Source organism: Anolis carolinensis, chromosome 1 (genome assembly GCF_035594765.1).
Source record: "Anolis carolinensis isolate JA03-04 chromosome 1, rAnoCar3.1.pri, whole genome shotgun sequence".
In the NCBI taxonomy this organism is placed as follows: domain Eukaryota; kingdom Metazoa; phylum Chordata; class Lepidosauria; order Squamata; family Dactyloidae; genus Anolis; species Anolis carolinensis.
Window position 1 is genome coordinate 367,601,560 of NC_085841.1, and position 144,179 is coordinate 367,745,738.

Sequence of the window (144,179 nt, forward strand, 5' to 3'; positions counted from 1 at the left end):
TATTATTATTATTATTATTATTATTATTATTATTATTATTATTTCTCTGAAAGTTTCAGTGCATAGATTGAATAGCCATCTATTGGGCAGTGCTTTGCTTGTATTTTCCTGCACAGCAGAACGGGGTTAGACTGGATGGCCCCTGGGCTCCGCCAAGAATTCTGCAAAAGCATTCCTGCTGCAAGAAGGAAATCAAACATGACATGGACAATTACCAGGAGGGTTTTTTTTTTGGGGGGGGGGGAGGCGCCCTTAAAATGCAAACATAAAAATAAATTAACATTCAACCGTTGGCGCCCTCTCCTTGCTTGGTGCAATTTCACTCCCTTTTAGAGGAGGCCAAGGGGCGAAGCAACGGCATCGGGCCTGCGCTCCGTCTTGAAGGCGGATGCAACGTGGCACTCGGTCCCCCGGCTACGCTAGTCACTTCGTTTTAAGGCCGCAATTATAATTAGCTCCCATTTTAAATAAATATATAAACTGGGGTATAGATTGTCTGGAGGCGATGTTCTAACCCAGAGTTGCAAGCTGCTGTGGTTAAGCAGTTTCAATCTGTCGGAAGCCGCCAACTGTTCCAGGCGGTCATGGAGTCTGGCAGGCTGTTTGTCAAATCCAAGAGAAGGGTAATTATAATCATGTATAAGGAAAGGACAAGAGCAGGGCTCAAGCCACCCGTCCAGCAAGCTTCGGACCCGTCGGCAACGCCATCCCTCCACAAACATATCCTTTCCACCTCCCAGTCTTTCAAGCCTTGTTGCCGTTGATTGCTGTTGAGTTGGCTTCAACTTGTGACTGTTCAATCTATATATATAAAAGGGTAATGAAATTTCGGCCTAGGACAAAACAACAAAACTACACATCCCAGAAACACTAAACTTGGCAACACAACCCCTCATCCATGCCTCTACGTTCATACTACAAAAAGAAAAGAAAAATAAAGTCCTAATTAGAGGGAGAGAAATAATTGCTTTCATCCAATTGCTGCCAATTAGAAGGCTAAGCTCCGCCCACTTGGTCTCCTAGCAACTCACTCAGCCCAGGGGTCAGGCAGAGTTAGGCCTCACTTAGGCCTCTTCCACACTGAGAAGGAAGTGAAGCAGTGTGTATTACCAAAGTCATTATTACTATCATTACTAAATGGTTGCAGGTTTGAATTGGGGGAGCGGAGAGAGCCCCCACTGTTAGCCCCAGCTTTTGCCAACCCTAAAGTTCAAAAACATGCAAATGAGAGTAGATGAATAGGTACTGCTCTGGCGGAAAGGTAACGGTGCTCCATGCAGTCATGCCAATGGCCACATGACCTTGGAGGAGTCTAAGGACAACACCGGCTCTTCGGCTTAGAAATGGAGATGAGCACCAACCCCCAGAGGCAGACACAACTGGACTTAATGTCAGGGAAAACCTTTACCCTTTTCCTTAACTACTACCAAGTCCTCAATACTTTATTTCACATACCACCAGACTTCGCCACAGCAACGCGTGGCTGGGCACAGCTAGTAATATATATATATATATATATGGAAATATATTGAGTGCTCACACGTGGAAGCCAACATATAGCTTCCAGCCAGTTTTAATCATGAATTTTAAATTTGTGCCTTGTGATCACTACATCTTAAGCTTTGTTCCGTGATATGTGATATGTGTTTTGTAGAAATACGTTTTCATATGTGTATTATATATAATGTCTATGTGTTTTTAGCTATGTTGTAGCCTGCCTCGAGCCACGGGGAGAGGCAGGTAAGATATAAATAACAACAACAACAACACCCTTGGGAAGTGTTCGACGTGATTTTGTGATACGAAATCCAGCATAACTATCTTCTTCACTGTGTCATACTATGTCGTTGTGTCAATAATAATATTATTAATAATAATAATAATAGTTGACGTGATACGAGGATTTAAAGATCGAACTGCAAAGACATTGGCACAAGCCAGTCAAGGGAGTCCCAGTGGTGATCGGCACACTGGGTGCAGTGCCTAAAGACCTTGGCCTGAACTTGAAAACAGTTGGCGCTGATCAAATCACCACCTGTCAGCTGCAAAAGGCCACCCTACTCGGATCTGCATGCATTATTCCCTGATACGTCACATAGGGCTAGGAACTTGGGACGTGTGATCCAATACAACAGCCAGCATAGGGATCTTGTTTGCTGTGTACTCATCTTGTTGTAGATCAAATTATTATTATTATTATTATTATTATTATTATTATTATTATTATTATTATTATTTCTTACCCATCTCTTCTTGTGACTAAGGAACCCCTGTGATGTATTCATATTATGTTTGCCTTGAATAGCAAGCAATGAGAAGGCATATAAAAATAACAAATCAGCTAGACATTTCCATCTCGGCCTTTATCGCTTTCTCATAAAATTCAGAGAGTCTGGGGATCTTGTTTAGAGAGACACTGCATGGCCTTGGGTCACATAGGCATATTACCTCATATAGCAAATGTATCTCAAAAGTAACGGGTATGTGTTACTCATAGTGCAATGCATTGTTCAAGAAGCAGCCTCTTACACAATACTGGTGGTTATACGTGAACAGAAAATGTGACATACATCTTTTCAAAGGCGTTTCAATAGAGTCCATTAATGTAGCAGGGAATGGTTCTTCTTGCCGTGAATGAAGTGTTTTTTACCCCATTCTGGGGGGTTACAGCTCCATTGCTTCGGTCTAGTACATTACGAATCCCAAGGAGACAATGGATGGCTATGGCTGGATCTACACTGCCATACAATGAAGTTTCAGAATGCAGATTAACTGTATAGCATTGGATTATATGAGCCTACACTGGCATATATTCAGTTCAGTGCAATCAATATGCGTTCTAAAACTGTGTTATATGGCAGTATAGATCTGAAACATCAAAATCTATGAGGAGACCAGGCACGGTCATCCCATAAAGCAGTGGTTCTCAACCTGGGATCATCGGATGTTTTTGGCCTACAACTCCAAGAAATCCCAGCTAGTTTACCAGCTGTTAGGATTTCTGGGAGTTGAAGGACAAAAACATTGGGGGACCCCAGGTTGAGAACCACTGCCATAGACCTTTGTCTCTAGATTTGCTTGGACTGGTCAGTGAGGAGCCCAATCTTTTTGGCCATGTTCTGGTGCCTTCTCTCCCTTGCTGGAGCCCTTGGATGGAAAGAGGAGTTTCCAGCCATGAAACCCAAGTCAAGTCAATTTATTTTTATCCGTCCCATCTCCCTGTGGGGACTTGGGGTGGCTCACAACAGAAATGGAAGCCATTTGATGCCATACAATACACAATGAAAATACAAATACATAATAACTTAATGCAAATAACTTAAGATAAATTGTCCATTTAATTAACTAGAACACAAAACAATAAAACACAAATGACAACAGCAATCAAAAGGCTATTAAAACCCAATCTGTAGATTAAACCCATGTCCCAAGAGGAAGTCCATCCACGGGGAGACTCCACTGATATCCTGTGGTTTTGACCCTCTGCTTTCCCAATGGCTGTGTCTCCTGTTGAGAGGAGAGAGGAGACCTTTGTGTCCCTTCAGAAGTGACCTGATGGAGACTCGGGGCACTTCCACACATACCTAAAACCAGCACCAAAACAGGTTAAAGTAATCCGCTTCCATGCGAGTTCTAGTCCACACCCCAAAACTCTGTCTCCACATGTCCAGCACCTCATTAGACATGGATCTTTCATAAAAATCCAGATATAGTGAGATGTTTAATCAATGTGAAATAAACCAGGGAAAGCCCAGGGATACTCCAGATTAATTTGCTTTTACTGGAGGCGTCATTTGGATTGAGACAGGTTCCGCATTTTGGGCCAGTCTCGATGGGCCTTCTGACTCACGAAATCTGGGTTTCTGCCTCAACTGCCTCACAACCCTTCCTCCTTTTACTATCTTTCCAAGTGGACAGAACTGTCTCAATGCCATATTTTCTATGCCTTTTGCTTGGCTAGTTGCACATTAACGCACATTGTTTGATTCTTTACCCAACTGCTTATCTTATCACTTTTCAACTGCAGTACTTGGCACAGTCCACATCTCCACTTTGGGGACAGAAACTAGCAAAACGTAGGCACAAATATCCACGCTATCACTCCCATATTGCAAGTCCAGTAATCACTAGGGATGTGCACGGCTTCATATTTGTGTCCTGGATTCAAGTGATTTGGTGGAATCGGTTGCCGAATGCATGAAAATGAATCTGGCATGGGGCAGCTGAAGCCTTATCCAGAAGAGATCAGAGCATCCATACCTTTTTGGCCAATGGAGACCAATGTCTATTGTTCCCTTCCAGGGCATGATGGGGGTTGAGGCATATCTCTCTGCATGTTTCTCACTTTCTTTCTCAGCCAATCAGAGAGCTGGTGACTGTGTCTGTCCATTCTCCTCCCCACTTGTGGTGTGAGCTTGGGACTTAATTCCCAGAACCCTCTCTTGTGGGTTTTTTTTTAATGTTATGATAAAAACCTACAAAAAAATTCCAAAAGCTTAGTGAATTGATGAAACGTTCCAAAATTTGGCAGGCTTGCAGTAGAAGTTGTGGCCTACAAGTGAGGTGACTTTCATGCTGATAGGCCTAAAAATAAGTCTCTAAAGATTCCCCATTGGTGCCAATGGACCAAATCTTTCTGGTACGAAAACAGAGACCCCTCCCAAATTAGCAAAGTTTCCTAAAAATGGAACAGGGTGGCAGCCAAAAACCAGGCACCAAAATGGCATGGTTTTTTTTCCCTGAATTACACACCCCTAGTAATCACCCAACTGGTCTCCATGGTAGCATCGCAATATGAGATCCTTGATTGCACATTCCTCCCTTAGAACTGGAGACTGGGTCTCTCTTCACCATGATCTCCAGATCCCCTTGCAGGACACTCATGGGTCACCCTAATCCCACCATCATATATGCAATGATCTCATGAATATACATGAGTGGCAATGGTGATGGTGGTGACACAAATGTTTTCTGGACATTTCCACAGAGTTGTTTTAGCTATAAGGACTTTAGATAAACCCCTGCTAGATGTGGGGAAAACATGAATAACACACCATTACTACTTTAACCTGAGACGGCTCCTCCAGAAATCTCTAAGTCCTCCAGTAGGACTCCGTGATCAATTTCCCCCATAAGAGTTCTGCTGGAGGGTCTAGAGATTCCCAGAGAGATTATTCAGCACAACTCTGTGCTCACAAATTTCCTAGATTCTTAGAGATTCCTAAAAAGACCACACCAATCAAAGTTAAGCCTGTGATAATAGTTGCCTTCATTCATTAAGTTTACATGAGCAAAGGCTCAGGGAATCAAAAAAGGCTCTGAAAAGCAAGCATTAAGAAGCCAAACCTAAAAGTCCAGGAGAGAAGACTCCAAAGACACAGCCTTCTCAGCCTGGAATATCCACATGCAAAATCAGTTGAAAACAATGTAGAATGGGAAATAGGGAGAGTAGGTTAAAAGAACATTTAATGACAAGCAAGTTAAACCCTCCCACAGGTACAGATTTGAATGATACCAATTCACCGGATGTGAGTTTTTCAGCGAGGGATAATGCAGAACTTGTAGGGCCAAGGGAGGTTGTTCATGCTCCCTTTCATGGGTGAGAGGTCAATGTCCTTGGGATCCATGAGGGGCTTCAGCTTGAAGTTCTGGAGGATTGAAGTGAAGAACAAGAAGAGCTCCATGCGGGCCAGGCCTTCTCCTGCGCAGATCCGTTTGCCTGTAAGGAGACCCAGGAAGGAAGGAAGGAAGTGTTGGGAATCATCCTGGACTACTCAAGTCTAGATGTAGTTAGATAGATAATAGAGTTAGATTGAGGGAATCCTTTCCCTGTTTCCAAAGCATGCCTAGACAGGCTTTACTGTGTTTCACTCTATCCTGTGTACGTCATGTCCCTTACATTGAAGTTAGTAGAAATGTGAATCTTTAGGGACACTAACTTCTCATTGGTCAGAATGTCTTTTATGGCCCCAGTAAACTGGACCATGAGGTGGGAACCATTTTTGGTTCTCTCTTCTCCCTTTGTTCTTCTAGCTAACAAGAAGCATTTCGCCATCTCTCCTGGCAAGATGTAGCTATTTAGATGTTGGTTATTTTTCCTTTCTTATTTTTCTTTAGAAACCAGTCTAGAGTAGATTAGATAGCTCCCAAGCCTTTCTATCTACAATGGATTTCTTTTTACCTTAATAAATACTTTTTGATCTTTTATTGAGACTCTGCAGTACATTGCAATCCTAAATAGACAAAGGCTTCTCTTTGCTCGCCCCGTGTAAGTAACTGCTGCATTTGAAAGCTTTGCTTTTGCTACTCTGCTGATTTTGGTGGAATCTCCCCCAGAGAGGGTTAAATTGAGTCTAACCGCTCAGAGATTACCACAACAGGAAGGAAGGAAGGAAGGGAGGGAGGGAGGGAGGGAAGAAAGAGGGAAGAGGGTCACAAAGGCAGCTGGAGGATATGCTCATCAGAGTGCAGTCTACAGACCAAGGGAAGCAACAGCCCCGCTCTATTCTGCCTTGGTCAGGCCTCCTCATCTGGAAACCTCTGTCCAGGAACTCTTGATAAGCTGGTACATATCTAAGGAAGAGTAACCAAGATACTCAGAGGTCTTGAAACCAAGCCAAAGAAGGAGCCTCCATCACACTCGGAAGATCTTGAAACCAAGCCAAATAAGGAACTAAGTCCCACTGTTGAACTGCTTTTATGGTCGGGATGATGTCCCTTTTATTGTTACAGCCAAATGGGCATCTATATATACATTGGTTTCATGTCTCCCGTTGAGCTTTATGACATGATTTCAAAAGGGTCATGACACATGGACATAATGGATACCTCAACACTGGTAGGATGGGGATGAGGGACCTTTGAGATCCTTTTCATCTTTCAGGGGAAACAAAAAAACCCAAAAAGTGGTCTTTTTTTTGAGGGGGGGTATTAATTATGTTCTGATTAAAATCCTTTGGTTGGCACTCTGGTCTCCATGTGTGCATGGCATTAAGGTCAATAGCTCCAGGCTAGTGTTAAAAAGAGCCAATTGGGAGCACTCTTTGGTCCGCAGCAATTTCCTGCATGGCAGAAGTGGGTCTGGTTGACCCTTGTGGTTTCTTCCAACTGTATGACTCTATGGTTCAATATCTCACAACCACTGGAGGATTCATTTCCCAGAAATGGACAACTCAGAAGACCAAAAGGTGCCTCTCAGCCACATGAATCCCTGGACTGCTGCCCAATGGGGAAAGGAGGGTCTTACCTGCCGAGAAGGGCATGAAGTAGTTGCTCTTCCTGAAGGTCCCATCCGGGTTCAGGAAATGTCCTGGGTTAAACTCCGTGGGGTTGGGAAATTCCTTGCCGTCATGCAGCACCGAGGTCAGAACAGGGAAGATGGTGGTACCCTAAAAAGAGTACAGTATTTGGAGAACTAACAACACTATGTAACACAATTTGAAAAAAATATTCTGTTCCTGGTTTGAAAGTATTACTTCCTGTTTAACTGTGTAGTCATTACTTTGAAAGTAGTTGGTCTACTCCAGAAACTTCATTTTTGTAGCTGCCACAATCTCTGTTGAATTGGTTGAGACTCACTGAAACACCAGAGCAAAATGTGTTGCAGGATGTACCACAAAAAGAAAGTTTTTGCAGTTTAATAAACTTTGTCCATGTTTTTAATGACAAAACCAATTAGGAAATGACATTTATAACCCAGGAACAAAAATTGTGTTGCATTGTGTAATCGCTTGGAAATTTCAATACTTTGGGGTGTTGGGGTGCATGTGGGGTTGGGGATATAGATTTTTCAGACAGTGGCTTAATTGTCAAGATAGAAATAGTTCAGCTGGAATTTCACCAGGATTTCTAGTTTTATTAGATGTCAAGTAGAGGGCCCCTCCCAATGTCATGACTTTGTTGTGGGAACGTCTTCTTCTGGAAGTAGAAGCAGAGAACTCACTTTTGGGATGACGTATCCTCTGAACGGTGTGTCGTTGACCACGGAATGGGGGAGGGCCACTGGCGTAAGAGAGATGAATCTCTGGATCTCATGGATGACGGCATCTGTATAAGGCATCTGTCCACGGTCAGCCGTGCTGGGAATTCGGGAGCGACCAACCACCTGGTCAATCTCTTCTTGCACTTTCTCTGGCAGAAGATGCAAGAGGCTCCATGTCAAGAAAGAAGCATCCAGAAAACATCAGAGAAATCATGCAAACTCTGGCTCACGGCAAGAAACAAGAAACACTCTGGGAAGGATTGGATCCCAGATCAGTGTGAATCCCCCCCACCAACATAGTAAGCCACCAGCTTCCATGTTTTGTACTAAATGTCATCAAAAGAGACATGCCACCTAAAAGTGGAATCACACCATCCTCAAATGTGGGTGTCTACATCTTTATGTCTATCACAACTACCTGAGCTGACCTCTGAGGCTGCAACACTTGAGTCTCAAAGTGTGACATTCTTGGATCTTTTCCAAAGTTATGCTTTCTGTTAGCCAATTTGGTGGATAAGTTCTGGATTTCTTTATCTGTGGTCTTCTTTTGGTCATTTGCACTAAAGTTCCCAATTTAACTTGATTTAACTAGGAAATCCAAATGATAGTGGAAGTTAATAGTCCCTCAAGACACTACCAATCTCAGGATCCCATAGAAGTCAATTATTTCATAGATACTGGTTCTGTCATTGTTGAGGGGATGTCAAACTGAGCTAGCTCTGTTGTGAAGATATACCCAGTTCTGTGCGATATCACCAAAGCCACCTTCATCCCCAGAAAGAGCCGGGACTCCACACAAACAGCGGAATTAGTTGGTTCAAAAATTCCCTCAGTTGGTCACGAAGCAGCATTTGCCCAGAAACACCTTCTTCCTAATGCCTTAAACAACTTCAAAATAGTCAACAATCCAGAGATCGGAAGCCAGGAATTAGAAGTGCAACTACTTTCTGGGTCTCTTTTCAATTCAATGTTGGACCAGAATTAGCCTGGAGAAACCAAGAGTTGAGAATCTGGTGACAGCAGCTATCCTGGAGCATCCCCAACTCTTTTGCCTTCAACCAGAATAGAAATCCAGCAACTTCCAGGACCTATTTTCAGCCTAATGAAGACTACAGACTCTGATCACAGCTAATCTGCAAAAGCTAAGATGTTGGCCTGAAGTCTCCACATCTTTCTTACCTTCAATCTGTGGGAACTTCTGGAGGATCAAGAACCCGTATCGGAGCGTAGTGCTGGTCGTTTCAGTTCCTGCACCAAACAAATCCAGGCTGCTCATGACCAGGTTCTCCATAGTGAACTCAGAGGCCTCATTGTCCTTCTCCTGGTGATACAAGCAACACAATCAGTTGAATTAGTTCAACTGTGTGTAGTGAACTCTGGGAAATGCCAATGGAAGCCGTTCCCTGGCTGAGTCCTCAGGATAACAGGACCTCTCCCTTCCTTCCAGATCTGCTGCCCTGGTCTCGGGGGAGAGAAGGAGAGGCAGGCCCAGGTCCATTGTGACTAAGACCAGACTAAGCAGATGAAAGGTCCTCTTCTCCAACCCAACTGTCACTGCCCTGGTCTCAGAGGGAGAAAAGGAGAGGCAGACATAGCTCCACAATGTATGATCTTCCATTAGCCTTGATCCCATGGCTTTCACACACATACACATTTCATGACTAGTTTTTCTATAACTTTAAAGCATAGGTTCTTTTTATTGTAATTTCAGTGTGAGAGGGTATATCAGAACTTTATAGAACTTTTACCCAAAGGACAACAGTGGACGTATAGACATACAGATTCTATGTAACTCCTTTGTATTCACAAACCTACAGTTATATTGGATAACAATCAAACAAAGAGGGATTACCTTTTTATTCCGCATTCACACACATGTACATGCATTCATCCTCATGCATACATCACCATCTTTCCATTCTTCTGCCATGAAGAACACCTCTTAGGCCAGACTGCTTCCTTGCAAATCTGCCACTTTTCTAATACTTCCAAAACGCCCAAATGCATCCTCTTCCCCTAAGAACAATGTCAAGGTTCAGATCTCTAAACTGACTCTCTGCAACATAAAATGACTTCAAAATGCAGTCTTCCTCTTCCCTTGAGAAAAGGAGGCCCCAAAGTGACCAGACTCCTGCTTTTCCATAGCAGATTTGACATTCCCATGCACCATCTCTACAGAGCATGGCAGGTGAAGAGCTCCTCGGTCTGTTACACTTTCTGAATTGTTATAAGGTTCCTTATGTAGAAATATTTTGCTGATGTTGTCCACAAGTTGCAAATTACTGACAGACATCTTCCATCCTGACACCGTCTAAGTTTCCTAGACCAGTTGTTGACTCTTCTTGATTGGTGTTGGTAAATGCATTGTTTTCCCCAAAAAGTTCATCAAGTCAGCAAATGTTGACAGATGTAAACAGATGCAAACATTTCTCTTATTACTGTCACACTTCTTATCACAGTTTACAGGTCAACCATTTCAGTTCTCATTAGCAGGTTTTAATTGCAATTCAGCAAGTAGACAGTTAGTCATTGCAGGCCTTAATCTTAGAATTGTGTCTTCAAAATTATTAGCACCCCTTCCTTCCTTCCTTCCTTCCTTCCTTCCTTCCTTCCTTCCTTCCTTCCTTCCTTCCTTCCTTCCTTCCATACAGTTCCATTCATATCCACACATATCAAATCCACATTATCAAATCTGCACATCATATTTTCATGATACACATGCGCATTCTTAGAGATGAACATCCCCCAGGTGATGCCGTGAGGTGTGGATGTAGATGTGGGCTTCAAGTCACCTGCCAACTTCAGTGACCCCATACAGCCAGGTTTTCTTTTTCTTTTCTTTGCATGAACCAATACAATACCTCCAAATATCTATACAATATTCATATTTGATTATACTCTCCCCTCCTACCACCCTTCTCAATTTAGTAACTTTTTGTCCCTTGGATTGTAGACATTCATACATCCAGGATTTCTAAGCAGAAAATGCTCAGAAATGTCTGTGTGTCATTGCCTTTCTTTGAAATTTAGCTTCCAGCTTTGCTGTTCCTTGGTGGTCTTCCATCAAACTATTAGGCATGGCCCTGCTTTTAGAATCAAATGGGAGATGGTACTTTTGGAAAACCTTGGACTTGACATATCTCCTTTCAAGTTTAATAGATGGAACAGATGAAGGAAAGACTTTCCCAAAAGACCCCCCTCCATCATGGGGTGGTATGTCTCAGGACGAAGGGGCTGCAAATAGTCTCCCTATGGGGTTAGGCCCATTACTTTGGAGATGTCCTCGGAAATTCTCACCTGAAATCTGGAGCAGATATATGACAGTGCAGTGCTTAGAGGATGGCTCCAACGCAAGGATCTGCTTGCGGATTCCATGACTCTCCCTTACCTGATCCATTCTGATAAAGAAGCAGTCAATGAAATCTCGAGGCGAGCTGGGGTCCAGAGTAGCCCTGTGCTCCTTGGCTTCCTCCAGAATGAATTCTCTGCATGTGACACAGCTTTGCATCAGGTGCTGAAAGGGCCCTGGGATCCATTCCATCAGAGCAGGGAAGGTATTGTAGAGCTGGAATATAAGGTGAGAGATAGGCATGTGTCAAGAGGGGACATCACAGCCAGGTTGAAAGATGTGAAAGGATGTCACATGGAGGAGAAGTCAAGCTGGTGTTCTGTGACTCTAGAGACTAACAGTGAAACGGAAAAAGAAAAAGTATGGTATATAATATAGTTTAAAGTAATAATTTATGAGTTCTATATTAGTAAGTTTTATTTCTATAGTAATATAATCTTTTATATATCCAATCTGTAACACCAACTCGTATCCAACTTGTATAAGAAAGGGATTGTGATGACTACCTACTTAAGTCTGAACTGGATTTAAACGAAGTCAGTGATAAACCATAACCCTGTCCCTGTTGTATATCCAACTACAGTAGAGTCTCACTTATCCAAGCCTCACTTATCCAAGCCTCTGGATTATCCAAGCCATTTTTGTAGTCAATGTTTTCAATACATCATGATATTTTGGTGCTAAATTCATAAATACAGTAATTACAACATAACATTACTGCGTATTGAACTACTTTTTCTGTCATATTTGTTGTATAACATGATGTTTTGGTGCTTAATTTGTAAAATCATAACCTAATTTGATGTTTAATAAGCTTTTCCTTAATCCCTCCTTATTATTCGAGATATTCGCTTATCCAAGCTTCTGCCGGCCTGTTTAGCTTGGATAAGTGAGAGACTACTGTATTTGTGTTAATCTATTTGCAGAATTTGTTCCAAAAAAGCAATGTATATTCTAAATTAAGTATCCAATAATTATATTATTATGCAACTGAAATTGTATAACTCTTAACATAAATGTATAAATTGGCAACACTTCACATAAGTATACCTATAAACCTGTTGCAGTTTCAGGTTTTACTCTCAGTCTTGACACATAAGGTAAATGAAACCCAACAAAAAAATTTTTAAACGTCTTGATAATGTTCACAAATGCTGCTGGAGTTTTTATCCAACTGGGTTTGTACAGTTCATATGTATACTTTAGTAACACTTTACATAAGTATTCCTTTAAAACTTTTGCAGTCTCAAATTATAACTCCAGTCTTGACAAATAAAGAGTAGAAATCAAACAAAGTCTTACTGACGTCTTGATCACTTTCTCAAGCAATGCTGAAGTATAAAGTAGAGTCAATTGTGCAGCTGGAATAAAAGTATATGATGATACCAACGTAGAGTAGTTTCAAATCAAAGTAGTTCATCGATCTGTTTCAGGGTTTGAGAAATCGGTTGTTATCTTAAGTGATGAATTTGATCCGTTGGTGGGTACAAGGGATGGTCAGGTGATCTAAGGTGCCGGGGGTGATTACAACTGGTTTCCCGGGTATAATGTCAGTTTCGATGCTTCTTCAAGTAATCTTAATGTCCCCACTGTTTACTTGGGATGAGGCTCTGCCTTCTTATTAATGTCCTCAGAGGATCCTTACAGGTAGTATTCTTTCTCAGGTTGCGAGACTCTAGAGACTAAGCCGCAATGGATCAAGGGATCCAACACCAGGAAAAGAGAGCCCACCTCAGTCTTTACCTCAAGAACATGGCAAACTCAAACCCAAATCAAAACATTGGCCACTGCCTTCGGGGTCGCTGCATAAATAATCTTTTCTTTTTTAAAACAGATTTGTACAAAAATAGTTCTACTTAACGTAGGTTGTACGAAAAAGAAAGTTCACAATCGACACCGCATCAGGAAGAACCTCCTGAGGATTAGCAATGAAATGAGTGTGGGGAATGTCCTTGCTGGAGGTTTCTAACACAGACTTGATGCCCATCTATTTGGAGTGCTTCAACTGCATCTTCCTGCCTGGTAGAAGAGAGTTGGATGATCCTGTATGATCTAGGAACTTCTTCCAACTCTAGGAGTCTGGGATTGGAAACCAAGAATCACTGGGCAAAGTGGAAGATGTCCTCTGCTTTCTGGGTACAGATTCCCTCATGAGATGAGAGCTCAATGGCAATTTATTGCATCTCTTTTTCCTATTTTTAATGCAACAACCCCATTTAGGAAGTAAATGCCCAGGGTCATGGATCTGCCCTCCTCCATCCGTCTTATATCAACGACCGCTGTGGCCACAGTGATACAAAAGGTGCAAACAGAGGGCCAATCTACACTGGCCACCAACAATAGCAGCATTAATTATTATTATGTGTGCTGGAACTCAACTGACAGACTCGTATTTTTAGACCAGATTGCGCCCATCTGTTTATTTATCACTGTATTTTTATGAATGTTGTTGTAATTAATTTAGTTAATTAATTTTAATTGACTTGTATTGCATTTTATATTTTTATATAAATGTGTTTTATTGTAAGCCGCCCTGAGTCCCCTGTTGGGTGAGAAGAGCGGGATACAAATGTTGTAATACATAATACATAATACACCTAGATCAATTTGAAACTGTCATTGAAGAAACTGGCATTGCAGAAACATCATTCTGTGATTATTAGACTGTAAACTCTGGAACCAGTTTGAGATCCAGATGGAGATTACAGAGGCTGGCCTCTGAACCAGTTCCAGATTCTGCAGTTTTGGAGAATATATGTTTTCATCTTCCCTCCAGAATATGTATGGGCAGATCAGCAATTTGCATTCTGTAGAGTTAAAGTCACCACGTGATGGGGTTTATATCAGGGCCTGCTGATGAGCATTAAGGGACACATTTCAGACTTTCCCCTGACTTTCCTTGTGTTGAATTTGTTGGTTGTCATCCTGGACTGCGCAATTCTCAAGTAGTTAGGTAGAGGATAGGATTAGACTGAGGGAACCCTCTCTGTGTTCCCATGCATGCCTAGATAGGCCTTGGCTGTTTTCCCTCTCATGCTTTCCTGTTTACCTTCTCTTCCTCACCTTGTTGTTGTAGTAATGTGATCCTTTAGGGATGAGGCAACTTCCTCTATCTATTGGAATGTTGATTGCCCCAAGGCTTCGACCATTTGGTCAGTCCCATTTTGACTCTCTTCCTCCTTTGTCTTCAACCTGAGAAGGTCACATTTTGCCCTCTCTCCTGGCAAAATGTAGCTATTTAGATATTTTGTTATTTTTACCTTCTTACCTTCCTTAGTAGCTAGTCTAGTGAGCTAGTTAGCTCCAAGAACCTTTTCTATCTTTTTACCTCAATAAATGATTTTTGAACTTTCAAGGAGACTTTGCAATCCTTTGCCATCCTGAGGAACAAAGCCCTCTCCAAGCCACATGTAAGTTTCTGCTGTTTATGAAGTGTGCTTCTGCCACTCTGCTGTATTTTTGAGGAATCACCCCAAAAGAGGGTTATTTTGAGTCTAACCACGTTTTTCCATCTACGTCAGGATAGATGACTGGCTCCCTACCTATCTAGGAACGACCTGGCTATGGTGATCCAGGCGACGGTCATCTCGAGGCTCGACTACTGTAACGCCCTCTACATTGGCCTTCCTCTGTCGGTGATCCGGAAACTGAAGCTGGTGCAAAACGCAGTGGCTCGTCTTCTCGCCGGGGTGCCGGCAAGGTAGCGTATCACCCCAATTCTACAACAGCTGCACTGGCTGCCGATTGAGTATCAGATTACTTTCAAGATACTGGTACTAACTTTCAAGGCCTTACATGGTCTGGGGCCGGTGTACCTGAGGGCCCGCTTATCCCCCTACCAACCCCAGAGATTACTTCGGTCCGAAGACCAAAATTTGCTTGAAGTCCCTAACATATGGACTTATCATTTGTCTTCTACTAGGCAGAGAGCCTTCTCAATTGTAGCCCCTCAATTATGGAATGCCTTGCCAGTTGAAACTCGAACCACCCGAGACCTACTTGCCTTTCGGAAAGCCTGCAAAACCTTTCTCTTCTGACAAGCTTTCAATGGGTGAAAAACCCGGGGCTATGTCTGTTTTTATTGTTGCTTTTATTGTTGTTTTTATTGTTATTTTAAAGCCAAGTGTATTGTTTTAATCTATTTCTGTAAACCGCTCCAAGCCAAACTGGGAGTAGTGGTATACAAGTTTAATAAATAAAATAAATAAATAAAAAAGATTCCCAACAGAATTAAAAGATTCAAAGTGCACTGCATTAAATGTTCAGTGTAGATGGCTCCTAAATGAGAAATGCCAGAAAACATGATCACAGATGGAGATCACAGAGGCTTATCTCATGGCTTGACAGTCTTGGAGAATTTTTTTTCAACTTCTTTCCAGAATGTACATGTGCAGTTTGCATTCTGTGGAGTTTGTAATGTCACCATATGATGTGATTTATATTGGAGCTTGCTGATGAACATTAAGGGACACATTTCAGACTTTCCCTTGACTTTGCTTGTGTTGGATTAACAGGTTCATAGTGCAATGCAGTGGGCTTTTCCAGTGGTCATATTCTGGATTACTTGAACCTGCATTAAACAGTCAGTGTAGATGGCTCCTAAATGGAAAATGTCACCAGCTAGGAAGGAAAGGGGCCTACCTGTCCCCAACCAGAGTTAAAAAGCTCAGTGTTCTCATCTGTTATGGCTACCAAGGTTTGAAACCTCTTGTCGTTGTATTCGTAGCGCTTCCCAAAGACAATGGAACAGATGACATTGGAGGTAGCACAGCCGAAGAGCTTTCGTGGGTCAAAGGGTTTCCCTGGAAGGACAAAAAAGGATCATCCTGTTTCAGTCCATCTCTTAGATCCCAACTCTTTAAACTGTGAGCCCCAACCCCAAATGGGGCCCATTTAGCTTAATATTGGGGTCCTGAAAAATTTGGCCACAGGAAGGGTTTTCCTAATGTTAGTGGATGTTTTTGATATTTACTGAGATCTGCTGTGTAGCCTTTCCAGAAGACTCTGCAGAACATGCTTCAGGGGTACTTCGTAATAATAAAAATCTTATGTTTGGCAAGCCTTGCAAATTCTGATTAATTATCTTTAATTGTTTGATTTTTATATTTATTTTATATACATATATCCCTGGGATCATGTTTTAGATCCAGTCTGTCCCAGTCTGGAAGCTGTTTCAGGCCCTGTGGATTGGGTTGGCCCTGGTTGGACAGAAACCTTCCACCCATTGCTAGCAGCGGGCAAAACAGTCTCATGTTCTGGGAGGCTTCAGACTGGGAGGCTTCAGACCTTCCATAGGGATTCCTTCATTCACCTGTGGTTGAATGCAGGAGTCCAAAAGTCATGTCTGGGACCATTCCCAATTCTATACAACTTCAATTCTACATAGACTGTGGTATGTGTGACATTGCTGATTCTTTTTGGCCATGGTTGACCTCTGCTGACCACAAATTCTGGGTTCATTGTATTTGGAGAACCTCTCTTGTTCCTTCTGAGTCTTGGAAGCTGCATGGTCCCCTTTTTGTCCTCTCCCATCCCTTTGAAGTCCACATTCTGACATGTGAAATCAAGGAGTCAGAAATGGTGGAAACCACCTTTACTGAAAATGATTGTTGAGCTGATGGTTATCCATTTTGAAAACTGGCCTTAAAAAGTCATACTTGCCCAAGTTCCCTCCAACTTTTTAAGAATGTAGAACATCTGAGCATCTGGGTTTAGAATATTTGAAGCTCAAAGCCTTCCAGAAAAGACCAAACCACAGAATGTTCAACCTCCAGATGAGAAATTCCAGGACTTTGGGTGAGCAGGAGGGGAAGTCCCTAACCCTGTACCTAGAAGACCTATAAAACTAAGATGCATGTGAGAGTTTGAATTTAGAGCCTTTCACCAAGACATTGCAAGAGGAATCTCCTGGAAAGTTCAAAGAATATGTCAATGGGGATGAGGCTGGCCAATAGATCCCACTTACCCTTTGTGTCATGGAATTGTTCCAGGAGATACTGGGTTTCTTCCTGGATTCTCTCCTCGATGCTCTTCTTCCCCATCCCAAAGTTGCGGAGGGTGGTCAAGGTAAAACGCCGGATCTGTTTCCAGCGTTCCCCATTGCTGAATATGATCCCTGCAACAGGTGAAAGAAGAGGCCATGATGGGAGAGTAGGAATGGTCAAGGTGAAGGGGAATGGCAAAACACACATGGATCTTCACTTCACTTTAGACTGGGGATGGGAGACATTTGCTGTGTCTCAACTAGTTTCTATGTATTTGGAGGTGTCTTTCATCACTTTCTGGTCACCTGGAATCCCAACTCAGGAACCATGGTCCAAATCTGCACTAACCCTAAGAATCTGAAGTTAATTATATAGAAAGATGGCTTTCTGGCCATGCTTCTTTAAACGGTTCTGGCCCAGCTTATCTGTCTGAACGTGTCCCCCGCTATGACCCACCTCGAAGTGTATGATCGTCGGATGAGGCCCTGCTCATGGTCCCGTCAGCCACACAGGTGCGGCTGGTGGGGACGAGAGACGGGGCCTTTTCAGTGGTGGCTCCCCGCCTATGGAACACCCTCTCCAGTGAAGTCACGCAGGCTCCCTCCCTCCTATCCTTCTGTAGGAAGGTTAAAACTTGGTTGTGGGGCCAGGCTTTCGAATAACAATTAGCAGCACTAATTATTATTATGTTTGCTGGAACTCAATTGACAGACCCAGTCTTTTAAACCCGAACATGCCCATCTGTATTTTATAAGTGTTTTTATGAATGTCTGATGTAAATTAATAACTTTTCAATTGATTCACAATTTATTGTACAATTTTATATATGTCTTTTATTGTATGCCGCCCTGAGTCCCCTATTGGGTGAGAAGGGCGGGATATAAATATTCTAATAAATAAATAATAATAAATAAACAGCAGTAGGTATAAGAAGGAACATGGGCTTTTGGTGACAAGGCCCATTTCACCCATTACAAGAAGGCTTTTCATTGGGCTTCATATGTTCACAAGGACTGCACCTTTACATCTTGTGCAGCTTTACCTTAGGACGCATCTCTATATTTGCACACAATAGGACATTACCATAATGGACGTAAGATCTGTAGAGGGATTCACATCCATTGAAGGAAAATAATATTTGTGAATTATGGACATTTCAAAGTAAGTATAGCAAGACCCACTATCATCTATCTATCTATCTATCTATCTATCTATCTATCTATCTATCTATCTAATCTGTCATCATCTATCATCCATCTATCATCTATCTATCTTCTATCATCTATCTATATCAATCAGTGATTCATGATGGGGATCCATTATATTAAAATGAGTATTTATTTATTTAGGTAAGCCATATGACTTTCCCAGAATAACACAGTGGGTTTCCACAACTAAGAGGGAATCTGAACCTTGACACCACCTGCAAACATTAAATCAGTGCTGCCTACCTTTCCCTTCACTCGTTTTTTCTACCAATGGTATTATTGCCCTGGAAGCAAAATCATTGCCATGGTCAATCAATGCTTCTTTAATGGCTTCATAGCCATGCAGCACCACAGCGGGATTCATCCCCAAGTAAAGTGTAAACACAGGGCCGTACTCCTCACCGATCTGTGGGAAAACAAAGTAAGAGGCATACTTCAGGTGGTCACATGAGCAATAGGGTAACACATTTGGAAAAGATGCATCATGCCGCAAGAAGACAACGGAGGAGGTGGACCTGCATATGTTGCTCTGCCTGTATGTGAACGCAAACCTAGAAGAGACTGCTATCATTTGAACAATTGCGACATAGCTGCAAGCCTGTGTGTGCTTTTTTTACATGCAGAAGTTCTTCTCCAGAAAAAGTGGGACATTTCTGATAAAATGAAAACAAGATAGTATAAACAGTTTAAGACTATTTAAAATGATAAAGGATGTAGGGATTTGAATTGAATCAAACAGGCCTCATTTAGCAAAGAGCTTTGTTTTTAGTTGAAGCCAAAATGACAGTGATATCAGCACTACTACCCTGTTTCCCCTAAAATAAGACATCCCCAGAAAATAAGACCTAGTAGAGGTTTTGCTGAATTCCTAAATATAAGGCCTCCCCCGAAAGTAAGACCTAGCAAAGTTTTTGTTTGGAAACATGCCCGCCGAACAGAACACCAGAGCACGCAGGATCGATAAATGTACATACCATAGATTGTTATACATAGAAATAATGGCAGTAACAAGAAATCTTTGATAGGATTCACAGTTTGTCTGGTTATGCTGGTTTGTGATGACAACTACTGTACAGTACATAATAAATGTTCAATTTTTTTGTTCAACAATAAATGTGAATTCTTCTTCATGGAAAAATAAGACATCCCCTGAAAATAAGACCTAGCGCATCTTTGGGAGCAAATATTAATATAAGACACTGTCTTATTTTCGGGGAAACACGGTAATACTCAGGGAGCAATTCTTGGAGAAACATAATGAAAACCAGCTGGCATTAGATGCTGAGAAAGCCTTTGATAACGTTGACTGGGTTTTTGGATACATTTTTATAAAATGCACCTCTTTCAAGCCAATCAGCTGCTGACACATGTCTTTCCAGTCAACCTATTACATCATGGTGCCTTTTACAAATCTCCACACAGTAGACGAATCTCAAAGTTACTGTGGTGAGGTTCCCTCTGTCTAGGGAAGGCAGCAACTGGGAAACCGGTAAAAGGGATTCCTGGGCAACTGACCATCCAGGTGTCCAATGAGAAAGATGATCTGAGGAGGACACCCAAGCCATTGTACATAATTCCTCAGGGTGAGGGGTGTGTGTCTATTTATCCAATCCTGTTTACCAAATTTTGAAAATTCATTACTTGCACCTGAAAACACCATTCCATTTTTTCCCTGTCCTATCAAGTTCTAGGCTCAGGATATTTTGGTGGCCCCATGAAGTTCATTGCAGCCTCCAGAACTGGGCCAACACCTTCATGTCCCCAGCTGGCTCTGACAGGATTGAGAAGGAGAGTGGAGTGACACCAGAATATTGACAGTACAGCACCCCAAAGCTCTAATGATCTCACCCTGAGTTCCATGTAAGGTAAAATGGACTCTTGGGTACCCCCCACAGTCCAAAAGACTTGGGGGTGAACATGATTACCTATGTTCCTCCTTAGAAGAACAACTGAAGTTGCCCAGTTCCCATGAACTTTGCCCAGTAAGATATTTGCAGCCAGGCAAAACTGCTCATACACTTCTGGGTCCAGGCAAGTTATCCTCAGGAGAGTTTGCCACACCCTCCTTTAATGAAGAGTTTCTCAGCATCTAAACCAAATCAATGAGATATTCTTTGCTAGATCTCCATTGCCAATATGGGCAAAGGTTGCATTTATTTCTTACATAACTTCCCAACATAAATAAGTTTATGACCTGGTGATCTGTATACAATACAGGACATAAACCTCATCTGCTCCATGGGCAAAGATCTCAAGGTAACTCTACATTAAAACAGAATTAAATACCATTGGTATGTTATGGTTAAAATCCATAAAAACATATTCAAAATTAAAAACCACAGCAGCCCCTGACATGACCTTAAAAACCTTCTTCTTTAAAGCCTTCTTCATCAAGAAACTATAACATCACTTATCAACATGGATCTCCACAAAACTATAACATCACTTATCAACATGGATCTCCACAAAACGACCAGTATAGAAATGTATGATCCAGGAAAAAATGGTTCTAAACTCTGTTAAAAAGTAGGGGGCACTGGCGCTTCTTTTCTAAAGTCAATTTCAAATTTTGAAGCAAAAAAATATTAAAACTTTCCAAAACTTCAGAATATTTGTAATTAATTTGTTAATGGCGGGTGTGCAATAGCAAAAAACAGCACGGGGGGGGGGGACTTTAGGGGACTCACCCACCCTTATTTTTGAGCTATCCCGATAAAACTTGCTACAGTGGTAGAACACATTTACCACTGTTAGCTCATCAAATTTCATAACGTTTCTCTTATCCTCTGAGTTTTAGCAAATTTTCATAGTTTATATATATATAAAAAAATTAAAAAATTGCAGAAATCTGTTCCTGGTTTGAAAGTTTTATTTCCTGTTTCATTGGATTGTCTTTACTTTGAAAGTTGTTGTTCTACCTCAGAAACTTTGTTTTTGTGGCTGAAACTCTGTCAATTGGTGGACACCCAGCAAACGGTATTGTGCTATCATAGCAACATGTCCCTTGTGCAGAGACAAAGTTTTGGCAGTGTAATAAAGTTTTCCCATGTTTTTGTGACAGAACCAATTAGGAAGTGACAGATATCAATCAGAAACAGAAATCATAGCACACCATCAAACTACACCTGACAGATGTCCATCGGCCTCTGAATAAGGAAATCTGTTCCTGGTTGGAAAGTGTTGTTTCCTGTTTCACAGGGTTTTTTGGGGCTGAGAGTTTGTGACTTGAACCCAGAGGGTTTGAACCCAAAGAAGGATTCGGCTATGTGTAACGTGGCTGGGGTCCCCAGACTTAGAGAATCTATTCCAGCAGAGAGGGTTTCTGTGAATGATGGGACACACAGTGCCTTGAGGAGGCCAAGGAAACAAACACACAAACGAAGAGAGGGCCTTGCTTGAATCCAAAGGATTCAGCTATGTGTAACTTTGCTGGGGTCCCCAGATTTGGGGACTCCAGCTGATTTTGTTTCAGTGAGTGATGGGACATGCAGTGCCTAGAGAAGGCCAAACAAACAAACAAACAAACATAAAATAAGCCCTTTCCCCTATACCACCAACACCCACTTAAAAAAAAAAAAAACATCGCTTCTTCTACCTGCTTGATTTTAAAATAAAATGCATCAGATATTTAAAAGAAGCACTTTCACCCTACCAACACTCTTTTTTTCTCAAAAAATAAATGTTTTTCTTTTACTTCTTTATTTAAGAATTTTAAAAGAAAAAACAACTACCCCCTTTCCCACCGCACCCCCAAAAATGCCATTTCTTCTTTCTTAAAAATAGAGTTTTTCTTTCAATGGCTGCCGAGTGCCCAGTGCCTCTTCCAACAACAGAGGCCAGGCCAGGCAGGCAGGCAGTGAGTCACACAGCAAAAGACCAGCCAGCAGGAAGCCTGCAGCCACCCTCTCCCACTCCAACTCCCCAGCAAGAATGAGCCAAGTGGCTGGCAGCAGGCGCTTTTGTGGGAGGATGTCCAAACCCCTCCCCTTGCATGAATGTGTACAAGGATTGGTCAGGGAGGCAAGCCCAGGCTAGGCTGCTCCTCCCTGAAAACCAAGATGGGTTGCATCCAAAATGCTTCCTCATATATCCGATCATATTTACAAGCCCATTGAATGAATTGGCTCCAATGCTTCAAAATAGCGGGTTAAATCCATTGCGCTAACACGCGTCGGAACCCCATTCGTAAATTGGATTAAATACGATTTTAATCCGATTTACGACGATTCCGATTAATTCGCACATGCCTAATAACTAGTATTTTGAGTCAAAACATGCCGTGCCGAAATCAAATGTGTATTTTTTTAAATGCCGAGAACTACTTGGAGCGACCAAAATGTATTTCACAGCCTAACACGATGCCTTACAATTGCATTGCTATCATTCCACTTCAATGGTTGTGGGCCTTTGCTAAGCAGTCCTGGGCATGATAGTTCAGGGAGGGAAATTTCGAACTCTCAGTCAGAAAGGTCTTGTTTCTTCCCGAACTATGAAACGTGAGAGTCCACAGGAAGCAGCTGTCGCACTGAACTGGAATTGTGCAGTGTGGAAAAAAAAACATGCACATATGCTTTGGATCCCTATCCTACCAACAGACTTGGGGGGGGGGGGTGGAGGCTCCTTTTAAGCAGAGGCTGGATGACCACCTGTCGGGGGAGCTTTGAATGAAATTTTCCTGCTTCTTGACAGAATGGGGCTGGACTGGATGGCCCACTAGTTCTCATCCAACTCTAGGAGTCTATCATTCTATGACTTCAGCTTGCAGTATAGACATTCTTCCTCATCTTCCCTTTCCGTTTCTGTGTGTTTAGTAGCCTGACAAATCCCAGAATTCCTGCAGCAAAATCCCAAGCACCCCCCCCCCCCTGAAATGAAGCAGGGCACCCATTGTCCTCAGACAGAGAGGAGAAGGTGGCCCTCCTCCTTCCACTGACCTTGCAGAGCGCCTGGTCCAAGGACTTGCCCTTCAGCTGCAGGGCGTTCCCAATGAGGGGCAGCGGAGTGGGGCCGGGGGGCATTTTGCCCTTCCCCTGGGCCCCCCTTTTCCAGACGGCAGAAAGAAGAAGGCAGGAAATGCAGACGACCAGGAGGATGGTGGACATCCCCAAGGGCTCCATCCCGGCGGCAAAAAGTACAAGTGGACCGGAATTCAGGAGCAGAGAAGTTTTAGTTCACTCTGTTGGAAAGCACAGGGGAAGTTAATATTAACCAAAGCAAGTTTAGATTATTTTTTCCTAATTAATGTTGGCTAGTCTTTTTATCATTTGGCAATGCACACTTCTGCACTTTGGTCCTTGTTCTCTCTCTCTTCCTTTTATGAGTGTCCTTGACTTTTCGGGCAACTACGCAGCCCTTCTGGTGCCCGTTTCTGAAGGGAAGGGCCTGAGCAGAAGGGTTGATCTCTCACAGAAAGAAGCAGCCAAGTTCCCTCCCACACCTTAAAGGCACACAGATTAAGGAACACTGCGAGCAAATACAAAGGCAATCATAGACTGTGCAAACATTCACTAGGTGAATGGAGAGTGATCTGCAAAGTGTGTGAGAACGAATGTGCCCAGGCTTGCAGGAATGCCCACGGTGCTTATGGCTGTGGGGGTAGAAGGTGTGTTAATGCCACAACTGGCCTGCCAAACCCAAAAGTGCACCCTACAAATCTGTGAAGCCCCAAAAGAAAGAGACCCCCTCCAGAGCTGGTAAGGCTTACCACAACCATGGAAAAGCAGCATCTTTCTCCGTTCTTCACATTCCCTTTCTCTTGTGAAATCCTGTATGTCTTTATCCCTCTCCCCCTGGCTCTTCCCCAAGTTTTGATTCTCTCTGCATGCAATACATTTCCCTGCCCTGGACCCTCCTTCTCCAGCTTCCTCTCTTTCTCTCTCTCTCTCTCTCTCTCTCTCTCTCTCTCTCTCTCTCTCTCTCTCTCTCGCTCTCTTCCTTTTATGGTCTTCCTTCTTTCCGCCTCCACCTCCTTTCCCTTGGCAGTGGCCACTGGCCAAGCCCTTTGCTCTACCGAGGCTGCAAGTTGGGGAGAGCCAGGCTGACAAAAAGTGAAATAGAAAACAGGGATGGAAGGAAGGAAGGGAAATCAATTTGAGGGAACACTCAGGTTGGAGAAATGACTCCTCTTTAGAAGATGGAAAAGGTCAGCAGAGGACAAGAATAAAGTTGTGGTTATGTGTAGTTGTCAAGGAAAGGAAGAGGAGCCCCTGGGGCCATAGTGGATTACAGCCTTGTGACTTGAAGGTTGGGTTGCTGACCTGAAGGCTGCCAGGTTCAAATCCCACCCGGGGAGAGCGTGGATGAGCTCCCTCTATCAGCTCCAGCTCCATGCAAGGACATGAGAGAAGCCTCCCACAAGGATGGTAAAACATCAAAACCTCTGGGCGTCCCCTGGGCAACGTCCTTGCAGACGGTCAATTCTCTCACACCAGAAGTGACTTAGGTTGCTCCTGACATGAGAAAAAAAAGGAAAGGAGGGAAAGGAGGGAAAAAGAACAAAAAGGAGAAGGAAAGGAAAACAATATTTAAAGAAAAAGAAATACATAATGCTATTTTGACAAGCTGGAATGTTACAAACTTAGAAATAAGTGATTCCTGAAAAGGTTAAATATGTTGGAATAATGTTAATGAAACATTTGATGATGATTTTATACATCTTTCAATTTATGCAAATTGGGTTTTTATAGCTATCCATACTTCTGTATGTAAAACAGTTAGGAAGCTCAAATCACAAGGCAATATTTTATTGCCTGTTCCCAATCTTAGGGGGTTATTTTTATTAATGTGATATCATAATGTGTATAGACATATTCTGAAATTCTCTTGATCATGGAGATATATTCCCTGCCTTGTAAGGAGTTTCTTTCTTTTCTTTTTTTTAAATATTTTACGATTTTTGCATATGATATATGGGGGGGGGAGAGAGAGAAATAGCTGGTGGCACTATTGTTATTATCCAGATGGAAACAGTTTTTCCTAAAACATAGTAACCAATAACTCTAGTTAGGAATAGTTTGCATGGATTTTGCTTTGAAAATGTCTTGAAATCGAGTTATTGGTAAAGTATGTTACACTTATTTTGCACAGGTTGCCATTTGAATACAGCTCTAGACACATTTCATATTTTGAATGTATATTGACTGATTATATATATGATTGTTCGGGTCCAATAATAAATAAAATAATTTCCCCAAAAAAAGAAAAGAAAGTAGAGGTGTGCAAATTGCCCCAAAGACATGCCATTTCGGGGTCCATTGTCAGCTAGCCCCTCATTACATCTTTTCAAAGGCGTTTCAATAGTCCATTAATGTAGGAAATGTTTTCACCCCACTCTGGGGGTGGGCTACAGCTCCGTGGCTTCGGTCTAGTACATTACGAATCCCAAGGGGACAATGGATGGCTATGACTGGATCTACACTGCCATACAATGAAGTTTCAGAATTCAGATTAACTGGATTATATGAGCCTACACTGGCATATATTCAGTTCAGTGCAATCAATGTGCATTCTAAAACTGTGTTGTATGGCAGTATAGATCTGAAACATCAAAGTCTATGAGGAGAGCAGGCTCCATCATCCCACAGAGCAATGGTTCTCAACCTGGGGTCCCCAGATGTTTTTGAACCTACAACTACAAGAAATTCCAGCTAGTTTACCAGCTGTTAGGATTTCTGGGAGTTGAAGGACAAAAACATCTGGGGACCCCAGGTTGAGAACCATTGCCATAGAGCTTTGTCTCTAGATTTGCTTGGACTGGTCAGTGAGGAGCCCAGTCCTTTTGGCCTTGTTCTGGTGGCTTCTATCCCTTGCTGGAGCCCTTGGATGGAAAGAGGAGTTTCGAGCCATGAAACTTCTTTATACCCCGTCCCATCTCCCTGTGGGGACTTCGGGTGGCTTACAACAGAAATGGCAGCCATTTGATGCCATACAATGCACAATGATAATACAAATACATAATAAATTAATGCAAATAATTAAAAGGACAATTTATGTTAAGTAAACTAGGAAACAAAACAATAAAAGACTCATGACAACGGCAATCAAAAGGAGATTAAAAACCCATGTCCCAAGAGGAAGTCCATCCACGGACAGACTCCACTGATATTCTGTGACATTGACCCTCTGCTTTCCCACTGGCCGTGTCTCCTGTTGAGAGGAGAGAGGAGACCTTTGTGTCCCTTCAGAGGTGACTTGATGAGACTCGGGGCACTTCCACATATACCTAAACCCAGCGCCAAAACAGGTTAAAGTAATCTGCTTCCATGCAGGTTCTAGTCCACACCGCGCAAGTCAGCCTCCACATGGGTTCTTCATAAATTTGTTTTTACTGGAGGTGTTATTTGGATTGAGACAAGTCCGAAATTTTGGGCTGGTCTCGATGGGTTCTCTAACTCATGAAATCTGGGTTTCCAACTCAGCTGCCTCATTTGGCAAGCCTTCCTCGTTTTACTATCTTTCCAAGTGGACAGATCTGTCTCAGTGCCAGACCATCTTTTCTTTGCCTTTTGCTTGGCCAGTTGCACCCCAATGCACATTTTGGATTCTCCACTGTTTCTTCACCAAAATGCTTATCTTATCGCTTTTCAACTGCAGTACTTGCTGCAGTATTGGCACAGTCCACATCTCCACTTTGGGGCCAGAAACTAGCAAACCGAAGGCACAAAGTATAGTGTCCACCCTATATTTGAATGATTCGGTGGATTTGTCAGTCGTTCAACCGATCGGGGCATAGGGTGGCTACCTGTGCCTGACAGGGTCACACTCCCTCTGAAGGCGCAGGTCCGCAGTTTGGGGGTCCTCCTGGATTCATCGCTGTCGCTTGATGCCCAGGTGTCGGCGGTGGCCGGGAGGGCCTTTGCACAATTAAAACTTGTGCACCAACTGCGACCATACCTCGAGAAGTCTGGCTTGACCATGGTGGTCCACGCTCTAGTTACCTCAAGGATGGACTACTGTAACGCACTCTACGTGGGGCTGCCCTTGAAGACGGTCCAGAAATTGCAGTTGGTACAATGGTCGGCAGCCAGGTTACTAACTGGAGCTGCTTACAAGGAGCGGTCAACCCCGCTGTTCAAGCAGCTCCACTGGCTGCTGATAATATTGTGAGCCCAATTCAAGGTGCAGGTTATTACCTATAAAGCTCTAAACGGTTCGGGACTTGCCTATCTTCGTGACTGCGTTGTCCCCTATGACCCTACTCGATCTCTATGATCCTCGGGGGGGGGGGGGGGGCTCCTCTCGTTTCCATCTTCCTCACAGTTACGACTGGTGGGGACGAGAGAGAGAGAGGGCCTTCCCAAGTGTCTAGGACTGTGTGATGTATTTTCGGATGATGCGCGCAGATCCCATTAGGGTGGCTTTTTACAGTTGGCAGATCGTAATTTTGTCAATGCCTATTGTTTCCAAATGCCGGCTGAGATCTTTTGCCACGACACCCAGTGTGCCGATCACCACCGGGACCACCTGCACTGGTTTCTGCCAGAGTCTTTGAAGTTCAATCTTGAGGTCCTGATAGCGGCTGAGTTTTTCCTGTTGTTTTTCGTCAATGTGACTGTCACCTGGGATAGCGGCATCAATGATCCAAACCTTTTTCTTTTCCACAACTGTGATGTCTGGTGTTTTGTGTTCCAGAACTTTGTCAGTCTGGATTCCGAAGTCCCACAGTATCTTTGCGTGCTCATTTTCCAATACTTTTGCAGGTTTGTGATCCCACCAGTTCTTTGCTGTTGGCAGGTGGTACTTGAGGCATAAGTTCCAGTGAATCATTTGGGTCACATAGTTGTGCCTCTGTTTGTAGTCTGTCTGTGTGATTTTCTTACAGCAGCTGAGGATATGATCAATGGTTTCGTCGGTTTCCTTGCAGAGTCTGCATTTTGGGTCATCAGCTGATTTTTCGATCTTGGCCTTAATAGGCTTTGTCCTGATGGCTTGCTCCTGGGCTGCAAGGATCAGGCCTTCTGTCTCCTTCTTCAGGGTCCCATTCATGAGCCAGAGCCAGGTCTTCTCCTTATCAGCTTTTCCGTCAATTTTCTCAAGGAACTTTCCATGCAATGTTTTGTTGTGCCAGCTGTCAGCTCTAGTTTATAGTGTGGCTTTCTTGTACTGGTTTTTTGTCTGCTGTGCTTTGAGCAGTTTCTGATTTTTGACTTCAATCAAAGCAGGTTCTTCACTTTACTTTACATATTCTGCCAGGGCAAGTTCTTCTTCTTTGACTACTTGTTTTACTTGTAAGAGTCCTCTGCCCCCTGATCTTCTAGGTAGATATAGCCGGTCAACATCACTGTGAGGGTGCAGTGAATGATGAATGGTCATGAGTTTTCTTGTTTTTCTGTCCAAATTGTCCAGTTCTGCCTGTGTCCAGTTTATGATGCCAGCAGTATATCTTATGACAGGTATGGCCCAGGTGTTTATGGCCTTGATGGTGTTGCCTCCATTGAGCTTACTTTTGAGAATTTTTCTGACCCATTGTGTGTATTCTTTGCTGACCACAGGTTTCACATGTTCATGCTTGATGTTGTTCAGCTGTAATATGCCCAGATATTTATAGACCTCTGGCTGGTGACACTTTATTGTTTGGCCATTAGGCATATTTATGCCCTCACTTTCAATGATTTTTCCCTTCTTCAATGCCACTGTTGAACATTTGTCCAAACCAAACTCCATGCTGGTATCAGTGCTAAAAATTCAGACAGTGTTGATCAGAGACTGGATTTCAGTTTCCGTTTTCCCATACAGCTTTAGGTCATCCATGTACATCAGATGTGAAATTTTGTGAGATTTCTTAGATGTTTGATAGCCGAGGTTTGTTTTTTGTAAGATTGTTGACAGAGGGATCATGGCAATAATGAAAAGCAGAGGGGACAATGAATCTCCATGGAAAATTCCTCTTCTGAGGTTGACAAGTCTATAGCTTTCATTTCCAACAAACAGTTCAGTTTTCCAGTGCTCCATCATGTTTTCAATGAAGGCGTCAACGTTTTTACAAATCCCAATAGCGTCCAGGCACTTGATGATCCAGCTGTGTGGGAGTGAGTCAAAGGCCTTTTTGTAGTCAATCCACGTCATGTGAAGATCAGCATTTCGACTCTTACAGTTCTCCAGGATCATTTTGTCAATCAATAACTGGTCTTTTGTGCCGCTGCTTTTCTGTTTGTTGCCTTTCTGTTCATCTGGCAAGATGTTTTTTTCTTCAAGGTAGTCTTGAATTCTGTCAGCTATGATGCCAGTCAGTAGTTTAAACATAGTGGGCAGACATGTAATTGGCCTGTAGTTTCCTGGTGCTGCTCCTTTTGCTGGATCCTTTTGTATCAGGTAAGATGATGATGATGATGATGATGATGATGACGATGATGATTATTATTTGTTTGCTGAATGCATGAAAATGAATCTGTCACGGGGCAGCTGAAGCCTTAGTCAGAAGAGATCAGAGCGTCCATTCTTAGGTTCTTAGAGATTTCTAGACGGACCACACCAATCAAATCTGCAAAAGTTAAGCCTGTGATAATAGTTGCCTTCGTTCATTGGATTTTGATGAGGAAAGGCTCAGGGAATCAAAAAAGGCTCTGAAAAGCAAGCATTAAGAAGTTAAACCAAAAAGTCCATGTGAAAAGACTTCCAAGACAAAGACTTCTCAGCCTGGAATATCCACATGCAAATTCAGTTGAAAACAATGTGAAATGGAAACAAAGAGTCTAGGTTGAAAAATTATTTAATAACAAGCAAGTTGAACTCTCCCACAGGTACAGTTTTGGAGGATACTAATTCGACCCAGAGGCATTTTCTAGGATAGTCTAGGATAAATCTTTAAAACATAAGGCAAAGCTGAGTTTGTCTGGTCACCCTTGACCTTGCCAGGGTGTTTGTTCTCCAGATTTGAGTTTTTCAGCGAGGGATAACGCAAAACTTGTAGGGATGAGGGACGTTGTTCATGTTCCCTTTCATGGGTGAGAGGTCAATGTCCTTGGGATCCGTGAGGGGCTTCAGCTTGAAGTTCTGGAGGATAGAAGTGAAGAACAAGAAGAGCTCCATGCGGGCCAGGCCTTCTCCTGCGCACATCCGTTTGCCTGTAAGGAGACCCAGGAAAGAAGGAAGGAAGGGGAGAAACAGGGAAGAGGGTCACAAAGGCAGCTGGAGGATATGCTCATCAGAGTGCAGTCTACAGAGCAAGGGAAGCAGCAGCCCCGCTCTATTTTGCCTTAGTCAGGCCTCCTCATCTGGGAACCTCTGTCCAGGAACTCTGATAAGCTGGTACATATCTAAGGAAGAGTAACCAAGATGCTCAGAGGTCTTGAAACCAAGCCAATAAAGGAGCCTCCATCACACTCGTAGGATCTTGAAACTAAGCCAAATAAGGCACTAAGTTCCACTGTTGAACTGCTCTTATGGTCGGGATGATGTCTCTTTTATTGTTACAGCCAAATGGGCATGTATATATACATCAGTTTTATGTCTCCCATTGAGCTTTATGACGTGACGTCAAAAGGGTCACGACATATGGACATAATGGATACCTCAACAACACTGGTAGGATGGGGATGAGGGACCTTTGGAATCCTTTTCATCTTTCAGTGGAAACAAAAAACATTCAACAAGTGGTCTTTTTTTGAGGGGGGGATTAATTATTTTCTGGTTAAAATCCTTTGGTTGGCACTCTGGTCTCCATGTGTGCATGGCATTAAGGTCAATAGCTCCAGGCTAGTGTTGAAAAGAGCCAATTGGGGGCTCTCTTTGGTCAGCAGCAATTTCCTCATGGCAGAAGTGGGACCGGTTGACCCTTGTGGTTTCTTCCAACTGCATGACTCTATGGTTCAATATCTCACAACCACTGGAGGATTCATTTCCCAGAAATGGACAACTCAGAAGACCCAAAGGAGCCTCTCAGCCACATGAATCCCTGGACTGCTGCCCAATGGGGGAAGGAGGGTCTTACCTGCCGAGAAGGGCATGAAGTAGTTGCTCTTCCTGAAGGTCCCATCCGGGTTCAGGAAATGTCCTGGGTCAAACTTTGTTGGGTTGGGAAATTCCTTGCCGTCATGCAGCACCGAGGTCAGAACAGGCAAGATGGTGGTACCCTAAAAAGAGTACAGGATTTGGAGAACTAACAACACTATGTAACACAATTTGAAAAATGTTCAGTTCCTGGTTTGAAAGTATTGTTTCCTGTTTAATTGTGTAGTCATTACTTTGAAAGTACAGTAGAGTCTCACTTATCCAAGCTAAACGGGCCGCCAGAAGCTTAGATAAGCGAATATCTTGGATTATAAGGAAGAATTAAGGAAAAGCCTATTAAACATCAAATTAGGTTATGATTTTACAAATTAAGCACCAAAACTTCATGTTATACAACAAATTTGACAGAAAAAGTAGTTCAATACACAGTAATGTTATGTTGTAATAACTGTATTTACGAATTTAGCACAAAAATATAACGATATATTGAAAACGTTGACTACAAAAATGGCTTGGATTATCCAGAGGCTTGGATAAGCGAGGCTTGGATAAGTGAGACTCTACTGTAGTTGGTCTACTCTAGAAACTTCATTTTTGAGGCTGCCACAAACTCTGTGGCAAAATGTGAGAGCAAAATGTGTTGCAGGATGTAACAAAGTTTTTGTAGTCCAATAAACTTCATCCATATTTTTATGATATAACCAATTAAGAAGTGACATTTATAACCCATGAACAAAAAATTTGCTGCATTGGAAATTTCAATACTTTGGGGTATTGGGGTGCAGGTAGGGTTGGATATATGGATTTTTCAGTTCAGACAGTGGCTTAATTGTCAAGATAGAAATAGCTCAGCTGGAATTTCACCAGGATGTCTAGTCTTATTGGATGTCAAGTAGAAGACCCTTTCCAATGTTATGGTTCTGTTGTGGGAATGTATTCTTCTGGAAGTAGAAGCAGAGAACTCACTTTTGGGATGACGTATCCTCTTAATGGCGTGTCACTGACCACGGAACGGGGGACGGATATTGGAGAAAGAGAGATGAATCTCTGGATCTCGTGGATGACGGCATCCGTATAAGGCATCTGTCCACGGTCAGCCATGCTGGGCATTCGAGAGCGGCCAACCACCCGGTCAATCTCTTCTTGCACTTTCTCTGCCAGGTGATGCAACAAGCTCCATGTCAAGAAAGAAGCATCCAGAAAGCATCAGAGAAACCATGCAAACTCTGGCTCATGGCAAGAAACAAGAAATGCCCTGGAAAGGATTGGATCCCAGATCATTGTGAATCCCCCCCCCCAATAGTAAACCACCAGCTTCCATGTTTTGTACTAAATGTCATCAAAAGAGACATGCCATCTAAAGGTGGAATCACACCATGCCCAAATGTGGGTGTCTACATCTTTATGACTATCACAACTACCTGAGCTGACCTCTGAGGCTGCAACATTTGAGTCTTGAAGTGTGACATTCTTGGATCTTTTCCAAAGTTATGCTTTCTGTTAGCCAGTTTGGTGGATGAGTTCTGAATGTCTTTATCTTTGTTCTTCTTGTGGTCATCTGCACTAAAGTTTCCCATTTAACTTGATTTAACTAGGAGATCCAAAGATGGTGGAAGGTAATAGTCCCTCAAGACACTACAATCTCAGGATTCCATAGAAGTCAATTATTTCATAGATACTGGTTGGTTCTATCACTGTTGAGGGGATGTCAATCTGAGCTAGCTCTGTCGTGAAGATACACCCAGTTTTGTGAGATGTCAACAAAGCCACCTGCCTTCCCATAAAGAGCCTGGACTCCCCCCAAAACAATGAATTAGTTGGTTCAAAAATCCCCTCAGTTGGTCACGAAGCAGCATTCACCCACAAACACCTTCTTCCTAATGCCTTACACAACATCAAAATCAGCTGAACAATCCAGAGATCAGAAACCAGGAATTAGTAGTACAACCACTTTCTGGACCTCTTTTCAGTCCAAATGTGTTGGACCAGAATTATGGAATCATACAATCGTAGAGTTGGAAGAGAACATGTGGGCCATCTTGTCCAATCCTCTGCCATGTAGGCAAAGCACAATCAAGGTACCCCTAACAGATGACCATCCAGCCTCTGTTTAAAAGTTTCCAAGTCGCCTAATGGCGACTCCAGACTCTGAGTACAGTCAATCTGCAGAAGCTAAGATTTTGGTGGAACCTGTTGGCTTGAAATCAGGGCCGGTCCAACATGGAGGCCAAAGTAAGCGCCCGCTTGTGGCGCATTGTCCCCGGGGGCGCCGTTGAGGTGCCCCTGCTGCGGCGTGGACCATCGACTCACTCACCGCAGAACGAGGAAGGTCTTGCTCTTCTCGTGACATCTTGTGAAGTCTCGCGAGAAGAGTGAGGCCTTCCTGGAGGCCTTCCTCTTTCAGTGGTGAGCGAACTCTCCAGCGGCTGGAGAGCAAGCACGCCACCCGGAAGTAGGTTTGCCTACTAGGCGAAATAACCTAGATCCGTCTCTGCCTGAAATCTCCACATTTTTCTTACCTTCTATCTCTTGGTACTTCTGGAGGATCAAGAACCCGTATCGGAGCGTAGTGCTGGTTGTTTCGGTTCCTGCACCAAACAATTCCAGGCAGCAGTTGACCATGCTCTCCATGGTGAACTCAGAGGCCTCATTGTGCTTCTCCTGGTGATACATGCAATGCAATCGGTTTACTTATCCCAACTGTGCTTAGTGAAGTCTAGGAAATACCAATGGAAGCCTTTCTGTGGCTGAGTCCTCAGAATAACAGGAGCTCTCTCTTCCTTCCAGGTCTACTACCCTGGTCTCAGAGGGAACAGCTTTCCCAAAGGACCCTCCTCCCAAAAGACCCCTTTCCATCTCGGGATGGGATGTCCCAGGGTGAAAGGGTTTCAAGTAGTCTCCCTATGGGGTTAGGCTCGAGGTTACCTTCGAGATGTCCTTGGAAATTCTCAACCAAATCTGAAGCAAATATGTGACACTACAGTGCTTGGAGGATGGCTCAGAACCAAGGATTCCATGACTCTCCCTTACCTGATCCATTCTGATAAAGAAGCAATCAATGAAATCTCGAGGTGAGTTGGGGTCCAAAGTAGCCCTGTGTTCCTTGGCTTCCTCTAAAACAATTTTGTTGCATTTGTCAGAGCGTTGTATCATGCGCTGATAGGGTCCTGGGATCCATTCCATCAGAACAGGGAAGGTATTGTAGAGCTGGAAGACCAGGTGCACAATAGGGATGTGTCAAGAGGCGACATCACAGCCAGGTTGAAAGAAGTGAAAGGATGTCACATGGAGAAGATGTCAATGGGTTTTCTGTGACTCTAGAGCAAGCATAGGTAAACTAAGGCCTGGGGGCCAGATGCAGCCCCATGGGTGCTTACCTCAGGCCCTCCTCATTTTCTCTGTCCTCTTGGCAGAAGGCCATGGAAGCCCACCACATCCTTATGCCAAAAAGATGGGGGAGAAATGCATATAGCAGCTGAAAGCCCTCTGGACCTCTCCTAGCCACCATGTGTCTTGACCTCCTTCTGGCAAAAGGATGCTGCAAGCAGCTGAGAACCAAAGAAGCTTGAGGATCAATGCAGTGGCCGTGTGTCCCACCTTTCTCCTGGCATAAAGATAGGATGAGCAGCCCCGTCCTTATGCTGGGAGGAAAACCTGAGGATGACCCAGGCCCTGCCCTGCCCTCCCCCTCCCAGGCCAGCCTACCCAGCATGTGCCCAGCCCCCCTCCCTCCTGGATCGGCCCTCCCAGCTGGGCCCGCAATTTGGCCCCAAGACAGAAAGGTTTGCTCATGCCTGCTGTAGAGACTAAGCCACAATGGATCCAGGGATTAAAACAGCAGGAAAAGAGATCCCACCTAAATATTAGGAAGAACATCCTCAGGGTCAGCAATGAAATGGGTGTGGGGAATATCCTTCTTGGAGGTTTCTAAACACAGACTTGATGTTCATCTATATGGAGTGCTTTGACTGGGTCTTCCTGCATGGAAGAAGGGGGTTGGATTGTATGATCCCAGCATTTCCTCCAACTCTAGGAGTCTGGGATTGGAAACCAAGAATCAATGGGCAAAGTAGAAGATGTCCTCTCTTTTCTGGGTGCAGAATCCCTTGTGGGATGAGACCCTGATGGCAAATCATTGTATCCACATTAAGGCCTGGTTCCCTGGGGATTCACTGCATCTCTCTTTCCTATTTTTAATCCATTGATGTTATTTAGGGAAAAATGCCCAGAGTCATGGACCTGCCCTCCTCCATCCCTCTTATATCAATGACGTCTGTGGCCACAGTGACACAAAAGGTGCAAACAGAAGGCCCATCTACACTGGCCACCTAGATCAAGTTGAAACTGACATTGCAGAAACTGAATGTCACTCTGTGATGATTGGACCATAAACCCTGGAACTAGTTTAAGATCCAGATGGAGATCACAGAGGCTGGTCTCTGAACCAGTTTCAGGTTCTGCAGTAGTCATGGCTTGACAGTCTTGGAGAATGTATTTTTTCTATTTCCTTCCAGAATGTACATGTGCAGATTGCATTCTGTGGAGTTCGTAATGTCACCATGTGATGTGGTTAAGGGACACATTTCAGACTTTCCCCTGACTTTGCTTATGTTGGAGTAACAGGTTCAAAGAGCAGTGCAGTGGACGTTTCCAGTGGGCATATTCTGGATTACTAGAAGCTGCATTAAACAGTCAATGTAGATAGCTCCTAAATGGAAAATGTCACCAACCTGGAAGGAAGGGGGCCTACCTGTCCCCAACCAGAGTTAAAAAGCTCATTGTTTTCAACTGTTACAGTTATCAGGGTTTGAAACCTCTTGTCATTGTATTCGTAGCGCTTCCCAAAGACAACAGAGCAGATGACATTGGCGGTAGCACAGCCGAAGAGGTTTTGTGGGTCAAAGGGTTGCCCTGGAAGGACAAAAAAGGATCGTCTTGTCTCAGTCCATCTCTTAGATCACAGCTCTTTAAACTGTGAGCCCCAACCCCAAATGGGGCCCATTTAGCTTAATATTGGGGTCCTGAAACCTGTGGTTGAATGCAGGAGTCCAAAAGTCATATTTGGGGTCATTCCCAATTCTAAATGTCTTTGATTCTACATAGACTGTGGTATGTGTGACATTGCTGATTCTCTTTGGCCATGGTTGACCTCTGCTGACCACAAATTCTGGGTTCATTGTACTTGAAGGTGAACTTCTGAGTCTTGGAAGCTGCATGGCTTTTTTTCCCTCTCCCATACCTTTGAAATCCACATTCTGACATGTGAAATCAAGGAGTCAGAAATGGTGGAAACCACCTTAATTGAAAATGATTGTTGAGCTGATGATTATTCATTTTGAAAACTGGCATAAGAAAGTCATACTTGCCCAAGTTCCCTCCAACTTTTTAAGGATGTAGAACATCTGAGCTTGGAATATTTGAAGCTCAAGGCCTTCCAGAAAAGACCAAGCCACATAATGTCCAACCTTTGGGCGAGCAGGAGGGGAAATCCCTAACCCTGTACCTAGAAGATCTATAAAACTAGGATGCATGTGAGAGTTTGAATTTAGAGCCTTTCACTAAGAAATTGCAAGAGGAATCTCCTGGAAAGTTCAAGGAATAAGTCAATGGCCAATAGATTCCACTTACCCTTTGTGTCATGGAATTGTTCCAGGATGATACTGGCATAAGAAAGCTGTGCTTGCCCAGGTTTTCTACAACTTTTTAAAGATGTAGAACATCTGAGCATCTGGGTTTAGAATATTTGAAGCTCAAAGCCTTCCAGAAAAGGCCAAGCCACAGAATGTTCAACCTCCAGATGTGAAATTCCAGGACTTTGGATGAGCAGGAGGGAAAGTCCCTAACTCTATGCATGGGAAACCCTGTACCTAGATGATCTATAAAACTAAAATGCATGCAAGAGTTTGAATTTAGAGCCTTTCACCAAGACATAACAAGAGGAATTTCATGGAAAGTCCTAAGAATAAGCCAATGGGGATGAGGCTGGCTAATAGAGTCCACTTACCTTTTTTCTCATGGAATTGTTCCAGGAGATACTGGGTTTCTTCCTGGATTCTCTCCTCAATGCTCTTCTTCCCCATCCCAAAGTTGCGGAGGGTGGTCAAGGTAAAACGCCGGATCTGCTTCCAGGTCTCCCCGTTGCTGAATACGATTCCTGGAACTGGTGAAACAAGACCATGATGGAAAAGCAGGAAGGATCGAAGTGAAGGAGAATAGCAAAACACACATGGTTCTTCACTGTTATCTCTTTAGACTGAGGGGATGGGGGTCATTTTCTGTCTTGTTATTTGTATTTGGAGGTGCCTTTAATCACTAGTCTCCTGGACTCCCAACTCAGAAACCGTGGTCTAAATCTGCATTCAAATCTGCACTGGTGCACTCTTAAGTCTAAGAATCTGAGGTTATTTATACAGGGGAAAACAAAACGGTTTTCTGGCTGTCTTTATGGCCATGCTCCTTTAAACAGCAGTAGATATATGGAGGAACATAGATTTTTGGTGGCAAGGCCCATTACAGCTATTGCGATAAGGCTTTGTGTAGGGTTTCACATATTCCTAAGGACAGAAACTTTACATCTTGTGCAGTTTTCCTTAGGAGGCATCTCTATATTTACACAGAGTAGAACATTACCATAATGAACATAAGATCTGTAGAGAGACTCAACATCTTTCAAAGGAAATAATAATTTCCAACTGGCATTTCAAAGTAAGTATAACAAGAGCCTCTATCTTCTATCTATCTATCTATCTATCTATCTATCTATCTATCTATCTATCTATCTATCTCAATCAGTGATTTCATGATGGGCATCCATTATATTAAAATGAGTATATATTTATTTAGGTAAGACATGTGACCTGCCCAAGATAACACAGTGGGTTTCTAACTAAGAAGAAATCCGAACCTTGACCCCACCTGCAACCATTAAGTCAGTCCTGCGTACAGTACCTTTCCCGTCACCCATTTTTTCTATCAATGGTGCTTTTGCCCTGTCAGCAAAATCGTTGCCATGGTCAATCAATGCTTCTTTAATGGCCTCATAGCCATATAGCACCACGGCAGGATTCATCCCCAAATAAAGTGTAAACACAGGGCCATACTCCTCACTTATCTGTGGGAAAACAAAGAAAGAGGCATATTTTGGGTGGTCACATGAGCAATAGGATAACACATTTGGAAAAGATGCATCACGCCACAAGAAGACAACAGAGGAGGTGGACCTGCATATGTTGCTCTGCCTGTATGTGAATGCAAACCTGAAAGAGACTGCTATCATTTGAACAATTGCAACATAGCTGCAAGCCTATGTGTGCTTTTTTACATGTAGAAGTTCTCCTCCAGAGAAATTGGGGCCTTTTTGGTAAATGAAAACAAGATAGGATAAACAGTTCAAGACTATTTAAAACAATAAAGCATGTAGAGATTTGAATCGAATCAAACAAGCCTCATCTAGCAAAGAGACTTGTTTTTAGTTGAAGCCAAAATGACAGTGATATCAGCACTACTCAGATTCAAGGAGCAATTCTTAGAGAAATATAATGAAAACCAGCTGGCATTAAATGCTGAGAAAGCCTTTGATAATGTTGACTGGGTTCTTGGGTACTTTTTTATAAAATGCACCTTTTTCAAGTACCTTTAATTTAGTCTAAAATGTTGATGTAATAACTTTGCAATCAGTGATATGGGTTTTCTGTGAGCTGTTCGCATTCACAATCTATCTATGATATTTTGCTCTACTTGAAGCTTCCAGGTCATATTAAAAGCCAGCTGCATGAAGAGCATGATGCAGTAGACTAATCTCAAAGTGACTGTGGTGAGGTTCCCTCCGTCTAGGGAGGGCCGCAACTGGGAAACCAGTAAAAGGTGCCTACAGGCAATCTGGGCAACATTGACCATCTAGGTGTCCAATGAGAAAGATGGGCCCAGGAGGACACCCAAGCCATTGCACACAATTCCTCAGGGTGAGGTGTGTGTGTCTACTGTCTATTTATCCAATTCTGTTTACCAAATTTTGTAAACCCAGTTCTTGCACCTGAGAAACACTACTCCACAGATTCCATGTCCTATCAAGTTCCAGGCTAAGGATATTTTGATGGTCTCATGAAGTTCAGAACTGGGTGAGCACCTTCATGTCCTCTGCTGGCTCTGACAAGATTTAGAAGGAGAGTGGAGTGACACCAGAATATTGATATTACAGCACCCCAAAGCTCTAATGATCTCACCCTGTGATTTCATGTAAGGTAAAATGGACTCTTGGGTACCCCACAGTCCAAAAGACTTGGGGGGTGAACATGAACACCTAGGTTCCGCCTTAGAAGAACCACTGAAGTTGCCCGATTCCCATACACTTTTCCCAGTAAGATATTTGCAGCCAGGCAAAACTACTCAAACCCTTCTGGGTCCAGGCAGGTTAACCTCAGGAGACAGTTTGCCACATCCTCCTTTAATGAAGAGTTTCTCACCCTCTTACCCAAATCAATGAGATATTCCCTGCTAGATCTACATTGCCAAGATGGGCAGAGCTCCATTTACTTCTTGTATAACTTCCCACCATAAAGACGTTTATGACCTGGTGATCTGCATACAATACAGGTCATAAACCTCATTTGCTCCATGGGCAAAGATCTCAAGGTAACTCTACATTAAAATATAACTAAATATCATTGGTATTTTATGGTTAAAATCCATAAAAACATATTCAGAATTTAAAAACGCAGTAGCCCCTCACCTGACATTAAAAACCATCTTCTTTAAAGCCTTAAGGCGCACACAGATCTCCAAAAAACGACCTCTATAATTAGCATTTTCAGTCAAAACATGCAGGGCCAAAATCACACGTGTTTTTTTTTAAATGCCGAGAACTACTTGGATTTTTTTTTTTCGTGTCAGGAGCAACCGGAGTTGCTTCTGGAGTGAGAGAATTGGCCGTCTGCAAGGACGTTGCCCAGGGGACGCCCGGATGTTTGATGTTTTACCATCCTTGTGGGAGGCTTCTCTCATGTCCCCGCATGGAGCTGGAGCTGATAGAGGGAGCTCATCCACGCTCTCCCCGGGTGGGATTCGAACCTGGCAGCTTTCAGGTCAGCAACCCAACCTTCAAGTCACTTAGTCCACTACGCCATCTGGGGGGCTCCTACTACTACTTGCTCCTCCTCCTACTTGCTCCTACTACCCTACTACTTGGAGTGACCAAAATGTATTTCACATCCTATCGTGATGCCTTATGAATGCATTCTTATCACTCCACTTCAATGTCTGTGGGCCTCTGCTAAGCAGCCCTGGGGTTGGCAGTTCAGGGAGGGACACTTCAAACTTTCAATCGGAGAGAGCTTGCTTCTTCCCAAACTACGAAACCCAAGATTCCACAGGAAGCAGCCGTAGCACTGAACTGGAATTGTGCAGTGTGGAAAAACCCCCACATATGCTTTGGATTCTAGGGGAAACTCTCCTGTTCCAATGTCCCTATCCTACCAGCAGATTTGGGGGGTGGTGGGGGCTCCTTCTTTGAAGCAGAGGCTGGATGGCCATCTTTCGGGGGAGCTTTGAATGCAATTTTCCTGCTTTTTGGCAGAATGGAGTTGGGCCAGATGGCCAACTAGGTCTCTTCCAATGCTAGGATTCTAGGATTGTATGACTTCAGCTTGCAGCATAGACATTCTTCCCCATCTTCCCTTTCCCTTTCCGTGTGTTTAGTAGCCTGCCACATCCCAGAAGTGCTGTAGCGAAATCCCAAGCACCCATTGGCCTCCTTCCACTGACCTTGCAGAGCGCCTGGTCCAAGGACTTGCCCTTCAGCTGCAGGACGTTCCCAATGAGGGGCAGCGGAGTGGGGCCGGGGGGCATCTTGCCCTTCCTCTGGGCCCCCCTTTTCCAGACGGCAGAAAGAAGAAGGCAGGAGATGCAGACGACCAGGAGGACGGTGGACATCCCCAAGGGCTCCATCCCGGCGGCAAAAAGTACAAGTAGACCGGAAACCAAGAACAGGGAAGTTTTAGTTCACTCCACTGCAAAGCACAGGGAAAGTTAATATTAACCAAAAGGCATGTTTAGATTCTTTTTTTCCCCTAAATAATGTTGGCTAATCTTTCTTATCATCTGGCAATGTACACTTCTGCCCTTTGCTTCTTATTCTCTCTCTCTTTCTTTTAAGAGTGTTGTTGACTCTCCAGGCAACTACGCAGCCCTTCTGGTGCCCGTTTCTGAAGGGAAGGGCCTGAGCAGAAGGGTTGATCTCTCACAGAAAGAAGCAGCCAAGATCCCTCCCACACCTTAAAGGCACACAGATTTAGGAACACTGCGAGCAAATACAAAGGCAAACAGGGACGTGTGCAAACATTCACTAGGTGAACGGAGAGTGACCTGCAAATTGTGACCTGCAAAATGTGCCCAGGCATACAGGAATGCTCACAGTGCTTATGGCTGAGGGGATAGAAGGTGTATTAATGCCACAACTGGCCTGCCAAACACAAAAGTGCACCCTATAATTTGTACCCCCCAAAAAGAAAGAGCTGATAAGGCTTACATAACCATGGAAAAGCAGCATCTTTCTCCCTCCTTCACATTCCCTTTCTCTTGTGAAATCCTGTATGTCTTTATCCCTCTCCTCCTGGCTCTTCCCCAAGTTTTGATTCTCTCTGCATGCAATACATTTCCCTGTCATGGGCCCTTTTTCTCCAGCTTCCTCTCTCTCTCTCTCTCTCTCTCTCTCTCTCTTCCTTTTATAGTCTTCCTCCTTTCCGCCTCCGCCTCCTTTCCCTTGGCAGTGGCCACTGGCCAAGCCCTTTGCTCAGCCAAGGCTGCAAATTGGGGAGAGCCAGGCTGAGAAAATGTGAAATAGAAAAAGGAAGGAAGGAAGGAAGGAAGGAAGGAAGGAAGGAAGGAAGGAAGGAAGGAAGGAAGGAAGGAAGGAAGGAAGAGAAATCAATTTGAGGGAACACTCAGGTTGGGGAAATGACTCCTCTTTAGAAGATGAAAAAGGTCAGCAGAGGGCAAGAACAAAGTTGTGGTTATGTATGGTTGTCAAGGAAAGAAGGGAAAGTAAGGAAAAAGAACAAAAAGGAGAAGGAAAGGAAAACAATATTTAAAGAAAAAGAAATACGTAATGCTATTTTGACAAGCTGGAATGTTACAAAATTAGAAATAAGTGATTCCTGAAAAAGGTTAAATATGTTGGAATAATGTTAATGAAACATTTGATGATGATTTTATACATCTTTCAATTTATGCAAATCGGATTTTTATAGTTATCCATACTTGTGTTTATAAAACAGTCAGGAAGCTCAAACCACAAGGAAATATTTTATTGCCCATTCCCATTCTTATGGGGTTATTTTTTTTTTATTAATGTGATATCATGATGTGTTTAGACATATTCTGAAATTCTCTTGATCATGGAGATATATTCCCTACCTTGTAAGAAGTTTCTTTTTAAAAAAATAATAATGTTACTATTTTTGCATACGATATATTGGGGGGAGGGGGAGAGAGAAAAAGCTGGTGGAACTATGGCTGTTATCTAGATGGATATCTAGATGGATATCTAGATTTTGCTTTGAAAATGTCTTGAAGTCAAGTGAATGCTAAAGTATGTTATACTTATTTTGCCCAATTTGCCATTTGAATACAGATCTAGACACATTTCATTATTTTTGAATTTATATTTTCTGATTATATATGTGATTGTTTGGGTCCAATAATATAATAATTTCCATAAAAGAAAAAGAAAAAAAGAAAGAAAGTAGAGGTGTGAAATTTGGCCGAAAGACATGCCATTTTGGGGTCCATTGTCAGCTAGTCTCTCATTACATCTTTTCAAAGGCGTTTCAAGAGAGTCCATTAATGTAGCAGGGAATGGTTCTTCTTGCCATGAATGAACTGTTTTCACCCCATTCTGGGCATGGGCTACAGCTCTGTGACTTTCGTCTAGTACATTAAGAATCCAAAGGGGACAATGGATGGCTATGGCTGGATCTACACTGCCATACAATGCAGTTTCAAAATGTAGATTAACCGCATAGCATTGGATTGTATGAGCCTACACTGGCATATATTCAGTTCAGTGCAATCAATATGCATTCTAAAACTGTTTTGTATGGCAGTATAAATCTGAAACATCAAAGTCTATCAGGAGACCAGGATCCATCATCCCATAGAGCAGTGGTTCTCAACCTGGAGTCCCCAGATGTTTTTGGCCTACAACTCCCAGAAATCACAGCCAATCTACCAAATATTGGGATTTCTGGGAGTTGAAGGACAAAAACATCTGGGGACCCAAGGATGAGAGCCTCTGCCATAGAGCTTTGTCTCTAGATTTGCTTGGACTGGCCAGTGAGGAGTCCAAATTTTTTGGCCATGTTCTAGTGGCTTTTCTCCCTTGCTGGAACTTTTATATGGAAAGAGCAGTTTCCAGCCATGAAACCCAAGTCAAGTCAACTTAATTATACCCCGTTCCATCTCCCCGTGGAGACCAGGGGTGGCTCACATCAGAAATGGCAGCCATTTGATACCATACAATGCACAATGAAAATACAAATACATAATAAATTAATGCAAATAATTAAAAGGACAATTTATCTTAAGTTAACTAGAAAACAAAACAATAAAACAAAAATGAAAACAGCAATCAAAAGGAGATTAAAAATCCAATCTGTAGATTAAACCCATGTACCAAGAGGAAGTCCACCCATGGTTTTGTCCCTCTGCTTTCCCACTGGCCGTGTCTCCTGTTGAGAGGAGAGAGGAGACCTTTGTGTCCCTTCAGAGGTGACCTGATGGAGACTCAGGGCACTTCCACACATACCTAAAACCAGCACCAAAACAGGTTAAAGTAATCTGCTTCCATGCAGGTTCTAGTCCACACCCCGCAAGTCAGTCTCCACAGGTCCAGCACCTCATTAGACAATTCCCAAATTTTAGGCTGGTCTCGATGGGTTCTCTAACTCATGAAATCTGGGTTTCTGCCTCAGCTGCCTCATTTGGCAACCCTTCCTCCTTTTACTATCTTTCCAAGTGGACAGAACTGTCTCAATGCCAGGCCATCTTTTCTTTGCCTTTTGCTTGATCAGTTGCACCTCAACACACATTTTTGGATTCTGCACTGTTTCTTCACCTAAGTGCTTATCTTACTACTTTTCAACTACAGTACTTGGCGGAGTATTGGCACAATCCACATCTCCACTTTGGGGCTAGAAACTAGCAAAACGTATGCACAAAGTATAGAGTCCACCCTATGATTCCCATATTGCAAGTCCAGTAATCACTAGGGATGTACACTTTTTCATATTTGTGTGCCGGATTTGAATGATTTGGTGGATTTGTCAGTCGTTCGACCAATCGGGGCATAGGGTGGCTACCTGTGCTTAACGGGGTCACACTCCCCCTGAGGGCTCAGGTCCACAGTTTGGGGGTCCTCTTGGATTCATCGCTGTTGCTTGAGCCCAGGTGTCGGCAGTGGCCTTTGCACAATTAAAACTTGTGCACCAACTGCGACCGTACCTTGAGAAGTCTGACTTGACCATGGTGGTCCATGCTCTAGTTACCTCAAGGATGGACTATTGTAACGCACTCTACGTGGGGCTGCCCTTGAAGACGGTCCAGAAATTGCAGTTGGTACAACAGTCGGCTTACTAACTGGAGCTGCTTACAGGGAGCGGTCAACCCTGCTGTTCAAGCAGCTCCACTGGCTGTCGATTATATTCTGGGCCCAATTTAAGGTGCAGGTTATTACCTATAAAGCTCTAAACAGTTTGGGACCTGCCTATCTTCGTGACCGCGTTGTCCCCTATGAACCCACCCGGTCACTGAGATCTTCCGAGGAGGCCCTCCTCTCGCTTCCGCCCTCCTCACAACTGCGTTTGGTGGGGACGAGAGAGAGGGCCTTCTCGGCCGTGGCCCCCCGACTCTGAAACTCCCTCCCCAGGGAGATTAGGTTGGCTCCCTCTCTACCTTCCTTCAGGAAACAACTGAAGACTTGGATGTTTCGGCAAGCCTTTGGAGATACAGTCATTAATTAATCAGCCCCAGAGGGTTTTTAATAATCTATCCCATTTTTATTACAATTTTACCATTTATGTGTTTTAAATCAAAGTCCCAATTGAAATCTAGGCAGTTGTCATAGCGATAAAAGTGTTTGAAAAGCCCTCCCCCACCCCAGCATTCCCACCTGGCTTGTGTCCTGAACCAGGCTGGCTTCCCTTCCCTCAGCTGCGCATGTGCTGCGCTCAGCTTTCCCCATGATCTTCCTGGATTGCTCTTTCGTTTTGCAAATGCTTGCAAGGAAGGCGCTCTTCTAAGGTTTTGCAAGAAGCACACCTTTCCTGTCCCAAAAAACCTTCCTTGCAAGCATTTGCAAAACAGAAGAGCAATCAACTGAATATGGTAAATGTTGAGACTTCCGGTAGTGGCAAGATGGCGGTTGCAGCAGAACGCTGAAGCTCTCTCCCTTGAGCCAGCGTTTTGACCTTCTCATTCACTCGGTAGAGCAGTGGCTCCCCCCCAAACTGCCAGACGGAGGTAGAGGGGTGCGAAACCGAAGACCCTGTGCCTGTTATCAGGAAATGGTGACAGCCGGGGTAGGTGGGCAGAGTGAGAAGAAGGTACCCTTTCATCTGATAGGGGCAGAACGCCGCCACTATTTTAAATACAAGAAATAAGGGAAGAAAATCGCAAAGAAAAAGTGAGGCTGCTCTGCGTCCAATGGGATACCTGACTGGGAAAGAACGGGAAGGAACCAAAACCCCCAGAGTGGTCTAGACTCTATAAGTTACAAGCTCCGGAGGAGTAACAGGGGACACAGGTTGTTTGGCGATTGGAGAACCAGTGGAAACGAGAGAGGACGGCGGAGGCAGTAGCAGCAGCTCCGGGGGAGACTTGGTGGCCGCGGGGCTGAATAGGGAGAACAGTGGAGGAGATCTGGAGTGAGAGCTGCATGATCTGAATGAGATGCGGAGGGAACCCAACCACGCGTCAAGGAGATAAGAGGCAGAAGGGCTCACCTGAAGGCAGCAAAGAACTGGGAAAGCAAGCTTCGCCACATCGGGGAGAAGGAGGAGGAGAGAGAAGCGAACAAGCAGGGAGCGGAAGACGAAGCGCCGCCGCCGCCCCGTGTGAGCGTGCGTGCGTGCGTCAGGAGTGCGTCAGGCGTGCGGCAGTGCGTGCGGCGGTGCGTGCGGCAGTGCGTGCGTCAGGACGGCGGCGTGCGTGGGGGCGCGCACGCGAGCGGTGGAGAACGGTGGCGGAGGCAAGAACGAAGCGAGCGGCGCGGGTGGGGTAGGACTAGAATAACAATACAATAATGCATCATCTTAACATCTGAAGAACAATTAAATAACTCTAAATAACTGAAAAAAGGACGCAGAAAAAGGACGCGGAGTATTCCGGATTGGAAAAGGGATAAAGGGGAAGAGGAGTGGGGGAAAAAAAAAAAAAAAAAAAGAAGAGGAGATTTACGAGGGAAAAGTGAAGGACAAGAGGCTGTATATTGTGAAGAAGTGAGGAAGCAAGGAAGGCATGAGGGACGGGTAATCTAGTGTCCAACTGTATTGTAGGTCTACATGTAGTGTCTTGTATAGTGCTGTATGTACTAGATACCTCATTCATAAGGATTGTTCAACTGTTCCAAAGGTGAAATCTGTAAGTCAAGGTTCAGAGGGCCGGATGAAGACGTCATACTGGGAAGAGGAAAGGGTGTAGAAGAGTAGAAGATTCCCTCTCGTTTAGTTCTGTTCATTAAGATTTATACATTTTGATTTTGACTTGAAAGGAGGGGAAAGGAGGTATCTGCAGTGCAAGGATGAGTGCAGCAAAGAATAAAATGGATAAAGATAAGGAGAAAGAAAAAAGAGGGGTCGGGAGGAAAGACTCACTCACTGACGACTACAGTATTAAAGTTGTTATGTTTGAGATCTTAAAATTACAAACAGAGGTAATTAAAATTCAGGAAAAACAGGATATACAATTTAATAGAGTCAAGGAAGAAATGATGAATATGAGGAAAGAAATAAAGGAAGAGATACAAATTTTAGTAAAAGAGGAAATCAATAAATTGAGGGAGGAATTAGAAACAACAAAACAAGAGGGATTGGTGAGAGCGAAGGAAAATATAGTGATCCATAATAATTACACAGAAATGAAGAATGAAATGAAAACAATCGAGAAAGAGATAAAGGCAGTTAAAAACCAACAGGAAAGTATTGAAATAAAAGAAAAAGAATCGCAATTAAGATTGCGAAATGTGCAGGAATCTGAAAGTGAAAACATCAGAGAAATATGTATTGAAATAATAGCAGAGATGATTAAAAAAACAAAGGAAGAAACAGACGATGAAATAGAGAGGGCGTATAGGGTGTATTCCAACTATTCTAAAAAATTCAACACACCTAGGGATATTGTGGTTCACTTTAACAAGAAGAGGGTTAGAGATGAAATCCTGTCATATAATTCAAAGAGACCCACATTGTATAAAGGGGAAAAAATAGCAATTTTAAAGGAATTTCCAATTTCGGTACTGGAGAGAAGACGAAAATATTATTTTTTAACCGATGAATTGAGAAAAAGGAGTATCAAGTTTAGATGGGACAGAATAGAGGGTCTGATGTTAACGTGGGAAGGGCATAGAAAATGGATAACAAGTGAAAAAAATGCAAAGATTTTTTATGAGAAATATTTGAATAAAGACGGAAAAGAGGACAGGAAAGAGGAATACCAAGGCAAAGGAAAGAGTGAGGAGGAGCAGAGAAGCGACTGGTCCCAGAGTGATAGGGAGGAAACTGGGAGACAAAAAAAAAGAATTAGAGAAAAATCACCGGAAGACTTGATTGACTTAATAACTCTAAATAGGGAAGTAAAGGATAAAGGAGAGGAAATTATTAAAGATGATGATGGCACAAAGAATTAAAATTTATTCAAACAACGTGAATGGTTTTAACTCACCGAATAAAAGAAAGAAAATTTGGCACCATATCAAAAAAGGAAAATACGATATCATTTGTCTTCAAGAAACTCACATATCACACAAACATGTGGCACATTTAACACAAAACAGCCTGGGGAGAACATATTACGCTTCGGGTCCCGAAAAAAAAGAGGAGTGGTGACATACGTAAACAATAAGATACTATCAAAAATTGCCTTCAAAGATCAAGAAGGCAGAATATTAGGCATCATGATAGAAATTGGGGGCAGAAGAACATTAATATGCAATATATATGCTCCAAACGGCTGCAAAACAAACTTCGCAAACAATCTACAACAAAAGATTCTAGAGCACGAATATGAGGACTTAATTCTGTTAGGAGACTTTAACGGTGTCTTAGATACTAAATTAGATAAGTCAAGTACAAAAGGGATCACCAAGAAGAAAGATAGCGGAAAGCTGCCATCGAGATTTATACAATTAAAGATGGAGCTAGGATTACAGGACATTTGGAGACAGAGAAATTGTAGTGAGAGGGACTACACGTTCCTTTCACATAGACACTCCACCTGGTCTCGGATCGATATGATCTGGGGGACAAAAGTGATAACCTCTCTAGTAAACTCTATAAAGATTTTACCAAGGCTGCACTCTGACCATGCGCCTATGGAAATGATAATAGAAGATAAAAGGAACATTAAGAAAGAGTACAGATGGAGATTAAACGAGTTGTTATTAAAAGACATATCAGAGCAAAATAGATATAGGGGGTTGCTGGCTGAATATTTTCAATTAAATAGGGAGGAGGATACCAACATAGCTACCATCTGGGACGCAAGTAAAGCGTTTATCAGAGGACAGTTCATTCAGCATAATATCAGAAAGAATAGAGACAAAAGACTAAAACAGAAAGAACTGGAGGAGGCAGCTGCTAGGCTAGAAGATAAGCTAAAGAGTAATCCGAAAGATAAAGAAACAGCCTTTAAACTAGAAACTCTGAAGAAACAGCTAGATAACCAACAATTGGAAGAGATAGGGAAAAAAATGATCTATGTAAGACAACAAAACTTTGAAAACGCGAATAAAGTAGGAAAGTGGCTGGCATGGAAAATGAATAAAAAAAAACAATCACATTGTATCAATAAGATTCAAGAGGATAACAACATATATTTCGAACGGAAAGAAATAGAAAAACAATTTATCAAATATTACAGGAACCTATACACAGAGGACAAAATCCCGAAAGAGAAGGTTACACAATACCTAGGAACGCAAAATATTAAGAAAATTACAGAAAATCAACGAGAACGATTAAATAAGAAAATAGACATAGAAGAAATAGTGAGAGCAATTCAAAGATTACCCAATAATAAAGCCCCCGGGCCGGATGGTCTATCAACTATTTACTATAAAGTATTTCAGGACATTCTAAGCAAACCGCTACAAAAGGTAATGAACAATATTTTGGAAGGGGAAAAGATTCCACAATCCTGGGAAAACGCCAACATAGTTCTAATACCAAAAAAAAATACAGACAATGTTAGAGTTGCGAACTTCAGACCGATCTCCCTGTTAAATGCAGATTATAAAATATTTACGAGTATAATGGCGGAAAGATTAAAAAATGTCTTAGCAGAAAGAATTCATGAAGATCAATGTGGTTTCCTGCCCGGAAGACACCAAAGAGACAACATTAGAATAATAATGAATGCAATCGAGTATTACGAAAAAAACAGACAAAGAGAAATGGCATTTTTATTTTTAGACGCCGAGAAGGCATTCGACAGCGTTAATTGGTTTTGCATATTAGAGATTCTCTCTGAGATGGATATAGGATTTTACTTTAAAAACGCAATAAAAAAGATTTACTCAAAACAGAGTGCCAGGATTATAATAAACGGGGAACTATCAGACACGCTAGAAATAAAGAAAGGAACAAGACAGGGGTGCCCTCTCTCCCCGTTACTATTCATCTTAACATCAGAAATTCTACTGGATGCAATCAGGAAAAACAAAGATCTGAAAGGGTTGAGAACCAAAAACATCATTTTCAAAACACGTGCCTATGCAGATGATATTGTATGTTTGATTGAAGAACCAACAAATCAGATTAAGCTATGGCTGGAGACAATTGAAAAATTTGGGGAAATAGCCGGGATAAAGATAAACAGAGAGAAGACCAAAATATTGACTAAGAATATATCACAAGCACAGAGGGAAGAATTACAAAAGAAAACGGGGATAGAGGTAGTTAAAAAGGTTAAATATCTAGGGATTGAATTAACAGCTAGCAATACCCAACTGCAGAAAAATAACTACGATAAAAAATGGAGAGAAGTGAAAAAGAAAATGGAAAGATGGGATGCATTAAATCTCTCACTATTAGGAAAAATAGCCGCCATAAAAATGAAGGTTTTAGCCGAAGCGCTATTCCTATTTCAAAATTTACCCATTCTGAGAAATAAAAAAACGCTTAGTGACTGGCAGAAAGAGATCAACAAATTTATATGGGGCAGAAAACGTGCAAGGATAAAATTTCAGTACATGAAGGATGACATCAGGAGAGGGGGAATGGGAGTTCCTGACCTCCAGATATACTATGATGCAGCGGTACTAGAATGGGTTAAGGAATGGGCTGTCCTGCGGAAGACCAGGATTTTAGCATTAGAAGGCCAGGACCTGAATAAGGGATGGCACGCTTATCTATGGAAAAGAAAAGGTTTCAAAGAAAAAAACTTCAACAACCACTATATTAGAAAAGCATTATTAACAACTTGGGAGAGATACAAGCATAAATTTTACAGGAAGACTCCATTATGGCTTTCCCCGTTAGAATCAGAACATATGAGGGAGATCCCTAGGGAAAGATGGCTAACATACAAACACTTAGTACGAGAAGACAATCATGGAATAAGTATAAAACCATATGAGGAGGTTAAACAATTAGAGCCATCTATAACCTGGCTAAATTACTGGCAGATCAATGAATGCTTTAAAATTGATAACCAAATAGGATTTGAGAAAAATGACACAACCTGGGATAAAGTTTTAAAGCTTGAAAAGAAAGTGATTAAAGTGTTATATCAACAGCTTTTGATCTGGGAAACAGAAGAGGTTTATGTTAAGGACAATATGATCGCATGGGCGAGGGAATTCGGACACACTATAAATTTTGAAGACTGGGAAAAATGTTGGCAAAAGAAACTAAAATACACATACTCAACAGCTATAAAGGAAAGTTGGTATAAAATTTTTTTTAGGTGGTATATTACGCCAGTAAAACTTGCAAAATTTAACAAGGGAAAGAGGGGGGAAGAGTGCTGGAAATGCAGGAAAGAAAAGGGAGATCTATTCCACATGTGGTGGGGATGTAAGAAGATCAAAAGGTTCTGGAGGAAAATTAAGAAAGAGATGGAGATTATACTACAAATAAAATTCACATTAAAACCGGAATATCTGCTACTAGGGTTAACCGACTTTCACATGGACTCAAACAATGAAAAATTGTTCATATATATGATAAGTGCAGCCAGAATTGTGATAGCGAAAAGTTGGAAAACGACGGAAATTCCATCGCTAGAGCTATGGACATTGAAACTAATGGACATACAAAATATGGACAATTTAACGCAGATAATCTCGCAAAAATATCACACAAGGACAAAAACGAACTGGAATAATTTAAGTAGATATTTAAAAGAAAAATGGAACTTGGAAATATAGGGAAAAAGGTGTTTATGTGAAGACATCCTGGGGAGCTAAGAAAATTTGGGTCGGGAAAGTGAGGAAAAAAAAAAAAGTCATAATACACAGGGCAGTGGATCTGGAAGGTCATTCAGGAAGGAAGGAAGGTGGGGGGGATTCGGGTTGGGTTTGTTGGGCTCTTTATTCGTCTGGTTTTTCTTTTCTTTTTTTTTTTTTTGTTCTTTTTCTCTCTGTTTTTTCTATACAAACGTTTCCTTCCACTTTTATTGTATCACGAAAATTATAAATAAAATGCTTAAAAAAAAAAAAACTGAATATGGTAAATGTTTTCTTCTATACTTTGTTTATTTTTAATTCCAAAACGTCATGAACTTTCTGGATAACCCTCGTATATATATAATATTAATAGTCTCATTCTGAGAAGAGAAAAGGTTGCATTTTAAATCTTTTTTTTCCTTTTAAAATTTGCTCCTTTTAAAATTTGCAGAAACCAGTTGGGGATCTGGAGGGAGCATGCCGGAGACCGTTGCCCTGCGGTTATCCATTCTGGAGACCAATTTGTCCAGGCTGTCGGAAACCGTGGGGAGATTGGCGCCACTATTGGAGGAGAATCTCCTGAAGGAGCCCACCCGAGATGGCGCCGACAGAGAGCCGAACAAGGATGAGGCTTGGAGCCAGAGGGGCCAGCGCGCCTCGACGCAGAGCCCCGTAGCGGCAGGCGGCGAGGGGGACGAGGAATATTGGCAGGAGCTGGAGTTCCGGGACAGAATGGCGCGCGAGGTGGAGCGCCAGCAAGCACTGGGAACTCTGAGGCCGCCAACTCCAACAGGACTCCCAACCCCCCGAATGGGCGTCGGGGTTGAAAGACCATTGGGACCAGGGATCGGGTCCAGTGGGTTGGCGGAGGAAGGTGAAGAGGAGCCGGAGATCCATGAAGGGGAGGAGGATGTGCCGTATGACGAAGGAAGGCGAGGTGCGGGAGCTACAGCAAGGCCCGCATTCGGATGGGTGGAAGGGCCGACAGCAGCGGCAGAATTTCGGGAGCCGCGGGGAACGACCGCCGGGATGGGGCGCGGCGTGTTCAAAGGGGCAGCCCAAGGGAACCCAATGCAACCCTTCCACAGACCTCCCATACAGCAGCAACGGGCCGTAGAATGGATGCCTAGGAGAGAAGAGCTCAAACTGGAATACGGAGGGGAATCATCCGAACTGAACTTTTTCCTCATTGGCATCAGAGGATACATGGAGGACAATGCACACACATTCCCCTCCGAAGGAAGCATGGTTCGGGCCATCGGCAACACGCTAAAGAGGGGAGCAGCCAGCTGGTATGTGCAATTACATGCCAGACGCGACCCGTGCTTGAGGTCAGTGCCCCGATTCCTCGCCGCACTGGAAAACCGGTTTAGAGACCAGCTAGAGCAATTGAGGGCTCGAGACCAGCTTAAAGGAATAAAGCAGAGGGACAAAACGGTGCCCGAGTATGCAGAGGAATTCCTCCATCTCGCAGAAAGGGTGCCAGAGTGGTCTGAAGTGACCAAAGTGGAGATATTCAAAGAGGGACTACGCCCCGAGGTTTTTAGTTGGGCGGCGCACAGAGATGACCCAGAAACTCTAAAGGGTTGGATCCAACTGGTAGGGCGCGTCGAATCCACCTTGGCCCAAGTAAAGCGCTTCCGGAGCGGCGGCGGCGGCGGCCAGCAGAGACCGGTAGCGAGGGGTCGAGGAGAAACGAGGAAGCAGGAAAGACCCGGAGGGAGGCCGGGGATCCCCTTCAAAGGAGATGACAACAGACCTAAGCCGCGATGCTTTGTATGTGGGAAGACGGGCCATCGAGCAGCAGAATGTTGGGCCCGGAAGGGGGAGCCGCCAAAAGCCTCAAAGCCCAAGCCAGCAGCAGGGAGACGAGCGGAGGAGGAGGTGCGAGCCCCAGAATCTCCAGAGAGGCTGATGAGTCAAGACAAACGCATGCTGGTAGTGCCGATCTGCCTGTCGGGGTTAGAGAATCGGGCCACCTGCAGGGCATTCGTGGATTGCGGTTGTTCTAGGAACATTATAACTCCGGAATTAGCAGGGGCACTAAAATGCCAGCAGACGCTGCTTGACTCCCCAATTGCATTTTCGCAGCTAGATGGATCAGTTGCTGCTGGGGAAGTATCTACGAAGGAAATACAGGGGGTCCCATGTAAAATAGGCAAATGGGAAGGAAGAATATCCTTTGTGATAGCCCCTGTTGCCACATACAATGTCATACTAGGGATCCCATGGCTCGAACAGGCTAATCCCGAAGTAGATTGGAGAGGGAAGAGCCTAGCATTTAAAGAGCAACAAACACATTTGGAGATAAGCAAAATAGCAGAAGAAGAGAACGAGGGAGATGAAGCAGGGGAAATAGACCAACAGCTATTGCCCCCTGAATACAGGGACTTTGTGGATGTTTTCAATCAGAAAGAGGCAAGTAAATTACCTCCCAAAAGGAATATAGAAGTAGAAATTGAAATAACCCCAGGAGCAAACTTACCAAAACCAAAAGTGTATCCTATGTCTGTTCAGGAGAAAGAAGAATTGAGGAAATATATTGATAAGAACCTGGCGCGAGGCTTCATTAAGCCATCCAACTCCCCTCTGGGAGCCCCAGTGTTATTTAGAAGAAAGAAAGACAACTCTTTAAGACTGTGCATTGACTATCGAAATTTAAATGCAATTACTAAGGACAATAAATACCCTATGCCCTTAGTAAAGGATTTGATTACAGTACTGAAGAAAGGGAGCATATTTACTAAACTGGATTTAATTGAAGCGTATCATAAATTAAGAATCAAACCCGAGGATACTTGGAAAACTGCATTTTCCTGCGCATTCGGCCATTTTGAATATTTAATTTTACCTTTTGGATTAAAAAATGGCGGCGCTTGCTTTATGCAGCTCATAAATGAAATACTGCACCCACTGTTGTACCGGGGAGTATTCATATTTCTGGATGACATCCTGATCGTGAGCGAAGATAAAGAAAAGCACGTGGAATTGGTCCGGGAAGTTTTGCAAAGACTAAGGGAAGCAAAGCTGTATGCAAAACTGTCCAAATGTGAATTCAATAAAACTCAAATTGACTTTCTGGGGTATCGGATATCTCCGGACGGATTAGCCATGGACCTGTCTAAAGTATCAGACGTAAAAGAATGGGGAGTACCTCAAACAAGGAGGCAGTTGCAATCATTTCTAGGATTTGCAAATTTTTATAGATCGTTCATAAAAGGATTTGCACAAATAACCGCACCCCTTACCGAACTTTTAAAAACAAAAGGGAAAGGGGAGACAGCAAAAGTGAAAGCCCCTGGCGCCAAACTGAGTTGGACGCCAGAATGCCAAAAGGCTTTTGAAACCCTAAAAGGACGCTTTACAGAAGAACCTGTCCTAAAACACCCCGACATCCGGAGCCCTTTCATAATTCATTGCGATGCTTCAGACTGTGCGTACGGGGCAGTACTATTGCAAAAAGATCAAAATGGGAACTTAAAACCTTGTGGATATTTGTCTCGGAAGTTCAGTGAAACTGAAAAATGTTGGCCCATATGGGAAAAAGAAGCATTAGCAATATTAAAAGCCTTAGAATGCTGGCGACACTTCCTCGAAGGGAGTGGAATCCCATTTGAAATTTGGTCTGATCATAAGAACCTCCAGTATTTAAAATCTCCTCGAAAATTGTCCCCCAAGCAAATCAGATGGGCACAATACTTTAGCAGGTTCGATTTCCAATTAAAGTTTTTCCAAGGGAAACAGAATGTATTGGCAGATGCTCTTTCACGCATGCCTCAACACGAGGGCATAACTACAACAAAAGAGGGAACATTATTTTCCGATAGACAATGGGGTTTGGCTATCAGTACAAGAGCGCAGGCCCAAAAAGAGAGCGCGGCTACTATCAAATTTGACGAAGAAGATAGTTGGGGAAAAGAACTGAGACAGTCATATGAAGGAGATCAGTGGATCGCATCCAACGCAGAAAAAGGGGAGCAGAAGGGGGGATTTTGGTTCGTGAAAAAGAAACTGTATATCCCAACGATATTGAGGATTAAGATTTTGCATCGTTTCCATAATAACCAGAGCGCTGGTCATACAGGGATTACAAAAACAATAAAGGCGATAGCAAAACACTGTTGGTGGCCAGGGATGAGAAAGGACATAAAAAATCATGTTATTCAATGTGATGACTGTGCCAGAAATAAATCGAGAGGAGGGAAGCCAATGGGACTATTACAAACAGTAGCAGAACCTACAAGGCCTTGGGAATGTGTAGCTATGGACTTTGTGGGAGAGCTGCCGGTTAGCAAAGGATATCGCTATATTTGGACAGTATTAGACCTGTTTTCTAAACAGGCCCACTTTATAGCACTGACGAAACTACCATCAGCAGAGAAACTGGCTGAATTATACATAAACCACATTTACAAACTTCATGGATGTCCCAGTAGGGTGGTCAGTGATAGGGGTGTTCAGTTCACAGCAAAATTTTGGGACAAATTCTTGGAAATGCTAGGAGCAGAAAGGAGCCTAAGTTCCGCTTTTCACCCCATGACAAATGGGGCAGTAGAACGTACTCAACAGACACTTGGGCAGTTCCTTCGCATGTACTCTAATTTGAGACAAAATGACTGGTCTAAGTGGCTAGCCTTCGCTGAACTAGCTTTTAATTCGACTATACACTCCGCAACGAATAAAACCCCCTTTGAAGTAGTTTACGGGTATGAAATACAGCCTCTGCCCCAATTGCCAAGATGGGCAGAGAATGAAGAAACAGGGGCAGGGAAATGGAAAACCCAAATGCTTGAATGTTGGAGTCAAGTGACTGCATCCTTAAAGGAAGCACACAAAAAGTATAAGACATTTGCAGACAGAAAAAGGATAGAAGGCGATAAATTGGAGAAAGGGGATTTAGTGTGGTTAAGTACACAAAACATCAAATTGGGGCTACCTTCAAGAAAACTGGGGCCCAAATATATTGGACCATTCAGGATACAGGGTGTGATAAACGAAGTGACTTTCCAATTGGCATTGCCAAAAAGTTTTGGGAAAATACATCCAGTATTCCATCGCAGTTTATTGAAAAAGTATATGGGTACTTTGGACAAAATGGACACCTAGAATTATTGTTTGATTTATTTCAGAATTGTGATGAAAGAAGCACAGAAGAAGAGGACGAAGAAAAAGGGGGCACCATGTCATGGAACCAAGTCCCAGGGCTGAATTTCCAAACCCTGGACTTGGAGTCATAACATAAATAATCCTGAATGTCTCATGAAAGCACCTGGCAGAAGAAGATAGAAGAGCATGGGAACTCGGGGTTGAAAGTATAAACAATTATAATTGGTAGACTGTGTGGGAATAGTAGTAATGTGATACAGGGGGTGGGGTTTTGATGATGATATTTACGTGTGGTGTGACGTTGCAACAAAGGTGATAAAAATGATTGTATGTAAACATTAGGTCATTCTCGACTTTTTCCAAGTCATGTATTCTTCAATAAAGATTGGTTCTGAGAGCAGCTATCTTTGATCTGCGTTCATGCTGGTTCTTTGAAGTAAGCAGGACATTTTTGTGTATGTGACATAAGCCCCTGTCCTGAGCGAGTTCCCTCCCCTCCTGGTTAGAAGCAGGCTAAGCCCCATAGGAATAGGGTTGTTGTATGTCTTTCGGGCTGTGTGGCCATGTTCCAGAAGCATTCTCTCCTGACGTTTCGCCCACATCTATGGCAGGCATCCTCAGAGGTTGTGAGGTATGTGAGGTTACCTCACAACCTCTGAGGATGCCTGCCATAGATGTGGGCGAAACGTCAGGAGAGAATGCTTCTGGAACATGGCCACACAGCCCGAAAGACGTACAACAACCCTGTGATCCCGGCCATGAAAGCCTTCGACAACCCATAGGAATAAATCCACTCCTAGATTATTTTATCCCAGATTTTCTGGCAGTGTGGACATATAATCTAGTTCAAAGCAGATAATCTGGGATCAGATCTTGGTATAGAGTGTTGAAGATCTACACTGCCTTATATCCCAGGATCTGATTCCAGATTATCTGATTTAAACTGGATTATATGAGCACCCACTGCATATTATTATTATTAGTTTGCTGAATGCATGAAAATGAATCTGGCATGGGGCAGCTGAAGCCTTAGTCAGAAGAGATCAGAGCGTCCATTCTTAGGTTCTTAGAGATTTCTAGATGGACCACTCCAATCAAATCTGCAAAAGTTAAGCTTGTGATAATAGTTGCTTTCGTTCATTGGGTTTTGATGAGGAAAGGCTCAGGGAATCAAAAAAGGCTCTGAAAAGCAAGCATTAAGAAGTTAAACCAAAAAGTCCAGGGGAAAAGACTTCAAAGACAAAGACTTCTCAGCCTGGAATATCCACATGCAGATTCAGTTGAAAACAACATGGAATGGAAACAAAGAGACTAGGTTGAAAGATCATTTAATAACAAGCAAATTGAACTCTCCACAGGTACAGATTTGGAGGATACTAGTTTAAGCCCAGTGGCGTTTTCACTTGAGGGTGGCATTGAGACATTTGGGAACGGTTGCTCCAACACAGAAAGTCTAGGAGAAACCTAGTCTACGCAAAGCTGAGTTTGTCTGGTCACCCTTGACTTTGCCAGGGCGTTTGTTCTCCGGATGTGAATTTTTCAGCGAGGGATAACACAAAACTTGTAGGGCTGAGGGATGTTGTCCATGTTCCCTTTCATGGGTGAAAGGTCAATATCCTTGGGATCCATGAGGGGCTTCAGCTTGAAGTTCTGGAGGATAGAAGTGAAGAACAAGAAGAGCTCCATGAGGGCCAGGCCTTCTCCTGCGCAGATCCGTTTGCCTGTAAGGAGACCCAGGAAGGAAGGAAGGAAGTGTTGGGAATCATCCTGGACTACTCAAGTCTAAATGTAGTCAGATAGATGATAGAGTTAGATTGAGGGAATCCTTTCCCCGTTTCCAAAGCATGCCTAGACAGGCTCTACTGTGTTTCACTCTATCCTGTGTATGTCATGTCCCTTACATTGAAGTTAGTAGAAATGTGAATCTTTAGGGACACTAACTTCTCATTGGTCAGAATGTCTTTTATGGCCCCAATAAATTGGACCATGAGGTTGGAACCATTTTTGGTTCTCTCTTCTCCCTTTGTTCTTCTAGCTAACAAGAAGGATCCTGCCATCTCTCCTGGCAAGATGTAGCTATTTAGATGTTGGTTATTTTTCCTTTCTTATTTTTCTTTAGAAACCAGTCTAGAGTAGACTAGACAGCTCCCAAGCCTGTCTATCTACAATTGAGTTCTTTTTACCTTAATAAATACTTTTTGATCTTTTATTGAGACTCTGCAGTCCATTGCAATCCTAAATAGACAAAGGCTTCTCTTTGCTCACCCCGTGTAAGTAACTGCTGCATTTGAAAGCTTTGGTTTTGCTACTCTGCTGATTTTGGTGGAATCTCCCCCAGAGAGGGTTGAATTGAGTCTAATCTCTCAGAGATTACCACAGCAGGAAGGAAGGAAGGAAGGAAGGAAGGAAGGAAGGAAGGAAGGAAGGAAGGAAGGAAGGAAGGAAGGAAGGAAGGAAGGAAGGAAGGAAGGAAGGGGAGAAAGAGGGAAGGGGGTCACAAAGGCAGCTGGAGGATATGCTCATCAGAGTGCAGTCTACAGAGCAAGGGAAGCAGCAGCCCCGCTCTATTCTGCCTTGGTCTGGCCTCCTCATCTGGAAACCTCTGTCCAGGAACCCTTGATAAGCTGGTACATATCTAAGGAAGAGTAACCAAGATGCTCAGGGGTCTTGAAACCAAGCCAAAGAAGGAGCCTCCATCACACTCGGAAGATCTTGAAACCAAGCCAAATAAGGCACTAAGTTCCACTGTTGAACTGCTCTTATGGTCAGGATGATGTCCCTTTTATTGTTACAGCCAAATGGGCATGTACATATACATCAGTTTTATGTCTCCCGTTGAGCTTTATGACGTGACGTCAAAAGGGTCACGACACATGGACATAATGGATACCTCAACACTGGTAGGATGGAGATGAGGGACCTTTGGGATCCTTTTCATCTTTCAGTAGAAACAAAAAAAATCCAACAAGTGGTCTTTTTTTGAGGGGGAGGGGTATTAATTATGTTCTGATTAAAATCCTTTGGTTGGCACTCTGGTCTCCATGTGTGCATGGCATTATGTTCAATAGCTCCAGGCTAGTGTTGAAAATAGCCAATTGGGGGCTCTCTTTGGTCCACAGCAATTTCCTGCATGGCAGAAGTGGGACTGGTTGGCCCTGGTGGTTTCTTCCAACTGTATGACTCTATGGTTCAATATCTCACAACCACTGGAGGATTCATTTCCCAGAAATGGACAACTCAGAAGACCCAAAGGAGCCTCTCAGCCACATGAATCCCTGGACTGCTGCCCAATGGGGGAAGGAGGGACTTACCTGCCGAGAAGGGCATGAAGTAGTTGCTCTTCCTGAAGGTCCCATCCGGGTTCAGGAAATGTCCTGGGTCAAACTTTGTTGGGTTGGGAAATTCCTTGCCGTCATGCAGCACCGAGGTCAGAACAGGCAAGATGGTGGTACCCTAAAAAGAGTACAGTATTTGGAGAACTAACAACACTATGTAACACAATTTGAAAAAAATATTCTGTTCCTGGTTTGAAAGTATTATTTCTTGTTTAACTGTGTGGTAATTACTTTGAAAGAAGTTGCTATATTCCAGAAAATTCATTTTTGTGGCTGCCACAAAACCTGTTGAATTGGTTAAGACTCATTGAAGCACCAGAGCAAAATGTGTTGCAGGATGTACCACAAAAACAAAGTTTTTGCAGTTTAATAAACTTTCTCCATAATTTTACGATAGAACCAATTAGGAAATGATATTTAGAAAAACCGGAACAAAATTTGTGTTGCATTGTGTAATTGTTTGGAAATTTCAATACTTTGGTGTTGGGGTGCAGGTGGGGTTGGGGATATGGGTTTTTCAGGTCAGTGGCTTAATTGTCAAGATAGAAATAGCTCAGCTGCAATTTCACCAGGATGTCTAGTCTTATTGGATGTTGTAATGAAGTATGAATTTTGGTTTACAGATGTTATGTTTAATTGTGTGTTTATGTTTTAAAAGGGTAAGTATTACAATTATCGCATCTTAGCATTCTGGGGCAGGCTGCCATAGAAACGTAGGCGGATCCAACTGTCATTTGGCAGAAGAGAGTTTGAAAAGAAACTCAGTCAGTCAGTCTGTGGTCAGAGAACTACAGGGAAGGTTGGTTTTAGTTTGGGCTCTGGTGAAGCTCAGGAAAGGCTGATCCTAAGTTAGGGGATCAGGGATAAAATAAGTTTGGTGACTTATTTTAAGGTAGTCTGTTAGTGGAGAAAGAACTGACATTTTAAGAAGTTTGGAACACCTCAATATAGTTTTGCAACTGTTGAAGAAAGTGTAACTCTGAGAAGCAACATTGTAAACACTAAGCTCTGTGCCTGAATAAACTTGTTAGTGTTCTCCAACATCCAAGCCTCTGTCACATATATTCTAAACTAAGTTACGCTACCATCTAAAGTGAAGAAGAAGAAGAAAAAAAAACAAAAAGTAAAAGGTCTCCTCCCTGAGTCTTTGGTGGTTGCCACGTTACAGATGTCAAGTAGAGGGCTCCTTCCAATGTCATGGTTCTGTTGTGGGAATGTCTTCTTCTGGGAGTAGAAGCAGAGAACTCACTCTTGGGATGAGGTATCCTCTGAATGGTGTGTCGTTGACCACGGAATGGGGGAGGGCCACTGGAGAAGGAGAGGTGAATCTCTGGATCTCGTGGATGACGGCGTCTGTATAAGGCATCTGTCCACGGTCAGCCATGGTGGGCATTCGAGAGCGACCAACCACCCGGTCAATCTCTTCCTGCACTTTCTCTGCCAGGAGATGCAAGAGGCTACATGTCAAGAAAGAAGCATCCAGAGAACATCAGAGAAATCATACAAATTCTGGCTCATGGCAAGAAACAAGAAATGCCCTGGAAAGGATTGGATCCCAGATCATTGTGAATCCCCCCCCCAATAGTAAACCACCAGCTTCCATGTTTTGTACTAAATGTCATCAAAAGAGATATGCCACCTAAAAGTGGAATCGCACCATCCCCAAATGTGGATGTCTACATCTTTATGACTATCAAAACTACCCGAGCTGACCTCTGAGGCTGCAACATTTGAGTCTTGAAGTGTGACATTCTTGGATCTTTTCCAAAGTTATGCTTTGTGTTAACCATTTTGGTGGATGAGTTCTGGATTTCCTTATCTTTGGTCTTCTTGTGGTCATTTGCACTAAAGTTCCCCATTTAACTTGATTTATCTAAGAAATCCAAATGATGGTGGAAGGTAATAGTCCCACAAGACACTACCAATCTTAGGATGCCATATAAATCAATTATTTCATGGATACTGGTTCTATCACTGTTGAGGGGACGTCAATTTGAGCTAGATCTGTTGTGAAGATTTACCTAGTTTTGTGCAATGTCACCAAATCCAACTACCTTCCCATAAAGAGCTTGGACTCCCCCCAAAAAGATGAATTAGTTGGTTCAAAAATTCCCTCAGTTGATCACGAAGCAGCATTCGCCCACAAACACCTTCTTCCTAATGCCTTACACAACTTCAAAATCAGCTGAACAATCCAGAGATCAGAAATCAGGAATTAGTAGTACAACCACTTTCTGGACCTCTTTTCAGTCCAAATGTGTTGGACCAGAATAATGGAATCAGAATCATAGAGTTGGAAGAGAACATGTGGGCCATCTAGTCCAATCCCCTGCCATGCAGGCAAAGCAGAATCAAGGTATCCCTGACAGATGGCCATCCAGCCTCTGTTTAAAAGTTTGCAAATCAAGAGTTCAAAAGCTGATGAAAGCAGAAGGCCCGGATCATCCCCATCTATTTTGCCTTCAACCAGAACTAGAAATTAAACAACTTTAGGACCTATTTTCAGCCTAATGGCAACTCCAGAGTCTGATCACAGTTAATCTGCAGAAGCTACAATTTTGATGGAACCTGTTGGCCTGAGGTCTCCACATCTTTCTTACCTTCTATCTCTTGGTACTTCTGGAGGATCAAGAGCCCATATCGGAGTGTAGCATTGATTGTTTCAGTTCCTGCGGCAAACAACTCCAGGCTGCAGATGACCATGTTCTCCATGGTGAACTCGAAGGCCTCATTGTGCTTCTCCTGGTGATACATGCAACACAATCAGTTTGCTCAGCCCAACTGTGCTTAGTGAAGTCTAGGAAATATCAATGGAAATCTTTCTCTGGCTGAGTCCTCAGAATAACAGGAGCTCTCTCTTCCTTCCAGGTCCACTACACTGGCCTCAGAGGGAGAAAAGGAGAGGCAGGCAGACCTCCACAATGTCTGGTCTTCCATTCACCTTGATTACATGACCTTGACACACACACACACACACACACATTCTCAGAGCCCAGCATCCTCAGGTGATGCCAGGAGGTGTGGGTGTGGATGTGGCCTCATAAATCCAGGTTTTCTGAGCAGAAAAAGCTCAGAAATGTCTGTGTGCCATTTTTTGGAAATTTAGTTTCCAACTTTGGTGCTTATTGGTGACCTTCCATCCAACTATTAAACAGGCATGGCCCTGCTTGGTTTTTAGAATAAAATGGGAGCTGGTTCTTTTGGGAAGTCTTGGACCTGGCTTATCTCTTTTAAAGTTTTAATAGATGGAACAGAAGAAGGAAAGGCTTTCCCAAAGAACCTTCTCCCAAAAGACCCCTCTCCATCAGGGGGTAGGATGTCCCAGGGTGAAAGGGTTTCAAGTAATCTCCCTATGGGGTTAGGCTCATTACCTTGCAATGTCCTTGGAAATTCTCAACCAAAATCTAGAGCACATATGTGATACTACAGTGCTTGGAGGATGGCTCAAAACCAAGGATTCCATGACTCTCTCTTACCTGATCCATTCTGATAAAGAAGCAGTCAATGAAACCTCGAGGTGAGTTGGGGTCCAAAGTAGCCCTGTGTTCCTTGGCTTCCTCCAGAATGAATTATCTGCATTTGATGTCACATTGTATCATGCGTTGATAGGGTCCTGGGATCCATTCCATCAGAACAGGGAAGGTATTGTAGAGCTGGAAGACAAGGTGCACAATAGGGATGTGTCAAGAGGGGACATGACAGCCAGGTTGAAAGAAGTGAAAGGATGTCACATGGAGAAGAGGACAATGGCAAACTAGGGCCCAGGGGGCGGATGCAGCCTTGTGGGTGCTTACCTCAGGACCTCTTCATTTTCTCTACCTTCTTGGCAGAAGGTCATAGAAGCCCACCACATCTTTATGGCAAAAAGATGGAGGAGAAAGGCATGTAGTAGCTGAAAACCCGCTGAAGCACTCTCAGCTACCGTGTGTCTCGACCTCCTCCTGCCATAAGGATGGTGCGAGCAGCTGAGAACTGAAGAAGCACTCTCAACTGCTGACTGTCTTGCCCTCCTCCTGGTATCATGCCAAGAGGACAGCCTGGGGATCAGGGGAGGAGGAAAAGAGATCCCACCTAAACATTAGGAAGAACTTCCTGAGTATCAACAATGAAATGGGTGTGGGGAATGTCCTTCTTGGAGGTTTCTAAACACAGACTTGATGTTCATCTACTTGGAATGCTTCAAATGGGACTTCCTGCATGGAAGAAGGGGGTTGGACTGTATGATCCTAGCATTTCCTCCAACTCCTGGAGTCATGGATTGGAAACCAAGAATCAATGGGCAAATTGGAAGGTGTCCTCTCTTTTCTGGGTGCAGAATCCCTTGTGGGATGAGACCCTGATGGCAAATCATTGTATCCACATTAAGGCCTGGTTCCCTGGGGATTCACTGCATCTCTCTTTCCTATTTTTAATCTATCAGTGTTATTTAGGGGGCAAATGCCCAGAGTCATGTCTCTGCCCTCCTCCATCCCTCTTATATCAATGACGTCTGTGGCCACAGTGACACAAAAGGTGCAAACAGAAGGCCCATCTACACTGGCCACCTAGATCAAGTTGAAACTGACATTGCAGAAACTGAATGTCACTCTGTGATTATTGGATCATAAACCCTGGAACCAGTTTGAGGTCCAGATGGAGATCACAGAGGCTGGTCTCTGAACCAGTTCCAGGGTCTGCAGTAGTCATGGCTTGACAGTCTTGGGGAATAAAAATTTTTCAAATTCCTTCAGAATGCGCACTTGCAGATAGCATTCTGTGGAGTTCTTAATGTCACCACATGGTGAGGAGCATTAAGAGACACTTTTCTAGACTTTCCCCTGACTTTGCTCGTGTTGGATTAACAGGTTCAAAGTACACTTCAGTGGGCATTTCCAGTAGGCATATTACGGATTACTTGAAGCAGTATTAAACCGTCAGTGTAGATGGCTCCTCAATGGGAAATGTCACCAGCTAGGAAGGAAAGGGGCCTACCTGTCCCCAAGCAGAGTTAAAAAGCTCAGTGTTCTCTTTTGTTATGGCTATCAAGGTTTGAAACCTCTTGTCATTGTATTTGTAGCGCTTCCCAAAGACAATGGAGCAGATGACATTGGCGGTAGCATAGCTGAAGAGGTTGTGTGGGTCAAAGGGTTGCCCTGGAAGGACAAAAAAGGATTGTCTTGTTTCAGTCCATCTCGTTGATCACAGCTCCTTAAACTGTGAGCCCCAACCCAAATGGGACCCATTGTCGCACCCATTGAGCAAAAGCAAATATATATCAAAGCAGGCAGAAATAAAGTTCCCAAAGTAGTTGTAAAAAGAGTCAATGAATCCAATAGTCTATAGGCAAAAAACAAGAGTTCATTTCCCAAAGATACAATGGCCCATAGGTTTCAAAGATCCAGGAACAGGAGAATTTCCAAGGCAGGAAGACATAGACATCCACTCTGATAAAGAGAGAATTTGCTTTGACAAAGATCTATCTCTCAACACAGTTTTAAAAGCAACCCAAAAATGCATTTCTCTTTCCTTCAGAGGCTTCCCACTTTCCAGCTAATCTCGAGCTGCGCCAAGGCAGAGGCATTCCTTTCCATTGCAAACTGTCTGCTCTAGATAGTAATGGCACTCCTTCAAGGCCAACCAAATCATTATCTTGCACCTGAACCTGAGACAACTCCAGCTCATTATTTCTCATGGGAATATCTCCCTGGTTGTTATCTATGACAGGCTGGTTCAAGAGTTCGTCCACAAGCTGCGTTTCTTGCTCTTCAGAACCAGCCTGTATAATTCCCATCCCCATGACATCATCCTGAAATTCATCCTGCATCCCATCATCTGGCTCCTGCATCTGTAACCCAGAATCCCCTTCCTCATCATCACTGCTGGCTCTGCTGCTGCTGAGTCACAACACCCATTCAGCTCAATAATGGGGTCCTGAAACATTTGGCAACAGGAAGACTTTTCCTAATGTTAGTGGATGTTTTAGATAATTACCCAGATCTGCGGTGTAGCCTTTCCAGTAGACTCGGTAGAACATGCTTCAGGTGTACTTCATAAAAATGAAAATCATCTGTTTGGCAAGCCTTGCAAATGCTGATGAATTATCTTTCAATGCTTGATTTTTATATCTTTTTAAAATACCTATATACTTGTGATCATACTTTATAATACAATTCTCGGGCAAAAAAGGGTCCAAATAGAAACATTTAAGAAGTCCTTTTTTTAGATCCAATCTGTCCCAGTCAGGAAACTGTTGCTGGCCCTGAGCATTGGGTTGGCCCTGGCTGGACAGAAATGAAGGCTTCCTTCCACCCATTGCTAGCAGCGAGCAAAAGAGTCTCATGTTCTGGAAGGCCTCAGACCTTCCATAGGGATTCCTTTGTTCACCTGTGGTTGAATGCAAGAGTCCAAAAGTCATGTTTGGGGCCATTCCTAATTCTATACAACTTTGATTCTACATAGACTGTGGTATCTGTGACATTGCTGATTCTCTCCAGCATTGGCCGACGTCTGCTGACCACAAAATTTGGGTTCATTGTACTTGAAGGAGAACCTCTCTGCTCCATTGGAAGCTGCATGGCCTTTTTTGTCTTCTCCCTTTCATCCAAAATGTGAAGGACATCTACTCTAGGTCTGTGAAATCCACATTCTGACATGTGAGATCCAGGATATATCAATGGTGGAAACCACTTTAACTGAGAATGATTGTTGAAAATGATGGTTATCCGTTTTGGAAACTGGCATAAGAAAGCCATGCTTGCCCAGGTTTTCTCCAATGTTTTAAAGATCTAGAATATCTGAGCATCTCGGCTCAGAATATTTAAAGCCCCAAGCCTTCCAGAAAGACCAGGCCACAAAATGTTCAACCTCCAGATGGGAAATTCCAGGATTATGGATGAGCAGGAGGGGAAGTCCCTAACCCTATGCATGGGAAACCTAGAAGGTCTATAAAACTAAGATGCATGCGAGAGTTTGAATTTAGAGCCTTTCACCAAGACATTGCAAGAGGAATCTCCTGAAAATTTTGAAGAAGTCAGTGGGGATGAGGCTGGCCAATAGATTCCACTTACCCTTTGTGTCATGGAATTGTTCCAGGAGATACTGGGTTTCTTCCTGGATTCTCTCCTCGATGCTCTTCTTCCCCATCCCAAAGTTGCGGAGGGTGGTCAAGGTAAAACGCCGGATCTGCTTCCAGCTCTCCCCATTGCTGAATACGATTCCTGCAACAGGTGAAACAACACCATGATGGAAGAGTAGGAAGGGTCGAGGTGAAGGAGAATGGCAAAACACGCATGATTCGTCACAATAATAATAATAATAATAATAATAATAATAATAATAATAATAAAACTTTATTTATACCCCGCCACCATCTCCCCAACGGGGACTCAGGGCGGCTAACATGGGGCCACGCCCAGAGCAATACAATATAATAACATACAAAAACAACATATCATAACACAATTAAAAGCAATACAATAGATGATAATAGACTTTACATCAAGAAATAAAAAAAAAACCAGTTAAACAAGGGCAGGCCGCATGGACACAAGGATAAAACTCGGAGTGAGAGGGACAGAGGGGGTACTCCATTGTGGGCTGGGACACAAGAAAGTAGGGCAGTCTAGAAAATAAATGCTAAGGGGGGAGTAACACAGACATATATAGCAAAATTACTCACCGAAAGCACAGCGGAAGAGCCATGTTTTCAAATCTTTCCTAAAAGCTAACAGAGCGGGAGCTTGCCTGATCTCAGGGGGCAGTGCATTCCATAGTCGGGGGGCCACAGCGGAAAAGGCCCTCTCCCTTGTACTCACAAGGCGGGCCTGGGATATAGACAGTGGTGATAAAAGGGCCTCCCCGGATGATCGTAAAGATCGGGCAGGTTTATGGTAGGAGATACGGTCACGGAGGTAGGTGGGTCCCAAACCATTCAGGGCTTTATAGATGATGGTCTGCACCTTGAATTGGGACCGGAAAATGAACGGCAGCCAGTGGAGCTCCTTAAACAGGGGAGTGGATCTCTCCCTGTAACTCGCCCCCGTTATTAATCTGGCCGCCGAGCATTGGACCAATTGTAGTTTCCGGGCCGTCTTCAAGGGAAGCCCCACGTAGAGCGCATTATAGTAGTCCAGTCTAGAGGTAACTAAGGCATGCACCACCGTGGTCAAGTCAGACTTCACGAGGTATGGTCGCAGTTGGCGCACAAGCTTGAGTTGTGCAAAGGCCCTCCCGGCCACCGCCGACACCTGTGCTTCAAGCGTCAACGCTGAATCGAGGAGGACCCCCAAACTGCGGACCTGTGATTTCAAGGGGAGTGCGACCCTGTCCAGCACAGGCTGCCACCCAATACCCCGATCCGACGGGCCACTGACCAGGAGGGCCTCTGTCTTGTCAGGATTGATCCTCAGCTTGTTCCTCCTCATCCAGTCCGCCACAGCGGCCAGGCACTGGTTCAGCATCCAAGGGGCTTCCTTGGAATCAGATGGAAACGAGTAGTGGATTTGCGTGTCATTTGCGTAGAGATGGCAACACCCTCCAAAACTCCGGATGACCTCTCCCAGCCGTTTCATGTAGATGTTAAATAGCATGGGGAATAAGATAGACCCTTGCGGGACCCCACAGGTCAAAGGCCAGGGGTCCGAGCAGGTGTCCCCCAGCTTCACCATCTGGGAACGGCCCTCCAGGAAGGACTGGAGCCACTGCAGAACCGTGCCACCGAGCCCCATCCCAGAGAGCCTCCCCAGAAGGATACCATGGTCGATGGTATCGAAAGCCGCTGAGATGTCCAAGAGAACCAGCAGGGTCACACTCCCCCTGTCCAGTTCCCTGCGGAGGTCATCCACCAAGGCGACCAAAGCCGTCTCGGTGCTGTGCCCAGGCCTGAAGCCCGACTGCGAGCAGTCCAGATAATCAGTGTCATCGAGGAACTCCTGGAGCTGCGTGGCAACCACCCGCTCCAGAACCTTGCCCAGAAATGGGAGGTTGGAGATTGGTCTGTAATTGTCACAAACCGATGGGTCTAACGAGGTCTTTTTTAGTAGCGGTTTAACCACCGCTTGCTTAAAACAGGATGGAAATGACCCCTGACCCAAGGAGGCATTTATTATAGCCACAAACCATTCCAACAACCCATCTTTGGCCAGCTTAACCAGCCAAGAGGGACAAGGATCCAGAGCGCAAGTGGTCGCCCTCACAGACCCAAGAATCCCCTCCACGTCATCAGGAAGAACAAGCCGGAAAGAATCCCACAAGATCGGACAGACAGGTACCTCGGTTACCTCCGCTGAGACCACGGTTAAGCTGGAGTCCAACTCACGACGTATCTGAGCAACTTTGCCTGCGAAATGGTGCGCGAACTCGCTGCACCGAGTTGCCAAGCCATCGGGAAGCCCCTGGGTCTCAGGGGGCCGCAGGAGCTCCCCAACAACTCGGAACAACTCCGATGGCCTGTTGGCTGCAGACGCTATGCTATGTGCCCTTGACAGCTCACTATTGTAGTGATCAGCCAGGACATCGACAGGATCGCCAGTCTCCAGAACAGGAAGATCCCCAAGAGACCTCAAGAATCCATCCGGATCCATCAGTCTCCTGGGGCGGACCATCTTAATGGGTCCACCACCCCTGCGGAGGTTAGAAGACACGGCGAAACTTAAACAGATCAGATGATGGTCAGACCATGACAATGGAAGAATATTTTGCTCTTCCACTCTGACTGTCCCACCGTCCACAATGAAGACAAGGTCCAACGTGTGTCCCGCCTGATGTGTGGGCCTAGATATAACTTGAGTCAGCCCCATGGTCGTCATGGCAACCATGAAGTCCTGAGCTGCACCTGTTAATGTGGTCTCGGCATGGATGTTAAAGTCTCCCAAAACTATAAGTTGTTGGGAGACCAGGGCCGAATTGGAGACCACTTCTGCTAGCTCAGACAGGGAGACTGTTGGGTCGCGGGGTGGACGGTACACCAACAGAATCCCCAAGCTGTCTCTTTATATCTTTAGACTGAGGGTATGGGGGTCATTTTCTGTCTTTCAGCTAGTTTCAATGTATTTGGAAGTGCCTTTAATCACTTTCTGATCCCCCAACTCAGGAACCATGGTCTAAATCTGCATCCAAATCTGCACTGGTGCACTCTTAAGTCTAAGAATCTGAGGATACTTATATAGGAGAAAACAAAACGGTTTCTGTTCGTCTTTATGGCCATGCTTCTTTAAACAGCAGTAGATATATTGAGGAACATAGATTTTTGGTGGCAAGGCCCATTACAGCTATTGCGATAAGGCTTTGTGTAGGGTTTCACATATTCCTAAGGACAGAAACTTTACATCTTGTGCAGCTTTTCCTTAGGAGGCATCTCTGTATTTACACACAGTAGGACATTACCATAATGAACATAAGATTTATCATGCATGTTTGTTTTATATGATCTTATTTGTTTTATGACTTGCTTTATTGTTGATTGATTTGTTTTATTGTTGTGTTTTATATTGTCTGTTTTGCCTGGGCTTGGCCCCATGTAAGCTGCCCCGAGTCCCCTTGGGGAGATGGGGAGGGGTATAAAAATAAAATTATTATTATTATTAAAAATTATTATTATTAAGATCTGTAGAGGGACTCAACATCCTTCGAAGGAATATAATAATTTCCAATGGGAATTTCAAAGTAAGTATAACAAGAGCCTCTATCTTCTATCAATCATCTATCAGGCATGTCCGATCGATGAAAAAATGTTTCAATTCTCGCTTCTAAAGTAGGGGGTGCCTGCGCTTCGTTATAGAAACTATTTCTGATTTTTTTTCCTCAAAAAGTTCGGATATTTATGAAAATTCTTATGTTTCTAAATGTTTCTAAAATGGCAGACGCGTATGCGCAATTGCAAAAAAACTGAACCTAGGGGGGACTTTTACAGGGCTCTCCCGGCTTCATTTCTTGACCTATCCTGTTGAAGAAACCTGTTCCTGGTTTGAAAGTCTTATTTCCTGTTCAATTGTGTTTTTTTCACTGTGAAAGCCTTCTTCTACTTGTATAACTTTGTTTCTGTGGCTGGAAATCTGTGAAAATGGTGGACATTGGCCTGTCACCACGCTGTCGCCTTTCTCCCACCAATGTGCCATCAGAGAGAGGTAGGAATGGCCTCCTCCAATGCTGGTCCAAATGTCAGAAGTGTAATGGATGTGGCCTTCAAGGGCGCTCCGCAACATCTCCTCAATGCATACCTTGCAGGCTTCATACAGCCCGGGTATCACGGTTCTGGAAAAGGTTTGTCGTGAGGGGATTTTGTATTGGGGACACAGCAGTTCCATCGGGCGCACAAAGCCTTCTTGCTCCACCATTTTGAAGGGATGGTGGTCGAGAGACAGCATCTCTTCAACTCGCTGAGTGATCTGCTCAACAGTGGTGCCGTTCCCCCCGTTCTCTTCCTGCCAGCGGAATGGCCCCAATCAGCTAAGGTTGCTTGAGTCTGTCTCCCACCCGACCCTAACGGAGATGTTGGAGAGCTCAGGGTACTGCTTGCAGGGCTAAGGGATTCTACCCCCAAGGGAATTGATGGATGATGCCTCTTCATGTGGATCCTTAAGTCAGTGGTGGACAAATACCCTAACCCTCTTTACCTCTGCTAATGTTTGTCCCTCAGTCCTTGCACACAGCTGAAGATGCACGTTAGGAATGGACCATGAAGTGGTCCCAGAGGAAAGACTTCGGCCTTCCCAATGGTGGTGCCCCCGTGGCCTTTGTGGGGTGCTCACAGGACAGGAGGAGGAAGGAGTGGGTTGCAACATGACATCCTCAGGGCGAACGGCACTACTGGCATTGTCATCTTCCTCCCCATCATCTGATGATGAATGAGTTAGAGGTAGCCTATCAATTTCTTTCTTAACCACTATGTTTGGCGCAAGGACAATGACACGACCAAGTTCAGAGACATCAATGGCAGCCTCTGCCACGGTTGACCAGGTTCGATTTTGGAGGGGACACATTTCTGCTGGCGAGCCACCTGGACTCCAACCTTCCACAATTTCACTTTGCACAGCACAGCCTTTGGGAGCCCCACTTTGTTTCCTGCCAGTGCCACCCCTCATTCTTCTGCCCGAGGCAATGGCTTGCCCTAAACTCTTATGTGACAACCGACTTCCCCATGAATGCTTCATTGCTATGGGCTCGCAGTTCTGCTATCTGAAATCCCTTGGTTTATGCAAAGTAACTTTGGAATCTAGATTTTCCTTTTGTAATAGTTTTGTAAAAAAGGCACTGGAACTCAATGGTATGTCTTGCTATGCACTCCCAGAAGGCAAAAACAACACAATGCCTTGTTTTGAAAATGGACGAGTGACCAAGGCAGGCAATGCTCAAGCACTGTGTGCAAAGTAACTTTGGAAACTAGAGATTCCTTTTGTAATATTTTGGGGAAAAAGGACACTGGAACTCAATGGTATGTCTTGCTATGCACTCCCAGAAGGCAAAAACACAATGCCTTGTTTTGGAAATGGACGAGTGTTTCAGCAGGGCTTTGCTCAAGCAAGCCAGGCACTATACAAAGTAACTTTGGAAACTAGATTTTCCTTTTGTAATAGTTTGGTAAAAACGAAACTGGAATTCGATGGCTTTTCTTGCTATGCCCTCCCAGAAGGCAAAAACACAATGCCTTGTTTTGGAAATGGACAAGTGTTTCAGCAAGGCTTTGCTCAAGCAAGCACTATGCAAAGTAAAATGGAAAGCTAGATATTCCTTTAATATTTTGGTTAAAATAACCCTGGAATTCAATGGTATTTCTTGCTGAGCGCTCCCCATAATACCCACACTCACTCCAAATGGTGAGCAACTAGACCCTTGAGCCTGCTCCCTCTTCCCCAGCACCCAAGCCCTGTCACCCTCTTCCTCTGCTCTTGACTCCTGGCTGGCTTGGCTTGCCCTTGCTCTCCCTTCTCCACCACCCTCTCACGCGCTTCTCCAACCCACGAGTGGCTCGGCCCGACTACAAACCGGCCTTTTATGCCATACTGCTGTGTGGACGCTGGGAACGTTACCCCCACCTTTGTGTCCATCGTGGACTCTTCTGATTGGACGGGGAGGAGCAGCCATGTTAGGCTGTGCTGCACTCCCATTCAAGGTAGGTTGCATTAACAAAAATATTTTAAAACATATTTTTAAAAATATATTAAAAATTTTTTTGGAAAAAAACCCATACATATTAAGAGACATTTCGAGAATGGGCCAAGGTTGCCTCATATTACAGTGCAGGTTGCGCCGTGATACCACGTCTCGGATAGCATTTCAAAAAGGGAGAACAAAACGAGATAAATCCGATTTAAGAGACAAATCGAAAAATTGGACATGCTTACTATCTATCTATCTATGTATCTCAATCAGTGATTTCATGATGGGCATCCATTATAATAAAATGGATATATATTTAAGTAAGACATGTGACCTGCCCAAGATAACACAGTGGGTTTCCACGACTGAGAAGCAATCTGAACCTTGACACCACCTGCAAACATTAAATCAATGCTGCATACCTTTCCCTTCACTCATTTTTTCTACCAATGGTATTTTTGCCCTGGAAGCAAAATCATTCCCACGGTCAATCAATGCTTCTTTAATGGCCTCATAGCCATGCAGCACCACAGCGGGATTCATCCCCAAATAAAGTGTAAACACAGGGCCATACTCTTCACTTATCTGTGGGAAAACAAAGAAAGAGGCATATTTTGGGTGGACACATGAGCAATTAGGGTAACACATTTGGAAAAGATGCATCATACCTTAAGAAGACAACAGAGGTAATGGACCTGTATATGTTGCTCTGCCTGTATGTGAAGGCAAACCTAGAAGAGTCTGCTATCATTTGAACAATTGCAACATAGCTGCAAGCCTGTGTTTGATTTATACATGCAGAAGTTCTCCTTCAGAAAAAGTGGGACATTTTTGATAAATTAAAACAAGATAGGATAAACAACTCAAGACTATTTAAAACTATAAAGCATGTAGAGATTTGAATGGAATCAAACAGGCCACATCTAGCAAAGAGACATGTTTTTAGTTGAAGCCAAAATGACAGTGATATCAGCACTACTGAGACTCAGGGAGCAATTCTTGGAGAAAAATAATGAAAACCAGCTGGCATTAGATGCTGAGAAAGCCTTTGATAATGTTAATGGGGTTTTTTATACATTTTAATTTAATTTTTGGATACACCTTTAATTTAGTCTAAAATATTGATGTCATTTGATGTACAGAGTTCCCTCACTACTTCAAGGTTCACTTTTTGCAGTCCTCTACTGGCTCTGTCAAGATTGAGAAGGAGAATGGAGTGACATCAGAACACTGATAGTACAGCACCCCAAAGCTCTAATGATCTCAACCTGTGGTTTCATGTAAGGTAAGGGTAAAATGGACTTTTGGGTACCCCACAGTCCAAAAGACTTGGGGGTGAACATGAACACCTATGTTCCTCCTTAGAAGAACAGCTGAAGTTGCTCAGTTCCCATGCACTTTGCAGCCAGGCAGAACTTGGGGTCCATACACTTCTGGGGCTCCTCAGGAGAGAGGTTGCCACATCCTCCTTTAAATGAATAAAGAGTTTCTCACCCTTTAAACCAAATCAATGAGATATTCTCTGCTAAATCTACTAGACGAGCAAAGGTCGCATTTACTTCTTACATAACTTCCCACCATAAAGAAGTTTATGACCTGGTGATCTGTATACAAAACAGGTCATAAACCTCATCACTCCATGGGCAAAGATCTCAAGGTAACTCTACATTAAAATAGAACTAAATATCATTGGTATTTTATGGTTAAAACCCTTTAAAACCACAGCAGCTCCTGATTTGATCTTAAAAACCTTCATCTTTAAAGCCTTCTTCATCAAGAAACTATAACTTCACTGATCAACAAGACACACACAGATCTCCACAAAACGACTGTTATAACTGTCATATGTGTTTTTTTAATGCCAAGAAATACTTGGAGTGACCAAAATGTATTTCACAGCCTATTGCGATGCCTTACAATGCATTGCTATCATTCCACTTCAATAGCTTTGGGCCTCTGCTAAGCAGTCCTGGAGTTGGCAGTTCAGGAAGGGACATTTTGAACTCTCAGCCAGTGAGGTCTTGCTTCTTCCCAAAATACGAAACCTGAGATTCCATAGGAAGCAGTCGTAGCACTGAACTAGAATTATGCAGTGTGGAAAAAAAACCACACACACATATGCTTTGGATTATTGGGGAAATTCTCCTGGTCCAATGTCCCTATCCTACCAACAGCCTTGGGGTGGGGTGAAGGCTCCTTCTTTGGAGGCTTTTAAGCAGAGGCTGGATGGCCATCTGTCAGAGAGCTTTGAATGCGATTTTCCTGCTTCTTGGCAGAATGGAGTTGGGCTAGATGGCCAACTAGGTCTCTTCCAACGCTAGGATTCTAGGATTGTATGACTTCAGCTTGCAGCATAGACATTCTTCCCCATCTTCCCTTTCCCTTTCTGTGTGTTTAGTAGCCTGCCAAATCCCAGAAGTCCTGCAGCGAAATCCCAACCACACCCCCACCCCTTGAAATGAATCAGGGCACCCATTCTCCTCCTTCCACTGACCTTGCAGAGCTCCTGGTCCAAGTACTTGCCCTTCAGCTGCAGGACGTTCCCAATGAGGGGCAGCGGAGTGGGGCCGGGGGGCATCTTGCCCTTCCCCTGGGCCACTTCGCATTCTGCCGCATCTTCTACGCCACTTGCTCCACTGGTCTTTCACCTTCAAGAACTTGAATTCAACTCCACCCTGCCCAAGTCTGCAGTTCTCAATGAGGAACAGTTAGCTAGCTTTAGAATAGGCTGAAAGATTCCCTTCCATCCTGGCTCATGAATGTCAGTTGAAACGTATCTATTTGCTCCCATCTGACTGGTGGTATAGAAGTCGGATACCCTTCAGGTTGCATGCCTTCGCTTAAGACTTCTGCTTTTTCCATCCTTGCATTCTGACCTCTCTCTACTCTGTGTGTTTGAAGAGATGTATTGTGTGGAGGTTTTGAACTCTGCATCTTTGCCTCCTAAGCCCAACATTATTTTGCAGCCACAACACTTAACTTTTCTGCTTGCTGTGTCCTGACTGCTCAATTCAGGATCCTGTTTGTATTTATTGGATGCTCTGCTATTTTGGGAGATTTCCCCAACAAAGGCAACTGAGCCAGAGGAACTAGAGCACCAGAATTATCTCTGGCTAGCAGAACTGAGTAAACAGGGTTTCAGTCAGGTCCACCCTCATTGGACCAATCCGGTTTGCTCCTGTTTGGTCGGGCGGACCTATGCATGCAAAGCTCAGAGTCTCATGGGGCAAAGGAGCCTGGGCAAGACGGCAGATGGAAAGAGTGCCTGCCGCTGCAACTATCCTGTACGTTGGGCAGGGGATTTATTTCCAAAGGTTCTTTATTGCTAATACACAGAAGTGATGCTAATTTGGGGGGGGGGGGGGGGGGGCGGTATTTTACGACACTGTAAAGAACAAGACCAGAAATGTGATGACTAAAAGGAAGGTGGAAAGAGGAAGTCCTGACGGCTCTTTGTCATAGAGAATGAAGCAACAGCAACCCCCTGTGACTGAATCCAAACTCAACGTCCAAGTCATCGAAACTGGACTTTGAGACAACATACCTCCTTTCTGTCTGTTCTGTTCTGTCCTGTCTGTCCAAACGGCATTGAATGTTTGCTGTGTATGTGTACTGTTATCCGCCCTGAGTCCCCTTGGGGAGACAGGGCGGAATATAAGTAAAGTGATGATGATGCCGTTACTAATCTGCTTGTCAAAACTGGAAGGGTTCCCTGTATTTACATAAATAAACGCTTACATGTTAATTGTATCCAGGATCATAAATCACACTACTTTTGTGTATCTCAGTGAGAGAAAAGGCTTACTTCCCTTTTCCACAACTCTAGGCCAATTTATTTATTTACAACATTTATTGTTTCCTGATGATATATTCCTGCCATAAAGCTCCTTCACATTCACTACACACACATATGACCATAGAAACACAGAAAAGTCATGACAGGGCTCAAAAATGGTTTTGAAAAGCAAGCATTAAAAACAATAAAACTCTAGATTGAGACATTCAAAGATATAGCTGTTAGTCTGGAACATCAGCATGCAAAGTCAGAGACTAAGTTAAAGAGACTAAAAGAATATTTAAAAATTAAGCAAGTTAAACCCATCTACAGATATTGATTTGAAAGAACCCACTTAGACCCCTGTGGCTATAATACAAAATCATGTTTTCACTGGAGGCTGGAATGGCTTTCAGACATCTCTAAAGAAGGTCTAGGATAGTTGTTTCACAAAGAAGCGAAAGCTGAGTTTGTGCAGTGGTCCCTGGCTTTCCCAGGGCATCTGTTCCCCAGACAGGAGCTTTTCAGCGAGGGATAACACAGAACTCATAGCGCCGGGGGAATCTGTTCACAGGCTTCTCCAGAGGTGTGACATCAATGTCCTTGGGGTCTGTGATGGGTTTCAGCTTGAAGTTCTGGAGGATGGAGGTGAAGAACAAGAAGAGCTCCATGTGGGCCATGCTTTCTCCAACACACACCCGTTTGCCTGCAAGGAGACCCAGGAAGGAAGGGAAAAAACAGGGAAAAAGGTCATGAAGGGAGCTGTAAGTTGCACTCAACAGAGTATAGTCCAGACCAGGGGTCCCCAAACTAAGGCCCGGGGGCCGGATGCGGCCCTCCAAGGTCATTTACCTGGCCCCTGCCCTCAGTTTTATAATATAATATTTTTATATCAGTTTTAATAATATAATATTGTATAATATTGATAGAAATATTATAATGTAATACAATGTAATAATAATAATAATACCATATAATAATATTAATTATATATTATATATTACATGTAATATTACTAATATTACAATATAGTGGTATAATTCAATATAATAATATATAATGCTAATATTGTTCTATGCTAATAATATAATATATTTTATCTATATATATAAAAGAGTGATGGCATCACGGCAGCGGACAAAACAACAAAAGTAAACACCCCACAACCTCGAAAATTGGCATCACAACCCCTCATCTATGCCTCTAGGTTGATACAACAAAAAGAAAAGAAAAATAAAGTCCTAATTAGGGGAAGAGGAATAATTGTTTTTATCCAATTGCTGCCAGTTAGAAGGCTAAGCTCCGCTCACTTGGTCTCCTAGCAACCCACTCAGCCCAGGGGACCCTTTACCTTAACTACCACCAATTCTTCAATACTTTATTTCCCATACCACCATACTTCGCCACAGCAACGCGTGGCCGGGCACAGCTAATATAGATATAAATTGTAAGCCGCTCTGAGTCCCCTTCGGGGTGAGAAGGACAGGATATAAATGTAGTAAATAAATAAATAATAAATAAATTTTTGACTTAGGCTCTCCCAAAATCTGAAATGACTTGAAGGCACACAATAACAATAATCCTAATTAACTTGACTATCTTGTTGGCCAGAAGCAGGTCCACACTTCCCATTGAAATCCTGATCAGTTTGAGTTGGTTAAAATTGTTTTTATTTTTTATTTTTAAATATTGTATTTTTCTTTCGTTGTTTTGTTGTTGTTGTTGTATTTGTACTACAAATAAGACATATGCAGTGTGCATAGGAATTTGTTCATTTTTTTTTCTTCAAATGATCATTCGGCCCCTCAACAGTCTGAAGGATTGTGGACCGGCCCTCTGCTTTAAAAGTTTGAGGACCCCTGGTCCAGACAGCAACAGGATTAGTAGTCCCACTCTGTTCTGCTGTGGTCAGGCCTCCTTATCTGGAAACCTCTGTCCAGGACACCAAATTTCAAGATTATTTACAAGCAGGTACATATCTAAAGAAAGGGACATCAGGCTGGATAATAAGGGTTAAGTCTTGGTCAATTGCAAAGGCACTAACAACAACAACAAGGCCCCTTTCCATGTTAGATAGTGTGTGTACATTTAATCAAGGCTTTATGTCCTATATCTATATCTATCTATATATCTATATCTATATATATAATAAAAGTGAATGTTTGTATGTTTGTGGCAGTGTTTTGATTGGTCGGGCGGTGTATGTGCCAGCTTTCTGATTGGCTGCCCGGAATATGGGCCAGATTTCTGATTGGCTAGCCGGAATATGGGCCAGCTTTCTGATTGGCCGCCACTTTCACAGGCCACTGGGACCCCTGAAGCAAAAACTACCACAAACAGGCTCCGGCCTACTCTCTCTCCTCAGAACGACGCTAGCTTTGGTACACTTAACAGCCTTTTGTAACCAAAAATACCACTGGGACCACCAGCCTCATAGAATCATAGAATCATAGAATAGTAGAGTTGGAAGAGACCTCATGGGCCATCCAGTCCAACCCCCCGCTAAGAAGCAGGAAATCGCATTCAAAGCACCCCCTTCCAGGTCTGGAAGGCCAGACCTGGACCAAACTTGACATACATAACCCCTAGGACCCATGAACCCACTGACAATGGATCTGGACCAAATAGACCCAACATGGCCAACTGTGCATACTGATAATAAAAAACTTTGGGTGCTAGGAATTATAGTTCACTCACACATTAACAGCATTCTGAATCCAACTAATGATGGAAAATAATTGTTTTAATGCTTCCTTTTAAACAATGGTTGTGGGTATGTTTATGAAAACTTCTACTCCCTCACCTCACCCCCTTCAGCGCTTCTACTGACATGTCTCAGCCTTTGCAGGCTGCTAGGCCCTGCTAGGCCCAAAAACAGGACACCATCTTCCCACCTCAATATTGTTCCAAAGAAGGCAGCTTTTCCCTGGGTCATTGGGACACAGTACTATTCACAGCACACTAAAGAGAAAATAATCTTTTTAATCTTTCCTTTTAAGGATGGTTTATCCCCCCCCCCCCCTCAGTTTTTACTGAGGCAAAAAAACTACTACCAGCAGGCTTCAGCCTACTAACTCTAACAGGCTTGACACATACAGTCCCCATGACCTACAATACATCCGGGCACTGTTTGGAGTGGGATGGACCATGGATGATGGACTTGCATATGGGAGGTATAGTTCACCTGCCCGCTAGGCTTGTCCAATCAATGGGAAAAATGTTTCAATTCTCGTTTCTAAAGTAGGGGGTGCCGGCGCTTCGATATAGAAAGTGTTTCCGAATTTTTCACCCAAAAATTTCGGATATTTTCAAAAAATCGTAATGATTCTTAATGTTTCTAAAATGGCAGATGCGCATGCGCAATTGCCAAAAAAAAAGGAAACCGGGGGGGGGGGACTTTTACAGGGCTCTCCCACCCTCATTTCTTGAGCTATCCTCATCAAATTTGGTACAGTGGGAGATCACATTCAACACTCTTTGCTCAACAAATTGCAGAATGTTTCCTGTCTCCTATGATTTTTGGTGAATTTTCATAACTTTTTATAATACAATATTTTTCAATATTTGAAGAAACCTGTTCCTGGTTTGAAAGTCTTATTTCCTGTTCAGTTGGGTTCTTATCACTGTAAAAATCCCTCTTCTACTTGTGTAGACTTTGGATTAGAAACGCAGCACACGCCAAGCAATGCCTTGGCAGGAGTGTCACTGTCCTTTGGAAACTATAAATTGCTGTGGACCCTCTATTGAATCAAATCAATGTCTGACTTTGTGACTGCAAAAATAAAACTCTGCCCAAGGCTTGGGATTAGAAACGGAGCCTGAGGGAAGCAATGCCTTGGCAGGAGTGCCACGTCCTTTGGAAACTATAAATTGCTGTGAACCCTCTATTGAATCAAATCAATGTCTGACCTTGTGATTGCAGAAATAAAACTCAGCCCAAGGCTTGGGATTAGAAACGGAGCTTGAGGAAGGAAATGCCTTGGCAGGAGTGCCCACGTCCTTTGAAAACTATAAATTGCCTACTGCCTCTTTTCAAGCAAGGACTCTTTGCCAGATCCCAAAAGCCCCAAGCCAATGCAATATTTATTACCCCAAAAATATACACAATCTCGAACCAGCAACAAAAGCCCAAACCCTTACCAGACCCAAACCCCTATGTCTCTCTACAGCCAGAACTTCACCCTCTCTCCCTCAATGCAGGAGGCTTGTTTGCTTGCGCAGTGCACCACCCTCTCCGCTCAGAAACCCAGCCCCAGAATGGCTTGCCAGGGCTATGGAGGGGGCTTTTATGGAGATCTTCCACGTGGACGCAGAGGACGCTAGCCCCCACTTTTCCATCCATCGTGGAAGCATCTGATTGGTCTGGGAACGGCAGCCATTTTAGGCTGCGCTAGGCTCCCATTCAAGTTAGGTTGCAGAAACAAAAAAAATTTAAAAAATATTTTTTAAATATATTTAAAAAATGGGGGGGGGGGGGGGGAATTTAACGAAACATTAAGACACAATTAGAGAATGGGCCAACGATGGTTCAAATTACATTGCCAGTTGCGCCCAGGGACAATGTCTCAGAAATCGATTCAAAAAGCGAGAACAATCTGAAATAATTCCAATATAAGAATCATAACGATTTTTTGGACAACCCTACTGCCCGCACTGAACCCCACTATGTCTTATTTATACTACTATTGCTTGACGTTACTTTTATGTTTTATTTATATGGTGGATGTTAGCTTAATGACCTTGCAAGCCACTTTGGGTCCATTGCAGAAAGGCGGGGGAGAAATATCATAAATAAATAAATAAATAAATGTCTCAATTGTATGTATGGTTGGAATGACCATCTGTCGGGAGGACTTGGATAGTGTCTTCCTTTGTGGCAGACGGGGCTGTATTAGATGACCTTCAGAGAACCCTTTCAAATCTAGGAGTCTATCTGTCTCCCAATCATATTTATGACTGGATGGCCATCTGTCAGGAGGGCTTGGATGATGTCTTCCTCTATGGCAGAAGGGGGTTCGACTAGATGGCCTTTGGGCACCCCTTCTAACTCCCCTTGTATGAAAGCCTTTAAACCAGGCACGGGCCAACTTGGGCACTCCAGGTGTTTTGGACTCCGACTCCCACAATTCCAGACAGCCTACCCCATGATGCGCTTTATGTCCTGGTGCCGTTTGCGGGATGATGGACCATGGGTGATGCGATATGTAGTACTTTCAATCACTACGATTCCCACAGGCCACTGCGATGTCCACCAGTGACGGAACTGGACCAAACTTTGCACACACAACCCTCATGAACCCCTTTAAGTCCTGGGGCAGTTTGGGGGAGGATAGACCAAGGATGATGGGACATACACTACCTTCACTCACTTCTTGAGGCCACAGCAACTGCTACAAATGACAGAACTGAACCAAATGTGGTATATATATCCCAAATGACACACTTTATAGGCTGCAGCAGTTTGGGGGACAATGGACCAAGGACGATCGGATTTGCAGTACCTTCATTCAATTCACCTCCCACAGGTCATTGTGATTCCCATGAATGACGAATCTGTACCAAACTTGATACACAGGTGCAATGTGGCCCCCTTTACGCCCTGGTCCGGTTTGGTGCAGGGTGGGCCATGGATGATGGGATTTGCAGTACCGTCACCCGATTCACCTCCCACAGACCATTGTGATACCCATGAAAGATGAAACTGTACCGTACTTGACACACAGGTGCAATGTGACACAATTTATCTCCTGGTGTGGTTTGCAGGAGAATGCACCAAAGATAATGGGATTTCCAGTACCTTTATCCAATTCACCTCCCACAGACCACTGTGATGCTCATGAATGATGAAACTGTACCAAACTTAACACACAAGTGCAATGTGGCCAACTTTAAGTCCTCTTGTTGTTTGAGGGAACAACTGACTAGGGAAGATGGGATTTACAGTACCTTCACTCACTTCCTCAGACCACTGCAACCCACACCAATGACTGATCAAGATCAAACTTGGCAAACATACCCCCATCACCCACTTTAGAATCATAGAATCATAGAATCATAGAATAGTAGAGTTGGAAGAGACCTCATGGGCTATCTAGTCCAACCCCCTGCTAAGAAGCAGGAAATCGCATTCAAAGCACCCCCGACCGATGGCCATCCAGCCTCTGCTTAAAAGCCTCCAAAGAAGGAGCCTCCACCACGGCCCGGGGCAGAGAGTTCCACTGCCGAACAGCCCTTCTCACAGTGAGGAAGTTCTTCCTGATGTTCAGGTGGAATCTCCTTTCTTTCCTGTAGTTTGAAGCCCTTGTCCCATTGCGTCCTAGTCTGCAGGGCAGCAGAAAACAAGCTTGCTCCCTTCTCCCTATGACTTCCCTTCATGTATTTGTACATGGCTATCATGTCTCCTCTCAGCCTTCTCTTCTGCAGGCTAAACATGCCCAGCTCTTTAAGCCGCTCCTCATAGGGCTTGTTCTCCAGACCCTTAATCATTTTAGTCACCCTCCTCTGGACGCTTTCCAGCTTGTCAACATCTCCCTTCAACTGCGGTGCCCAGAATTGGACACAGTGTGATTCCAGGTGTGGTCTGACCAAGGCAGAATAGAATAAGGGGGAGCAGGACTTCCCTGGATCTAGACGCTATTCCCCTCTTGATGCAGGCCAGAATCCCATTGGCTTTTTTAGCAGCCGCATCACATTGTTGGCTCATGTTTAACTTGTTGTCCACGAGGACTCCAAGGTCTTTTTCGCACACACTGCTGTCAAGCCAGGCGTCCTCCATTCTGTATCTTTGATTTCCATTTTTTCTGCCGAAGTGAAGTATCTTGCATTTGTCCCTGTTGAACTTCATTTTGTTAGTTTCGGCCCATCTCTCTAGTCTGTCAAGATCGTTTTGAATTCTGCTCCTGTCTTCTGGAGTGTTAGCTATCCCTCCGAGTTTGGTGTCATCTGCAAACTTGATGATCGTGCCTTCTAACCCTTCGTCTAAATCGTTAATAAAGATGTTGAACAGAACTGGGCCCAGGACGAAGCCCTGCGGCACTCCACTTGTCACTTCTTTCCAAGATGAAGAAGACGCATTGGTGAGCACCCTTTGGGTTCGTTCGTTTAGCCAATTACAGATCTCTTTGGACTGATGCAATCCACATCTCACCACCATGTGATGGTCCAGTGGAAGCCACAACTGGGAGGATCACACAGCCGTTTCCCCAACAATGGACAACCCAGAAACCTAAAGAGCTGCTTGACCACCTGATGTCCAAGGTTTCTGCCCAATGGGGAAAAGGGAGGGTCTTACCTGCTGAAAAGGGCATGAAGTAGTCGCTCTTCCTGAAGGTCCCATCTTCATTCAAGAAGTGTCCTGGGTCAAACTCTGTGGGGTTAGGAAATTCCTTGCCATCATGCAGCACCGAGGTCAGAATAGGAAAGACTGTGGTGCCCTGCAGAGTATTGCATTTGGAGAGATAATAATGAACACATGAAGACTTTGGAATTGCAAGATTTGGGAAAGTTGATTATTGGGGTCAGGTAGTGGCTAAATTGGCCACAGCAAGATCCTTACTTAGGTGGAATGTGCAGCTTTAGTTGTGTTCCTAATTGATGTCAAACAAAGCAAGCTGTGTCCCTTGTAGGCCCATAATGTCTGTTTGGTTCATGTCTCATGAGAATGGAGGCCATGCCTCCGAGTGCAGGGAATCTAAGAAGGGATCAGGAGGCATGCATGGCTGTTTAAAGTGGTGTCAAATCATGTAAATCAAAGTGTGCATTTACACTTTTTTAAGGAATGCATATTTATACCAATTTAACTGCCATGGTTCAATACTATGGGATCATGGGAGCTATAGTTTCAGCATTCTTGGCTGAAAAGATTCTAACTACAAGTCCCAGTTTTGCATACCAGATGGGTATAATTGTAACAACAACAACAACAACAACAAAAACTTCTGAATTTAAACAAACAGGGTTTTGGAGCACAATACTTCTGACCTCATGATCGTGTTAAAAAACAAAATATGGATTGTCGATGTTGCAATCCCAGGTGAAAGCAGGATTGAAGAGAAAAAACTGGAAAATCTGACACGATATGAACATTTAAAGATCGAATTGCAAAGACTCTGGCACAAGCCAGTCAAGGGGGTCCCAGTGGTGATCAGCACACTAGGTGCAGTGCCTAAAGACCTTGGCCAGCTCTTGAAAACAATTGGCGCTGACCAAATTACCATCTGCCAGCTGCAGAAGGCCACCTTACTGGAATCTGCACGCATTATTCGCCAAAACATCACACAATCCTAGACACTTGGGAAGTGCCCGACATGTGATCCAATACAACAGCCAGCAGAGTGTCTGCTATGGACTCATCTTGTTGTGTTTCAAATAATAATAATATTTCTTGTCAGGAGTGACTTGAGAATAATAATAATAATAATAATAATAATAATAATAATAGTTCTAATGTTTTCATCAATTCATAATGAACAGAGTTGATTCACACTTGCATTAGGTTTCAGGCATGGGCAATCAATTAAAAATGTTTTTAAAAGCATTACAAAATTACGGGTGCTGGCGTTTCATTTTGGAAGTGTTTCTAAATTATAGTTAGTGAAAATGTTGTTACTAAATCGAGAGTAACAAAATTTCAGTACTATTCTTGTTATTGTAATTCCATCGTGGGGAACATTCAGGGGCTCTTCCCTCCCTCATTTTTACAGCTATTGGGGTGAAAATTGCTACAATGGTAGAACACGTTTTCCACTGTTAGTCCATCAAGTTTTAGTACATTTCACTTATCCATACGTTTTTGGGGAATATTCAAACTTATTATAAACAACATTTTAAAAAATATATTTACACAAGAAAACAGGAGATCATTCCCTGCAATTTTCAGAAATATCCCAATATTTTTAGGTTTGTTTTTTTTTAAGTTTGAATAAAAACTTTTTTTAAACAGCCACACCAGCTATCTCAATGAATACATCTCTCATGTTAACCAATAGAACTTCAATAAAGCAATTTCCTCGCAGCACAACACAGATTTAGTTATTAGAAGTCTCAGCCAGTCCTCCTCTTTGCGGATTCAACCATTCAATGTAATTCTAGCTGCTGGTGTGATGGAGAAACACATCATTTCCTCTCCCGATTGGGGCTTCCTGATGCTGAGCAGAATTCTGGGAAATGTAGTTCAGGGCAGAGCCTTCTGCATCCTCTGCCATAGGGCTCCCCACCTTCCCAAACTGCATCTCAGAAAATCCTGTGCTTTCTTTCTCAGCGAATTCTGCTTTCTCCCTGCTGTTCCCCTCTCCTCATCGCAAGAGACCATTCATTTAAAGCGGAAAGGCAGCCTTTTTGCCTTTGCTTTGCTTCCTTGTGCTGAAAATCAAACTGACTTTGGGAAGCTTCCGAGATTTACAAAATGCAAATGAAAACGTATTGGGTAAGCTTCAATTCTTATTTGTTTGGCGTAGGCCATGCCCACATGTCGGATATTGCCTCGTAAGTACAAACTTAACAAATTTGATCTGACTTCTGAAGAATGGCAGAAAAATTGCACACTTCAAGTAACCATTGCACATCGAGTGTCACTTTATTGAATGGTGTGGAACTATTTGTCACTGTCTCTAATATACTACACAGCTTTTCTGGGACCATGGAGCAGTCTGCTCCTGGCAGAAGAAGCGGAGAACTCACTTTTGGGATGACGTATCCTCTGAATGGTGTGTCTTTGACCATGGCATGGGGAACGGACAGTGAAACAAGAGAAATGAACCTCTGGATCTCATGGATGACGGCATCTGTGTAGGGCATCTGTCTGCGGTCAGCCATGCTGGGCATCCGGGAGCGGCCAAGCACCTGATCAATCTCTTTCTGCGCTTTCTCTGCCAGGAGATGGATGATAAATAATAATAATAACAGTAGTAGTAGTAATAATAATAATAATAATAATAATAATAATAATAATAATAATACTTTATTTTTGTGTCCAGCCACCATCTCCCCGAAGGGACTCGGGACAGCTAACATGGGGCCAAGCCCAAAAGAAAACAAAGTGTAAAAAAGTTAAAATATAAAACAAGACAATAAAATAACAATAACAATATAACAGTAAAATAAAACAGATTCAAGCGCAATTATACAAATTTTATACAAATAAAATCATAAAAGCAGGATAAAAGGTTATAAAACAATTTCACCACCAAAGGGAAAAATGGGGGGGGGGGTCAGAACAAAGTGCATAATAACTAGATTATTTGTGTCAAGGACAGAACGCCACAAGATTCAAAGTAACAGAGTTTATTAGATTACAGAACTCAAAAATGCCCGTAAAACACAAGGGCCAGGCAGTTTTTGCCTTTAGGAGCAAAAAGGGGCAAAAGTAAATGTTCAAAAGATAAACCGGATTAAACCGGAGTTTAATCCGGGTAAAAACAAACTGCTTGCGTCAGCCTGGGTATAAACGAAACGAAAGCCAAGGAACAAAAGATACAAAGAATGCAACTAATTGGCAGCAGATTCCTCTCTGCTGCCAACACTGTGCTTAGAGTAACTTGCGTCGCTCCCCCACACACACAGCGGACAGGATCTCCAACACGAGTAAAACAGCCAAGGATTGTAGCAGTTGAGTAGACCAGTTCCGTTCCGTAGATCAAAGCCAGAAGCAGACGTTTGTAGTTTTTCCAAGTCCAAGAAGGGGGGAAGACAAGCCGTGGTCAGTTCAGTCCGAGTTCTCAAAGCAGGAGATGGCGTCCGTCAAGAAGACGACGGAGGGTCAAGCTAATAAGAGTAAGCACAGGTTTGCACAAACAAATGCCCACACAATCCCTCCCGCCGTCTGACCCTGGATTCCAATCAACTTACGTCACAGCACAGGAAAGCACACAAGTCTTCAGGGAAGCGTCCCACACACACACGGATCCCAAGCGTTTGCCCAGATTACCTTGCCCAACGCAATTTGCAATTGCTCCCAAGCCCCATTTTATGCCAGTTACAAATCTTCATCACTGTCAGCTGTCCTCCTTAACCCGGGCGTTTCCTCATCACTTTCCTCGTCAGAGCTGGAACACCTCTGACTACGCCCAACAGCATCTCCAGCTGTGGATCCCGTCCCATCCCTCCAGCTAAACCATGGGTCTAATCCTGAAGGTCCCCATTCATCTTCTGTCCCATCATGGCCAGTGGCACCCACTTCCTCCCTTACCCGAGTCCAATCCATCTCATCCTCCTCTGAGCTAACCAGCCCCTCCTCCATTCTTTCCGTAAACCCTTCGAAAGACTCCTCGTCAGATGGTGCTGCAAATATGTCTCGCAGTCTTTTTCTCTCTCGCTCCTCGAGAGTATCTGACTCTCGAGGAGTCTTACGCCCACGTCTGTCAGTAACAGAGCCATGAGGCTCAATCATAACAATTTGGTAGAGTGCCTGGACAAGTGTCCCAAGGTTGAGGTGAAGCATCAAGAAACAAACATCCAGGGAATGTCAAAGAAGTCACACAAGAAGGATCTGCCCTCAAATCCATGTGAATCTTTTCATCCTAGTAAGCCACAATTTGTATTCATGCCTATCAAAAGAGCGATGCTACCTAAAAGTGGAACCAATCCATCCCAAGAGTTGGGTGGTAACCTCCTTATGGAGCTAGAGGTTATTATATTTCAGTTTGGATCCAAGCCTGAATATGAGACAAAGACAGCTTTAGTTGACATGGTGGATGACCTACACAGAGAACGAGAGCATGTCCTTGATGGTTCTGTTGAACTTTTCAGTGACTTTTGATACCATCAACCAAACGAAGAGGGTGGAGGAAGGTTGCTACCATCTGCTGCTTGCCAGCACAGAAGAGGTGAGTCCTGCTGGCCCACCGCTGGCCCTGCTACTCTGGGGTAAGGAGGAAAGGAAGAGGGTGGAGGAAGGCCTTAAAAACACCTGCTTCTGGACACTTCTTGCTGCTACCCTCTGCTGCTTGCCAGCACAGAAGAGGTGAGTCCTGCTGGCCCACCGCTGGCCCTGCTACTCTGGGGTAAGGAGGAAAGGAAGAGGGTGGAGGAAGGCCTTAAAAACACCTGCTTCTGGACACTTCTTGCTGCTACCATCTGCTGCTTGCCAGCACAGAAGAGGTGAGTCCTGCTGGCCCACCGCTGGCCCTGCTACTCTGGGGTAAGGAGGAAAGGAAGAGGGTGGAGGAAGGCCTTAAAAACACCTGCTTCTGGACACTTCTTGCTGCTACCATCTGCTGCTTGCCAGCACAGAAGAGGTGAGTCCTGCTGGCCCACCGCTGGCCCTGCTACTCTGGGGTAAGGAGGAAAGGAAGAGGGTGGAGGAAGGCCTTAAAAACACCTGCTTCTGGACACTTCTTGCTGCTACCATCTGCTGCTTGCCAGCACAGAAGAGGTGAGTCCTGCTGGCCCACCGCTGGCCCTGCTACTCTGGGGTAAGGAGGAAAGGAAGAGGGTGGAGGAAGGCCTTAAAAACACCTGCTTCTGGACACTTCTTGCTGCTACCATCTGCTGCTTGCCAGCACAGAAGAGGTGAGTCCTGCTGGCCCACCGCTGGCCCTGCTACTCTGGGGTAAGGAGGAAAGGAAGAGGGTGGAGGAAGGCCTTAAAAACACCTGCTTCTGGACACTTCTTGCTGCTACCATCTGCTGCTTGCCAGCACAGAAGAGGTGAGTCCTGCTGGCCCACCGCTGGCCCTGCTACTCTGGGGTAAGGAGGAAAGGAAGAGGGTGGAGGAAGGCCTTAAAAACACCTGCTTCTGGACACTTCTTGCTGCTACCATCTGCTGCTTGCCAGCACAGAAGAGGTGAGTCCTGCTGGCCCACCGCTGGCCCTGCTACTCTGGGGTAAGGAGGAAAGGAAGAGGGTGGAGGAAGGCCTTAAAAACACCTGCTTCTGGACACTTCTTGCTGCTACCATCTGCTGCTTGCCAGCACAGAAGAGGTGAGTCCTGCTGGCCCACCGCTGGCCCTGCTACTCTTGGGATTGACTTTTGGATCTAGCACTTTATTTATACGTTTACTGACCATAATTTATTTATTTTTATTTACAACATTTATACCCTGCCCTTCTCACCCAAGGGGACTTGTTTCATCACCTACTGTTGTTAATTATTAGTTTATGAGGTCTCTATCAAGTTTTACTATAATATTAATTTCTGACTGATGATATATGGTCTATATCGGTTGATGAAATTACTGGTTTATGAAATTTCCATCAAGTTGCTATAACCTGTGGTTAATCCTGAAATTGTGCAGTTGGGGAGGGTTGGGGGGCGGGCTTTGTTACTGACCCAGTCTATCCATTTATAACCGACCTGAATCCGTCAAGCACTTAGTCACTTTACCATCTAAAAACTGTGAACGCTCTTATAGGCACTGGAACTTTAATCTGGAACTTTCTATTGCTTCGTAGATCCTTATGTGTTGAGACGCTCTCTGCTTGCACTGTGCACTTTTATAGTCAGTCGAAGGATGGTGGGAGCTGTAAAGCTCCGTGTGCACTTTATTTATCAACTCTGCAAAGGAGGGGTGAAAGGAGTGGCTCTAAATATCTGGCGAAGCTAACTTTGTTAGAAAATCAAGTGCCATGGTTACGTCTACAGCCAATGTCAGCCGGATGCTGGAAAGAAGGGATAGCGACCATATGGGGGGGGGGGGAGTTGTCCATTTGCCGGGGGGCCACCATTGAGGTAATTCAAGGGAGGGGGAGATATGGGAAAGGGAGACCAAAACTAATTCAGCCTAGGGAACGGTTTCTTGTAGATTTAAAACAATCTCCTGATACAGTAAAGTTGGATATCCGATCTGGCAGTCCCTCCGGACTAAAGGTTGTGCTGTTGAACGCCAGATCCATAAATGGAAAATCGGCATTAATCCAGGATCTTATTCTGGCCGAAAAAGCGGACCTGGCGTACATAACGGAGACTTGGTTGGACAAGGCGGGGGGGGGGGGGTCAACCTCACCCAACTCTGTCCTCCCGGGTACTCCGTGCAGCACCAACCTAGATCCGGAGGACGGGGAGGCAGAGTCGCAGTGGTCTACAAGGAATCCATCCCCCTGACCAGGTGCCCCATCCCACAGTCAACCCTGTTTGAATGTCTCCATCTGAGAGTGGGGGACTGGGACAGATTAAAGATTCTACTAGTGTACCGTCCACCCCGCTGCACTACAGTCTCCCTACCTGAGTTAGCCTGGCGTTGGAGTCCTAGCGACTTTTAGTGCTGGGGGACTTCAACATCCATGCGGAGACCATCCTTTCGGGGGCGGCTCAGGACTTCATGGCCACCATGGCAACCATGGGGCTGTCCCAAGTGATATCTGGCCCCACTCACAGAGCGGGACACACACTGGACTTGGTTTTCTGTCAGGGATGGAAGATGGCGGGGTGGAGGAGCTCACCATAGCTCCGTTGCCATGGACCGACCACCACCTGATTAGGTTTAGACTGTCTGTGCCTCCTAACCTCCGCAGGGGTGTAGGACCTATTTAAAAGGTCCGCCCCAGGAGGCTTATGGATCCTGATGGATTCCTGACGGCTCTTGGGGAGTTTCCCGCCACTTCGGTTGGTGATCCTGTTGATGCTCTGGTATCTCTCTGGAATAGGGAGATGACCAGGGCAATAGACACGATTGCTCCAGAACGCCCCCTCTCAAGTAGCCGAGCTAAACCTTCTCCTTGGTTCACCGAGGAGTTGGCAGTGATGAAGCGAAAGAAGAGGGGACTAGAGCACGTGTGGCGCTCAAAGTGGAACGAATCAGACTGAACACGGCTGCACCTTTATTTAATTCTTTCTTTGCAGCTAATATTGCGTCCGCAAAGAACTGTCCGGCGGAGCTGTTCCAAGTTGTCAGAGGTTTGTTAAATCCCATCTCTCAAGATGGGATCCCTAACAGCTCGGCAGCCCGCTGTGGACAAAGTCGCTCTGATCCGCTCTGGCTTTGACACCATGTTAACGGCAGTCTCCGAGGATGTAACACGGGCACCTGCTTGTCCTATTTAATAATAATAATAATAATAATAATAATAATAATAATAATAATAATAATAACCATTGTATCCTTCTTGGTTGCCACACTGAGATGTGACTTTGAGGTCCCGTCATATAATGGGTCTGTTTCTATCTGAAAGGTTGAACCCAGAAGGTAGTGCTGGGAGACTCCTCTTTGAACCCTTGGCCATTGACCTGTGGGGTGCCTTTGGGCTTCGTTTTGTCATCACGTTATTCCACAACAACATGAAAACTCTGGGAGAGGTCATTCAGAGATTTGGAGTGCAATGCCATATAGTCATAAAATACAATTACAGGTGCAGAATCCCCCCAGGTGATGAAGAAGCACCACTGATCCATAAACAACTATTTTTTAACATCACACATGACCTGAACATCAATCCAGCAATTCATTGCTTGTAAGCCAGAATTAATAATCTAGCCACTTCCAGAACCTATTTTCAACCCAAACATATTTCTAGGATCTGGTCACATATTGCCTTGAACCTGTTCCTCTGAAGCCTTCATGTCTGTCTTACCTTCAATCTCTGGGTACTTCTGGAGGATCAAGAGCCCATACTTGAGTGTGGTGCTGGTTGTTTCTGTTCCTGCGCCAAACAAGTCCGTACAGCAGGTAACCATGTTCTCCGTGGTGAACTCAGAGGCCTCATCATGTTTCTCCTAGCGATACATGTCAGAATTTGTAAATTATCTCGAATTTCTTAAGTGATAACAAAGTTAATATCTCAGGCCTAACCACATGTGAAAGTGCTATATCACTGTCATTAGGGTGTGGAGGCTGATAAACTGTATATATTCTATAAACTGTACATATTGCTGTGACTAAAGAAGAGAAAAGCCTTCCTGCATATTTTTGGAAAGAACAACTGTGTCTCTGTGTTCTTGTGACTGCAGAAATTGACTACACCTATTTGTGGGAATCTGGAGTTATTAGTCCCATTGAAAATGCCAGTTGTTTGCTTATTGTAAACACCTCTAACAACACAGACAGCACCATCAGTAGAGTCAGGCCTATTACTATATATGCATGTAGTTAACTAAGTTTCTGTGGGATCACTACTTGTGTATGTGTGTGTTAAGGGGAAAACACCTGGTCAATTACAACTCATGGTTGAGTAATTAGAACAATCAAGGCTAACAAGCTTGAACCACTCCCTGAATGGGGTATAACTTTGGGAAATGTTTGTAATGTCTTTTGGGGACTTACTGAATACTTGCTGAGAGCCTACTATGAAGATGCGTGAGTTTAATGCAAGGAACTTTATGTGAGTTTTGTTTCTGGAAGTTTTATTGTCTTTTATTACTCTGCTACTTAAGAGTAAATTTTTGATTTTTCTTCCATTTTCCTGGCTTGTTTTCTTTTGCTCATTGTGGATACAACAATGGACTGGATAAGTCTGGACAGGACTGAACGCAGTTTGTTTTTCAACAAACCCGTAACAAGGCCAAGTATGCCTATAGCTACACTGTAGAATTAATGTAGTTTGAAACCATTCAGAGAGCTAGGTCTGAATGCTCTCTTGGAGTTATAACTTACACGGTCTTTCATTAAATTGCCCAATAGTACTGGAAGAAGAAACAGGCACAGCTCTGGCATGCCTAGGCCCAGATACAGATGCAGGGGCCTCTATCAATGCCAACTGCCACTGCTCTTGCCTCAGAGGGAGAGAAGAAGAGACAGGCACAGCCCCCATGATGTCCCAGACCTAGATGAAGGGGCCTCTATCCATGCCAACTGCCACTGCCCTTGCCTCAGAGGAACAGAAGAAGAGACAGGCAAAGCCCCCCAAGACGTCCCAGACCTAGATGAAGGGGCCTCTATCCATGCCAACTGCCACTGCCCTTGCCTCAGAGGGAGAGAAGAAGAGACAGGCACAGACCCATGACATCCCAGACCCAGATGAAGGGGCCTCTATCCATGCCAACTGCCACTGCCCTTGCCTCAGAGGGAGAGAAGAAGGGACAGGCACAGCCCCATGACATCCCAGACCTAGATGAAGGGGCCTCTATCCATGCCAACTGCCACTGCCCTTGCCTCAAAGGGAGAGAAGAAGAGACAGGCACAGCCCCCATGATGTCCTAGACCTAGATGAAGGGGCCTCTATCCATGCCAACTGCCACTGCCCTTGCCTCAGAGGGAGAGAAGAAGAGACAGGCATAGCCCCCATGACATTCGAGACCCAGATGAAGGGGCCTCTATCAATGACTGCCGCTGCCCTTGCCTCAGAGGGAGAGAAGAAGGGACAGGCACAGCCCCATGACATCCCAGACCTAGATGAAGGGGCCTCTATCCATGCCAACTGCCACTGCCCTTGCCTCAGAGGGAGAGAAGAAGAGACAGCACAGCCCCCATGACATCCGAGACCCAGATGAAGGGGCCTCTATCAATGACTGCCATTGCCCTTGCCTCAGAGGGAGAGAAGAAGGGACAGGCAAACCCCCCAAGATGTCCCAGACCTAGATGAGTGTCAGGACCCAGGCTGCAGAGCACCAATAACCATACACAGAGGCCAGAATCTATCTAATATCTTTATTGAGGAAATATATAAAGTTAATAAAAGCAAGTGTAGGAAATAGTTCAGAAGTAGACCTTTCAGGAAAGGTCAAAATTAGTCCAAGAAAACAATGTCCAATATGAAATATTAAGGTCCAAAGTTGTAATCCAATAACCGAAACACTCACTTTGCCAAGCAAAGTGAGGGGAGATGACAAGGTCCTTTAGTCCATGGAGCTTAATGCAAGGCTAGGAAGCAAACTAGATTCTTGGCAAACAAGGCTTGATTCAAGGCAACAAGAAGCGAGGAGCAAGAACAGGGTCCGTGGCAAAATCTGTGGCGAGGTCCGGGGAACAAGGCAGGGCTGGAACGAGAGCAAGATCCTGGAAACTGGAGTAGCGTAGTCCACACACAATCTACTCCCGAAGCTGACGAATTGACTCCGCAAGGAATCCTTGTGGCCAAGCATCTATATAGGATCTTGTTTTCCCGCCAAAGCAGACTTTCTCTGGGGAACAAGAACCGAAACCTAAACTGTCCAGATGCAGGACTCCTTAAACTTTCCCAAGGGAATCAGACTTAATCATCTAATTGTCTGGCAGCTATCCGGGCGCTTCGGCGAGTCGCCTCCCGCGCGTGTCTATCTTGATTATAATAAAGGCGGCGAGAAAATGGGGGAGATTTCTCCTCAAGGCTTGTTTGTGTGACTTCTTGTGGGCAAACATCCTGCAGCTGCAAGGGCTCCAAATCTGGCAAAAACGGTGGGAAACCCAAGTTTTCTTCTTCATCTGTCACAACAGTACTAGGAACGGGACTACATGGCCCATAAGTCATCACAATGAGGGGGCCTCTAGCCATGCCAACAGCCACTGCCCTTACCTCAGAGGAAGAGAAGAAAGGACAGGCAAACCCCCCAAGACGTCCCAGACCTAGATGAAGGGGCCTCTAGCCATGCCAACAGCCACTGCCCTTACCTCAGAGGGAGAGAAGAAGAGACAGGCACAGACCCATGACGTCCTAGACCTAAATGAAGGGGCCTCTATCCATGCCAACTGCCACTGCCCTTGCCTCAGAGGGAGAGAAGACACAGGCACAGCCCCCCATGACAAGTCCCAGACCTAGATGAAGGGGCCTCTATCCATGCCAACTGCCACTGCCCTTGCCTCAGAGGGAGAGAAGAAGACACAGGCACAGCCCCCCATGACAAGTCCCAGACCTAGATGAAGGGGCCTCTATCCATGCCAACTGCCACTGACCTTGCCTCAGAGGGAGTGAAGAAAAGACAGGCACAGCTTCATCAGCCCATGTCCAGAAGTCAGTGAACTATCACTGTCCCCCATTCTGTATCTTTGCATTCCATTTTTTCTGCTGAAGTGAAGTATCTTGCATTTGTCCCTGTTGAACTTCATTTAGATTCGGCCCATCTCTCTAGTCTTGTTTTAAACTTTGTATATTGTATTTTATGACTATTTTATGATTGTTTTAACTGTTTTAATCATTTTAGTTTATTGTATATCCGTGTAACGGCATCAATTGCCACTTGTAAGCCGCCCTGAGTCCCCTCGGGTGAGAAGGGCGGGGTATAAATAATTGAAATAAAAAAATAAAATAAATAGTCTGTTAAGATAGTTTTGAATTCTGCTCCTTTCTTCTGGAGTGTTGGCTATTCCTCCCAATTTGGTGTCATCTGCAAACTTGATGATCGTGCCTTCTAACCCTTCGTCTAAGTCGTTAACAAAGATGTTAAACAGAACCGGGCCCATGTCGGAACCCTGCGGCACTCCACTCGTGACTTCTTCCAACGCAATTGCCATTGCCCTTGGTTCAGAGGGAAAGAGGAAGAGTCAAGCACCACCTTTCATGACTGTCCCAAACCTAGATGAAAGCGCATCCTCCATCCCAACTGCCACTGCCCTTGCTTCAGAGGGAAGGAAGAAGATTGATGAGCAGCCCCATCATTCCTAGAGCCATTGCAGAGAACACTTAAGCTAACAACAACAACAACAACAACAATCAACTTTCTCCTTGAAGGGACTCAGGGCAGATTTCAACAAACAACGGCATTCATTCAAAGTCTTCATACAGCAGATAGATATTGGCATAAAATCCCAAAAAGACCCCACAGATGATGATGATGATGATGATGATGATGATGATGATGATGATACAAAACATTGCATGGAAAGTTCCTTGACAAAATTGAAGGAAAAGCTGATAAGGAGAAGACCTGGCTCTGGCTCACAAATGGGACCCTGAAGAAGGAGACAGAAGGCCTGATCCTTGCAGCCCAGGAGCAAGCCATCAGAACAAAGGCAATTAAGGCCAAGATCGAAAAATCAGCTGATGACCCAAAATGCAGACTGTGCAAAGAAACCAACGAAACCATTGATCATATCCTCAGCTGCTGTAAGAAAATTGTACAGACAGATGACAAACAGAGGCACAACTATGTGGCCCAAATGATTCATAGGAACCTATGCCTCAAGTACCACTTGCCAGCGGTAAAGAACTGGTGGGATCACAAAGCTGCAAAAGTATTGGAGAATGAGCACGCAAAGATACTGTGGGACTTCCGAATCCAGACTGACAAAGTTCTGGAACACAACACACCAGACATCACAGTTGTGGAAAAGAAAAAGGTTTGGATCATTGATGTCGCCATCCCAAGTGACAGTCGCATTGATGTAAAACAATGTCAATGTCAACAGGAAAAACTCAGCCGCTATCAGGACCTCAAGACTGAACTTCAAAGACTCTGGCAGAAACCAGTGCAGGTGGTTCCGGTAGTGATGGGCACACTGGGTGCCGTGCCAAAAGATCTCAGCCAGCATTTGGAAACAATAGACATTGTTCTGGTAGATCTAAAACGGCCTCCTGACATAGTAAATTTGGGTGTTCAGGGTGGCGGCCCCTCCCATCTGAAGGTGGTGCTGCTGAACGCCAGGTCTGTCAACAGTAAAGCAGCGATCATCCAGGACCTCATCCTGGATGAGCGGGCAGACCTGGTATGCATAACAGAGACCTGATTGGATGACGCTGGGGGAGTTACTCTCACCCAGCTTTATCCACCAGGATATACCGTGCAGCACCAACCAAGATCTGGAGGGAGGGGAGGAGAGGTGCAGTGGTCTATAAGGAGTCCACCCCCTTGACCAGGTGCCCCATCCCGCAGTCTACCTTGTTCGAGTGTGCTCATTGAGGGTAGGGGGCCAGGACAGTTTAGGGATTCTGTTAGTGTACCATCCACCCTGTTGCATTACAGTCTCCCTGCCTGAGCTAGTGGGGATGGTCTCAGGCCTGGCAGTGGAGTCTCAGTGGCTTATTGTGCTGGTGGACTTCAATGTCCATGCCAAGGTCACTCCCTCTGGTGTGGCTCAGGACTTCATGGCTGCCATGGCAACCATTTAGCTGTCCCAACTAGTATCTGGCCCTACCCACAGAGCAGGGCACACACTTGACTTGGTTTTCTGTCAGCGATGGGAGGAAGGTGGAGGTGTGGAGGAGCTCACCATCGCTCCGTTGCCATGGACCAACCATCACCTGGTCAGGTTTAGACTCACTGTGCCCCCCAACCTCCGCAGGGGTGGAGGACCAATTAAAATAGTCCGCCCCCGGAGTATTATGGATCCGGATGGATTCCTGACTGCTCTTGGGGAGTTTCCCACCACCTCGGCTGGTGACCTTGTCGATGCTCTGGTCGCCTTCTGGAACAAGGAGGCGGCCAGGGCAATAGACACGATCACTCCAGAATGTCCCCTCTCAAGTAATCGAGCTAAACCATCTCCTTGGTTTAATGAGGAGCTGGCAGCGATGAAGCAAAAGAAGAGGGGACTAAAGGGCGTGTGGCGTTCAAATCTGAACAAGTCAAATCAAACACGGCTGTGTTTCTATCTTAGGGCATATGCCGCGGCAATAGATGCTGCAAAGAATGTTTTCTTTGCAGCTAATATTGCGTCTGCAAAGAAGCGTCCAGCAGAGCTGTTCTGAGTTGTCAGAGGTTTGTTATATCCCGTCCCTCAAGACGGGATCCCTGACAACTCGGCAGCCCGCTGTGAAGCATTTGCTTGGTTCTTTGCGGCCAAAGTTGCTTTGATCCTCTCTGGCTTTGACACCATATTAACAGCAGTCTCCGAGGATGTAGCACGATTACCTGCTTGTCCCATTTTGATGGATTTGTTTTAATTGGTTTAGCTCAAGGATGTGTACAAGGTGCTTGGAGAGGTGAGGGCGGCCACATGCATCCTAGACCCCTGCCCATCCTGGCTGGTGAGAGAAGCCAGAGGGGGATTGGCCGAGTGGGTGAAAGTGCCTTCGGGAAGGCATTTTTCCAGTGATCCTCAGATTGGCTGTAATCAAACCGCTGTTGAAGAAGCCATCACTGGACCCCACTCAATTGGAGAACTATCGGCCTATTTCCAATCTCCTCTTTCTGGGCAAGGTCGTGGAACGTGTGGTCACTGCACAACTCCAGGCATTCTTGGAGGATACTGATTTTCTAGATCCGGCACAGTCTGGCTTCAGGCCGGGGCATGGTACCGAGACAGCCTTGGTCGCCTTAGTCGATGATCTATGCTGGGAAATGGACAGGGGGAGGGTGTCCCTGCTTGTTCTGCTGGACCTCTCAGCGGCCTTCGATAGCATCGATCACGGTATCCTTCTGGGGCGCCTTGCCGGGATGGGTCTCGGAGGTACTGTTTTGCATTGGCTCCGGTCCTTCCTGAAGGGGCGTTCCCAGATGGTGTCATTGGGGGACGCCTACTCGGCCCCACAACCATTGCCTTGTGGGGTCCTGCAGGGGTCAGTACTGTCCCCCATGTTGTTCAACATCTACATGAAGCCGCTGGGAGGGATCATCCGGAGTTTCGGGGTCTGGTGTCATCTGTACGCAGATGATGTCCAGCTGTCACTCCTTCCCACCTGTCACTAAGGAGGCTGTCCAGGTCCTGAACCCGTGTCTGGGCGCTGTGTTGGACTGGATGAGGACCAACAAATTGAAACTGAATCCAGATAAGACAGAGGTCCTCCTGGTCAGTCACAGGGCCGAACAGGGTATAGGGTTACAGCCTGTGCTGGATGAGGTCGCACTCCCCCTGAAGACGCAGGTTCGCAGTCTGGGGGTTCTTCTCCTGGACTCATCGTTGAGCCTGGAATTCCAGGTCTCACCGGTGGCCAGGGGAGCCTTCGCACAACTCAGACTTGTGAGCCAGCTGCGGCCGTTCCTTGGGAGATCTGACTTGGCCACAGTGGTCCACTCTCTGGTTACATCCCGTTTGGACTACTGCAATGCTCTCTACGTGGGGTTGCCTCTGAAGAAGGCCCAGAAGCTCCAACTAGTACAACGGGCGGCAGCCAGATTAATAACTGCGGCGGCATACAGGGACCGCATCTCCCCCCCCCCCCCCGGCTAAGGCTCCACTGGCTACCGATATGCTACCGAGCCCAATTCAAAGTGCTGGTTTTGACCTATAAAGCCCTAAATGGTTCTGGCCTAATCTACTTGTCCGAACGTATCTCTTCCTATGAGCCAGCAAGATCCTTAAGATCATCCGGAGAGGCCCTGCTTTCTGTCCCGCCTGCCTCGCAAATGCAGCTGGTGGGAAGGAGGGAAAGGGCCTTCTCGGTGGTGGCTCCCCGGCTGTGGAACACCCTCCCCAGAGAGATCAGACAAGTTCCAACTCTTCTGGGTTTTAGAATATCCGGCTGGCTATGTGCCCAGGCTTTTAACGAATAAACGATGAAGATGACACAGACTGACCTATGGATAAGGCACGAGGTTTTCGGATGAACGGATCTGAGCATATATATTTAAAAATTTATATACTGTATTTAATTGTTTTTTAACTGATTTTATGTACTGTTGATTGATTTCGTATAGGCATCTAATTGTGCCAGTGTTGTAAGCTGCCCTGAGTCCCTTTGGGTGAGAAGGGTGGGATATAAATATTGGAAATAAACAAATAAATAAATTACAATCTGCCAACTGCAAAAGGCCACCCTACTGGGATCTGCGCGCATCATCTGAAAATACATCACACAGTCCTAGACACTTGGGAAGTGTTCGACTTGTGATTTTGTGATACGAAATCCAGCATATCTATCTTGTTTGCTGTGTCATGCAATAATAATAATAATAATAATAATAATAATAATAATAATAATAATAATAATAAAAAATAAGGCATGTGGGACCCATGGAAAAAATGGTTCAATATTCGCTTCAAAAGTAGGGGTGCTGGTGCTTTGTTTCTAAAGTCATTTCCGATTTTTCAACCAAAAATATCGGAATTTTCAGAAAATTCAGAATATTTGTAATTACTTTGTTAATGGCGGATGCGCTTGCGCAATGGCGAAAACAGCACCGGGAGGGACTTTACAGGACTCTCCCGCCCTCAGTTTTTGAGCTATTCTGATCAAATTTGGTACAGCGGTATAATACATTTAACCCTGCTAGCTCACCAAATTGCAGAACGTTTCCCTTATCCTCTGATTTTTGCCGAATCTTCATAGCTTATATAAGAAACAATTTTTTAATAGCAGAAATATGTTCCTGCATTGAAAGTCTTATATCCTGTTTCATTGGGTTGTCTTCACTTTGAAAGTCCTTATTCTACTTGGGAAAGTTTGTTTTTTGTGGATGAAACTCTGCCAAATTGGTGGACACTGAACACAGTACTGCCACAATGTGCAATGTGCAGTCACAGGCATCTGGGAAGGAGCCCATTCCATGGACACTGGGCAGCCTCTGTGCACATGTAGAGTTCACAGTGTGAATCCCTGGGTGCAATGCCGACATGTTACCGCCAGCCAAAAAGGGATCCTGCCCCACCCCAGGAGGGAATCTTCCTCAAGCGGAAGGATACTGCGGCTTCACCCAAACCAAAGCAAACCAAAAGAAAACAAAACCACACCAGCAGCAGGAACGTCAAAGGAAGGACTAGCTCACAGAAGGCTGCACTGATTCGCTGAAGGACCAGCTAACTGAAGGATGCACTGCTGTCCAGCCAGAGTGTCCAGCCCACGGGCAAAACCGACCTGTCACCACCAGCCAAAAAGGTCCAACCCCATGAGGAATTCTTCCCCACATCTCCTGTGGGAAAAGCCCAGGATATTCTCGCACCTCAGAATAGTTCACCTTGCTATAGATATCCAGTCAGACATAGAAGAAAGCAGTATATAAATCAAGCAGGCAATCAAAAAGGTTTTCAAAGTTGCAATGAAAGAGTCAATAAGAATCCAGTTGTATCATAAGACATGAAAAGGTCCATTAATCCATAAAGCAAGATCCATTAGTCCATAAAACACAGCAAGAGTAATAATCCATAAAGCAAGGCAGTAGTCAATAGATTCCAAGAACAAGGCCCAAAAGTACAAAGATCCAAGAACACAGGAGACGAGAACATCCACATAGAGGAAGCGAGGATTTGCTTTGACAAAGAAGCAATCTGCAAAGTACACTTTTAAAAGCAACCCAGAAAGGCGTTTCTTTTCCCAGAGCAGGCCTCTTTTTTGCGCGCCAGTCTCTCACTCCTTCGGACCTGAGAACTCCTCCAAGACGGACAGTCCTCCCTAGATAAATAATTGCTTATGCTATCGTTATCTTGCACCTGAGACGGGACTGAACTCTCTCCCTCATTTCCCATGGGAATGTCAGCCTGTTCGTTATCTATAGTTTCTGGGGTCAACAGTTCATTCTGCTTAAATTGAAACTGCAAGTCTCCAGCCTCTGAGTCAGCCTTTATCTCTAAATCAACTTCTGACTCTGCCGGCTCTTGGATCTGAAAACCAAAATCCCCTTCTTCTTCATCCTGAACCTGGCTAGCCTGTGGCTGAGTCACAACAGATATAGCGGGGACGGGGTTTCCCTTGGCCGGCCACTGTTGGTCAGCCCATCCTGCTGGAAGCTCTGGCTAAGCCAGCAGTAACCCTTTTGAAAGGACCAGCTGCACAACACAAGTGTGTCCGCACCAAACTGTCACCGCCATCCAAAAAGGCAGGCATCCCACCCCACCCCAGGAGGAAATCTTCCCCAGGGTATAGTGGGACCGGTGATTCCCTTGGCTGGCCACTGTTGGCCTGCCCACACTCCTATGGCCCCTCCACCCTGCCCCACCCAAGAAGGCAATCTTGTCCTTGCTGAAGGAATAAGGGGTGGGGGGTTTCTTCTGCCGACCACTGTTGGCAGCCTCCACTCTGCCGACCACTGTTGACCAGCCTACACTCCTCTGGCGTCCCCAAGAGTGAATCCCGCCCCTGCGGAAGGATTGCGGGCAGAAGTCTGGCCTTTGATTCGGTGGTGACAGGTTGGCGTGGCATCCCGCCCCACCCCAGGAGCGAATCCTGCCTCTGCAGAAGGATCGTGGGGCGGGAGTCTGACCTTTGGGCCAGCGGTGACAGGTTGGTGTGGAACCCGGCCCCACCCCAGGAGCGAATCTTGCCCCTGGGGAAGGATCATCTGGTGGGATGTTTCCTCAACTGGCCACTGTTGGCCGGCCTCCACTCTTCCAGCTCCCCCCCCCCTCGGAACGAATCCCACCCCTATGGAAGAATCACGGGGCAGGAGTCTCACCTTTGGGCCGACAGTGACAGGTTGGCATGGCACCCCACCCCACCCCAGGAGCGAATCCCGCCCCTGAGGAAGCATCGTGGGGCGGGGGAAGATTACTTCAGTCTGCAGTGCACTGTTGCACAATCATAGGCAATTAGGCCGACTTTTAGGACTGTTTACTGATGTTGATGTTTTATTGATGCGACATTTGTTTTATTTTCAATATTTGTTTTACTGTTTTATTGCTGCTATTGTATTGTTGTTGGGCATGGCCCATGTAAGCCACTCTGAGTCCCTCCGGGCAGATGGGGCGGGGTATAAAAATAAAGTTGTTGTTATTATTATTATTATTATTATTATTATTATTATTATTATTATTATTATTAGACAGCCCTAAACTGAACCAAACCTAAAGAAACCCAACCTGCATTCCTTGGGGAAGGACCAGATAACTCCAGTCTGTGCTATTGCACAACCATCCTATAATTCACTAGGCACTGGCAGGCCCAAGCCAAAACCAAATCAAACCAACACAAACCAAACCCAACCAAAACAAAAAGCAACCTTCCAGGAAGGTTATCTGACATTGGGCCCGTCTTCAGTCCCCCATCATGGTTTCTAGGTACTTGCGTGTCCAGTCCCCCATCATGGTTTCTAGGTACTTGCACATCGTTTCTGCCTTGTAGTCCTTATCTATGACCTCCATTGTGAGGAGGGCCCAGCGATGGCCTGTCTCCAGGCTTCCTACTTTCTCTCACCAATATGCCTTCAGAGAGAGGTAGGAATGGTCTCCTCCTAACCTGGATGAAATGTCAGAAATGAAAAGGATGTTGCCTCCCATGGCACTCAGCAACATCTTGGCTTTGCGTTCCTTGTAGCTCTCATACAAGCCGGGAATCACAGTTCGGGAAAAGGTGAAGTGAGAGGGCATTTTGTACCGGGGACAAACCAGTTGCATCAAACGAACAAAGCCTTCTTGTTCCACCATGCGGAAGGGCTGGTGGTTGAGAGCTAGCATCTCTCCCACACGCTGTGTGATCTGCTGGGAGGTGGCCAGCGTTTCCCCTGTTCTCTTTCTGTCAACGGAATGGCCCCAATCATCCAAGGTGGCCTGAGTCTGCCTCCCGCCCTCGACACAAGATGAAGTGGGACTGCTTTGGCCCACTTAAAAAAACAGCATTAAAAACCAAGCATCAAATTACACCTATATCAGTGAATTGAACATAACATTGATAAATTAAACCTATAGACAGAACCAAAGAAGAATTACATAGTGACATAAAACCTAAATAAATATTCATAGTAATTTACAAAGGCCAACTGAAGTCCAACACAGTTGTATGGATTGGGATGACATAGACTAACAGAGCCCAGATCCAGCATATTTCTCAGCACATGTCACTCGCATTTGGTGCCTGAAGATGGCTTCTGCTTATGGGTCCCAGGACCCTCCCTTACCTGATCCATTCTGATTAAGAAGCAGTCGATGAAATCCCGAGGTGAGTTGGGGTCCAGAGTAGCCCTGTGCTCCTTGGCTTCCTCTAAAATGAATTCTGTGCATTTGACATAGTTTGCTATCATGTGGTGATGGGGTCCTGGAACCCATTCCATGAAGGCAGGGAAGGCATTGAAAAGCTAGAAGAAAAGGTGGGGCATTTGATACATGTTACAAGGGGATATGAGAGCCAGGTTTAAATATTTAGGGGGGGAGGGGTCACATTGAGGAGGGGACGGGCTTGTTTTCTGATGCTCTAGAGATTGGGACACAGTGGACTGAGAAATTCAAACTATAGGAGAATACCTATATCTCACAACCTCTGAGGATGCCTGCCATGGATGTGGGCGAAACGTCAGGAGAGAATACTTCTGTAACATGGCCACACAGCCCGAAAGACACACAACAACCCTATAGGAGAATAGATTCCACCAAAATATTTGGAAAAGCTTTCTGAGGATCAGAGCTGTTCAAGAATGCAACATACTGTCTCTGAGTGTGGTGGAGTCTCCTCTTTGGAGGTTTCTAAACCCAGGCTGGATGTTCATAGTCGGCGTGCTTTGACTGGGTATTTCTGCATGGTGGAGAGCTGGACTGGATGGCCCTCGGGATTTCTTCCAATTCTAGGAGTCTCAGATTGGAAACCAAGAATCATGGGACAAGGTGGATTCATGGCATCTCCCTCTCCTATTTATCCACTGACTATGTTTAGGTGGTAAGTGCCCAGGGTCCTGGATCTGCCCTCCTCCCTCTCTCTTCTACCATTGCCATCGATGATGATGATGATGATGATTATGATGATGACTATTATTATTTCAATTATTTATACCCCGCCCTTCTCACCCAAGGGGACTCAGGGCGGCTTACAAGTGGCAATTGATGCCGTTACACTGATATACAATAAACTAAAATGATTAAAACAGTTAAAACAGTCATAAAATAGTCATAAAATACAATATACAAAGTTGATGATGATGATGATGGTGAGGATGATGAGGATGATTAGGTTTATTTATGCCCCACTTTTTCTCTCCACAATGGAGACTCAGTGCAGCTTATATTAAAGGCATTTCAATTCAATTTAAAATCCAAAAACATACAAACATTCAAATGGAATTAAAAATCAATGGTATTAATCAAACATTAACTGTTAAAATCCTTAAAAACGAATTCAAAGCTAAAACCACAGTCACAGTGGCACAAAAATTGCAAACAGTGGCACAAAAATTGCCCATCTACACTGAACGCTTATCTCAATTTGAAACTGGCATAGGAAAAAGTATTTTTGCTCTTTGAATTGTTAGACTGCAAACTCTGGAACCAGTTTGAGGTCCAGACGGAGACCACAGAGTCCAGTCCCCAAACCAGTTCCAGGATATGCAGTACTACTCATGGCTTGCCAGCCTTGGAGAAGGTCAACTTCCCCTTCGGAATATGAATGTGCAAATCATCAGATGACTCTGGGTGTCCACACTACAATTCACATTCTATGGAGACGATTTGTCTGTGTGATGCGTAGTGTACTATACTGGAGTGCTTTGATGAGACTTAAGAGTTTCCTGTCAAACTTTCCCCTGGCTTTGCTTGTTTTCAATTAACAGTCTTAAAGCATGCTGTAGTGCACTGTGATGTGTGCATAGTGAAGTCACCGTGTTTTGAAGATAACCTGTAGTTGTAGTAAATGATCACTGAAAATGGGGCCTTCAGGAGAAATATCACCCAGCAAGGGCCTACCTGTGCATAGAACGAGGTAAAAATATCAAGGGATTCAACAATCAATTTGATGAAGGTTTGAAACTTCTTGTTGTCGTATCCATAGTGCTTTCCAAAGATGATGGAACCAATGACATTGGAGGTAGCACAGGTGATGAGGTGGTGTGGGTCAAAGGGTTGGCCTGGAAGGACAAAAAGCATGGTCTTATCTCAGTCCATCTCTTAAGTAATCAGTCCAGTTTGACCCAGTGTGGAAACTCTTGTTCTGTTCCTGTTTCTGCCCAACCAGGACCAACCAGGAAAGCCATGCTTGCCTAGGTTCCCTCCAATGTTTTAAAGATGGAGAACATCTGAGCATCTGGGCTTAGAATATCTAAAACCCAAGCCTCCCAGAAAAGACCAAGCCACAGAATGCTGAACCTCCAGATGGGAAATTCTGGGACTCTGGTTGAGAAGTCCCTAACCCTATGCATGGGAAACCCTGCACCTCGAAGATGTATAAAACTGAGATGCATGCGAGAGTTTGAATTTAGAGCCTTTCACCAAGACATTGCAAGAGGGAAGTCCTAAGAATAAGCCATTGGGGTATGGGTGGGCCAATAGAGTCCACTTACCCTTTGTGTCATGGAATTGTTCCAGGAGATATTGAGCTTCCTTTTGGATCCTCTCCTCAATGCTCCTCTTCCCCATCCCAAAGTTGCGGAGGGTGGTCAAGGAAAATTGCCGGAGCTGCTTCCATGTCTTCCCATTGCTGAAGACTATCCCTGGAACAGATGAAGGAAGATGTCATGACCTCTTTTCCTGGTGTTGTGGGGAATCATCAAAGTAGATAAAGCCTTGATCAGTAGCACACCTGAAGGGAGGGAGAGCATACCAGGACTGTGGGCTCCATGGAAACAGGGCAGGCATGGGGAAGGGGAGGGCCAGGGCCTCTGGCATTGGGGGGAAAGGAGTCACCGTTCCGAGGAAGAAAAGCAAAACCCCTACCTGGGGCCATGATGAAACTCCTCCATGAGTTTGCGCTCTGGAAGACCAGATGGAATCAATGGAAGCTATTCTGCAAACTTTCTCCCTTCAGCTGAGAGGTAGGGAAGGGATCTTAGAGGTGATGTGGGATCATGAACTCTGGTCCTCCATGTGGAACATGAACTCTGGTGGGCATTGGACTCAATGTTTTACTTTCTATGAATGTATGTGTGTTGGTAACACATGGCTTATATTTTGGTTTAATGACTGTTTTATAGTTCATATTATTGGATTACACTTCTAGCTATAGTGGCCTCTTGCCTGTGCATTTCAGGGAATCCTTTCTTTGTATTGTTTATTGCAACTTAGTTTGCCATGGCAGAGTGGCTGGAGCAATTAAGTTTCAATGATGCCTTTAAGGACTCTTTAATCAAAAACAGATCATTGTTTGATCCAAAGGAACCTGGCCAGAACAACCAAGCTTCTATTAGTGAATATGAGAAACTCAAGTGTAGGGAGATACGTTTATATTTGCATGCTTCGACCCTAGCTGAATATATCAAGGCTAACAGAATACCCAGAGGGCTATGGATATTTAAACCCCCAGGGATGTTTTCACAGGATTCTTCTTAAACAAGTGCTCCCATGATCTCATGTTGCTGTTAATCTCATGTTGTAATGAGGAGATAGAACAGATTAAGTCACAGTCCCTTCCTTTACTACAAACACTTAACAGGGATGATCGATACAAGGAGGACTTAGATGCCCTCTCAAGTAAACTAAATAACTTCTCTCAACAAATTAAATCTTTCAAGTTAAATTTTTTTTGAGAGAGATGAAAATGATTATATTCAAAATAAGGTTTATCGTTGGCTGTACACCAATACCAACACTAATTCGTTTCAGGGACTTTACCTCTGAGGAAGATTCTACTTCCGTTTCTGAGAGCTCATCATGTGGGTCTCTTTCATCCCATAGAACTAATTCTTTTGTACCCAGACGTTCTAATCGTACCAGACATCAACCCAGGAGGTTTTTTCAGGGGGCCACCACTTAGAAGAGGATAACTTGATTATAAACTTATCAGATAAGGTTTTAACAACCAAAGAAAGAATGATTATTAATAAAGGCTTTTCATTTGTCCCCACACCCAGAATTAATCCTTTCAAGATCCGCATTGAATTAGCACATTTATTCCGCACGATTAGATTACATCACCATTTTGGACCTACACCTGATCTTTATAGTACTCAGTTCCGATCTCGCAGTACATTCATCCCTGCCACAGAACACATGGGAATTAAGGTTTTTGAGAAGGTGGTGTGTGATGAGATTTTTTCTAAACGTATATCTAACAGAATAAGATACAGCACCAATTTCTCTAGGTCAGAATGGGAGATTCTCAAATCTCTAACTCAGGACCAGAATATTATTTTTAAACCGGCAGATAAAGGGGGAGCCATTTATTATCCTCTGCTGTCTGATGCAATCCAAGCTTAACCCTTTACACATTGGTATAGTAAGCAGCACACAGTGTATGATGCAATCTCCAGCATACATTGTACACATGACTCAATTACATTTAAACAACTCTATATACAATCATTCTCACTTTAACACCATTGTCATAATGAATCGCACTGATTATATGAAAGAGGTGCAGAGACAATTATCAGTTAGGGCACATTATTCATTATTGGATAGTGATCCTACTAAACACATTCAGTTCATGATTAGAACCATACTTTTTGAAGGTCTCAGTTTGGGATACATTAATTTGCAAGAAAAAAACTTCTTAACTACCAGACATCCTTGTATTCCCGTATTTTACACGTTACCTAAAATACATAAAAACACTAGACCCCCCTATTGGCCGACCCATCGTATCAGGCTCTGGCTCTATTCTTGAACCACTTGCTAAATTTGTGGACTCTTTTTTACAACCACATGTGAAACACATTAGGTCTTTTGTTAAAGACATGAAACATTTCATTAACCTCATTGAACACCTTACCCTCCCAACGGATGCAGTGCTTATGACTATGGATGTGACATCTCTTTATACTAGCATTCCTCTATCAGAGGCACGTACAGTGTGCCAACACATATTAGATTCCAGAACCAACTTGAATCCCCCAACACATTTTCTTTTGGATTTGTTGGACATTGTGTTGGAAAATAATTATTTTATATTTGGTGGTCAATTTTATCTTCAAATTCAAGGGGTCGCCATGGGCAGTCCAATTGCTCCATCCATTGCCAATTTATTCATGGACAATTTGGAATTGAAATCTGTATTGAACCCCACACAGAATCCTGTCTATAGCCACATGACTACATACCTTAGGTACATTGATGACGTCTTTATCATTATGAATAATCAACAATCTGCATATGATTTATTGACATGGGCCAATACCATCCACCCAGAGATCAAATTCACTGGACACATTGATCCAAATAGTATTCCGTACTTAGATGTCTTGGTTACCAAACTGAATAACAGACTGATGGTCAATAATTATCGTAAACCCACAGACCAAAATTCAACTCTACATTATTCAAGTTTCCATTCACCATCCTTAGAAAATAATCTTCCATATTCTCAAATATTGAGAATTAGATGTAACTGCACATCACAACAAGATTCTGAACAACATTTAACATCGGTTAAAAAGCAATTTTTATCCAAGGGGTATCCAGGACATATTGTTGATAATGCCATCATCAGGGCATCCAAAGTCTCATGCACCACCCTGTTGGCAGACAAATCTGTGTCCACAGACAATAAATTGGTCTGGCCCTTGACATTAACCAATTTTTCCAGACAGGACTTGTTCGTGATATACCAGGATTTGAAAGGCCCCCCATGTGGCACATAAAAGAACACAGAACTTGAAAGACATGTTGGTACACTCAAATATTGACCATGATACTCATAGTGTGAAAATTAGACCTAATTTGGTAGGAAATTTTCCTTGCCACCATTGTGCCATATGTCCCCAATTTACGCATGCTAAGTTGTTTCAGAATCCTCATACTAAGACAGTTCATCAACTGCAACATTTTGCTACATGCACCACCAAAGGAGTCATCTACCTTATTACTTGTCCCTGTTCCTTGATGTATGTAGGCCAGACCAGTAGACAAATTAAACTCCGTGTAACAGAATACAAGAGTAAGATTAGGAATCGGGCCATTGACTCAAGCCTGTATAAACATTTCAATGACATGAACCATAGTCCTGAATCATTCAGGGTTCTGGTCCTAGAGATAGTTACTTCTTCCTCAAACACAGATTTATGCACCAAACTACAACAATGGGAAGCCTTCTGGATATTCACTCTTAAAACAGTTCACCCTAAGGGTCTCAATGATTCTATTTCATTTCAATGTTTTCTGTGAGCTTGGTGTATACCTGTGGTGATGTTCAAATAGGTTCTTTCAAATGGCTGATACATAGCCACACCTATATCCATACTGGGCCCCTTTAAAATTCTCCCTATATACAGTGACTTCTACCTGCTTCTCCTGTGCTTGCCTAAGGAATCAAACCAGTAGCAGAGCACGTCTGTAGGAGAGTTCATGGAGGAGAGTTTATGTGAGTATACATGCTCCTGTCTTCAATGCTTTTACTATACTTTGTAATTTGTGATTTTTATCCTGTACAAGTGTTTCTAGCCATTCGTATGTATTCCCTGTAGGTCCACTCTGTCATTGATAATGACACATTGAAATTATATACTCAAAGAACGAAATTGATTACTCTAGGTTCTCCACACCTGCATAACCACCACCTGAGGAAGACTACACAGTCGAAACCGGTCGTGGATGTTGACTAACCTTGGACTTGTTTAAAACATTGGTTTTCATAAAAGGATTCACTTACTTGGACGTTTAAATTTGGACTCACAATTAGTGACTTTTTCAGTCCTCCATGTGGAACATGAACTCTGGTGGGCATTGGACTCAATGTTTTACTTTCTATGAATGTATGTGTGTTGGTAACACATGGATTATATTTTGGTTTAATGACTGTTTTATAGTTCATATTATTGGATTACACTTCTAGCTATAGTGGCCTCTTGCCTGTGCATTTCAGGGAATCCTTTCTTTGTATTGCTTATTGCATCTCTTCGCTCCCCACTAAATGACTATAAATGGGGAAAATTCAGAGGCTCCTTTCTCCCTCATTTTTTAAAGCTATTGGGGTGAAACTAGCTACAATGGTAGAACATATTTATCCCTCTTTGCCTCTCAAGTTTCATAATGTTTCACCCATCCACTTTTTTGGGGGAGAATTTTCAAAAAAAATTAAAACAATTGTTTTTAAAAAAGACTACATGAATGATACCTCTGACTCCCTCTCCCTCCTCCATCAGCCTTGATTGCCTGAGAGGCATGTCAACATGTTTGGCTTCACCTCTCAGCGGGGCTGTCAAGAGTCAGATGCCAGTTAACAAACAAAACAGAGTTTATTCAGAAGATAAGCCAAAAATAACATAAACACAGAAGGTATCCTTGAAATACTTCACTTATCAGTGTTTCAAGAGTAGTTTGGACAAAAATAACTCAAAAACAAGCCACGCTATTTTCCCACGCTGGCATTCAATAAAAACTAAAAGACGCTTCAGTTCAGCTTTGGAGAACAAATTGAGTTGACTGCTAGAAAATATGCAAAATAAACGAAGGCTTGAAACCTTCCAGAAGCTGCAGAGTATAACTGAAAGTACAAAAGCCTCTTTTGGCTCCAAACCATTTCTGAAAACAGACAGCCGGCTCTGCGGATTTAAAAGGGACAGTTCCCAAAAGAAAAACAGCAAACTGGTTTGAAAACAAACAAACTAGAAGAGCAGTAAACTGCTTCCACGGTGCAGATAAACCCGAGAGCTTCAAAGGGATGATGAATAGCCGTCGTCAGGAGAATCCAAGGTCAGGTCAGGAGGCAGCAGCAAATTCCAAAAGGCAAACCAGTAGTCAGAAGCCGGAAGTAGTCGTCAGTCAGAGGGCGAAGACAGAAGCCAGGTCAAATTCAATCCAAAGTCCGAAGAGGGTGCAGTCATCCAAACCAGGTCCACGATAAGACACAGCGAGAGCCAAGCCACGATGGTATCAGCAAATCCGAATCACAGTCCAAGTCCAGTCTTCACGGAAACACAGAGATCCCAATGGCGCCTCAGCAACACCTTGCCACATGCAAAGTGCAGTGGCCAAACATTCCCATTTTATTCCCCTTCCTCCTGGGTGACCAAACACTCACACCCAAACACAGGTGTCCCAAATCTACTCAGAGTCCAAACTTCACACAGCTAGAGCTCATGGATCCGGAGTACCTAGCAATTCGTCGGAGTCCCAATCATCCTGCCCACACTTGGCCCCATGAACACTTAAAGAACCATCCTCCCTTCTCCAAGCATCCCAAGTGGGATCAGCTCCTGCAGAAACCCCAGGTTCAGCAGTATCCATAGGCCCCAAATCCCCAGACATCTCCGGTGGCTGTGCCCATTCAGTGCCCACTTCCCCAGCCACCACCTGTTCCTCAGCATCCATTTCCCCAAATTCCCCATCTGAATCTTCCTCAGAAAATCCCCCATATAGCTCTCTAAGTCGCTTCCTGCGCAACTCCTCCAGTGAACACTCTGTTACGGGTTTGTAGAAAAACAAACTGCGTGCAGTCCTGTCCAGACTTATCCAGTCCTTTGTTGTATCCACAATGAGCAAACGAAAAAACAAGCCACGAAAATGGAAGAGAAAATCAAAATTTACTCTTAAGTAGCAGAGTCAAAATATCATAATAAAACTTCCAGCAACAAAAACTCACATAAAGTCTCTGGCATTAAATTCATGCATCTTCATAGTAGGCTCTCAGCAAGCATTCAGTAAGTCCCCAAAAGACATTGCAAACATTTCCCAGATATACCCCATTCAGGGAGTGGCTCAAGCCTGTTAGCCCTGATTGTTCCAATTACTCAACCATGAGTTGTAATTAACCAGGTGTTTTTCTCTTAACACACACTTACACAAGTAGTGATCCCACAGAAACTTAGTCACATATATGCATATACAGTAATACCCTCATCACGAGGGTTTTTTCTTCCTCTTCGAATCCCATCACCATCAACCATAATCCCCGAAGGCGCAGTCACAACAGGGGCTTGGTCACAGCTACATCTGAAGACATCCAAGACGTAAGAAATAAAGGCTCCTTTTAAAACAAATTCTTTATATGGGGAAGAAATTGCACAAGAAATTACGAAGAAATTGCACAAGCCTAATACTCCACTGAACCACTCTTAAGTCTTGTCATCTCAGGAGGGAGCAACAAGGCTTTCTGTTAGTCTTAAGCTATTTCTTAACAACAATAGGAATACAAATGTATGCTCTCCTTCAGGAGAAACACAGACTTTTGGTGAGGAGCCCATTACATCCATTTCATAAAAGCTGTGTCTAATACATTATATTCAAAAGAGCATATATCAGCTTAGGTGCGACACATCTGCAGCCTATCTGAGAGGTTTAAGGCAACACTCAAACCATTGGACTTTTTCATAAAAGATCTGCCATTGTCTTTGTTTCTGTGGCTCAGACAGTGTGACTTGCCCAAGATCACTTAGTGGATTTCTTTGACTGAGAGGGGATTTTGACCCTGATCTGAACTGCAATAGATAAATCAGAACTGCATACCTCCATCTTTGCTGACTTTATATGTCAATGGTATTTTTGGCCTGGCAGAAAAGTCATTGCCCTGGTCAATCAGTGCTTCTTTGATGGACTCATAGTCATTCAGCATCACAACAGGCTCCATCCCCAAATAAAGTGTAAATACTGGGCCATACTTCTCACTTATCTGAGGAAAAAGAAAGAAAGAGACAGGTAGTCATATGGTTAAATCTGGAAATGAACACATCATGCTGTAAGAAGAGAGAGGCAATCATAATAAAACCCAACTAGGGAGGGTTTTATTATGATTTCTTGTAAATATGAGGGTTGAATGAAAAGTAATGCCTCCACCTTCATAACTCCTCAACAGATGGTAGGACTGGTATGCGGCAGGTACTGGCTTGTTCAGTAGACTCTCCTCTACAGTCCCATTTGGCAGGAAGCCTTAGCATTGAATGGTTGTGTTGTTAAAGTGCGAAGTATGGAACCCTGCGCAGATGGTAGTCAATGCAACTTAAGCAACGTGCAGTCATTGAATTCTTGACAGCAGAAGATGTCACCCCAAAGGAGAAAGGTGTCACCTTCATTCTCGTAACACAAGAGGAGTTCCTGGCAAATTTCAAGTCTGTGCGCTTTCATTTCAGGCATCAGCATCCTGGGTACCCATCGTGCACAGACCTTCCGATAGCCAAGCAAAGCAATAATGTGACCCATACGTTCTTGTGAAATGCCAATTATGCTTGGAATTTCTCTCTGAGTGATAGCCGCTTGTGCTGAATCAATCTGTCAACCTTTTGCTTGTGAAACTTGGTGGTTGCTATCACAGGACGTCCAACTCTTTGTTTGTCAGGCAGGTAAGATGTTCCCACCTCAACATCTTTAAATTTACTCGCCCAACGACACACAGGACTCACTAGGGATGTCCAAAAAACCGGTTTGATTCTTATATCGGATTTATTTCGGATTGTTCTCGCTTTTTGATACATGTTTCGAGATGTTGTCTTGGAGCAACCGGCAATGTGATTCGAACCAACGTTGGCCCATTCTCTAATTGTCTCTTAATGTTTTGGTAATTTTTTCCCAAAAAATATTTTAATATATTTTTTAAAATATTTTTTTAAAAATTTGTTGTTGTTTCTGCAACGTACCTTGAAGGGGAGCTTAGCGCAGCCTAACATGGGTGCTGCTCCCCGTCCAATCAGAAGCTTCCATGATGGACACAAAAGTGGGGGCTAACGTCCTCTGCGTCCACGTGGAAGATTGCCATAAAAGCCCAGTGTGTAGCCCGGGCGAGCCATTCTGGGCTGGGTTTTGCACGGAGAGGGTGGTGGTCTGGTATCCGTTGCTGCGAACGGAGAGCAAGCAAGCCTCGTGTCTGGAGGGAGAGAGAGGGTGAAGGGGCCCGGTCTGGCTGTTCCCACAGAGGGGTTTGGAGAAAGGGTTAGGGTTTAGTTGCTCGTTCCTTCTCTTGTGAGTGTGTTAATTTTGGGTAGTGCTCAGCTATTTAGAGCTGTGAATTCCAGGGTTATTTTTTTCCATATTATTTTTTTAAAAAATATCTAGCTTTCAATTTTGTTAAGAATAGTTCTTGCTGGACTGGTTCAAGATTGAGAAAGGAGTGTGGCAGGGCCCTCCCTATTCAACTTGTATGCAGAACACATCATGCGATGTGCAGGGCTTGATGAATCCGAGACTGGAATTAAAACTCCTGGAAGAAACATTAACAACCTTATATATGCAGATGATACCACTCTGATGGCTGAAAGTGAAGAGGAACTGAGGAACCTTATCACCAAGGTGGAAGAAGAAAGTGCAAAAGCCGCGCTGCAGTTAAACAGCAAGAAAACCAAGATGATGGCAGCCAGACTGATTGATAACTGGCATGATAACTGAAAACATGGAGGCAGGGACAGACATTGTATTTTTACACCTCGAAGATCACTGCAGATGCAAACTGCAGCCAGGAAATCAAACAAAAAAATCTAAGTGGTCTCTGGTCAAAAAAGGTTGGGAACCTCTGGTTTAGAGGACGTGCTTATCAGGTTTGCATAACACCAAATTGAGAGGGATAGCTTAGCAAAAGCTAATACTCTAGAAGACGTCAATATGAGCGTAATGAATTAGAGAGCTGGACCAAAAACAACAACGAATTTCAACACTTGAGCAGGGAAAATGAAATGCACAGATCTAGAATGAGTTAGACTTCACCTGAAAATGCTGGGGTCCTGCTTCTTCCACTCACCTTGGAGAATTCCTGATCCCAGTATTTGCCCATTAGCTGCAGAACATTCCCAATGATGGGCAGCGGAGTGGGGCCGGGGGGCATTTTCCCTTTTCTGTACATCTTGCTCTTCCAGGTGGCAGAAAGGAGAAGGAAGGAGATCCAGATGACCAGGAGAGCAGTGCACGTCCCCAAGAGCTCCATCTCGGCATGCAGAGCAAGAATGGTCACAAATCCAAGGATGGAGAAGGTTTGGAGTCACTTTGCAACCACTGCAAAACAAAGGGATGGTCAACATTAACCAATGGGCATTTTTGCAAAAAAAATTCTTAATAATTTAGGCAACCTTTTAAATATCTATATCTCTCTTAACATCTAGTTTTTGTCTTTTGGTGCAACCATGCAACCATCCTGGTCCCTATTTCCAAAGGGAAAGAAGAAACTGAGAATGAAGATTAATCTCTTACAGAAAAAGCAGCCAGGATCACTGCAACACATTAAAATGCTCAGATTGAGGAACAATATGAGCAAATGATATGGCAAAAACACCTCCCCCCCAAAGAAGGAGGCCCTCTTCCAGAGCTAATAATAATAATAATAATAATAATAATAATAATAATAATAATAACAATAATGCAGACTGTGCAAGGAAACCGACAAAACCATTGATCATATCCTCAGCTGCTGTAAGAAAATTGCACAGACAGACTACAAACAGAGGCACAACTATGTGGCCCAAATGATTCACTGGAACGTATGCCTCAAGTACCACCTCCCAGCAGCAAAGAACTGGTGGGATCACAAACTCGCAAAAGTATTGGAAAATGAGCACGCAAAGATACTGTGGGACTTCTGAATCCAGACTGACAAAGTTCTGGAACACAACACACCAGACATCACAGTTGTGGAAAAGAAAAAGATTTGGATCATTGATGTTGCCATCCCAGGTGACAGTTGCATTGACGAAAAACAACAGGAAAAACTCAGCCTCTATCAGGACCTCAAGATGGAACTTCAAAGATTCTGGCAGAAACCAGTGCAGGTGGTCCCAGTGGTGATGGGCACACTGGGTGCCGTGCCAAAAGATCTCAGCCGGCATTTGGAAATAATAAACATTGACAAAATTACGATCTGCCAGCTGCAAAAGACCACCCTGCTGGGATCTGCACGCATCATCCAAAAATACATCACACAGTCCTAGACACTTCGGAAGTGTTCGACTTGTGATTTTGTGATATGAAATCCAGCATATCTATCTTGTTTGCTGTGTCATAATAAAATAATAATAATAATAATAATAATAATAATAATAATAATAATAATAATTATTATTATTATTATTATTATTATTATTTTATTCTTGTACCCCCCCCCCCCTATCTCCCCGCAGGGACTCAGGGCGGCTTACAAATGCAAAAGAGTATACATACAAAAACATCAAACACCGAAAACACACAAATGAAAAATTAAAACATACAATTAAAATCAAACCATTAATAAAACAAAGTTAAAACACATCAATAAAAACATAAGGATGGGCTGATCAAAGTGCACTAAGTGAGACTTGTAAACATGGAGGAAGTTAAAAGTGCTATAAGCCTTACTTCAACCATGGAAAGGCAGCAGCTTTCTCCCTCCTTCCCTTCCTCTGCCCAACATTCTCTTTATGTGGTGAAATCCTGTTTGCCTTCATTTCTCTTCTCCTTCCCTCCTCCTCGATGTCTCTCTGAGATAATTCCCTGCCCCTGAGCAAGCAAGGCACGGGCAGAAGAATTCTTCCATTAGAACTTCCTCCGGAGCCTCCCTCCCTCCCTCGAGGCACATTCCCCGCAGCCTGAGTTTTAAAAGTTGCGCAAAGGGCATCTCTCCAGTTGGGCCTTCCCCACACATGGTGGGCAAAGATCACTTCCCTCCGGATTGGATAATAGCCCCCCCCCCCCATTATCCGTCAGTTTCGGTTATCCGACATTGCCCCACCCCTTTATGTCGGATAACTGGAACTCTAGTGTATATTTAAAACTTCAATAAAAAAACATTTTTTAAAAAAGAAGGGAAGGACGTGGCTGTATTTCATTCTCAGCCCCTTGCCCTTGGCAAACTACAAATCTCTGTTGTGTCTGTATCAATAAGTTCTGCCTATAATAATGTCACAATTAGAGCAATAATGTACAATCACTGTGAAGCCAAAGCAATGCAATAGTTACCGACCGCGATTCTGTATGGATCAGCCCCGTGAAGGAGATCCTATCCGATCCGTCTCCCAGATGAGGGAACGAACCTTGGCGAGCCGACCGAAAAGTAGAAAATAACCTGGAATATAATTTACCTGAGACCGAAAGGAAAAAGGCTCTGCCAAGTTGAAGGAAAAACCGTCAAAGTGTTCATTAAAGCAATTCAGCTGAAAAGGACATCAAGCCGCAATAGATCGACATGCGAGATGTAACGATACTGTGAAAATAAAGCCATTTTATACATTTCTAAGTTTGAAGTCTGCTTGAATTTCCCACCCCGTCCCTCCGCCCATCTGGCTGCTGATAGGTCGAGGGCGCCGCACTAGGCGGGAGCTTGGTTTCCCGTCCCACGCCTTGGCCAATGAGGAACAACCTTCGTCTCTGTCAGGGCCAATTAGGTTGGGGAAGGCGGGAGTCAGCTTGACAATGGATTCTGATGAATGAATCATTGGAGTTATCTTATGCAAAGCGATTACCTGAGGCTAGCGCCTTCTAAGATGATCTAGGATTATGGTTGTTTTGAATAGGGCCATTTGGAATGTCCGGGGTTCTTTACACACGTACACAGTTCATGAACACCTAAGGTGTGACGGAGATGACAGCAAATATTGACACTATGGGATTATGGTGTCAGGACCAGCGGGAGGCCTTCCTACAGCTTCCCAGGGGTCCGGATGGGTTTGTGGTCAATATTACCATATGAGATTTAATCACCCGGGGGACTGCTCCAATCTGGGGTGGGTCAATCTCTCGCTATGGGCCATGCAGATGCAACATAGATTAAATCTTATGGTGACAGTTTATCCTCTTTTGTGTGCGAAGCCCAGAATACAGGGTGAAGGGAAGGCGGGAATTTTTAGGGTTAACTGGAGTTCAGGCTATGTCTTCATTGATTAAAATATACAAGGGAATGATATCTAAAATAGCAATTAAAAATAATATCTAAGATATGCCATATATTCACCGAGGGGAAGTTCATGTAAAGTATTTGGGGAATTCAGTGTGTGTACCAGCAAATTCATAATATAGTCAAAGTTCATGCACAGAGTTCATAGACGATAGAGGAAATTCATGGACATGTGGGCCATAGTTCATGAAAGGTTCATAAACAGCTCAGGCATCTGGAGGTTCATAAAAATAATAAAGTGAAAGAATTCAGGTTGATTTCTGTCCTTGGGAGCCCAGCAATTCATGAAACTGTAGGTAAGTATATGAATGAAGAAACTGTTCATTCATAAAAATGTATGAATGAACCGAAGAAATTCATCCGGGAGCTCTTGCCGCCGTAGAGATCACAGCTGGTCCTTGGAGAAACTACACCTCTCTCCCAGGGAAGATGGCAGTCCGCCAACAGCAGCCCTGGAAAAGACCCCACGTTCTTGCGGAGGCAACCCGCCAGCCGCGAGAGCCGAGGAGCGGCTGCGGCTTAGAGAGAGGCAAGCGGAACCGGCTTTTTGACAGTCAGCTGATTCGGAGCTTCAAAATGGACCGATTCTGGCGCTGTTGGTTGTCCCGGAACCAGGAGCCTCAAAAAGTGTTAGATATAAAAGATAGGCATGTTTGGAGTATTTTCGAGTAAATTATGGGTCAAATTGTCCCGTCCGCCATGTTACCCAATGGCAGGGAAAGCGCGGCTGGGTTAGTGGAGGAAAGGAGAGAGGATTTCATGCAAAGGAGTCAAGAAAGGGATACAAAATTACCACTTGAGAGGATTTCAAGTTAAAGAAAGGATACTTTTATTTAGGAATTTGTTACAATGTTAAGGCTGGGGAAAGTAATGAAAAGAATCTAATAATATTTTTTTTTGTGATGCTCCATGGTTATGGGGCTATTTATTTATTTATTTATTTATTTATTTACAGTATTTAGATTCCACCCTTCTCACCCCAAAGGGGACTCAGGGCAGATCACATTGCACATATACGTGGCAAACATTCAATGCCCGGCAACAAAGGAAGCGCTGATCAACCGGGCTGACGAGTTTGCAGTCCGAGGGAGAATGCCATCGATGGAGAAATACTTTCATTACAAAGGTACTTTGCAGTGTTTGAGTGTTTGCCTGAGGGTACAGATAAGAGGCCAGGAGTTATGATCATGTTTCCTTTCTGCTATGTTACCAAACCAACCTGTAGCAAAGAGGACACCACTGACAGATCCAGCCAGGATCCCGAAAGAGCTGGTCTCAGTTGGAAACACAGCCTGGGAGGTAGTTGGACTTACACTAGACATTAAATGTTTGCTTTGTGTTTGTTTATGCTGGAATTCACCCTGAGTCCCCTCAGGGAGATACGGAGGAAAACAAATTAGTATTATGATTTGATACACAACAAGATGACTACACACTGCAAACAAGATCACTCTGCTGGTTGATGTATTGGATCACACGTCGGACACTTCGCAGGTGTCTAGGACTATGTGATGTATCGGTGAATAATGAGTGCAGATCTAAGTAGGGTGATCTTTTGCTTCTGACAGATGGTAATTTTGTCAGTACTGATTGTTTTTAAGTTCTGACTGAGGTCTTTAGACCCTGCACCCAGTGTGCCTATCACTATTGTTGTTGTTGTTGTTGTTGACACAACAACACAGTCTGACACAGCAAACTAGATAGATATGCTGGATTATTATTATTATTTTATTATGACACAGCAAACAAGAGATATGCTGGATTTCGTATCACAAAATCACAAGTTGAACACTTCCCAAGTGTCTAGGACTGTGTGATGTATGCGTGCAGATCCCAGTAGGGTGGCCTTTTACAGTTGGCAGGTCATGATTTTGTCAATGTCTATTGTTTCCAAATGCCGGCTGAGATCTTTTGGCACAGCACCCAATGTGCCGATCACCACCGGGACCACCTGCACTGGTTTCTGCCGGAGTCTTTGAAATTCAATCTTGAGGTCCTGATAGCGGTTGAGTTTTTCCTGTTGTTTTTCGTCAATGCGACTGTCACCTGGGATGGCAACATCAATGATCCAAACCTTTTTCTTTTCCACAACTGTGATGTCTGGTGTGTTGTGTTCCAGAACTTTGTCAGTCTGTATTCGTAAGTCCCACAGTATTTTTGCGTGCTCATTTTCCAATACTTTTGCAGGTTTGTGATCCCAACAGTTCTTTACTGCTGGGAGGTGATACTTGAGGCATACGTTCCAGTGATTCATTTGGGCCACAGAGTTGTGCCTCTGTTTTTCTTACAGCAGCTGAGGATATGATCAATGGTTTCATCGGTTTCCTTGCACTGTCTGCAGTTTGGATCATCAGCTGATTTTTCGATCTTGGCCTGAATTGCCTTTGTTCTGATGGCTTGCTCCTGGGCTGCAAGGACCAGGCCTTCTGTCTCCTTCTTCAGGGTCCCATTCGTGAGCGAGAGCCAGGTCTTCTCCTTATCAGCTTTTCCGTCAATTTTGTCAAGGAACTTTCCATGCAATGTTTTGTTGTGCCAGCTGTCAGGTCTAGTTTGTAGTGCAGTTTTCTTGTACTGGTTTTTTGTCTGCTGTGCTTTGAGGAGTTTCTGATTTTTGACTTCAATCAAAGCAGGTTCTTCACTTTGCTTTACATATTCTGCCAGGGCATGATCTCGTGTTGTATTGTACATTATTATTTATTGTATTTTAATTGTGTTATGATATGTTGTTTTTATATTTTGTTACATTGTATTGTTCTGGGCATGGCCCCATGTAAGCCGCCCCGAGTCCCCGTTGGAGAGATGGTGGCGGGGTATAAATAAAGTTTTATTATTATTATTATTATTATTATTATTATTATTATTATTATTATTATTATTATTATTATTCTTTGACTGCTTGTTTTACTTGTAAGAATCCTCTGCCCCCTGATCTTCTAGGCAGATATACCCAGTCAACATCACTGCGAGGGTGCAGTGAGTGATGAATGGTCATGAGTTTTCTTGTTTTTCTGTCCAAGTTGTCCAGTTCCACCTGTGTCCAATTTATAATGCCAGCAGTATATCTTATGACAGGAATGGCCCAGGTGTTGATGATGATGATGATGATGATGATGATGATGATGATGATTATTATTATTTTTATTATTGCATTTATACCCTTCTGCTATGCAAAACTGGGACTTGTAGTTAGAAACTTTTCAGCCAAGAATGCTGAAACTACAGCTCCCATGATCCCATAGCATTGAACCATGGCAGTTGAATTGGTATAAATCTGCATTCCCTATAAAAGTCGAAATGCACCCTTTGATTTAAGTAGTTTGACACCACTTTAAACAGCCATGCATGCCTCCTGATCCCATCTTAGATTCTCTGCATCCAGTGGCATGTCATCCATTTTTAATCCCATCAAGATTTCCGATGCTGCTGCTCTTTTGACAATAGGACTGACATCCAGGTGTCAGACTCCCATCGAAGGGACTTGTTATTCCAATCAGTATATCAATAGGCAGTTCCGGTTAGCAGGGCCCTGGGGCACTCACTGGACCGTTTAACAATGGACCCGACAGAGGGTCACTCTTTAATCCTTTCATCAACATGATTGCCTTTTTTCTCCTGCTGCTGCACCTCCCTCTCCCCTATTGGCCAGCCAGGGATGACGTCACAAGCAGGCGGCGCTCTCTCATTGGCCGAGGCGTGTCAAGCTCCCACCTCGCCAGGGAGCCCCTGCCAATCACAGCAAGGCTGTGTCCAGCCAGGGGCAGTGGGAATTTTGAACCTGAAAACTGCATAAAAGTGTATGCTTTGCTATGTTATGTTATGTATCTCAGTCTATTTTTGGCAAACTATCAGAGGCTTGCATCACTTTCAGCTGAAATTACATAAAAATACTTTGGTGGCTTCTGCTTCGACTTGGTGAGTTATATTCTGGAAATTATTGCTTTCTTTTTCTCACCAGGCTTAACCCACAGCTTGGATCTCACTATCCAATGCTGCTCTAAATTGCTCAATAACAATCTGGAAACCAAACCTTATGAGGAGCAAGCTAAGAAATCTAGAAAAGTTTAGTTTAGAGAAGAGTGAGAGGTTTAGAATGTTAGAATCTTGGAGTTTGAATACACCACATGACCATCTAGTGCAACTCTCTGCCAGGCAGGAAAAGCACAATCGAAGCACCTCTGCCAGTTGGCCACCCAACTTCTGTTTTGAAACCTGCAAAGAAGGAGGCTCCACCACACACTGAGGCAGTGAATTCCACTGTTCAACAGCTCTTTCAGTTAGGATGCTCTTCCCAATAGTAGACCCCCACAACAACATCCTTGGAAGTTGGAGTGCTCTAATTGTGTATTCCTACATGGCAACAAGTTGAACACGATGGTCCTCACAGAGCCTTCCAACTTATGATTTCCTGGGTCTATATTTGTAAATATTCTTCTCCTGGTACACAATGGATATCACAACACTCATAGGTTAGCAGAGGAGGACTTCTGAGTTTGTATTGTCAAAGATTCCATGGCCAAAATCAATGGGGTGTTGTGTGACTGTATTGCCATGTCTAGCAGTATTTTCTCCTGACGGTTCTCCTGCATCTGTGGCTGGCATCTTCAGAGGATATGATGGTTTTACTACCATCAGAACCTCTGAAGATGCCAGCCAGCCACAGATGCAGGCAAAACATTGGGAGAAAATGTTGCTAGAACATAGCCATTCAGCCTGGAAACCACACAACACTCCACTTCTGACATTCTTTCTGTCATCCACATGAGAGATGTCCAACATAGGGAAAGGCTACTTTTATTTATTTTATTTATTTACAGCATTTATATTCCGCCCTTCTCACCCCGAAGGGGACTCAGGGCGGATCACATTACACATATAGGCAAACATTCAATGCCTTTTAACATAGAACAAAGACAAACAAACATAGGCTCCGAGAGGCCTCGAAATCATGACCTCCTGGTCAGAGTGATTCATTGCAGTTAATTGCAGCTGACTTGCTCTCCCGCCTGCGCAACAGCCCGGGCGCCAATATCCATGAAGTTGATCACTACCAGGCGATAACCAGTTCTTGACTTTTTGCACTCGTTTGCTGATCATTTCAGTTGTTATTTCCATCTGTTCCATTTTGTTCTGTGAGAATTTTCCTTCAAAATCCTTTATCCACCCAGCATTCTTGTTGTAGTTCTTTTTATTTTCCCAAAGTTCTTTCCAGAACTTTGTTGTTGCAGTTTTCTCTGGCTTTATGGTTACTGTGTCTGTTGTTTGGTTCAGGTTCTGGTTCAGGTTTTGGTCTGATTGAAACAGTTGATTTTGTCTGTACTAGATGATTCTGGCTTCATATCTTTCAATTTTTCTGGCTGTTGCTGTAATTTGTTCTTTCACAATTTCGAAAGCTTCTTCAATTTTTCTGGTGTTCAGCCAGTACTTTCGGATCAGGTATTGCTTGATTTTGTCATTCTTCAGTTTCCTCTCTTTCATATTTTTCAGGTTACTTGCATCTGATCTAAGTTTCTTGATATTCAGCTATAGCCTGACCTTCCACTTTGGTTGTCCAGTCGATTTTCTTTGGGGCTGCCTTGGTTGTAGGAGCCCAAGCTCTACTATGAAGTTACTATCACTGCTGCACTGTAGGCATACTGGTTTGTTTGTTCAATTGATATTATTTGGACAGTGGAGAGTGCTGCATTCACATCTTTCATGAGTGGCGCCAGGTGTCTCTTGGGCACTGTTTTTAGAGTTGGGAGCCGCTGTCTTATTGCATTTGCTGCAGCATGAGCCATGATCTTATCCTTGAGCTCTTGTTGTCTTGCTGTCAAGGTTCCTGGTGGTTCAACACGTGTTTCATGTGCTGGTTCTTCAAATTCTTGCAAAAGCTCCACACTTTCTTCTGGTTCAATCTGTTCCACCATTCCAAGTGTTGCTGGAGTCTCTGCTGCTGTCTGTGCTGTGGTCTGATGGTAATCTACTTTGCAAATTTTCTGGATTTCTTCGAATTCAACTTCACTGAACACTTTGTTTCTGATTATGAATCTTCGTTGGTCAGCCAGTCGAGGTTCTGTTATCTGTGAGTCAGGGTACTCTTGTTTCCACAGCTGATGCATCCTTTTTTGGCAGCCACGCCTTTGAGGTTCAGATTTGTAGTAGCATTTCATAATTGAGCGGTTTTCTGGCATTGTATATTTCTGCCGCTTCTGTGACTATTCATTTGTATTTTCATTCCGTAGCTGACTTGTCGATGGATGTCCAGAATCAGCAGCATCCACTGTGGTCCTTTTTATCCTAGGCGATGACCGAGCCAGTATAGACTTCGTTTTGATTTGATTCTCCATAATGCTAATGGGTTAGGTGCTCTTGGTTCCACTCCTCAGCTGAGGCCTCTCTGGCTTCGTTGGACCTGCCCGTAGTTACACTACCACCAGCACTGCCCTCAGTCATCATTGGAGTGGTTAAGCCCCCCCCCACCACGTCAAGGTGGGACCTGCGGGGGGGGGATTATTATTATTATTATTATTATTATTATTATTATTATTATTATTATTCTCCCGTTGAGCCAAATGTCATAATTTGCGGTCTGCAGTCAAATAGGAAATGCATTGTCCTATCAAGACTTGCACCTTAGCAGCCTCCCCACTAAACTTGGTAGGCAAAGCCAAAGAGGGTTCCACCCAATTTGAGCTCTTAAAGCTTCCAACTCAGGCAGCTGAGTCGTGAACTGGGCCTAGAGCTGTTGATATTGAGCAGGGGTAATATGTATCGGCCGCCCTTCAGCTGGGAGGCCTCCTCCAGCAGCTCCTCCAGTTGACATGCTGGTGTTTAAAGGTTCAGAGGGAGAAAGAGAGTTAAGTCGAACTGTCGCACTCCAGAGCAGGAACCCTCTGACTTGAAACAGCACACCAGGGTGGTAAAATCAGCCAACAGTTTATTTAGAATTTATGTAAGCAAAGCAATAAAAATAGTAAAACAGTATAAATCCAAAATCCAAGATAATCAAGAACCTTGAGAAGGAAACAAGGTCCATTCATACATAGGCATTCATGAAGCAAGGCAGATGAAGCAAGAGACCAAAACAGCATGAACTCCAATGCAAGAAGCTTAATCTTAACAACAGCTTTATACATGAAACACAGAACACTTGCAAAAACACCCAGACTGAATAAAAGACGTTGACTCGACTAGTCTCCCATGAATCATTATAAATGCTTTCCAACAGCCAAAACTGACAGGAAAGCATTCCTTTGCACTTTCCCATTAGATAACTGGTTGTTATCTTTCCTTTGTTGTAAACGAGCAGATTGCCTTAGATTCTGAAGGCTTTGCCAGTGTTTACTAAAACGTTGCTTTCTGTCCAAAGTTTCACTTTCCTCACCACTTGGCAAAACAAACTCAGCATCATTTTCAGGCTGGTGCTCTGAGAAGTGGTGAAAGGTCTTTCCCAGAAATGTGACCTCGTTCAGGCCTCTCTTTTGAATTTAACTCTAGCCCCAGCCCATCATCAGGAACATTATGTTAATGTGGGATTTGTGTATTGATAGTGTTTAAATGCAATTTGTGTCTTGCCTGTATTGCATACTGATTGCATCATCCAGAGTGTACTATAGTCTGGAAAGAGTTAATTGCTAAAAAGCTGTGATGTCCTTGATGTGTGGCTGGAACTGGGGAGTGTCCAGACACAAGTGGGTGTGCATTACTGATTGCATCAGTTCTGTTCTGTGTTGAGTCGAGTGCTGTCTGCTGAGAAGTCAAGTCCTGTGTCCATTGTCTTCAAGTCTGTTTGTCTTATAGTAAAACTTGTATATAGTTTTACCAACATCTCTGGGTGTCTCTTCGTTCTGCGTTCCACTGACTCCATCCAACTACTGCTGCGCTGCTAATATTCTGACACATTATCCCCATTCCCCTGATGCATATCAACCCGAACAACAGGATTTGTGTTCTTGTATCTGTGTTCTCAATGCCCTAGAGGTCATCCCCACATATAACAATTTACATGGACATATAATCAAATATATAACATTTTCAGATGCACATGTAGTAAAGTGTCTTAATGTGATGTGAAGATGTAGTACGGGGTATGTATCATCTTGAATTCTTAGGGATTGCTTACAACAATTACAATGGCCACATGGATAATGTCCTTTTTTTGTTTAGGCTTACTGTAGTAGTGGGTGTAATGAGATCTGCATGTACTAGAAAGTTTCTGAAATTTCTAGATCTTTTGTGGGCTACCATAGGTGGTTTTTCACAGCCGCGGAGCTCTTGTATTAAATGCCAGTGTCTATTGACGATATTCTTAATTTTGGATGATAGTGGTGTGAGTGTAAGTGGCCAGATGATACGATCCTTACTAGGCTTGGTTTGTTCTTGTAGTAGGACACTTCTATTGACCCTTTGAGCTCTTTTGACTGCTGAGTCCACAATTCTTTCAGGGTATCCCCTCATCTTCAGTGCCTGTTTGAAGGGGTCTATGATAGATTTGAAGTCTTCCTGTAGGCTGGTGTTGCGTTTTAATCTTAATCGTTGATTGTATGGTAAGTTAAATTTCAAGGAGTGATGGTGGAAACTATTAAAGTGTAATAAGGAGTTTCTATCAGTAGGTTTGGTGTAGTTTTTGACGTAAAGTCTATTTGATTTCCTGAATACACACACATCTAAAAAATTGATCTTATTGCGGTCACATGTATCTGTAAATTTAATGTGGTCATGTATGGTATTAATCCATGTTCTATCATATAGATATCTGTGCCCTATCGAAACAAAAGAAAATATCCGGCAAGGCCAAAAATAAACCAATTGAACGTTTCCCCAGACAGTACACCCCAAAAAAACTTCTGAATTTTTTTTTCGTGTCAGGAGTTGCTTCTGGAGTGAGAGAATTGGCCGTCTGCAAGGACGTTGCCCAGGGGACGCCTGGATGTTTTGATGTTTTACCATCCTTGTGGGAGGCTTCTCTCATGTCCCCGCATGGAGCTAGAGCTGAAAGAGAGCTCATCCACGCTCTCTCCGGGTGGGATTCGGACCTGGCAGCTTTCAAGTCAGCAACCCAACCTTCAAGTCATGTCTAATGCTGTATTGAGAATTTTTTCAGGGTATCCTCTTATCTTAAATTTGTTCTTAAAGGTGTGTGCAGCATTAGAAAAAACAAACTAAATTAACAGGGACACATTACTTAAATACCAATCTAAAACACAATCCAACAGAATTATTTGCCCCCTCACCTTAACCACACAGACATCAAATATACAAAAATAATCTTTAAAAACTGGCATTTATTACAGGACATCCCTGGTTATCAATCTAAACTAATCATAGCACATAAATGATCTAGAAATTTCAGGGATATTTTGATCCACTTAGATATTAGAAAATCCAGTACAGTTCCATGAAACCCAACCAGCGGTAACTTTAAATGTGGTCATTGTGATTGCTGTAAATTCACAAACAATGTCAAAGAATTCATACATCCCACATTAAATATGAAAATTAAATTAAAAAACTATACCACCTGTTCATCTGAAAATGTGATTTATGTACTCTCATGTCCTTGTAATAAATTATATGTCGGCATGACAACCAGAGCCATAAGAATTAGAATACAGGAACATAGATCACGAATTAGAAAAGGAAACATAGAATCCACACTGTATTTACACTTTAAAAACAACACTCATTCCTGTAATGACCTTAAGTATCTTGCCCTAGAAAAACTACAGACTTCAATTAACACTGACATCAAACAAACTGGCAATATTATTATTATTATTATTATTATTATTATTATTATTATTATTATTATTATTATTATTGCCCTGCTTTTTCTCTCTACTCAGAGTGGCTCACAAGGACTGTTGCTTTGGTGGGCTGCCTTCTCACAGCCTTCGCTGCCATCGCCACTTCGCATTCTGCCGCATCATCTATGCCGCTTGCTCCACTGGTCTTTCACCTTCAAGAATTTGAATTCAACCCCACCCTGCTCAAGTCTGCAGTCCTCAATGAGGAACAGTTAGTTAGCTTTACAATAGACTGAAGGATTCTCTTCCCTCCTGGCTCATGAATGTCAGTTGGAATGTATCTGTTTTCTCCCATCTGACTGGTGGTGTAGAATGGATACCCTTCAGGTTGCATGCCTTTGCTTAAGACTTCTGCTTTTTCCATCCATACATTCTGACCTCTCTCTATTCTGTGTGTTTGGAGGTTTTTCCTCTTCATTTGGAACTTAGAAGTCATAGAATTGCAGAGAAGCTTAGACCCAATTGTTTCCTATCAAGAAATGTAGTTCTTATTTTTCAATAAACCTTTTTGTAATTTTAAGTTTGAACTTTGCATCTTTGCCTCCTAAGCCCGTTATTTTGCAGCCATAACACTTCACTTTTCTGCTTGCTGTGAGCTGACTGCTCAATTAAGGATCCCGTTTGTATTTATTGGATCCTCTGCTATTTTGGGAGATTTCCCCAACAAAGGCAATTGAGCCAGAGGAGCTAGAGCACCAAAATTTGTCTCTGGCTAGCAGAACTGAGTAAACAGGGTTTCAGTCAGGTCCACCCTCATTGGACCAATCCGGTTTGCTCCTGATTGATCGGGCAGATCTATGCATTCAATGCTCAGAGTCTCATGGGGCAAGGGAGCCTGGGCATGGTGGCAGATGGAAAGAGCGCCTGCTGCTGCAACTATCCTACCCGGTATGTTGGGCAGGGGATTTATTTCCAAAGGTCCTTTATTGCTAATGCACAGAAGTGATGCCATTACTAATCTGCTTGTCAAAACTGGAAGGTTTTCCTGTGTTTACATATAGATAAAAGCTTATATGTTAATTGTATCCAGAATCATAAATCACACTAATTTCGTGTAACACAGTGAGAGAAAAGGCTTACTTCCCTTTTCCACAATGCTGGGCCAATGAACATTTATTGTTTCCTGATGATACATTCCTGCCATAAGGCTCCTTCACTACACACACATATGACCATAGAATCATAGAAAAGTCATGACAGGATTCAAAAATGGTTTTGAAAAGCAAAGCATTAAAAAAAGTCTAGATGGAGGAATTCAAAGATATAGCTATGTTAGTCTGGAACGTCAGCATGCAAAATCAGAAACTAAGTTAAAAGAATATTGAAAAATTGAGCAAGTTAAACCCATCTACAGATACAGATTTTAAAGACCCCACTTAGACCCCTGCGGCTATAATACAAAATCATGTTTTCAGTGGAGGCTGGAATGCTTTCAGACATCTGTAAAGAAGGTCTAGGATAGTTGTTTCACAAAGAAGCGAAAGCTGAGTTTGTGCAGTGGTCTCTGGCTTTCCCAGGGCATCTCTTCCCCAGACAGGAGCTTTTCAGCGAGGGATAACACAGAACTCATAGCGCCGGGGGAATCTGTTCACAGGCTTCTCCAGAGGTGTGAGATCAATGTCCTTGGGGTCTGTGATGGGTTTCAGCTTGAAGTTCTGGAGGATGGAGGTGAAGAACAAGAAGAGCTCCATATGGGCCATGCTTTCTCCTGCACACACCCGTTTGCCTGCAAGGAGACCCAGGAAGGAAGGGAAGAAACAGGGAAAGGAGTCATAAAGGGAGCTGTAAGTTGCACTCAATAGTGTATAGTCCAGACAGCAAGAGGATTAGTAGTCCCACTCTATTTCGCTTTGGTCAGGCCTCCTTATCTGGAAACCTCTGTCAAGGACACCAAATTTCAAGATTATTTACAAGCTGGTACATATTTAAAGAAGAGTAACCAAGATGGTCAACGATCTTGAAGTTGAGGGTGACCCCCCCCCCCCCCCATAAAAGATAGTAACTTATAGTTTGGCTGAGGACAGGGACATCAGGCTGGATTATAAGGGTTAAGTTTTGGTCTATTTGCAAAGGCACTAACAACAACAACAACAACAACAACAACAACAACAACAACAACAAGGACCCTGCCCATGTTAGATAGTGTGTACATTAAATCAGGGTGTTCCTTGCCGTGGTGAGGGGGCTTGCGTGTTCCGATGAACTTGTGGGCACAACCACTGGAGTGATGCAGTCCCAGGAGTGGCCGCAGGGGAGGTTCCAGACCAAGCACAATCCGAAGACCCAAAGACCTCAACGGCGGAGCAGGCGAAGGATAACATGGTACATGTTACAACGGTTGTGAAGGCTGATGAAGGCTGCAACAGACTGAGAAGCCACTCTCGTTGTGTTAACCACACCACTGCTGGAACCTCACTCTGTGAAGACTGTGTATTGACCGGCCGTGCACCGACTTCCACACATTAAAAAAAATCACGCACAGGCGTCTTCCAACAAAAATAAAAACAAACCTACAAAAGTCCCATGGTGATCAGCGAGTGGTGACGGGGGCAGGACTGTGAAATCTGGAAGCCCCTAGTCACAGACTGGCACATGGGCGGTGGATATGGACTCAGTCATTCTACCTCAAGGTCTGAGGCAGTTGAGTAGTCCGGCAGCTGTATCCATGACTGAGCAGCCCTTTTTAGGATCCGCTCTGCTCACCCCACATGGGGAAGGGGCTAGAAAAGGTGCCCTAAACATAGTCTGCCTCTCCTACCCTGACTGGACTGCCGCGTCCAGAGGGGTCACCAGTCTGCGGCCAAAAAAGAGAAATGAACTTTGGAACATGGAACGTATGGACACTGTTGGATAACACTGACAGCGAACGCCCCAACGCAGGACTGCTCTCATTGCAAGGGAGCTGGGACGCTTTAAGATCGACATAGCAGCCCTTCAGGAGACCCAGAGAGCAGGAGAGGGACAGCTGAAGGAAGAAAAGGGAGGCCAAACCTTCTTCTGGAAGGGACTGCCTGAAGAAGAGCGAAGAATACACGGAGTTGGCTTTGCTATCAGAAACGACCTGGTGAAGCACCTGACTGAAGCACCCACTGGCATCAATGAACGACTTTCAACCCTCCGAATTAACCTTGCCAAAAACCAACAGGCAACCATCATATGCGCCTGTGCACCAACTCTAGACGCTGACGAAGACCTCAAGGAAATTTTTTACTGTCAGCTGGACACCATCCTATCGGAAATACCTAAGAAGGATAAAATCAACCTCCTGGGGGACATTAATGCCAGAGTCGGAAGGGACTCCGACCTGTGGCCAGGGATCATAGGAAAAGACGGGGTCGGAAACAGCAATTCGAATGGCATCTTGCTTCTCACCAAATGCAGAGGGCACAACCTTGTCATCACCAACACGCTCTTCCGCCAGAAAAACAAGCTCAAGACATCATGGAAGCACCCTCGGTCAAAGCATTGGCACCTCTTGGACTATGTTATTACACGTGCCAGAGACCGCCGCGATGTGCTTCTCACAAGAGCCATGACAGGTGCTGATGACTGCTGGACAGAGCACAGGTTAATCCAATCCACAATGGCTATCAAGATCTTCCCCAAAGCAGACTCCAAGGAAGAAAAACAAGGCGCAAAATGAACACCCAAGCCCTTCAGGAGCCCTCCAAACGAGCCCTTCTCCAAACAACACTCAAGGATCATCTACCCACAGAACACCCCGAAAATGTTGAGGAACATTGGAACAAACTGAAGACCTCCATCATCACAGCCTGCGAAGAAAGCATTGGATACCAAACTAAGAAACATCAAGACTGGTTTGACAATAATGACAAAGAGATCCAACAGCTAATTGATAAAAGGAAAGCCTTCCAAACATGGCAGAGAGACACCAACTGTGCTGCCAAGAAAAAGATCTATGCCAGTGCAAAAGCTGAGGTCCAAAGAAGGACCAGAGAACTCAAGAACATCTGGTGGACAAAGAAGGCTGAAGAAAACCAACACCTTCAGATACCCATGATGCTCAGGGATTTTTCAAAGCCACAAAGATCATTTATGGACCAAGAAACCATGGCATACAGCCCCTACGCTCATCAGATGGAACCAAAATTCTGAAGGACAAAACATCAATTGCACTACTTTGGGAAGAGCACTACCAGAACCTGCTGAATCACAGCTCCAATGTGGCCGAAGAGACCCTCTCACAAATCCCGCAACAACAAACCAGGGATGAGCTTGCAGCACTGCCTAGTTTGGAAGACGTCAGCAATGCCATCAGCCAACAAAAAAAATAACTATGCCCGCGGACCTGATGGGATTCCTGCTGAAATCTTCAAAACGGGTGGACCTGAGCTGATACAACAACTCCACCAGCTCATTGAAAAGGTGTGGATGACCGAGAAAATCCCAGCAGACTTCAAGGATGCCACCATCATCACCCTTTTCATGAAAGGGGACAGAACAGACTGCAGGAACTATCACGGTATCTCCCTTCTAACCTCCGCTGGGAAAATCCTCGCAAGAATCCTTGCAAACCGCCTTCTCCCTGTCTCAGAAGACACCCTCCCAGAATCCCAGAATGGCTTCTGCCCCTCCAGAGGAACAGTGGACATGATCTTCACTGCACGACAGCTCCAAGAAAAATGCAGGGAACAAAACCAACCTCTGTACATGGCATTCATTGACCTTGCAAAGGCATTCGACACAGTGAATCGCAGCGCTCCCCTGACCATCCTCCAAAAAATTGGGTGCCCTGACAAATTTGTGAACATCCTTCGGCTCCTCCATGATGACATGATGGCAACAGTCTTGGACAGCAACGGCTCCCAAAGTGACCCATTTAAGGTGGAATCAGGTGTCAAGCAGGGATGTGTTATTGCCCCCACCTTATTTTCCATCTTCATCGCTATGATACTTCACCTTGATGATGGGAAGCTTCCCACCGGAGTGGAAATCATCTATCGGACAGATGGCAAGCTATTTAACCTCAGCAGACTGAAAGCCAAAACCAAGGTCACCACAACATCTGTTATAGAACTCCAATATGCTGATGACAACGTAGTCTGTGCGCATTCAGAAGAAGACCTACAAGCCACTCTAAACACCTTCGCAGAAGCATACGAGAAGCTCGGCCTCTCACTGAACATTGAGAAAACTAAAGTGCTCTTCCAACAGGCACCAGCTAATCCCTCTGTAAAGCCAGGAATACAGCTTAACGGTGTAACATTAGAAAATGTTGACCATTTCCACTACCTTGGCAGCCACCTCTCCACAAAAGTCAACATCGACACTGAAATACAACACCGCCTGAGCTCTGTGAGTGCAGCTTTTTTCCGTATGAAGCAGAGAGTGTTTGATGACCGGGACATCTGTAGAGATACCAAGGTGCTTGTTTACAATGCCATTCCCCTCCCAACCCTGCTCTACACCTGCGAAACGTGGACTGTCTACAGACGTCACACCAAACTCCTGGAGCGTTTCCATCAGCGTTGCCTCAGGAAAATCCTGCAAACTCTTGGGAAGACAGGCGGACAAATGTCAGCGTGCTGGAAGAAGCAAAGACCACCAGCATTGAAGCGATGTTCCTACGCCATCAACTCCGCTGGACTGGCCACGTTGTCCGAATGCCCGATCACCGTCTCCCAAAGCAGTTACTCTACTCCGAACTCAAGAATGGGAAACGGAATGTTGGTGGGCAGGAAAAGAGATTTAAAGATGGGCTCAAAGCCAACCTTAAAAACTGTGGCATAGACACTGAGAACTGGGAAGCCCTGGCCCTTGAGCACTCTAATTGGAGGTCAGCTGTGACCAGCAGTGCTGCGGAGTTCAAAGAGGCACAAACGAAGGGCTTAAGGGAGAAACGTGCCAAGAGGAAACGTGCCCGACCGGGACCGCCTTCCACCTGGAAACCGATGTCCTCACTGCGGGAGAATATGCTGGTCAAGAATAGGTCTCTTCAGCCACCTAAGAACCCACCCCCAAGACACCAGGGATGGAAGACTATCATCCTCGAGCTACGAGGGATCGCCTAAGTAAGTAAAAGTAAGTAAGTAAAACATTTAATCAAGCCTTTATGATCTATATTTCATATATTTATAGCAGAAGGTAATAAATTTATTACTGGAAATCATGTCACAAAAGTTATTTGGCTTTTTCCATCTGAGCCACACCTGCGCCAAAGAATTAACGACTCACAAATAAAAGGGACTCCCTTTTGAGCTTAGATACATTTACAGGCTAAAGGTTAACCAAGAAAACACTATGCTTTATAATCTTTCCCTTGCCATTCATTTCCTAGTCCTGTATGAACCCCTTGTATCCCTTGCACCGTCTCCCATTTCTAGGTTAAGCCCAAAAGCCTTTTTGCCTGATGGGCTGCTGGAGAAACTCTGGGATTCCTCTCTTTGTCCCTCATGAGAAACAGAGGAGACCGAAGCCCTATGAAAGCCCCATTAGTCTCCCTGCATCTTTTTTTCCCAACACATGGGGATGCTGGATCTCGTGTTTCTCCCCCATTGTGAATCCCACATGTATTCCCTATCAATTTTATTTTATTTTTATTATTATACTTTATGATATCTTGCCCCCTTATAAAAGAAGCAGTGTGACCCTGATGTGAACTTTTGACCAGCACACCATCCTGACCTGAATACCACCAGGCTGCCTCAAGCCATATTCTACAAACATGGATTACCATGATCACCATCTGGAAATAAAACAATGGACTCTTTCTCGAACTTAAAAGGGCAATGCCAGGCCATTTGGGAATGAAGCAACCTTTGGACATTCCTATCACCTAAATGGCTTACCTCCTCTGCGAGGAGGCTAGGGTAAGCCACGGCCGTCAAGACAAAGCCATCTCCCTTCCTTGGACTCTGAATCATTTTTAATCCCATCAAGATTTCCAATGCTGCTGCTCTTTTAATAATAATAATAATAATAATAATAATAATAATAATAATAATTTTATTTTTATACCCCGCCCCATCTCCCCAAAGGGACTCGGGGTAGCTTACATGGGGCCAAGCCTGGGCAAAACAGAAAATGTAAAAACTCAACAATGAAACAAATCAATCAAACAATAAAACAAGTCATAAAACAATAAGGTCACATACAATAAACATACTTTGATAAAATCCTGGGTTGGCTCCTGAAAAGAACTGGGCCAAAGAACAAAGTGCAAGTCATGTCAGATACAATCGGGGAGAGGTAGATACCAGAACTATTGTCCCATTAAAGTGCTGGGGAAGGTGTACACAAGGAACCTATGGCCGGCTAAAGGAATAAGTACAATAAAGTTCAATAAAGTTTAAAAAGGCAACAGATCAATCCTTTACTATGGAAATCAGTTGCCAAAGGCCTGTTGGAAGAGCCAAGTTTTCAGGCTCTTCCGAAAAGTAAGGAGGGTAGGGGCCTGCCTGATCTCCCTGGGGAGAGAGTTCCAGAACTGGGGGGCCACGATGGAGAAGATCCTCTTCCTTGTCCCCACCAACCACAACTGCGAGGGTGGTGGGAGCGAGAGGAGGGCCTCCCCCAATGAGCGAAGAGACCATGCAGGTTCATAGGGGGAAATGCGGTCATGAAGGTAGATGCGTCCCAAACCATTTAGGGCTTTGTAGGTGATAACCTGCATCTTGAATTGGGCTCGGAAAATAAATGGTAGCCAATGAAGCTCCTTAAATAGCACCCTGTAATTCACTCCTGTTAGTAGCCTGGCTGCCGAACACTGGACTAGTTGCAGTTTCCGGGCCGTCTTCAAGGGCAGCCCCACGTAGAGCGCATTGCAATAATCCAGTCTAGAGGTAACTAAGACGAGGACCACCATGGCCAGATCCGACTTCTTGAGGTACGGTCACAACTGGCACACAATATTTATTTATTTATCCATTATTTATTTATTTATTTATTTATTTATTAATAAATAACACACCAGGCCCGCTTATCCCCCTACCAACCCCAGAGATTACTTCGGTCCGAAGACCAAAATTTGCTTGAAGTCCCTAACATACAGACTTATCATTTGTCTTCTACTAGGCAAAGAGCCTTCTCGATTGTAGCCCCTCATTTATGGAATACCTTGCCAGTTGAAACTCAAACTATCCAAGACCTACTTGCCTTTCGGAAAGCCTCCAAAAACTTGCTCTTCGACAAGCTTTCGATGGGTGAAAAACTCGGGGCTATGTCTGTTTTATTGTTGTTTTTAATTGTTGTTTTTATTGTTGTTTTTATTGTTGTTTTTATTGTTATTTTAAAGCTAAGTGTATTGTTTTAATCTATTTCTGTAAACTGCTCCGAGCCAAACTGGGAGTCTAATAAAGTCTACAAGTCTAATAAATTAATAAATAAATATAAATATATCCCACTCTTCTCACCCTGAAGGGGACTCAGAGCGGCTTACAAATCAAATGTGCATACAATATATTATTAACATAGCACAATATGCTAATCTATATTACTATATTATATTACTATATCACTATTTGGTAATATTATTAGTAATATTACATTTAATATATAATATATAATTAGCATTATTATATTGTATTATTATTAGTATATTATTATTATCAATATTATATGTATATACGATATATTATATATTTATAAATTATTGTATATGTGTGTGTGTGTGTGTGTGTGTGTGTATATATATATATATATATATATATATATATATATATATTATCTAATCTAAACATAAATCTAATCTAATCTAAATCTAATCTAAATCCATAATAAAAGTGAAAACCCGTATGTGTGTATGTGGCACAGGTATCTGCTCACACAGACAGCCTCCAGCCTCCACAAACAGGCTACACTTCCCAGGCCTGAAAATCCAGCAAGTCACCTCTTTACACTGACATTACAGTTACAGCGAGCTCCATGAACATGTATCCCAGCCCCTGCCAATGTCCTTCCCAAACACTACGGCCCACCACCCAAGGAATGCTTTCATTTGGGGACCATTTCATCCTAGATTTTACTTTTTCTTCCACCACAGTCAGGCATCCCAGGGTTCTCCATTGGCGTGGAATTTGCATGACCCCGCCTACTCCCTTCCCTTTCAAATCTGTCTGCACAACAAACATAGAAGAATTGAGCTGCAACCAAACTTACTGGAGAAGTTTGGGGATTAACTGCACATGGTGGAAGTTGTAGTTCACCCTGCATGAAGTCAGAGCACTGTGACTCCTATTAGGGAATGTAGAGGAGTTGTAGTTCACCTAAACCCAGAATGCTATGAACCCAAACAATGATGGTTCTGGGTCAAACTTGCCATGCATCCCCGATATGCCCAAATTTGAATACTGGTGGGTTTTGAGGGGAACTACCCTGGACATTTCTGAGTAGTAGGTACTGGGATTTATAGTTCACCTGCAATGAACGAGCACTCCGAACCCCTCCGATGATGGACCAGGACCACACTTGGCACACAGAGCCCCCATAACCAAAACAGCATATTGGACAAGTTTGGGGGAAAGGGAGTTGTAGTTCACCTGCATCCAGAGAAACAGTGACCCCCACCGACAATGGACCAGAACCAAACTTTTCACAGAGAAGCCTCATAACCAACTGAACATACTGCATGGGTTTGTGGGAATTGGCCTTGATTTTGGGAGTTGTACTTCACCTCCATCCAAAGAGCACTCAACTCAGCCAACGACGGATCTGGACCAAATTGGCATACAGACCGAACATTGCCTGCCGTGGATACTCACAAATGTTTCGGGACAATTCTCCCTGGAATTTGGGAGTTGTAGTACTTCACCCCATCCACACAGCACTACAACCAGGCAGTGACCAACCAATGACACACTTGGTACACAGACCCAAAATGGCCAACTTTGAATACTGACAGGATTTGGGGAGCATTGACCCACGATTCTGGGAATTGTAGTTCACCCACTCCTAACTGAAAATACATAACATTCAAAGACAAATAATACCTTTATCAAATAACCCGGGCATCGCCGGGTTCCCAAGCTAGTATATATATAAAATTAGCATAGCATGTTGCTATGGCACAGGAGACAAGATGGAACTATTCCTTGGTGAGAGGGGCTCCCAACTGATGACATGGGACATCCAAGGGACTTGTTATTACAATCAGTATATCAATAGGCAGGTCCGGTTAGCAGGGCCCTGGGGCACTCACTGGACCATTTGACAATGGACCCGACATAGGGTCACTCACTAATCCTTTCATCAACATATGATTGCCTTTGTTTCTCCTGCTGCCGCACCTCCATTTCCTCTATTGGCCAGCCAGGGAGAAACGTCACAGGCAGGCAGCACGCAGCATTGGTCTAGGCGTGTCAAGCTCCCACCTCTCCAGGGAACCTATGCCAAGCACAGCAAGGCTGGAACCGAAAACTGTATAAACATGCATGCTTTGCCATGTTATGTATCTCAGTCTATTTTTGGCGAACCATCGCAGGCTGGCATCACTTTCAGCTGAAATTACATAAAAATACCTCGGTGGCTTCTGCTTCGACTTGGTGAGTTATATTCTGGAAATTATTGCTTTCTTTTTCTCACCAGGCTTAACCCACAGCTTGGATCTCACTATCCAATGCTGCTCTAAATTGCTCAATAACAATCTGGAAACCAAACCTTATGAGGAGCAAGCTAAGAAATCTAGAAAAGTTTAGTTTAGAGAAGAGTGAGAGGTTTAGAATGTTAGAATCTTGGAGTTTGAATACACCACATGACCATCTAGTGCAACTCTCTGCCAGGCAGGAAAAGCACAATCGAAGCACCTCTGCCAGATGGCCACCCAACTTCTGTTTTGAAACCTGCAAAGAAGGAGGCTCCACCACACACTGAGGCAGTGAATTCCACTGTTCAACAGCTCTTTCAATTAGGATGTTCCTCCCAAAAGTAGGTCCCGACAACATCCTTGGAAGTTGGAGTGCTGTAATTGTGTATTCCTACTTGGCAACAAGTTGGACAAGATGGTCCTCACAGAGCCTTCCAACTGTATGATTTCCTAGGTCTATATTTACAAATGTTCTTCTCCTGGCAAACAATGGATATCACAACATTCATGGGACAGCAGAGGAGTACTTTTGAGATTGTCAAAGGCTTTCACGGTCAAAATCACTGGGGTGTGCTGTATTGCCATGTCTAGTAGTATTGTCTCCTGATGGTTCTCCTGCATCTCTGGCTGGCATCTTCAGAGGATCTGATGGTAGTAAAGCTTTACTACCATCAGATCCTCTGAAGATGTCAGCCAGCCAGAAATGCAGGCAAAACATTTGGAGAAAATGCTGCTAGAACATGGCCATACAGCATGGAAACCACACAATACTCCACTTCCAACATTCTTTCCGTCATCCACAAGAGAACGGTTTAACATAGGAAAGGCTACTTTTCTATTTTAAAATAATTTGGTGGCCTCCAATGCTCTCTTTTGGACACTATGGTAATAAATCGCCATGTTTTTATGGAAAAATGTCAACTGGGAGCTCTCTTTGGACTGATGTAATCCATATCTCATCACGTGATGGTCCAGTGGAAGCCACAACTGGGAGGATCACAGAGCCCTTTCCCCAACAATGGACAACCCAGAAACCTAAAAAGAGCTGCTTGACCACCTTATATCCAAGGTTGCTGCCCAATGGGGAGAAGGGAAGGTCTTACCTGCTGAAAAGGGCATGAAGTAGTCGCTCTTCCTGAAGGTCCCATCTTCATTCAAGAAGTGTCCTGGGTCAAACTCTGTAGGGTTAGGAAATTCCTTGCTGTCATACAGCACCGAGGTCAGAACAGGAATGACTGTGGTGCCCTGCAGAGTATTGCGTTTGGAGAGATAATAATCAACACACGAAGACTTTGGAATTTCAAGATCTATGAAGATGGATTATTGGGGTCAGGTAGTGGCTAAATGGACCACAGCAATATCGTTAATTTAGCTGGAATGTGCAGCTTTAGTTGTGTTTCTAATTGATGTCAAACAAAGCAAGCCATGTCCCTTATAGGCCCATTATATCTGTTTGGTTCATGTCTCATGAGAGAAGATCAGGAGGAATGCATGGCTGTTTAAAGTGGTGTCAAACCACTTAAATCAAAGGGTGCATTTACACTTTTATAAGGAATGCAGATTTATACCAATTTAACTGCTATGGCTCAATGCTATGAGATCATGGGAGCTGTAGTTTCAGCAGTCCTTGGCAGGATTCCATAGCAGAGGGGTATAAATGTAATAATAATAATAATAATAATAATAATAATAATAATAATAGTAATAATAATCTTATATTGGCTCGGTCGTTGCCCAGGATAAAAAGGACCGCGGTGGATGCTGCTGATTCTGGACATCCATCGACAAGTGGGCTATGGAATCAAAATACAAATGAACAGTCACAGAAGTGGCAAAAATATACAATGCCAGAAAACTGCACAATTATGAAATGCTACTTCAAATCTGAACCTCAAATGCATGGCTACCAAAAAAGGATGCATCAACTGTGGAAACAAGAGTACCCTGACTCACAGATAACAGAACACCAACTGGATGACCAATGAAGATTCATAATCAGAAACAAAGTGTTCAGTGAAGTTCAACTCAAAGAAATCCAGAAAATCTGCAAAGCAAATTACCATCAGACCACAGCACAGACAGCAGCAGAAACTCCAGCAACACTTGGAATGGTGGAACAGATTGAACCAGAAGAAAGTGTGGAGCTTTTGCAAGCATTTGAAGAACCAGCACTTGAAACACCTGTTGAACCACCAGGAACCTTGACAGCAAGACAACAAGAGCTCAAGGATAAGATTGTGGCTCATGCTGCAGCAAATGCAATAAGACAGCGGCTCCCAACTCTAAAAACAGTGCCCAAGAGACACCTGGTGCCTCTAATGAAAGATGTGAATACAGTGCTCTCCACTGTACAGATAACATCAATTGAACAAACAAACCAGTATGCCTACAGTGCAGCAGTGATAGTAACAGAAGAGCTTGGGCTCCTACAACCAAGGCAGCCCCAAAGAAAATCGACTGGAAAACCAGAGCGGAATGTCAGGCTAGAGTTGAAAATCAAGAAACTTACATCAGATGCAAGTAACCTGAAAAATATGAAAGAGAGGAAACTGAAGAATGACAAAATCAAGCAATACCTGATCCGAAAGTACTGGCTGAACACCAGAAAAATTGAAGAAGCTTTGGAAATCGTGAAAGAACAAATTACAGCAACAGCCAGAAAAAAATGAAAGATATGAAGCCAGAATCATCCAGTACAGACAAAATCAACTGTTTTAATCAGACCAAAGACGGTTCTACCAGAGTCTGAACCAAACAACAGACACAGTATCCATAAAGCCAGAGAAAACTGCAACAATGAATTTCTGGAAAGAGCTTCGGGAAAATAAAAAGAACTACAACAAAAACGCTGGGTGGATAAAGGAGTTTGAAGGAAAATTCTCACAGAACAAAATGGAACAGATGGAAATAACAACTGAAATGTTCAGCAAACGAGTGCAAATAGTCAATATCTGGACATCGCCTGGTAGTGATCAACTTCATGAATTTTGGCTCAAACATCTGATTAGTTTACATGGAAAAATGGCACAACAATTCAATGAGATGCTGCAGAAAGGAAGTATCAGTGAATGGCTAACAACTGGAAGTACATACCTGATACAAAAGGATCCAGCAAAAGGTACAGCACTAGGAAACTACAGGCCAATAACGTGTCTTCCCACTATGTTTAAACTACTGACTGGCATCATAGCTGACAAAATTCAAGACTATCTTGAAGAAACAAATATCTTGCTAGATGAACAGAAAGGCAACAAAAGGGAAAGGAGGGGCACAAAAGACCAGTTATTGAGTGACAAAATGATTCTGGAGAACTGTAAGAGCCGAAATGCTAATCTTCACATGACGTGGATTGACTACAAAAAGGCTTTTGACTCACTCCCACACAGCTGGATCATCAAGTACCTGGAAGCCATCGGGATTTGTAAAAATGTTGGCACCTTTATTGAAAACATGATGGAGCACTGGAAAACTGAACTGTTTGTTGGAAATGAAAGCCATGGACTTGTCAACATCAGAAGAGGAATTTTCCAGGGAGACTCATTGTCCCCTCTGCTTTTCATTATTGCCATGATCCCTCTGTCAACAATCTTACAAAAAACAAATCTCGGCTATCAAACATCTAAGAATTCTCACAAAATTTCACATCTGATATACATGGATGACCTGAAGCTGTATGGAAAACAGAAACTGAAATCCAGTCTCTGACTAACACTGTCCGAATCTTTAGCACTGATATCAGCATGGAGTTTGGCTTAGACAAATGTTCGACAGTGGCATTGAAGAAGGGAAAAATCATTGAAAGTGAGGGCATAAATATGCCTAATGGCCAAACAATAAAGTGTCACCAGACAGAGGCCTATAAATATCTGGGCATATTACAGCTGGACAACATCAAGCATGAACATGTGAAAACTGTGGTCAGTAAAGAATACACACAAAGGGTCAGAAAAATTCTCAAAAGCAAGCTCAATGGAGGCAACACCATCAAGGCCATAAACACATGGGCCATACCTGTCATAAGATATACTGCTGGCATTATAAATTGGACACAGGCGGAACTGGACAATTTGGACAGAAAAACAAGAAAACTCATGACCATTCATCATTCACCTCACAGTGATGTTGACCGGCTATATCTGCCTAGAAGAACAGGGGGCAGAGGACTCTTACAAGTAAAACAAGCAGTCAAAGAAGAAGAACTTGCCCTGGCAGAATATGTAAA

General features: G+C 43.8%; 4 protein-coding genes, 1 non-coding gene and 1 pseudogene across 7 annotated transcripts in view; all 6 read right to left on the reverse strand.

Annotated features, from left to right (window-relative positions):
* Positions 1-3,319: 3,319 nt before the first annotated feature.
* LOC134292344 (cytochrome P450 2C19-like) lies at positions 3,320-24,378 on the reverse strand. Its single transcript, XM_062968737.1, has 10 exons — positions 24,227-24,378; positions 23,457-23,698; positions 18,766-18,928; positions 17,296-17,445; positions 15,972-16,132; positions 11,370-11,546; positions 9,161-9,302; positions 7,943-8,130; positions 7,247-7,388; positions 3,320-5,719 (listed from the first exon to the last, which is right to left on the reverse strand). The coding sequence occupies exons 2-10, from the start codon at positions 23,637-23,639 to the stop codon at positions 5,538-5,540; spliced, it is 1,488 nt and encodes a 495-aa protein (XP_062824807.1). The 5' UTR covers positions 23,640-23,698; positions 24,227-24,378; the 3' UTR covers positions 3,320-5,537.
* mir5459 (microRNA mir-5459) lies at positions 5,084-5,166 on the reverse strand. The gene has a single exon (NR_130060.1). It is a non-coding gene; the product is annotated as a microRNA mir-5459 (primary transcript).
* Positions 24,379-30,211: 5,833 nt separating the features above from the next.
* LOC100561707 (cytochrome P450 2C5) lies at positions 30,212-42,151 on the reverse strand. 2 transcript variants are annotated; one of them, XM_008117017.3, is made up of 10 exons: positions 41,993-42,151; positions 41,230-41,474; positions 38,419-38,581; positions 37,475-37,630; positions 36,221-36,381; positions 34,501-34,677; positions 33,990-34,131; positions 32,437-32,624; positions 31,451-31,592; positions 30,212-30,584 (listed from the first exon to the last, which is right to left on the reverse strand). In XM_008117017.3, the coding sequence occupies exons 2-10, from the start codon at positions 41,410-41,412 to the stop codon at positions 30,403-30,405; spliced, it is 1,494 nt and encodes a 497-aa protein (XP_008115224.2). In that variant the 5' UTR covers positions 41,413-41,474; positions 41,993-42,151; the 3' UTR covers positions 30,212-30,402. The 2 variants fall into 2 exon arrangements, with proteins under 2 accessions (XP_008115224.2, XP_008115223.2); XM_008117016.3 differs by lacking the exon at positions 41,993-42,151 and having other exon boundaries at positions 41,230-41,903.
* Positions 42,152-58,528: 16,377 nt separating this feature from the next.
* On the reverse strand, positions 58,529-74,755 carry LOC100563876 (cytochrome P450 2C15-like; annotated as a pseudogene).
* A 2,713-nt stretch (positions 74,756-77,468) lies between these two features.
* Positions 77,469-118,219, reverse strand: LOC100564073 (cytochrome P450 2C31). Of its 2 annotated transcripts, XM_062968738.1 has the most exons (10): positions 118,099-118,219; positions 116,516-116,766; positions 114,298-114,460; positions 107,262-107,411; positions 106,669-106,829; positions 104,898-105,074; positions 92,918-93,059; positions 87,092-87,279; positions 84,705-84,846; positions 77,469-78,119 (listed from the first exon to the last, which is right to left on the reverse strand). In XM_062968738.1, the coding sequence occupies exons 2-10, from the start codon at positions 116,696-116,698 to the stop codon at positions 77,938-77,940; spliced, it is 1,488 nt and encodes a 495-aa protein (XP_062824808.1). In that variant the 5' UTR covers positions 116,699-116,766; positions 118,099-118,219; the 3' UTR covers positions 77,469-77,937. The 2 variants fall into 2 exon arrangements, with proteins under 2 accessions (XP_062824808.1, XP_003224953.2); XM_003224905.4 differs by lacking the exon at positions 118,099-118,219 and having other exon boundaries at positions 116,516-117,008.
* An 11,499-nt stretch (positions 118,220-129,718) lies between these two features.
* The window catches only part of LOC100564270 (cytochrome P450 2C18), a 37,449-nt gene continuing 22,988 nt past the window's right edge, over positions 129,719-144,179 (reverse strand). Inside the window, exons 7-8 of the mRNA XM_016996007.2 lie at positions 141,061-141,202; positions 129,719-131,143 (exon numbers count right to left, since the gene is read on the reverse strand). Coding sequence (XP_016851496.2) covers positions 130,962-131,143; positions 141,061-141,202 — 324 coding nt within the window. The 3' untranslated portion in view covers positions 129,719-130,961. The remainder of the gene's footprint in view (positions 131,144-141,060; positions 141,203-144,179) is intronic.

Bases quoted from the DNA above. Each gene is read 5' to 3' on its own strand.
- LOC134292344 (XM_062968737.1), bottom strand. From the start codon at position 23,639: ATGGAGCCCTTGGGGATGTCCACCATCCTCCTGGTCGTCTGCATTTCC. The intron at 18,929-23,456 runs GTCAGTGGAAGG...GTTTTCCCACAG, and splicing joins TGGACCAGGCGCTCTGCAAG to ATCGGTGAGGAGTACGGCCC. The intron at 17,446-18,765 runs GTAGGCAGCACT...CACCTGTTGCAG, and splicing joins AAAAACGAGTGAAGGGAAAG to GGATCATATTCAGCAATGGG.
- LOC100561707 (XM_008117017.3), bottom strand. From the start codon at position 41,412: ATGGAGCCCTTGGGGATGTCCACCGTCCTCCTGGTCGTCTGCATCTCC. The intron at 38,582-41,229 runs GTCAGTGGAAGG...GTTTTCCCACAG, and splicing joins TGGACCAGGCGCTCTGCAAG to ATAAGTGAGGAGTATGGCCC. The intron at 34,132-34,500 runs GTAAGGGAGAGT...ATGTATCACCAG, and splicing joins TCTTTATCAGAATGGATCAG to GAGAAGCACAATGAGGCCTC.
- LOC100564073 (XM_062968738.1), bottom strand. From the start codon at position 116,698: ATGGAGCTCTTGGGGACGTGCACTGCTCTCCTGGTCATCTGGATCTCC. The intron at 105,075-106,668 runs GTAGGCCCTTGC...CTTTTCTTCTAG, and splicing joins TTACCTCGTTCTATGCACAG to CTTTTCAATGCCTTCCCTGC. The intron at 78,120-84,704 runs GTAAGACCCTCC...GTCTCCTTGCAG, and splicing joins CTTCATGCCCTTTTCAGCAG to GCAAACGGGTGTGTGTTGGA.